Here is a 142,439-nt window from a genome sequence, read left to right on the forward strand (position 1 = left end):
GTGGTTGTTCCTACAAGTAACTAAACCTACCCACGTGACGCGGGAGTTTTTTCCCCGCCACATTTTTTTTGGCTCCTCCCCGCCCCCGCCTTGGAGCCAATCAGGTTTCGTTCCCTCCTACCCACGTGACACGAGATTTTTTTTTTATCCCGCTAAATTATTTTGGCGTCTCGCCCTCCTCGCTACGCCTTGGAGCCAATCAGGTTTGAGTCCTCTCTACCCACGTGACGTGATATTTTTTTCCCGCCAAATTTTTTGTGACTCCTTTTCCTCGGCCAGGCGCCGTTTTTAAAGTCGTGAGGTGCGGTTTTGATATTTTTTTTATTTCGGAGCAGAAATTAACGACGATGACGACCCCCCAGGGGTGCGAGATCGCCTCTCGTGAGGGAAAACGTGAGGTAAAAAGTGGCCTCAAATGTCCAGCCCGTGATTCGCAGATAGTTTACAAATGCACTGTTGAGTTTATGGGCAGTGATGAGTCTATGGGACAGTGCTGAGTCTATGGGGCAGTGCTGAGTCTATGGGGACAGTGTTGAGTTTATGGGGCAGTGCTGAGTCTATGGCACAGTGATGAGTCTATGGGACAGTGCTGAGTCTATGGGACAGTGCTGAGTCTATGGGACAGTGTTGAGTCTATGGGACAGTGCTGAGTCTATGGGACAGTGTTGAGTCTATGGGACAGTGCTGAGTCTATGGGACAGTGCTGAATCTATGGGACAGTGGTGGGTCTATGGGGCAGTGCTGAGTCTATGGGACAGTGCTGAGTCTATGGGACAGTGCTGAGTCTATGGGGCAGTGCTGAGTCTATGGGACAGTGCTGAGTCTATGGGACAGTGCTGAGTCTATGGGACAGTGCTGAGTCTATGGGGCAGTGCTGAGTCTATGGGACAGTGTTGAGTCTATGGGGCAGTGTTGAGTCTATGGGACAGTGCTGAGTCTATGGGGCAGTGCTGAGGCTATGGTCATTGACAAAATACAAACGATTTAATTTGTGAATAGTTTACCTCGTGAGGGGCATAAGATGTGCCAGTATTCGTCGAGATGACTGTTTTCTTTACACCCCGCGAGTCATTTATTGCTTAAAGGAGACATCGTGGAGGGAAACAATGGGAGTGATATACAACTACATCTGTGTGCTTTGTGGTTGTTCTTACACGAATGTAGACTGTAGTAATGGTTATTAACCAGAGTGTACTGACAGTCTATAATGTAGACTGTAGTAATGGTTATTAAGTATGGTGAGTGTACTGACAGTCTATAATGTAGACTGTAGTAATGGTTATTAAGTATGGTGAGTGTACTGACAGTCTATAATGTAGACTGTAGTAATGGTTATTAAGTATGGTGAGTGTACTGACAGTCTATAATGTAGACTGTAGTAATGGTTATTAACCAGAGTGTACTGACAGTCTATAATGTAGACTGTAGTAATGGTTATTAAGTATGGTGAGTGTACTGACAGTCTATAATGTAGTCTGTAGCCTGGTTATTAAGTATGGTGAGTGTACTGACAGTCTATAATGTAGACTGTAGTAATGGTTATTAAGTATTGTGAGTGTACTGACAGTCTATAATGTAGACTGTAGCCTGGTTATTAAGTATGGTGAGTGTACTGACAGTCTATAATGTAGACTGTAGTAATGGTTATTAAGCTGAGTGAGTGTACTGACAGTTTATAATGTAGACTGTAGTAATGGTTATTAAGTATGGTGAGTGTACTGAGAGTCTATAATGTAGACTGTAGCCTGGTTATTAAGTATGGTGAGTGTACTGACAGTCTATAATGTAAACTGTAGCCTGGTTATTAAGTATGGTGAGTGTACTGAGAGTCTATAATGTAGACTGTAGTAATGGTTATTAATTCTGGGTGAGTGTACTGACAGTCTATAATGTAGACTGTAGTAATGGTTATTAAGTATGGTGAGTGTACTGATAGTCTATAATGTAGACTGTAGTAATGGTTATTAAGTATGGTGAGTGTACTGACAGTCTATAATGTAGACTGTAGTAATGGTTATTAAGTATGGTGAGTGTACTGACAGTCTATAATGTAGACTGTAGTAATGGTTATTAAGTATGGTGAGTGTACTGAGAGTCTATAATGTAGACTGTAGCCTGGTTATTAAGTATGGTGAGTGTACTGACAGTCTATAATGTAAACTGTAGCCTGGTTATTAAGTATGGTGAGTGTACTGAGAGTCTATAATGTAGACTGTAGCCTGGTTATTAAGTATGGTGAGTGTACTGACAGTCTATAATGTAAACTGTAGCCTGGTTATTAAGTATGGTGAGTGTACTGAGAGTCTATAATGTAGACTGTAGCCTGGTTATTAAGTATGGTGAGTGTACTGACAGTCTATAATGTAAACTGTAGCCTGGTTATTAAGTATGGTGAGTGTACTGAGAGTCTATAATGTAGACTGTAGTAATGGTTATTAATTCTGGGTGAGTGTACTGATAGTCTATAATGTAGACTGTAGTAATGGTTATTAAGTATGTTGAGTGTACTAATAGTCTTTAATGTAGACTGTAGTAATGGTTATTAAGTATGGTGAGTGTACTGACAGTCTATAATGTAGACTGTAGCCTGGTTATTAAGCTGGGTGAGTGTACTGAAAGTCTATAATGTAGACTGTAGTAATGGTTATTAAGTATGGTGAGTGTACTGACAGTCTATAATGTAGACTGTAGCCTGGTTATTAAGTATGGTGAGTGTACTGACAGTCTATAATGTAGACTGTAGTAATGGTTATTAAGTATGGTGAGTGTACTGACAGTCTATAATGTAGACTGTAGCCTGGTTATTAAGTATGGTGAGTGTACTGACAGTCTATAATGTAGACTGTAGCCTGGTTATTAAGTACGGTGAGTGTACTGACAGTCTATAATGTAGACTGTAGTAATGGTTATTTATTATGGTGAGTGTACTGACAGTCTATAATGTAGACTGTAGTAATGGTTATTAAGTATGGTGAGTTTACTGACAGTCTATAATGTAGACTGTAGTAATGGTTATTAACCTGAGTGAGTGTACTGACAGTCTATAATGTAGACTGTAGCCGGGTTCTTAACCTTGGTGAGTGTACTGACAGTCTATAATGTAGACTAGTAATGGTTATTAACCTGAGTGAGTGTACTGACAGTCTATAATGTAGACTGTAGTAATGGTTATTAAGCTGAGTGAGTGTACTGACAGTCTATAATGTAGACTGTAGCCTGGTTATTAAGCTGAGTGTACTGACAGTCTATAATGTAGACTGTAGTAATGGTTATTTATTATGGTGAGTGTACTGACAGTCTATAATGTAGACTGTAGTAATGGTTATTAAGTATGGTGAGTGTACTGACAGTCTAGAATGTAGACTGTAGTAATGGTTATTAAGTATGGTGAGTGTACTGACAGTCTATAATGTAGACTGTAGCCTGGTTCTTAACCTTGGTGAGTGTACTGACAGTCTATAATGTAGACTAGTAATGGTTATTAACCTGAGTGAGTGTACTGACAGTCTATAATGTAGACTGTAGTAATGGTTATTAAGTATGGTGAGTGTACTGACAGTCTATAATGTAGACTGTAGCCTGGTTATTAAGTATGGTGAGTGTACTGACAGTCTATAATGTAGACTGTAGCCTGGTTATTAAGTACGGTGAGTGTACTGACAGTCTATAATGTAGACTGTAGTAATGGTTATTTATTATGGTGAGTGTACTGACAGTCTATAATGTAGACTGTAGTAATGGTTATTAAGTATGGTGAGTTTACTGACAGTCTATAATGTAGACTGTAGTAATGGTTATTAACCTGAGTGAGTGTACTGACAGTCTATAATGTAGACTGTAGCCGGGTTCTTAACCTTGGTGAGTGTACTGACAGTCTATAATGTAGACTAGTAATGGTTATTAACCTGAGTGAGTGTACTGACAGTCTATAATGTAGACTGTAGTAATGGTTATTAAGCTGAGTGAGTGTACTGACAGTCTATAATGTAGACTGTAGCCTGGTTATTAAGCTGAGTGTACTGACAGTCTATAATGTAGACTGTAGTAATGGTTATTTATTATGGTGAGTGTACTGACAGTCTATAATGTAGACTGTAGTAATGGTTATTAAGTATGGTGAGTGTACTGACAGTCTAGAATGTAGACTGTAGTAATGGTTATTAAGTATGGTGAGTGTACTGACAGTCTATAATGTAGACTGTAGCCTGGTTCTTAACCTTGGTGAGTGTACTGACAGTCTATAATGTAGACTAGTAATGGTTATTAACCTGAGTGAGTGTACTGACAGTCTATAATGTAGACTGTAGTAATGGTTATTAAGCTGAGTGAGTGTACTGACAGTCTATAATGTAGACTGTAGCCTGGTTATTCAGCTGGGTGAGTGTACTGACAGTCTATAATGTAGACTGTAGTAATGGTTATTAAGTATGGTGAGTTTACTGACAGTCTATAATGTAGACTGTAGTAATGGTTATTAACCTGAGTGAGTGTACTGACAGTCTATAATGTAGACTGTAGCCGGGTTCTTAACCTTGGTGAGTGTACTGACAGTCTATAATGTAGACTAGTAATGGTTATTAACCTGAGTGAGTGTACTGACAGTCTATAATGTAGACTGTAGTAATGGTTATTAAGATGAGTGAGTGTACTGACAGTCTATAATGTAGACTGTAGCCTGGTTATTAAGCTGAGTGTACTGACAGTCTATAATGTAGACTGTAGTAATGGTTATTTATTATGGTGAGTGTACTGACAGTCTATAATGTAGACTGTAGTAATGGTTATTAAGTATGGTGAGTGTACTGACAGTCTAGAATGTAGACTGTAGTAATGGTTATTAAGTATGGTGAGTGTACTGACAGTCTATAATGTAGACTGTAGCCTGGTTCTTAACCTTGGTGAGTGTACTGACAGTCTATAATGTAGACTAGTAATGGTTATTAACCTGAGTGAGTGTACTGACAGTCTATAATGTAGACTGTAGTAATGGTTATTAAGCTGAGTGAGTGTACTGACAGTCTATAATGTAGACTGTAGCCTGGTTATTAAGTATGGTGAGTGTACTGACAGTCTATAATGTAGACTGTAGTAATGGTTATTAAGTATGGTGAGTGTACTGACAGTCTATAATGTAGACTGTAGCCTGGTTATTAAGTATGGTGAGTGTACTGACAGTCTATAATGTAGACTGTAGCCTGGTTATTAAGTACGGTGAGTGTACTGACAGTCTATAATGTAGACTGTAGTAATGGTTATTTATTATGGTGAGTGTACTGACAGTCTATAATGTAGACTGTAGTAATGGTTATTAAGTATGGTGAGTTTACTGACAGTCTATAATGTAGACTGTAGTAATGGTTATTAACCTGAGTGAGTGTACTGACAGTCTATAATGTAGACTGTAGCCGGGTTCTTAACCTTGGTGAGTGTACTGACAGTCTATAATGTAGACTAGTAATGGTTATTAACCTGAGTGAGTGTACTGACAGTCTATAATGTAGACTGTAGTAATGGTTATTAAGCTGAGTGAGTGTACTGACAGTCTATAATGTAGACTGTAGTAATGGTTATTTATTATGGTGAGTGTACTGACAGTCTATAATGTAGACTGTAGTAATGGTTATTAAGTATGGTGAGTTTACTGACAGTCTATAATGTAGACTGTAGTAATGGTTATTAACCTGAGTGAGTGTACTGACAGTCTATAATGTAGACTGTAGCCGGGTTCTTAACCTTGGTGAGTGTACTGACAGTCTATAATGTAGACTAGTAATGGTTATTAACCTGAGTGAGTGTACTGACAGTCTATAATGTAGACTGTAGTAATGGTTATTAAGCTGAGTGAGTGTACTGACAGTCTATAATGTAGACTGTAGCCTGGTTATTAAGCTGAGTGTACTGACAGTCTATAATGTAGACTGTAGTAATGGTTATTTATTATGGTGAGTGTACTGACAGTCTATAATGTAGACTGTAGTAATGGTTATTAAGTATGGTGAGTGTACTGACAGTCTAGAATGTAGACTGTAGTAATGGTTATTAAGTATGGTGAGTGTACTGACAGTCTATAATGTAGACTGTAGCCTGGTTCTTAACCTTGGTGAGTGTACTGACAGTCTATAATGTAGACTAGTAATGGTTATTAACCTGAGTGAGTGTACTGACAGTCTATAATGTAGACTGTAGTAATGGTTATTAAGCTGAGTGAGTGTACTGACAGTCTATAATGTAGACTGTAGCCTGGTTATTCAGCTGGGTGAGTGTACTGACAGTCTATAATGTAGACTGTAGCCTGGTTATTAAGTATGGTGAGTGTACTGACAGTCTATAATGTAGACTGTAGTAATGGTTATTAAGTATGGTGAGTGTACTGACAGTCTAGAATGTAGACTGTAGTAATGGTTATTAAGCTGAGTGAGTGTACTGACAGTCTATAATGTAGGCTGTAGTAATGGTTATTAAGTATGGTGAGTGTACTGACAGTCTATAATGTAGACTGAAGCCTGGTTATTAAGTATGGTGAGTGTACTGACAGTCTATAATGTAGACTGTAGTAATGGTTATTAAGCTGAGTGAGTGTACTGACAGTCTATAATGTAGACTGTAGTAATGGTTATTAAGTATGGTGAGTGTACTGATAGTCTTTAATGTAGACTGTAGTAATGGTTATTAAGTATGGTGAGTGTACTGACAGTCTATAATGTAGACTGTAGCCTGGTTATTAAGCTGGGTGAGTGTACTGAAAGTCTATAATGTAGACTGTAGTAATGGTTATTAAGCTGAGTGAGTGTACTGACAGTCTATAATGTAGACTGTAGTAATGGTTATTAAGTATGGTGAGTGTACTGATAGTCTTTAATGTAGACTGTAGTAATGGTTATTAAGTATGGTGAGTGTACTGACAGTCTATAATGTAGACTGTAGCCTGGTTATTAAGCTGGGTGAGTGTACTGAAAGTCTATAATGTAGACTGTAGTAATGGTTATTAAGTATGGTGAGTGTACTGACAGTCTATAATGTAGACTGTAGTAATGGTTATTAAGTATGGTGAGTGTACTGACAGTCTATAATGTAGACTGTTGTAATGGTTATTAAGTATGGTGAGTGTGCTGACAGTCTATAATGTAGACTGTAGCCTGGTTATTAAGTATGGTGAGTGTACTGATAGTCTATAATGTAGACTGTAGTAATGGTTATTAAGTATGGTGAGTGTACTGACAGTCTATAATGTAGACTGTAGTAATGGTTATTAAGTATGGTGAGTGTACTGACAGTCTATAATGTAGACTGTAGTAATGGTTATTAAGTATGGTGAGTGTACTGAGAGTCTATAATGTAGACTGTAGCCTGGTTATTAAGTATGGTGAGTGTACTGACAGTCTATAATGTAAACTGTAGCCTGGTTATTAAGTATGGTGAGTGTACTGAGAGTCTATAATGTAGACTGTAGTAATGGTTATTAATTCTGGGTGAGTGTACTGATAGTCTATAATGTAGACTGTAGTAATGGTTATTAAGTATGTTGAGTGTACTAATAGTCTTTAATGTAGACTGTAGTAATGGTTATTAAGTATGGTGAGTGTACTGACAGTCTATAATGTAGACTAGTAATGGTTATTAACCTGAGTGAGTGTACTGACAGTCTATAATGTAGACTGTAGTAATGGTTATTAAGCTGAGTGAGTGTACTGACAGTCTATAATGTAGACTGTAGCCTGGTTATTAAGCTGAGTGTACTGACAGTCTATAATGTAGACTGTAGTAATGGTTATTTATTATGGTGAGTGTACTGACAGTCTATAATGTAGACTGTAGTAATGGTTATTAAGTATGGTGAGTGTACTGACAGTCTAGAATGTAGACTGTAGTAATGGTTATTAAGTATGGTGAGTGTACTGACAGTCTATAATGTAGACTGTAGCCTGGTTCTTAACCTTGGTGAGTGTACTGACAGTCTATAATGTAGACTAGTAATGGTTATTAACCTGAGTGAGTGTACTGACAGTCTATAATGTAGACTGTAGTAATGGTTATTAAGCTGAGTGAGTGTACTGACAGTCTATAATGTAGACTGTAGCCTGGTTATTAAGTATGGTGAGTGTACTGACAGTCTATAATGTAGACTGTAGTAATGGTTATTAAGTATGGTGAGTGTACTGACAGTCTATAATGTAGACTGTAGCCTGGTTATTAAGCTGGGTGAGTGTACTGAAAGTCTATAATGTAGACTGTAGTAATGGTTATTAAGTATGGTGAGTGTACTGACAGTCTATAATGTAGACTGTAGTAATGGTTATTAAGTATGGTGAGTGTACTGACAGTCTATAATGTAGACTGTAGTAATGGTTATTAAGTATGGTGAGTGTACTGACAGTCTATAATGTAGACTGTTGTAATGGTTATTAAGTATGGTGAGTGTACTGACAGTCTATAATGTAGACTGTAGCCTGGTTATTAAGTATGGTGAGTGTACTGACAGTCTATAATGTAGACTGTAGCCTGGTTATTAAGTACGGTGAGTGTACTGACAGTCTATAATGTAGACTGTAGTAATGGTTATTTATTATGGTGAGTGTACTGACAGTCTATAATGTAGACTGTAGTAATGGTTATTAAGTATGGTGAGTTTACTGACAGTCTATAATGTAGACTGTAGTAATGGTTATTAACCTGAGTGAGTGTACTGACAGTCTATAATGTAGACTGTAGCCGGGTTCTTAACCTTGGTGAGTGTACTGACAGTCTATAATGTAGACTAGTAATGGTTATTAACCTGAGTGAGTGTACTGACAGTCTATAATGTAGACTGTAGTAATGGTTATTAAGCTGAGTGAGTGTACTGACAGTCTATAATGTAGACTGTAGCCTGGTTATTAAGCTGAGTGTACTGACAGTCTATAATGTAGACTGTAGTAATGGTTATTTATTATGGTGAGTGTACTGACAGTCTATAATGTAGACTGTAGTAATGGTTATTAAGTATGGTGAGTGTACTGACAGTCTAGAATGTAGACTGTAGTAATGGTTATTAAGTATGGTGAGTGTACTGACAGTCTATAATGTAGACTGTAGCCTGGTTCTTAACCTTGGTGAGTGTACTGACAGTCTATAATGTAGACTAGTAATGGTTATTAACCTGAGTGAGTGTACTGACAGTCTATAATGTAGACTGTAGTAATGGTTATTAAGCTGAGTGAGTGTACTGACAGTCTATAATGTAGACTGTAGCCTGGTTATTAAGTATGGTGAGTGTACTGACAGTCTATAATGTAGACTGTAGTAATGGTTATTAAGTATGGTGAGTGTACTGACAGTCTATAATGTAGACTGTAGCCTGGTTATTAAGTATGGTGAGTGTACTGACAGTCTATAATGTAGACTGTAGCCTGGTTATTAAGTACGGTGAGTGTACTGACAGTCTATAATGTAGACTGTAGTAATGGTTATTTATTATGGTGAGTGTACTGACAGTCTATAATGTAGACTGTAGTAATGGTTATTAAGTATGGTGAGTTTACTGACAGTCTATAATGTAGACTGTAGTAATGGTTATTAACCTGAGTGAGTGTACTGACAGTCTATAATGTAGACTGTAGCCGGGTTCTTAACCTTGGTGAGTGTACTGACAGTCTATAATGTAGACTAGTAATGGTTATTAACCTGAGTGAGTGTACTGACAGTCTATAATGTAGACTGTAGTAATGGTTATTAAGCTGAGTGAGTGTACTGACAGTCTATAATGTAGACTGTAGCCTGGTTATTAAGCTGAGTGTACTGACAGTCTATAATGTAGACTGTAGTAATGGTTATTTATTATGGTGAGTGTACTGACAGTCTATAATGTAGACTGTAGTAATGGTTATTAAGTATGGTGAGTGTACTGACAGTCTAGAATGTAGACTGTAGTAATGGTTATTAAGTATTGTGAGTGTACTGACAGTCTATAATGTAGACTGTAGCCTGGTTCTTAACCTTGGTGAGTGTACTGACAGTCTATAATGTAGACTAGTAATGGTTATTAACCTGAGTGAGTGTACTGACAGTCTATAATGTAGACTGTAGTAATGGTTATTAAGCTGAGTGAGTGTACTGACAGTCTATAATGTAGACTGTAGCCTGGTTATTCAGCTGGGTGAGTGTACTGACAGTCTATAATGTAGACTGTAGTAATGGTTATTAAGTATGGTGAGTTTACTGACAGTCTATAATGTAGACTGTAGTAATGGTTATTAACCTGAGTGAGTGTACTGACAGTCTATAATGTAGACTGTAGCCGGGTTCTTAACCTTGGTGAGTGTACTGACAGTCTATAATGTAGACTAGTAATGGTTATTAACCTGAGTGAGTGTACTGACAGTCTATAATGTAGACTGTAGTAATGGTTATTAAGCTGAGTGAGTGTACTGACAGTCTATAATGTAGACTGTAGCCTGGTTATTAAGCTGAGTGTACTGACAGTCTATAATGTAGACTGTAGTAATGGTTATTTATTATGGTGAGTGTACTGACAGTCTATAATGTAGACTGTAGTAATGGTTATTAAGTATGGTGAGTGTACTGACAGTCTAGAATGTAGACTGTAGTAATGGTTATTAAGTATGGTGAGTGTACTGACAGTCTATAATGTAGACTGTAGCCTGGTTCTTAACCTTGGTGAGTGTACTGACAGTCTATAATGTAGACTAGTAATGGTTATTAACCTGAGTGAGTGTACTGACAGTCTATAATGTAGACTGTAGTAATGGTTATTAAGCTGAGTGAGTGTACTGACAGTCTATAATGTAGACTGTAGCCTGGTTATTAAGTATGGTGAGTGTACTGACAGTCTATAATGTAGACTGTAGTAATGGTTATTAAGTATGGTGAGTGTACTGACAGTCTATAATGTAGACTGTAGCCTGGTTATTAAGTATGGTGAGTGTACTGACAGTCTATAATGTAGACTGTAGCCTGGTTATTAAGTACGGTGAGTGTACTGACAGTCTATAATGTAGACTGTAGTAATGGTTATTTATTATGGTGAGTGTACTGACAGTCTATAATGTAGACTGTAGTAATGGTTATTAAGTATGGTGAGTTTACTGACAGTCTATAATGTAGACTGTAGTAATGGTTATTAACCTGAGTGAGTGTACTGACAGTCTATAATGTAGACTGTAGCCGGGTTCTTAACCTTGGTGAGTGTACTGACAGTCTATAATGTAGACTAGTAATGGTTATTAACCTGAGTGAGTGTACTGACAGTCTATAATGTAGACTGTAGTAATGGTTATTAAGCTGAGTGAGTGTACTGACAGTCTATAATGTAGACTGTAGCCTGGTTATTAAGCTGAGTGTACTGACAGTCTATAATGTAGACTGTAGTAATGGTTATTTATTATGGTGAGTGTACTGACAGTCTATAATGTAGACTGTAGTAATGGTTATTAAGTATGGTGAGTGTACTGACAGTCTAGAATGTAGACTGTAGTAATGGTTATTAAGTATGGTGAGTGTACTGACAGTCTATAATGTAGACTGTAGCCTGGTTCTTAACCTTGGTGAGTGTACTGACAGTCTATAATGTAGACTAGTAATGGTTATTAACCTGAGTGAGTGTACTGACAGTCTATAATGTAGACTGTAGTAATGGTTATTCAGCTGGGTGAGTGTACTGACAGTCTATAATGTAGACTGTAGCCTGGTTATTAAGTATGGTGAGTGTACTGACAGTCTATAATGTAGACTGTAGTAATGGTTATTAAGTATGGTGAGTGTACTGACAGTCTAGAATGTAGACTGTAGTAATGGTTATTAAGCTGAGTGAGTGTACTGACAGTCTATAATGTAGGCTGTAGTAATGGTTATTAAGTATGGTGAGTGTACTGACAGTCTATAATGTAGACTGAAGCCTGGTTATTAAGTATGGTGAGTGTACTGACAGTCTATAATGTAGACTGTAGTAATGGTTATTAAGCTGAGTGAGTGTACTGACAGTCTATAATGTAGACTGTAGTAATGGTTATTAAGTATGGTGAGTGTACTGATAGTCTTTAATGTAGACTGTAGTAATGGTTATTAAGTATGGTGAGTGTACTGACAGTCTATAATGTAGACTGTAGCCTGGTTATTAAGCTGGGTGAGTGTACTGAAAGTCTATAATGTAGACTGTAGTAATGGTTATTAAGTATGGTGAGTGTACTGACAGTCTATAATGTAGACTGTAGTAATGGTTATTAAGTATGGTGAGTGTACTGACAGTCTATAATGTAGACTGTAGTAATGGTTATTAAGTATGGTGAGTGTACTGACAGTCTATAATGTAGACTGTTGTAATGGTTATTAAGTATGGTGAGTGTGCTGACAGTCTATAATGTAGACTGTAGCCTGGTTATTAAGTATGGTGAGTGTACTGATAGTCTATAATGTAGACTGTAGTAATGGTTATTAAGTATGGTGAGTGTACTGACAGTCTATAATGTAGACTGTAGTAATGGTTATTAAGTATGGTGAGTGTACTGACAGTCTATAATGTAGACTGTAGTAATGGTTATTAAGTATGGTGAGTGTACTGAGAGTCTATAATGTAGACTGTAGCCTGGTTATTAAGTATGGTGAGTGTACTGACAGTCTATAATGTAAACTGTAGCCTGGTTATTAAGTATGGTGAGTGTACTGAGAGTCTATAATGTAGACTGTAGTAATGGTTATTAATTCTGGGTGAGTGTACTGATAGTCTATAATGTAGACTGTAGTAATGGTTATTAAGTATGTTGAGTGTACTAATAGTCTTTAATGTAGACTGTAGTAATGGTTATTAAGTATGGTGAGTGTACTGACAGTCTATAATGTAGACTGTAGCCTGGTTATTAAGCTGGGTGAGTGTACTGAAAGTCTATAATGTAGACTGTAGTAATGGTTATTAAGTATGGTGAGTGTACTGACAGTCTATAATGTAGACTGTAGCCTGGTTATTAAGTATGGTGAGTGTACTGACAGTCTATAATGTAGACTGTAGTAATGGTTAAGTATGGTGAGTGTACTGACAGTCTATAATGTAGACTGTAGTAATGGTTATTAACCTGAGTGAGTTTACTGACAGTCTATAATGTAGACTGTAGTAATGGTTATTAAGTATGGTGAGTGTACTGACAGTCTATAATGTAGACTGTAGTAATGGTTATTAAGTATGGTGAGTGTACTGACAGTCTATAATGTAAACTGTAGTAATGGTTATTAAGTATGGTGAGTGTACTGACAGTCTATAATGTAGACTGTAGTAATGGTTATTAAGTATGGTGAGTGTACTGACAGTCTATAATGTAGACTGTAGCCTGGTTATTAAGCTGAGTGTACTGACAGTCTATAATGTAGACTGTAGTAATGGTTATTTATTATGGTGAGTGTACTGACAGTCTATAATGTAGACTGTAGTAATGGTTATTAAGTATGGTGAGTTTACTGACAGTCTATAATGTAGACTGTAGTAATGGTTATTAACCTGAGTGAGTGTACTGACAGTCTATAATGTAGACTGTAGCCGGGTTCTTAACCTTGGTGAGTGTACTGACAGTCTATAATGTAGACTAGTAATGGTTATTAACCTGAGTGAGTGTATTGACAGTCTATAATGTAGACTGTAGTAATGGTTATTAAGCTGAGTGAGTGTACTGACAGTCTATAATGTAGACTGTAGCCTGGTTATTCAGCTGGGTGAGTGTACTGACAGTCTATAATGTAGACTGTAGCCTGGTTATTAAGTATGGTGAGTGTACTGACAGTCTATAATGTAGACTGTAGTAATGGTTATTAAGCTGAGTGAGTGTACTGACAGTCTATAATGTAGACTGTAGTAATGGTTATTAAGTATGGTGAGTGTACTGATAGTCTATAATGTAGACTGTAGTAATGGTTATTAAGTATGTTGAGTGTACTAATAGTCTTTAATGTAGACTGTAGTAATGGTTATTAAGTATGGTGAGTGTACTGACAGTCTATAATGTAGACTGTAGCCTGGTTATTAAGCTGGGTGAGTGTACTGAAAGTCTATAATGTAGACTGTAGTAATGGTTATTAAGTATGGTGAGTGTACTGACAGTCTATAATGTAGACTGTAGCCTGGTTATTAAGTATGATGAGTGTACTGACAGTCTATAATGTAGACTGTAGTAATGGTTAAGTATGGTGAGTGTACTGACAGTCTATAATGTAGACTGTAGTAATGGTTATTAACCTGAGTGAGTTTACTGACAGTCTATAATGTAGACTGTAGTAATGGTTATTAAGTATGGTGAGTGTACTGACAGTCTATAATGTAGACTGTAGTAATGGTTATTAAGTATGGTGAGTGTACTGACAGTCTATAATGTAAACTGTAGTAATGGTTATTAAGTATGGTGAGTGTACTGACAGTCTATAATGTAGACTGTAGTAATGGTTATTAAGTATGGTGAGTGTACTGACAGTCTATAATGTAGACTGTAGCCTGGTTATTAAGCTGAGTGTACTGACAGTCTATAATGTAGACTGTAGTAATGGTTATTTATTATGGTGAGTGTACTGACAGTCTATAATGTAGACTGTAGTAATGGTTATTAAGTATGGTGAGTTTACTGACAGTCTATAATGTAGACTGTAGTAATGGTTATTAACCTGAGTGAGTGTACTGACAGTCTATAATGTAGACTGTAGCCGGGTTCTTAACCTTGGTGAGTGTACTGACAGTCTATAATGTAGACTAGTAATGGTTATTAACCTGAGTGAGTGTATTGACAGTCTATAATGTAGACTGTAGTAATGGTTATTAAGCTGAGTGAGTGTACTGACAGTCTATAATGTAGACTGTAGCCTGGTTATTCAGCTGGGTGAGTGTACTGACAGTCTATAATGTAGACTGTAGCCTGGTTATTAAGTATGGTGAGTGTACTGACAGTCTATAATGTAGACTGTAGTAATGGTTATTAAGCTGAGTGAGTGTACTGACAGTCTATAATGTAGACTGTAGTAATGGTTATTAAGTATGGTGAGTGTACTGACAGTCTAGAATGTAGACTGTAGTAATGGTTATTAAGTATGGTGAGTGTACTGACAGTCTATAATGTAGACTGTAGCCTGGTTCTTTACCTTGGTGAGTGTACTGACAGTCTATAACGTAGACTAGTAATGGTTATTAACCTGAGTGAGTGTACTGACAGTCTATAATGTAGACTGTAGCCTGGTTATTCAGCTGGGTGAGTGTACTGACAGTCTATAATGTAGACTGTAGCCTGGTTATTAAGTATGGTGAGTGTACTGACAGTCTATAATGTAGACTGTAGTAATGGTTATTAAGTATGGTGAGTGTACTGACAGTCTATAATGTAGACTGTAGTAATGGTTATTAAGTATGGTGAGTGTACTGACAGTCTAGAATGTAGACTGTAGTAATGGTTATTAAGCTGAGTGAGTGTACTGACAGTCTATAATGTAGGCTGTAGTAATGGTTATTAAGTATGGTGAGTGTACTGACAGTCTATAATGTAGACTGTTGTAATGGTTATTAAGTATGGTGAGTGTACTGACAGTCTATAATGTAGACTGTAGTAATGGTTATTAAGTATGGTGAGTGTACTGACAGTCTATAATGTAAACTGTAGTAATGGTTATTAAGTATGGTGAGTGTACTGACAGTCTATAATGTAGACTGTAGTAATGGTTATTAAGTATGGTGAGTGTACTGACAGTCTATAATGTAGGCTGTAGTAATGGTTATTAAGTATGGTGAGTGTACTGACAGTCTATAATGTAGACTGTTGTAATGGTTATTAAGTATGGTGAGTGTACTGACAGTCTATAATGTAGACTGTAGTAATGGTTATTAAGTATGGTGAGTGTACTGACAGTCTATAATGTAAACTGTAGTAATGGTTATTAAGTATGGTGAGTGTACTGACAGTCTATAATGTAGACTGTAGTAATGGTTATTAAGTATGGTGAGTGTACTGACAGTCTATAATGTAGGCTGTAGTAATGGTTATTAAGCTGAGTGTACTGACAGTCTATAATGTAGACTGTAGTAATGGTTATTTATTATGGTGAGTGTACTGACAGTCTATAATGTAGACTAGTAATGGTTATTAAGTATGGTGAGTTTACTGACAATCTATAATGTAGACTGTAGCCTGGTTATTCAGCTGGGTGAGTGTACTGACAGTCTAGAATGTAGACTGTAGCCTGGTTATTCAGCTGGGTGAGTGTACTGACAGTCTATAATGTAGACTGTAGCCTGGTTATTCAGCTGGGTGAGTGTACTGACAGTCTATAATGTAGACTGTAGTAATGGTTATTAAGTATGGTGAGTGTACTGACAGTCTATAATGTAGACTGTAGTAATGGTTATTAAGCTGAGTGAGTGTACTGACAGTCTATAATGTAGGCTGTAGTAATGGTTATTAAGTATGGTGAGTGTACTGACAGTCTATAATGTCGACTGAAGCCTGGTTATTAAGTATGGTGATTGTACTGACAGTCTATAACAGGGGTCGGGAACCTTTTTGACTAAGAGAGCCATGAAAGCAAAACATTTGGAAATTTATTTCAGTGAGAGCCATATAATATATTTTAAAAGTGAATTCAACTAAATGTCAGTATAATAAGCCTCTGAATTTATTCTTTTAAATAATGTTGTTATAACACTCACCATTAATGCGACTTCTGGTGCTGCATGGATTGCTGATGTCTTTGTAGTCGGGTTGGTACTTGGTGAGGTTAAGCTTCATGCAAGCGTTGAGGCTTTCATCCGTTAAACGTGATCGTAGGTTGGACTTGATGTTTTTAAGATGTGAGAATGACTGCTCACATGCATACGTAGATCCAAACATGGTCAATACAGCAATACTCACACGCTGCAGTGTGTGGTATGTGACAGGAAGCGCGTTCCAAGTTTTGAGAATCAGCTGGTCTTCGGGTTGGAGTTTTTTCATTTCTGTCCACATGTGCTTGCTCGCCAACTCCGCTTTCTGTCATGTGATTCTTTCCAAATCTTCATTCAGTGACTTGAACTTATTCACCCACATGTCTGAGGCCTTCAGGTCAGCCACTTCTGCTTCAAAATCTCTGACGGAGACCCCAGGGATGTAATTCAGGTCGGCTGTGTTCAGTGAACACTCGTTTGGATGGGTGATGAACTTAAAAAGACGAGTGTGCTCACGAAATTCTCCAAAGCGTGCTTTGAAGGACTGTAGGAGACTGGATGTGCAGCCAGCTAGCTGGTGGAGATCAAGGTTTTGAATGGGCTCACTTGCTGTGCATGCATCTTTAAATTGGCTCAGTTTTTCAAAATGTAGTAAACGACCTGTTTCAAGATCCGTGATGAAAAGCTCCAGCTTGTTTTCAAAAGCAAATACAGCTTGTTGAAGGGATAACACTGTATTTCCAATGCCTTGCATTTTCACGTTGAGCTGGTTCAGATGTTCAGTCAGATCTACGAGATAGTAAAACTTGAGGAGCCACTCGGTGTCGGCTAGCTCAGGATGCCCGACGCCTTTCATTTCAAGGAAAGTCCGGATTTCGTTCAGGCAAGCCGCAAAACGGCTAAGCACCTTCCCTCTTGACAACCAACGCACATTGCTGTGCAAAAGCAGACCAGGATAGTTATTTACAACTTCATCCAGCAGTGTTTTAAACTGGCGATCATTTAAGGCTCGGGCAACAATAAAGTTGATCACACGAATGACCAGCGACATCACTTCGCCAAACTGCCTGTCACACATCTGAGCACAAAGTGCCTCCTGGTGTATAATGCAATGGAAACTTAGGATGGGTCTATTTTCATGTTCACGGAGAAGCGCCACAAATCCTTTGTTTTTCCCCACCATACACGGAGCACCATCAGTACACACTGAGAGAAGTTTATCCATAGGTAGACTTTTTTCTTGAGCAAACTCCATGAAAGACTTGAATAAATCCTCACCTCTTGTGGACCCTTTTAATGGCAGAACAGCAAGACTTTCTTCGCGCAGTGTGTCACCAACAGCATATCTTGCAATCACGCTGAACTGCGACAAATGGCTCACGTCTGTTGACTCATCCAAAGCCAGAGAAAAGAACGGCGCTGCATTTATGTCCTTCACTTGCGTTTCCTCCACTTTGTTTGCCATCACGATGGTACGATCATGAACAGTTCTTGCCGACAGAGGCATGTCTTGTATCCGTTTGATTATCTTGTCTTTGTTCGGAAGATCATCAAAAAGTTCATTGGCTACATCCAGCATGAACGTTTTAGCATACTCGCCATCTGTGAATGGTTTTCCGTTCCTCACTATTGCTAAAGAACCAGCAAAGCTAGCCGAATTATAGTCACCTTGCCGGGTCCATACGCGGAGTTGCTGCTGGCTAGCTTGCACCCTGCTCATAAGCTCTTGGCACGCTTTCTTTCTGCTGTCTCCCGCAGGGTATTTTGATGCAAAGGTAGCGTGGCGCGTGTCGAAGTGCCGCTTTACATTCGACCGTTTCAACGATGTAATTTTGTCATTGCAAATTAGACACACCGCAGAACCCGCTCTCTCCACAAAGGCGAATTCTTCGGTCCATTCGTCCTGAAATGTACGATACTCGTCGTCTTTTTTTCTTTTCGCCATCTTCTTCGTCGAAGGGTTAGCTTTGAGCTAATGACCGAGCAGACGCAGTCTCAGACTGATTAAAAAGGGGGCGTTTACCTGTTTTACCCAGCAACGGCAAACGTAGGCCAGTATCATCCAATTAAAATAATGGACAATTGCTCCTGCAGCCCTGAACAGGACATGCGCAGTGAAAAATCGATGGATGGATTAAAACAAGTGAGAATATTTAGTTTTATCTGCGAGCCATATGCAATCATCAAAAGAGCCACATCTGGCTCGCGAGCCATAGGTTCCCGACCCCTGGTCTATAATGTAGGCTGTAGTAATGGTTATTAAGTATGGTGAGTGTACTGACAGTCTATAATGTAGACTGTAGCCTAGTTATTAAGTATGGTGAGTTTACTGACAGTCTATAATGTAGACTGTAGCCTGGTTATTAAGCTGAGTGTACTGACAGTCTATAATGTAGACTGTAGTAATGGTTATTTATTATGGTGAGTGTACTGACAGTCTATAATGTAGACTAGTAATGGTTATTAAGTATGGTGAGTTTACTGACAGTCTATAATGTAGACTGTAGTAATGGTTATTAACCTGAGTGAGTGTACTGACAGTCTATAATGTAGACTGTAGCCTGGTTCTTAACCTTGGTGAGTGTACTGACAGTCTATAATGTAGACTAGTAATGGTTATTAACCTGAGTGAGTGTACTGACAGTCTATAATGTAGACTGTAGCCTGGTTATTCAGCTGGGTGAGTGTACTGACAGTCTATAATGTAGACTGTAGCCTGGTTATTAAGAATGGTGCGTGTACTGACAGTCTATAATGTAGACTGTAGTAATAGTTATTAAGTATGGTGAGTGTACTGACAGTCTATAATGTAGACTGTAGTAATGATTATTAAGTATGGTGAGTGTACTGACAGTCTAGAATGTAGACTGTAGCCTGGTTATTCAGCTGGGTGAGTGTACTGACAGTCTATAATGTAGACTGTAGTAATGGTTATTAAGTATGGTGAGTGTACTGACAGTCTATAATGTAGACTGTAGCCTGGTTATTAAGTATGGTGAGTGTATTGACAGTCTATAATGTAGACTGTAGTAATGGTTATTAAGCTGAATGAGTGTACTGACAGTCTATAATGTAGACTGTAGTAATGGTTATTAAGTATGGTGAGTGTACTGGCAGTCTATAATGTAGACTGTAGCCTGGTTATTAAGTATGGTGAGTGTACTGACAGTCTATAATGTAGACTGTAGCCTGGTTATTAAGTATGGTGAGTGTACTGACAGTCTATAATGTAGACTGTAGTAATGGTTATTAAGTATGGTGAGTGTACTGACAGTCTATAATGTAGACTGTAGCCTGGTTATTAAGTATGGTGAGTGTACTGACAGTCTATAATGTAGACTGTAGTAATGGTTATTAAGCTGAATGAGTGTACTGACAGTCTATAATGTAGACTGTAGTAATGGTTATTAAGTATGGTGAGTGTACTGGCAGTCTATAATGTAGACTGTAGTAATGGTTATAAAGTATGGTGAGTGTACTGACAGTCTAGAATGTAGACTGTAGCCTGGTTATTAAGTATGGTGAGTGTACTGACAGTCTATAATGTAGACTGTAGCCTGGTTATTAAGTATGGTGAGTGTACTGACAGTCTATAATGTAGACTGTAGCCTGGTTATTAAGTATGGTGAGTGTACTAACAGTCTATAATGTAGACTGTAGCCTGGTTATTAAGTATGGTGAGTGTACTGACAGCCTATATTGTAGACTGTAGTAATGGTTATTAAGCTGAATGAGTGTACTGACAGTCTATAATGTAGACTGTTGTAATGGTTATTAAGTATGGTGAGTGTACTGGCAGTCTATAATGTAGACTGTAGTAATGGTTATTAAGTATGGTGAGTGTACTGACAGTCTATAATGTAGACTGTAGTAATGGTTATTAAGCTGAGTCAGTGTACTGGCAGTCTATAATGTAGACTGTAGCGGTACGTAGCTAACCGTGCTAATTGTGTTTTGGTTGCATTTTGCACAATTATAATCGTACAATATGGCACCAATCTTTAGCACGAATGTTCAGTTTTATCCTGAACATTCAGCTCTGACACTTTCAGTGAATACCTGAAATGATTTCCATTGAGAATGTCAATCTCTTGACGCTTAAGGGGAAAATACCCCGGTGGGTTATGACCACGCGATGCCTCGCATTCACCAAGACAATGCAGTGAATGTGCTAGGGGAAAGTAAGCACATTAAGAGCAAATATCCTAAAATTTTTTTTTTTATAAAACTTGACCATAACGTACTCTTTGGCTTTTTCGGTGAAGTCACATAACGGCCAGCATGGTTTTTTTTCCCTCCAAATGTTTTTGTAATCTGTGCACATGACCTGATGAAACGAATAACCTTTTTTATTTAAATAACCCACGTGACAGATCCAACTCATCTCTCTTCTTAAACTATAAACTAGTTTTCTATTTTATTGTACAAGGTAAGGACCACTGAGCTATGTAGCGTTTTTTCACAAGCGACCTGCCCATCACAAATGAAAGCTCAACACAAAGTGACTTAATCGTGTGGAAATGTATTGCAGTTAAATATTTTAAATGCGTGATGTTAATTCTAAATCTGGAGGGGGGGAAACCGGAGGAACCAGAAACAAATCCACGTGACCACGAGGCGAGAGACACTCACACTCCAAATATACTACCAGCAGCTCCACTGTCAACAACAACAACCGCAGTTCGCCACCAAGTGGCGGTGACGTCACCACGACGCTTGTGCCAGGCCATGTGCACCTTGAGGCCACGTGAAATGTCGAACGCCCGCTGGCAGGAGGTCACGGGGCAGACCCAGGTGCCACGGGTCGACTGACTGAGACGACTGGCTGATGCACCACCTGTGCCCCCTACTGTGCCAACTTGCTGTCCTCAACGGATGGCACCTCAGCCAGCCAATCACAGTGGGTGACTTCCTCCAATATTTGAGGCACCGCAACCTCAGCAGGGTCATCCCCACTTTGTCCCACGTTTTCCTGGCTGAGGGATTTCCCCTTTCCCAGGACCTCAGGAATGCTCAGAAAATCTGCAAACCTGTTCCTGGGGGTCGGATATTGGATCACCGTTCTTTCCCCTAATGACGGTAATAGGTGTGGCGCTGCAGGTTACTTTTTTGATGGAGTTAAATAGAGATTTGTGATCGCGGGCCACTGAGGCAGACTCCATCTCCTCAGCAACCCGCGACCACCACCCATCCTTGCAGCGCCTCACGGCTCCCCGAACCTCCGAGCGAAGGCTGCGGTAAGCCTCCTCATTCTCCGACGTGGGACGCTGTAGCCGATGAGAGTGGGCCTGTCGATTTTTCTCAGCCAGCTTGAACACCTCCTCTTGTCAGCCAGGGTCTCTGGGGAGGTCTGGACCGTGTACCCAAATGCAGCCATTGCAACTACATGAGCTACAGTCCTAAACCTCGCCCATTTCCCCTCGACATCAAGAGGAGTGGGAGACGATGCCAATCCCAGCCGCAAGCGATGATGAAATTCTCGTTTGTAACTTTCATCAGCTAGCTGAGACCATGCCACTAAGGGTTTGAATGGGGTCCTGGGTGTACACCCACCACCGGAGTGGAAGAATTGCAGGTGCATCTTACAGATGACAAGTCGATGGTCAGTGGGCAGATCAGCTCCACGGTCGGTCCTGGTGTCAAGGACATGGGCTCGCATTCGCTGTTCCGTCACTATGTAGTCCAGCAGATGTTCTTGCTTGGACCCGGCATGCATCCATGATGTGGTGTGGATGCTCCGATGCCGGAACAGTGTGTTGGTAATTACAAGCCCATGGGTTGCACAAAAATTTAGCAGCCTCCTGCCGTTGTTATTGAGCTGATCTGCCCGATGCCTTCCAATTACTCCAGACCAGGTGCCAGCATCATGACTAACTTGGGCATTGAAGTCACCCAACAAGATGACTATCCCGAGGGGCCACTTTAGCCAGCACCTGTGACAGGAGGTCATAGAAGGCATTTGACTCATTGGCCTTGCTTGCATCCCTCCACGGATGTTCGTCTTTGGTGGGGGCATAAGTTACCATGACCACCACTCCTCGCCTGTGGTTGATGGGAAGGCGAGCCCAAAGTAGCCTGGAGCTTACAGCTTCCCACACCTCATCACCACGCTCCCACAGCCCTTCATTCTTTTATTCAGAAAAAGAGCCACACCCTGTTGTTTGGCAGTCTCCTGCCCCGTATAGAGGACTGTCCACCCCTCATGGTGGCAGGAGCCAGAGCCGGTCCACAGGACCTCCTTATTACCACAGAGATCCAGGCGGTACCGGTCCAGCTCTTGACAGAGGAGTGGCAGCCTCTCCTCCGCAGTGAGCATTCGAACATTCCACGTGGCCACACGTAGTGTTTTTTTTGTTGTTTTTGGAGGAGCCCCGAGAGGAAGGATTCAGTCTCCTGGCTCCGCCAAATGGGGTTTGGTCAGGAGACGTCATAGACGCCTGTCCCCCCGGGGCCTCCGGCACAAGCTTATTTATAAAATGTTGTGGTCGTGGTTTAGTGGTAATTAATTGGAGGTGGAGGGGTTTCCAGCCCTTCACACCTGTCCAGAGCCCCCACTTAGCCACTGTGGTGGTTACAAACGCCATGAGGGGAAAGGCCAATCCGAATTGGCCCTCCCCCCCGGCACTGCCCACGGCAGCATTGCCCGTCCGGCACCACAAGGAGGTAGGGGGTTGTTTTGCCGGACACCACCACCATTACCACCACTACTACCACCAACACTACCACCACCATTACACCACCACTACTACCACCACCACTAGCACCACCACCACTTCCACCACTTCCACCATTACCACCACTACTACCATACACTACCATCACTACCACCACCACCATTACCACCACTACTACCAGCAACACTACCACCACCATTACACCACCACTACTACCACCACCACTAGCACCATCACCACCACCACTTCTACCGCCACTTCCACCATTACCACCACCACCACCACTACTACCATACACTACCATCACTACCACCAATACCACCACCACCACTACTACCGTACACTACAATCACTACCATCACCACCACCATTACCAACATCACTACAATCACTGACCACCACCGCTACCACCAATACCACCACCACTACCAGGACGTTTGCGTGCTGAATGCTGGAATCTGATCCCGCGTCTCCTCCCTCTCCTCCGGCCCTCCCCCCTCACCAGTGGCCTCCCAGACGGCCTCCCCCGGCCCGGGCCCCGGCCCCGGCCATGGCCACGGCCGCCCCCTCCGTGAGGGCTCGCTCCTCCTGGCCCATCCGGGTGCCCAAGCGCTCCGCGGACGACGCCGGAGGAGGAGGAGCCGAGTCCCACGCGGCGCCCTCCAAGGTCGCTCGCCCGCTCCACGACGACGACGCTGGGGGGCCGGGGCCCGCGCCGGGGCCTCCCCTCCACGACCGTCATCTTCGTCGCCCCGTGACGTTCCGGGCTCTCGAGGGGGGGCGCCGCTGCCGGGAGACTCCGGTGGCGGCGGCGCCCCCCCAGGAGAGCTCCCGCGGTGGCGGCGGCGGCGCCCGGCCGACGCCGGGAATCGGCCCGAGGGTCGCCCCGAAGCGCGGAGACGGCGGCGGAGAGTCGGGGCCGGCGCTCGGTGCCGACGAGTCGGCGGGCAAGGAGGAGGCGGAGGCGGAGAGACGCAGGGAGGCCGCGGTTGGACCGCGTGCGGCGTGGAAGAGACACTTCGACTTTTGGTGGCAGGGCGTGGGCAGGAGGGCGAGCAGCAGGATGGGCGGAGGAGGCGGAGCGAGAGGAGGAGGAGGGGAAGAGGAGGCCGAGGCGGTGATGAAGGCGGAGGAGGAAGAGGAGGAGGTTTTGGCCGGGCGGTCGCTGCTAAGCAAGCGGCGGGAGGTGGCGGCGGCGGCGGATTGCCCGGCGGGACCGAATCCCGATCCCTGCCCGGGCTCCTCTACCTGCCGCGCTCCTCCGCCTCCTCCGCCTCCTCCGCCTCCTCCGTCGCCGCCGGCTCCTCTTCTGCCGCCGCCGCCGCCACCGGCGCCGGCGGTCGCGGGCAAGCGGCGCTCGGCCCCGCGTGGGGCGACGTTCCACTTCTCCTCGCTGATGCCGCGGCCGCTGGCTGAGCCGCCGCCGCCCACCGAGAGGCGCCGGGGTCGCGCCCTGGAGAAGCAGCGGCAGCGACGGAAACAAACTCAGCAACAATACCGGCAGCAGAGAGCGTCGTCGTCGTCATCCAGCTGTTGGTCGTTCTCGGACGCATCGTCGTTGTCGTCGTCTTCATCATCGTCGTCGTCATCGCCGGAGGAGGTGGTGGAGGGGGACGAGGCGAAGGAGCGGAGGGACGAGGAGGAGGAGGTGGTGGTAGATGACGAGGTGAAGGAGCGGAGGGACGACGAGGAGGAGGTGGTGGTGGAGGGTAACGAGGTGAAGGAGCGGAGGGACGAGGAGGAGGAGGAGGTGGTGGTGGAGGGTGACGAGGCGAAGGAGCGGAGGGACGAGGAGGAGGAGGAGGGGGAGGTGGTGGTGGAGGGTGACGAGGTGAAGAAGCGGACGGACGATGAGGAGGAGGAGGGGGAGGTGGTGGTGGAGGGTGACGAGGTGAAGGAGCGGAGGGACGACAAGGAGGAGGAGGTGGTGGAGTCTACAGGGGGCGTCCGCAGGCTGCTGCTGAAGTTTCGCGCCAGCCGCCTGCAGCCGAGCGTCGACAGAGCACGAGACGAGGAGGAGGCGGCGGACAACGAGGAGGAGGAAGAAGAAGAAGAGGAGGAGGAGGAGGGGACTACGGAGATCACGCAGTGCAGCCGATGATGGCGACTGCAAGTCGGGCGACGGGGTGGAGGAGGAGGAGAGGGTGGCGAGTCTCAAGAGGGTGGAGGAGTGCCGGATTCTCAAGCAGATAGACGACATCATGGCTGAGATACACCAGCTGGAGGGGAGATGCAGGGTGAGGAGGAGCAGATGAGGTGTAGGGTGGTGAGGAGGGGCTGGGTGGTGAGGTGTAGGGTGGTGAGGAGGGGCTGGGTGGTGAGGTGTAGGGTGGTGAGGAGGAGCAGATGAGGTGTAGGGTGGTGAGGAGGGGCTGGGTGGTGAGGTGTAGGGTGGTGAGGTGGGACTGGGTGGTGGGTCTTCCTCTGGATTTGGAAACTCGACAGATATAACATCGATTTGGATTGGATGATTTTTTTCTTTCAGCCAGATTAAAATATGAGCGTGGGGAAGTCATCTACATCATTAGACCTCCTTTGGCAGTACCAAAATATAATAATAGGGGTTTTTCCCCTTTTTTCTGGCAACAAACTGAAACCTTTTTACAAGGATTTATATTACAGCATTAACCACAATACCTGCAGTCAAAATGCAAGCAAAAAACACGCACTATGATAATATATATGTGGAATTGTCCTTGAAACCGCTTGTTCCACACCAAGGGACGGCTTTCTTGAGAGCCTCGACCCAATTGGTGCTCGACCAGAGGACGCCAAAAGGTTTCAGTTTTCTTGCCACAAAAAAAGGGGAAACCCCTATGATGTGGAAGTCCTCGTTTCTGCCACTCAGTTGAGTACATCCAGCATCGTTTCTCCAAAAAACACGACTCTCAGTGAATGCTCTCGATGAATTTGACTTGCTTTTGTCTGAACACCCTGGCTGTGAAGTCGTATCGACGGCTGGGTGTCTGGCCGAATGAAAGTTATTATTATTTTTGTTTTATCTCAGGCCAAGCTGGATTACATGTAAAGGTAATAAATAAGTCGGGGACATCCATACGCTTGAACGTATGACATGGCACCTTGAGCATATTTGTGCATGCGTCTAGGGCTTCCTGTGAACGTAGCAGACGCCTGGATGCTACAAGGGGGGGGGGGGATGATGTAACGCCATTGTTGGGCTGTATGCGTATTACCACGGGAGCTGACCTGTAATAGCGGACATGTGTCAGCAGGGGGTGGTGTACAGACCAGGTGTGACGAACAGGGCCCCCAGACCCCAAGATGGGGGGGGGGGGGGCTGGGGGATGTTCCAGGGCCCCCTAGAGAGTTCCAGAAGGCTTGGCCAGGGGCGGAGAGACCCTGGAACGGGGATAAAAGCCGGACCCCTGAACGGGTTTGGCGGTCCTCGTCCACCTGAAGCTCTGAAGAAGTCTCTGAGCGCTATCCAAGGTCGCTCGCCCGCTCCACGACGACGACGCTGGGGGGCCGGGGCCCGCGCCGGGGCCTCCCCTCCACGACCGTCATCTTCGTCGCCCCGTGACGTTCCGGGCTCTCGAGGGGGGGCGCCGCTGCCGGGAGACTCCGGTGGCGGCGGCGCCCCCCCAGGAGAGCTCCCGCGGTGGCGGCGGCGGCGCCCGGCCGACGCCGGGAATCGGCCCGAGGGTCGCCCCGAAGCGCGGAGACGGCGGCGGAGAGTCGGGGCCGGCGCTCGGTGCCGACGAGTCGGCGGGCAAGGAGGAGGCGGAGGCGGAGAGACGCAGGGAGGCCGCGGTTGGACCGCGTGCGGCGTGGAAGAGACACTTCGACTTTTGGTGGCAGGGCGTGGGCAGGAGGGCGAGCAGCAGGATGGGCGGAGGAGGCGGAGCGAGAGGAGGAGGAGGGGAAGAGGAGGCCGAGGCGGTGATGAAGGCGGAGGAGGAAGAGGAGGAGGTTTTGGCCGGGCGGTCGCTGCTAAGCAAGCGGCGGGAGGTGGCGGCGGCGGCGGATTGCCCGGCGGGACCGAATCCCGATCCCTGCCCGGGCTCCTCTACCTGCCGCGCTCCTCCGCCTCCTCCGCCTCCTCCGCCTCCTCCGTCGCCGCCGGCTCCTCTTCTGCCGCCGCCGCCGCCACCGGCGCCGGCGGTCGCGGGCAAGCGGCGCTCGGCCCCGCGTGGGGCGACGTTCCACTTCTCCTCGCTGATGCCGCGGCCGCTGGCTGAGCCGCCGCCGCCCACCGAGAGGCGCCGGGGTCGCGCCCTGGAGAAGCAGCGGCAGCGACGGAAACAAACTCAGCAACAATACCGGCAGCAGAGAGCGTCGTCGTCGTCATCCAGCTGTTGGTCGTTCTCGGACGCATCGTCGTTGTCGTCGTCTTCATCATCGTCGTCGTCATCGCCGGAGGAGGTGGTGGAGGGGGACGAGGCGAAGGAGCGGAGGGACGAGGAGGAGGAGGTGGTGGTAGATGACGAGGTGAAGGAGCGGAGGGACGACGAGGAGGAGGTGGTGGTGGAGGGTAACGAGGTGAAGGAGCGGAGGGACGAGGAGGAGGAGGAGGTGGTGGTGGAGGGTGACGAGGCGAAGGAGCGGAGGGACGAGGAGGAGGAGGAGGGGGAGGTGGTGGTGGAGGGTGACGAGGTGAAGAAGCGGACGGACGATGAGGAGGAGGAGGGGGAGGTGGTGGTGGAGGGTGACGAGGTGAAGGAGCGGAGGGACGACAAGGAGGAGGAGGTGGTGGAGTCTACAGGGGGCGTCCGCAGGCTGCTGCTGAAGTTTCGCGCCAGCCGCCTGCAGCCGAGCGTCGACAGAGCACGAGACGAGGAGGAGGCGGCGGACAACGAGGAGGAGGAAGAAGAAGAAGAGGAGGAGGAGGAGGGGACTACGGAGATCACGCAGTGCAGCCGATGATGGCGACTGCAAGTCGGGCGACGGGGTGGAGGAGGAGGAGAGGGTGGCGAGTCTCAAGAGGGTGGAGGAGTGCCGGATTCTCAAGCAGATAGACGACATCATGGCTGAGATACACCAGCTGGAGGGGAGATGCAGGGTGAGGAGGAGCAGATGAGGTGTAGGGTGGTGAGGAGGGGCTGGGTGGTGAGGTGTAGGGTGGTGAGGAGGGGCTGGGTGGTGAGGTGTAGGGTGGTGAGGAGGAGCAGATGAGGTGTAGGGTGGTGAGGAGGGGCTGGGTGGTGAGGTGTAGGGTGGTGAGGTGGGACTGGGTGGTGGGTCTTCCTCTGGATTTGGAAACTCGACAGATATAACATCGATTTGGATTGGATGATTTTTTTCTTTCAGCCAGATTAAAATATGAGCGTGGGGAAGTCATCTACATCATTAGACCTCCTTTGGCAGTACCAAAATATAATAATAGGGGTTTTTCCCCTTTTTTCTGGCAACAAACTGAAACCTTTTTACAAGGATTTATATTACAGCATTAACCACAATACCTGCAGTCAAAATGCAAGCAAAAAACACGCACTATGATAATATATATGTGGAATTGTCCTTGAAACCGCTTGTTCCACACCAAGGGACGGCTTTCTTGAGAGCCTCGACCCAATTGGTGCTCGACCAGAGGACGCCAAAAGGTTTCAGTTTTCTTGCCACAAAAAAAGGGGAAACCCCTATGATGTGGAAGTCCTCGTTTCTGCCACTCAGTTGAGTACATCCAGCATCGTTTCTCCAAAAAACACGACTCTCAGTGAATGCTCTCGATGAATTTGACTTGCTTTTGTCTGAACACCCTGGCTGTGAAGTCGTATCGACGGCTGGGTGTCTGGCCGAATGAAAGTTATTATTATTTTTGTTTTATCTCAGGCCAAGCTGGATTACATGTAAAGGTAATAAATAAGTCGGGGACATCCATACGCTTGAACGTATGACATGGCACCTTGAGCATATTTGTGCATGCGTCTAGGGCTTCCTGTGAACGTAGCAGACGCCTGGATGCTACAAGGGGGGGGGGGGGATGATGTAACGCCATTGTTGGGCTGTATGCGTATTACCACGGGAGCTGACCTGTAATAGCGGACATGTGTCAGCAGGGGGTGGTGTACAGACCAGGTGTGACGAACAGGGCCCCCAGACCCCAAGATGGGGGGGGGGGGGGGCTGGGGGATGTTCCAGGGCCCCCTAGAGAGTTCCAGAAGGCTTGGCCAGGGGCGGAGAGACCCTGGAACGGGGATAAAAGCCGGACCCCTGAACGGGTTTGGCGGTCCTCGTCCACCTGAAGCTCTGAAGAAGTCTCTGAGCGCTACCCTGAAGACCCTGAAGACCCTGAAGCGAAGAGCCCAGTGACCCTGGCTAGGGTCGGGTTCAGACATAACCAGTGTAGGGTTAGCGCTAGAACCAGAGTAAGGGCACCGTAGTGTGGAGGGACTGCCTCCTGAGGTTATCGGCTGTGAGGGGTCGTCACCCCTCTGTGCTGTGGTTCCCTTGTTGAATAAACGTGTTGCCTCCAGCGAACCGTCTCGCCTCGTCTTGGACCCACTGCACGTGTAACCTGTGGTAATGAAACCTCTTGTCGCAAAAAATTAGCGGCGTGCGAACGTGAAAGGTGTTAACGAAGTAAAAATAAATTTTGATTTTAAGCTTTCGTGACTGCTAGGAATTCATGTTCTTGGTTCTTTCGGTAAAGTCACCACGTAGAAGGGAAATAATACAATAATAAAAATATAAAACAATACAATTCTCACGACGTTTCAACTGCAACACAAGCAATCGTCGTCAGGTGTGAAAACCACAACAAGAAAAATAATAAAAATATAAAATAAAAATTCTCACAACGTTTCGACTGCAACACAAGCATTCATCATCAGGTGTGAAAACCACAGCAAGAAAATTTGAAAAAAGTGGCGTTTTTTTAACGTTAGCACCACGGAGAGCAATTTGACAGTCATTCAGATGGACGAGCCCATCTATGTTCGGGATAGAGGAGGGGGGAGACGAAAATAATGGATGCGGTCTGAAAGCCACCATAAGTGTGAACAATCATTTAAGACCCGAAATGGTTTATCAAATCCTTCCAATGATTGCTAAGCCAGAATTCCTTCCTCTCGGTTGAAATTGTCTCTGTGTATATGTGGATAGCCTCATGAACGAATCTCTCATGGTAGCCAGATGGATTGCAAAGAACCTCCGTCTTGGAGAAGTCAATGTCATGTGAGCCTACTGAATAATAACAGTGATCTGCCACGGCCGAGGTGTTGGTCCTACCGTTTTTTAGGTCTGCATTCTGTTCACGAATGAGGTCCGAGACATGTCGTTTAGTTTCTCCAATGTAACTACTACCACAGAGGCAACTTAGTTTGTAGACGCCAGGGTACTGTATGTCCGGAATCACATCTTTTACAGACGGAACCAGATCACGGATTTTATGTAATGTGTTGAAACGGAACTGGATCTTGTCTTTAGTCAAGATTTTGGAGATCTCTTTTGTGATCCCCGCAATGTAGGGTAAAGTGATGGTTTTGAAAGTCTCCTCAAGAGGGTCCTTCTTCATGGTTGGAGTGATAGCTTTGCGGATTGTGTAGTCGGAGTAACCATTAGCCTTAAGAGCTTGGTGTACGTGCTTGAGTTCACTGGCTATGTGTTCCTGGTCGGATATGCATTGGGCTCTATGGTGCAGAGTCTTGATGAGGGAATTCTTCTGGGATGGATGGTGGTGGGAATCCGGTTTCAGGTAAGCATCCGTATGGGTAGCTTTCCCGTAGACAGAGTGGCTCATTGAACCATCATTTTTTTTTACCAATTCCACTTTACAGTAAAATTGTAGACACGGCACAATATATACTTCTGAATCTTTATTTTTACCAACATTTAAAAAAAATATTCTCCGTTAAGGCAAAATTCTGAAATATTGGATTTTTTACCAAGCCTTGTGAATTCACCTTGTATCTGAACAAGTTAAATTTGTGCAAATATTTGTTTTCAAACGTAAAAATAACAGACATTGCTTACAAATATCAGCTCTATGTTTTCAAGTAAATACATTTTGGGTAGTGAATAAATTATAGTCTAAATAAGCTACACATGACGAATTGTAGGCAATTATAGTTATAATCAAATACATTTTTAAACAATCACGTGGTCCCTGTAGTCGCCGTTAGAGACAATCTGCTTGAAACAGTTTATCAACATATATACGAATACATTGATTCGAATAAGCAGAGTTAATTTCCTATTTATGGCATGCCAGTTATGTGTCAGTTTTCAATATTAACATCACCTTATAAAAGAATAACATTTAAAATACGCACAGAGAAGTATTCATTCGTAATTATTGACAGGCATATTAACAAAATTGAATTGCTGCAGTGAAATATACTGCATCAGGTTACATCGTATTAAGAAGCTATTTTAAAAATACGCACCGCCTGCTTAACAGTGTATGTACAACAAACTATTGTAGTGTCATTCAAAACGAGTAGGCCATTGCATGCTTGCATCTGGGTCAAAATGTAGCAAATTCTAAACATTGCCAACAAATAATAGATCACGGAGTTTAGATCGCAACACAAACAATCGTCATCAGGTGGGACAACCACAGCAGCAAGACAACTGCTGAAGTAGGCGCCTACTTCAGCGTCTTCTTCTTGCTGTGGTTGTCCCACCTGATGACGATTGCTTGTGTTGTGATATAAACGCCGTGATCTGTTATGTTTCTACCCACGTGGTGACTTTACCGAAATAACTTGAGAGTGTGGATTCCTGCAGTCACAAAAGCTTCGAATCAAGATTGCCGACAAACTACACAACTGAGATGATGCATCAATCATCGCCCCCTACTGACAGGCTCTTGTCCACATGCAGGCCGGTGCAGGGCCACCACCTTGTGCCACACAGGGGCAGCTGCTACCTGGGGATGCCCTTCGAGCATCTCAGACGAGATACGAAACTCCGAGTTGCCGAGGCGATTAAGCAAGCACCATGTAAAAGCAATTATCATTAGAACATCGTGAATGCTTGGGAGCGTATTGGCTCTCGCTCCTGGTCAGAGATTGACCCAACCCACAGGTCCACAAAGACTGGCCGCTCGCTCTTACTCTGCAGGTTAAACCTAGGAATTGAGTGTTCAACTTCACATTCTTGTCATTAAAGGCCTGTGACAAAGGTGCATCTATTGGAGCGACATCGTCTCTGGCTTACACATCTACCGGGTCTCCACTTGACTTTGTATTGTCTAGGAAGTCCACCCACACCTCCACTTCCACAAACTGCTGAGAGTTGCCTCGCTCTGCCTCACAGTCAGAATTCTCCTCCTGCTTCACGTTGCCTCCATCGATTAGAAGGTCCCATTTTGGAGTTGAATCTTCATCTTCACATTTCACCTTCACTTCTTCACATTTCACCATCACTTCTTCACATTTCACCTTCACTTCTTCGCTCTTCACCATCACTTCTTCCCTCTTCACCATCACCTCTTCATATTTCACCTCGATACCTTTAAAAGTGTCCAAGCTGGAATTTTCTTCCGGTTCTTGTTTAATGAGGGATGGGCTCATGGTGGCACTTTGACTTTCACAAGTGGATTTCAGACTCCACTCCTTGCAGATCTTCTGATGCTTCTGTGTTCTCTGGTGTACTTGAAGATTTGATGAATCTGCAAACGCCTTCCCACACACACTGCACTTGAAGGGTTTCTCTCCCGTGTGTGTTCTCTGGTGTACTACAAGAGATGAACGTGCAAATGCCTTCACGCACACACTGCACTTGAAGGGTTTCTCTCCTGTGTGTGTTCTCTGGTGTTCTACAAGAAGAGATGAACGTGGAAACGCCTTCAAGCACACACTGCACTTGAAGGGTTTCTCTCCTGTGTGTGTCCTCTGGTGTATTACAAGAGCAGATGAATATGCAAACGCCTTTCCACACACACTGCACTTGAAGGGTTTCTCTCCTGTGTGTGTTCTCTGGTGTGCTACAAGAGTACATGAATGTGCAAACGCCTTCACACACACACTGCACTTGAAGGGTTTCTCTCCCGTGTGTGTTCTCTGGTGTGTTACAAGAGCAGATGACCGTGAAAATGCCTTCCCACACACACTGCACTTGAAGGGTTTCTCTCCCGTGTGTGTTCTCTGGTGTTCTACAAGAAGAGATGAACGTGGAAACGCCTTTAAGCACACACTGCACTTGAAGGGTTTCTCTCCTGTGTGTGTCCTCTGGTGTATTACAAGAGCAGATGAATATGCAAACGCCTTTCCACACACACTGCACTTGAAGGGTTTCTCTCCTGTGTGTGTTCTCTGGTGTGCTACAAGAGTACATGAATGTGCAAACGCCTTCACACACACACTGCACTTGAAGGGTTTCTCTCCCGTGTGTGTTCTCTGGTGTGTTACAAGAGCAGATGACCGTGAAAATGCCTTCCCACACACTGCACTTGAAGGGTTTCTCTCCTGTGTGAGTTCTCTTGTGCCGTGTCAAATCTCCAGTCCGATCCGTGCTGTATGCACACCAGTCGCATTGTTGACTTGTCCTACCGAGCTGCGCTGAGTGCATTTGCTCCATCAGACCAATTCTGCAGAGGAAGCGTCAGAGGAAGCGTCAGCTGCAGACAGAAAAAAATAATATCCACACCATCTACACGTCAGTATCGATGCACAGAGGAAAGCATACATACACAGTAACACGTGTGTCTATACTTATTCATATATTCATGATATAGTGGAAAAGTGTCCCAAATTCATCACATGGGCTGTTATGGCACACAATGAGAGGGCAAATGGTTATAAACATGCCTGGAAGCCCTCGTATCTTCAAAATGAATGTTCACCAAAAACTCCGAGCACACAATTATAGCTGTCTGGCTACAAAAGGAATATTTATGAGAGCTAAATTCAGCTGACATAGCAAAGGGTGTTGAAAACAATACTATTTGTCTTCTTTGGTTCTTTCGGTAAAGTCACGTAGAATGAGAATAAAATAATAAATTGATAAAATAAAATAACACAATAATATTCTCACGACGTTTCGGCCACAACACAAGCGGCCTTCATCAGGTGAAGGGAGCGAGACTGTCTGGTAGGACAGCGCTGGAGTGAGAGAGCCACGTTCAGATCACGGCTTTTAAGCTGTGTGAGAGGAACAAAGAGCCTTCACGAAGGAATTAGCATAAAATTTAGCATTGAAAAGGCTGAATGATTAGCTTGTGACTGGTCAAAGAAATAGCTATGTTAAAAGTTAAAGCATACACATCCGCAGAGGCACCCATTGTTAAAAGGAATTAGCATAGAATTTAGCATTGAAATAGCTAAATTAAGGCATTCGCTTGTAACTGCTACAGAAATAGTTACGTTGAAGTCAGAGCATACACATTCACCGAGGCACTTAGTACAAATCAAAACAGGAGAATTTAGCATTGAAATAACTAGGCGAATTTAGCATTGAAATAACTGGGTGATTTGCTAGTGACTGGTCACAGAAATGACTACAAATCTGAGCTATTCACAGTACTATATAGTGAACCAATAAAAACTAAAATATAAATTACCTTCATGTTATCAATAAACTCTATATTCTCCAATCAGCTAAGCTACCAACCATGAGTCGTTATATATCACAATGCTATATGGCGAAAAAATGGGTGGATTCTTACCCTCAAATTTCCGTACCACGGATAGCTACGGGCCCCATTCAGACGGACGAGTTCGTCCATGGTCGGAACAGAGGAGGGGGAAAGAGACAGCTGCGAAGCCCTAGTATACTCCATGTTGTAAACCATACCATTAACCGTGGTGTGAGAGGTATTAAGAGGCAATGCTGGCGAAAGAGCTGCGGTCTGAAGGTCATCGTAAAATTACAATTAATTAAGAACAGAAATGATTTAACACATCTTTCCAGTGGTTACTGAGCCTGAATCCATCTTCTCGGTTGAAATTGTCTCTGTGCTTGTATATGTGAATGGCCTCATGAACGAATCTCTCATGGTAGCCAGTTGGTTTGCAAAGAACCTCCGTCTTGGAGAAGTCAATGTCATGTGAGCCCACTGAATTGTAACAGTGATCTGCCACGGCAGAGGAGTTCGTCTTACCGTGTTTCAAGTCTGCTTTATGTTCGCGGATGCGATCCGAGATATGTCTTTTGGTTTCTCCAATGTAGCTACTACCACAGAGGCACTTTAGTTTGTAAACGCCCGGGTACTGTATGTCTGGAAGAGCATCTTTTACAGATGGAACTAAATCACGGATTTTGTGTACTGTGTTGAATCGGACCTGGATCTTGTGTTTATTCAGGATTTTGGAGATCTTTTTAGTGACCCCTGCAATGTAGGGTAAGGTGATGGTTTTGAGTGGCTTGAGTCACATCTCTGCAGACGTAGCAAGATCTGAAATCGCTGCAACCCTCAAAAACGCTAAGTTGCCACCTAGCAACATCAGCAAAGACGAACGTTTTGAATTATCTCAATTAAAAAAGAGGGATGATATTGTCGTTCTCTCAGCCGACAAAGGCAATGCCACTGTCATCATGGACAAAACAGAATATAACAACAAAATTCAAGAACTACTCAACGATGGCAGCTATACAAAAATAAAAAGAGATCCCACCAACAGCCTGGTCACCAAAACGAACAAAATTATCTCTGATTCAACAGCATTAATTGATGAGAACAAACAGTTCTTGTTGAAACCCTCTGCTGCCAGACCACCAAGATTATATGGCCTTCCAAAGATACACAAAGAAGATACACCCCTTCGTCCCATCGTCTCTACTATCAGCTCCCCCACCTACAAACTGGCACGTTTTCTGGCTGATATACTGCGACCTTTCACTGGAAAAACCACCTCTGCGGTACTAAATTCTACTCACCTGGTATCGACAATCAAAGACATTTCCCTGTCCCCAAACGACCTGCTTGTCAGTTTTGATGTGGTGTCCTTGTTCACCAAAGTCCCGGTACCTGACACCATCGCTATCATTGAAGACCTGGTTCATCAAGGACTGCATACTGATGTACCCCCCTGGTGAGACATTGCTTAACCAACACATACTTCACCTGGAATGGAACTTTCTACAAACAAACTGAGGGCACCCCAATGGGCTCCCCCCTATCTCCGGTTGTAGCCAACGTATTCATGGAAAAATTTGAAACTGACGCCATCCAGACTGCCACTCTACGCCCGACCTTATGGAAGAGGTACGTTGATGACACCTTTGTCATCTGGCCACATGGCCAGCCTGCTCTAGACCAATTCCGCGACCACATCAATTCCATACACCCAGCCATCAGATTTACCATGGAGGTCGAAAAAGATGGCAAACTACCCTTTCTGGATGTCTTAATTAAAAGGAGACATGATGGTTCAATGAGCCACTCTGTCTACAGGAAAGCTACCCATACAGATGCTTACTTGAAACCAGATTCCCACCACCATCCATCCCAGAAGAACTGCCTCATCAAGACTCTATACCATAGAGCCCAATGCATTTCCGACCAGGAACACATTACCAGTGAACTCAAACACGTACACCAGGCTCTCAGGGCTAATGGCTACTCCGACTACACAATCCGCAAAGCCATCACTCCAGTCATGAAGAAGGATCCTCTTGTGGAGCCACTCAAAACCATCACCTTACCCTACATTGCAGGGGTCACTAAAAAGATCTCCAAAATCCTGAATAAACACAAGATCCAGGTCCGATTCAACACAGTACACAAAATCCGTGATTTAGTTCCATCTGTAAAAGATGCTCTTCCAGACATACAGTACCCGGGCGTTTACAAACTAAAGTGCCTCTGTGGTAGTAGCTACATTGGAGAAACCAAAAGACATATCTCGGATCGCATCCGCGAACATAAAGCAGACTTGAAACACGGTAAGACGAACTCCTCTGCCGTGGCAGATCACTGTTACAATTCAGTGGGCTCACATGACATTGACTTCTCCAAGACGGAGGTTCTTTGCAAACCAACTGGCTACCATGAGAGATTCGTTCATGAGGCCATTCACATATACAAGCACAGAGACAATTTCAACCGAGAAGATGGATTCAGGCTCAGTAACCACTGGAAAGATGTGTTAAATCATTTCTGTTCTTAATTAATTGTAATTTTACGATGACCTTCAGACCGCAGCTCTTTCGCCAGCATTGCCTCTTAATACCTCTCACACCACGGTTAATGGTATGGTTTACAACATGGAGTATACTAGGGCTTCGCAGCTGTCTCTTTCCCCCTCCTCTGTTCCGACCATGGACGAACTCGTCCGTCTGAATGGGACCCGTAGCTATCCGTGGTACGGAAATTTGAGGGTAAGAATCCACCCATTTTTTCGCCATATAGCATTGTGATATATAACGACTTATGGTTGGTAGCTTAGCTGATTGGAGAATATAGAGTTTATTGATAACATGAAGGTAATTTATATTTTAGTTTTTATTGGTTCACTATATAGTACTGTGAATAGCTCAGATTTGTAGTCATTTCTGTGACCAGTCACTAGCAAATCACCCAGTTATTTCAATGCTAAATTCGCCTAGTTATTTCAATGCTAAATTCTCCTGTTTTGATTTGTACTAAGTGCCTCGGTGAATGTGTATGCTCTGACTTCAACGTAACTATTTCTGTAGCAGTTACAAGCGAATGCCTTAATTTAGCTATTTCAATGCTAAATTCTATGCTAATTCCTTTTAACAATGGGTGCCTCTGCGGATGTGTATGCTTTAACTTTTAACATAGCTATTTCTTTGACCAGTCACAAGCTAATCATTCAGCCTTTTCAATGCTAAATTTTATGCTAATTCCTTCGTCAAGGCTCTTTGTTCCTCTCACACAGCTTAAAAGCCGTGATCTGAACGTGGCTCTCTCACTCCAGCGCTGTCCTACCAGACAGTCTCGCTCCCTTCACCTGATGAAGGCCGCTTGTGTTGTGGCCAAAACGTCGTGAGAATATTATTGTGTTATTTTATTTTATCAATTTATTATTTTATTCTCATTCTACGTGACTTTACCGAAAGAACCAAAGAAGATGAATCATTGCAGTCACGAAAGCTTTAAATCGAAATACTATTTGTGTTAGGCAGAAATTCATAAATTAATGTTCAATCACAACTTAGAGGTGTGAATCCAGGCTCAGATGTCCTTGAATGCTGGGATGAACAGTTCCGACTTCAGCTGCATGTGCGTGCTGTGTTCACCTCCTGTTTCCATTCTTACAAAGAGTTCCAGAGGAAAACAAAAGTAAACTATTGTTTTGATATAACCTCCGTGTTCAATAGAGTTGATAGACTTTACTGCAAACACAAACTTGACACTGTCACACACTGGCGGTGGCGTGTCCAGAATCATGCCTGGCCACCTTCATCTGCTCAGCATTAATGCTTCCTCACTACACCAAGTAATTAATCGAGGATCAACGAACATAGCCGAGGCTAACTGGAGTTTGCGTGTCTCTCTCCGTGGTGAGATGTTAACTACCTCACCTGGTGTACAGGAAGTCGTGGGTTTGATCCCGACCGTGACGCCTGCTGTATATTTGGAGTTTGCACATCTCTCCGTATAGCGTCTTTGACCGATAGACATTGACACACGTATTCTTGTTTCTTTCAGCAAAGTTACGTAGACAGAAAATAACAATAACAGATAATACAATTACATTAAATTAAGACCACTTGTGTTGCGATCAAAACGACGTCAGTTTTTTTAGCTTTATTTACAATTTTTTAAATTATTTTTATTTTCTGTTATTTTCATTAAATTTTCTATCTATGTGACTTTACCGAAAGAACCAAAAATATTAATTCCTGCAGTAACCAAAGTTTTAAGTCAAAACATTCACACACGTTGACAAAGCCTCACCTTGTGTTGTTGTGGGCAGGTCGCTTCTGATAACAAGAGCGGTATAGCAGCTCAAGCGGGCTTGGCCTTGTGAAAAATATAAAAACTGCGTGAATATTTACAATAAAACAAAGCTACAAAGTGGTGATCCGGGTGAAGGCAAATTAAACTTAAAGCGAGATAATTAAAGTGAATGCAATCAGGCGAGGGCAGGAGGCAAGGCCACCGCGTGGCTAGGCCCCGCGTTGTAAAGTTCCAACTTGGACATCGATTCCCATGCTCGCTGCTACTCAACTGACATCCCTACGAGAGAGAGCGAGGCTCTACCTTGGTAAACAACAACCACCACCACCAGCACAACAACCACAATCGCAATGAGAATTTCTCACCTCGGATTTCAGTGCAGGAAGCGATAGCTTCCTGTTACCTCGTGACGTCACGCAGCAGCAGGTGACATGACGTCACATCCGAGATACGAGACACGCTCCTCCCACAATGAGCGGTCTGTAACTTACTATATTAGAGAATGAATAAATTATGTTAATGTACCATCCGTTATGTCGTGAGTGCTGAACCCGTCGCAATAAACTCGCGAGGGCTTTAACGAGTACATTATGTTAATGAGCCGCCAGTCACTGGGCGTAGCTTTGCCCAAATAAGGATTGGCAATGGAACGATATCGGCAGTGACCCCAGCGGAGGTGACGTCACGCTCAAGAACGCGGTGGATGGGGGAGGGGTAAATACTTTGGTGACATGACGTCACTGGCAAGGTACACCACCCCATGGCGTTTCACGCTAATGAAGTAATGCTGAGTGGTGACGTCACAGAGCGGGGTTGGAGTTTAAGTTGATTTAGATTCATTTTACATTGCTCCCTCCCTTGGGTGCGTGGGCTCAGCTGCAACAACGTGGACATTATTGTGTGTACACTGTGTGTGTGTGTACACTGTGTGTGTGTATACTGTGTGTATACACTGTGTGTGTACACTGTGTGTATACACTATGTGTGTGTGTACACTGTATACACTGTGTGTATACAGTGTACACTGTGTGTATACACTGTGTGTGTGTACACAATGTGTGTGTACACTGTGTGTGTTTACACTGTGTGTGTGTACACTGAGTGTGTGTAGGTGTTCACGCCACGTCCCTTTCTCTGTGTGTGTACACTCTGTGTGTGTGTACACTGAGTGTGTGTAGGTGTTCACGCCACGTCCCTTTCTCTGTCACCATTTTAATTCTGGGCCAAAGAGGTCCCGCAAATGTAAACATTTTCTGTTTAAAATGTAACACGAACATAACAAACAATGAATTATATTCTTGGTTCTTTCGGTAAAGTCACGTTGAAGGGAAACAATAAAAATATATAAAATAATAAAATTCTCACGACGTTTCGACTGTAACACAAGCAGTCATCATCAGGTGTCAAAACCAACGGCAAGAAACATTTGAAAGAAGTGGCGGTTTGTATTTATTTTTAAACGTTAGCGCCACGGAGAGTGATTTGGAAGGTATTCAGATGGACGAGTCCATCTATGTTCGGAAAAGAGGAGGGGGGAGACGAAAAATTAATGTATGCTGTCTGAAAGCCACCGTAAGCGTGAACAATCAAAAGACCCGAAATGGTTTATCAAATCCTTCCAATGATTGCTAAGCCAGAATTCCTTCCTCTCGGTTGAAATTGTCTCTGTGCTTGTATATGTGGATAGCCTCATGAACGAATCTCTCATGGTAGCCAGATGGATTGCAGAGAACCTCCGTCTTGGAGAAGTCAATGTCATGTGAGCCTACTGAATTATAACAGTGATCTGCCACGGCCGAGGTGTTGGTCCTACCGTGTTTAAGGTCTGCTTTGTGTTCACGAATGCGGTCTGAGACATGGCGTTTGGTTTCTCCAATGTAACTACTACCACAGAGGCAACTTAGTTTGTAGACACCAGGGTATTGTATGTCCGGAATCACATCTTTTACAGACGGGACCAGATCACGGGTTTTATGTAATGTGTTGAATCGGACCTGGATCTTGTGTTTATTCAAGATTTTGGAGATCTTTTTTGTGATCCCCGCAATGTAGGGCAAAGTGATGGTTTTGAAAGGCTCCTCAAGAGGGTCCTTCTTCATGGTTGGAGTGAGAGCTTTGCGGATTGTAAGAGCTTGGTGTAACGTGCTTGAGTTCACTGGCTATGTGTTCCTGGTCGGATATGCATTGGGCTCTATGGTGCAGAGTCTTGATGACGGAATTCTTCTGGGATGGATGGTGGTGGGAATCCGGTTTCAGGTAAGCATCCGTATGGGTAGCTTTCCTGTAGACAGAGTGGCTCATTGAACCATCATTTTTTTACCAATTACACTTTACAATAAAATTGTAGACACGGCACAATATATACTTCTGAATCTTTATTTTTACCAACATTTAAAAAAATATTCTCTGTTAAGGCAAAATTCTGAAATATTGGATTTTTTACAAAGCCTTGTGAATTCACCTTGTATCTGAACAAGTTCAATTTGTGCAAATATTTTTTTTCAAACGTAAAAATAACAAAGACATTGCTTACAAATATCAGCTCTACGTTTTCAAGTAAATACATTTTGGGTAGTGAATAAATTATAGTCTAAATAAGCTACACATGACGAATTGTAGGCAATTATAGTTATAATCAAATACATTTTTAAACAATCACGTGGTCCCTGTAGTCGCCGTTAGAGACAATCTGCTTGAAACAGTTTATCAACATATATACGAATACATTGATTCGAATAAGCAGAGTTAATTTCCTATTTATGGCATGCCAGTTACGTGTCAGTTTTCGATATCAACATCACCTTATAAAAGAATAACATTTAAAATATGCACAGACAAGTATTCATTCGTAATTATTGACAGGCATATTAACAAAATTGAATTACTGCAGTGAAATATACTGCATCAGGTTACATCGTATTAACAAGAAGCTATTTTAAAAATACGCACCGCCTGCTTAACAGTGTATGTACAACGTACTATTGTAGTGTCATTCAAAACGAGTAGGCCATTGCATGCTGGCGTCTGGGTCAAAATGTAGCAAATTCTAAACATTAGCTACAAATAATAGATCACGGAGTTTAGATCGCAACACAAGCAATCGTCATCAGGTTGGACAAGCACAGCAGCAAGAAGAAACTGCTGGAGTAGGCGCCTACTACTTCAGCGTCTTCTTCTTGCTGTGGTTGTCCCACCTGATGACGATTGCTTGTGTTGTGATCTAAACGCCGCGGTCTGTTATGTTTCTACTACGTGGTGACTTTACTGAAATAACTCGAGAGTGTGGATTCCTGCAGTCACGAAAGCTTCGAATCAAGATTACCTACAAACTACACAACTGAGATGACGCATCAATCATCGCCCCCTACTGACAGGCTCTTGTCCACATGCAGGCCGGTCTAGGGCCACCACCCTGTGCCACACAGGGGCAGCTGCTACTTGGGGATGCTCTTCGAGTGTTTCAGACGAGGTACGACACGAAACTCCGAGTTGCTGAGGCGGTTAAGCAAGCACCGTGTAAATGCAATTATTATTATAACATAGTGAATGCTTGGGGGCTTGTCTCTCGCTCCTGGTGAGAGATTGACCCAACCCACAGGTCCACAAAGACTGGCCGCCCTTACTCTGCAGGTTGAATCTAGGAATTGAGTGTTCAACTTCACATTCTTGTCATTAAAGGCCTGTGACAAAGGTGCATCTATTGGAGCGACATCGTCTCTGGCTTACACATCTACGGGGTCTCCACTTGACTTTGTATTGTCTAGGAGGAAGTCCACCCACACCTCCACTTCCTCAAACTGCTGGGAGTCGCCTCGCTCTGCCTCAGTCAGAATTCTCCTCCTGCTTCACGTTGCCTCCATCGATGTGAAGGTCCCATTTTGGAGCTTAATTTTCATCTTCACATTTTACCGTCACTTCTTTGCTCTTCACCATCACCTCTTCACATTTCACCTCGGTTCCTTTACAGTGTCAAAGCTGGGATTTTCCTCCGGTTCTTGTTTCATGAGGGATGGGCTCATTGTGGAACTTTGACTTTCACAAGCTGATTTCAGACTCCTCTCCTTGCAGATCTTCTGATGCTTCTGTGTTCTCTGGTGTACTTGAAGATTTGATGAATCTGGAAACGCCTTCCAGCAGAGTGCACCGGAAGGGTTTCTCTCCTGTGTGTGTCCTCTGGTGTTTTTTTAGAAAAGATGACTGTGAAAAGGCCTTCCCACACAGACTGCACTTGAAGGGTTTCTCTCCCATGTGTGTTCTATGGTGTCTTTGACGATTTGATGAACGTGCAAACGCCATCCCGCATAGAGTGCACCTGAAGGGTTTCTCTCCCGTGTGTGTTCTCTGGTGTACTTTAAGATGTGGCAACTGTGCAAACATCATCCCGCACAGAGTGCACCTGAAGGGTTTCTCTCCCGTGTGTATTCTCTCGTGTCTTTGAAGATGTGACACACGTACAAACGCCATCCCGCACAGAATGCACCTGAAGGGTTTCTCTCCTGTGTGTGTTCTCTGGTGTACTTTAAGATGTGGTGACTGTGCAAACGCCTTCCCGCACAGAGTGCACCTGAAGGGTTTCTCTCCTGTGTGTGTTCTCTGGTGTTTTACAAGAACAGATGACTGTGAAAATGCCTTCCCACACACACTGCACTTGAAGGGTTTCTCTCCTGTGTGTGTTCTCTGGTGGATCTGAACAACTGATGAATATGCAAACGCCTTCCCGCACAAGGTGCACCTGAAGGGTTTCACTCCTGTGTGTGTTCTCTGGTGGGTCTGAAGAACTGATGGCCAGGCAAATGCCTTCCCACACACAGTGCACTTGAAGGGTTTCTCTCCTGTGTGTGTTCTCTGGTGGGTCTGAAGAACTGATGGCCATGCAAATGCCTTCCCACACACAGTGCACTTGAAGGGTTTCACTCCTGTGTGTGTTCTCTGGTGGGCCTGAAGAACTGATGGCCATGCAAATGCCTTCCCACACACAGTGCACTTGAAGGGTTTCTCTCCCGTGCGTGTTCTCTGGTGTTTTTTCAGAGCAGATGAATTTGCAAACGCCTTCCCACACACAGTGCACTTGAAGGGTTTCTCTCCCGTGTGTGTTCTCTGGTGTCTTTTAAGATTATATGACTGTGAAAATGCCTCCCCACACACACTGCACTTGAAGGGTTTCTCTCCCGTGTGTGTTCGCTGGTGTCTTTTATGAGCAAATGACTGTGAAAATGCCTCCCCACACACACTGCACTTGAAGGGTTTCTCTCCCGTGTGTGTTCTCTGGTGTATTTTAAGAGCAGATGACGGTGAAAATGCCTTGTCACACACACTGCACTTGAAGGGTTTCTCTCCAGTGCGAGTTCTCTGGTGCTGTGTCAAATTTCCAGTCCGATCCGTGCTGTATGCACGCTGGTCGCATTGTTGACTTGTCGTACAGAGCTGCGCTGAGTGCCTTTGCTCCATCAGACCAGCGTCAGCTGCAGACAGAAAATAAGAATATACACACCATCTACACGTCAGTATCGAGGCACAGAGGAATGCATATATACACAGTAACACGTGACTTATACGTCTATACTTATTCATATATTCATGATGCAGTGAAAAAGTTTCCCAAATTCCTCGCACGGGCTGTGATGGCACACAATGAGAGGGCAATGTCATAAACATGCCTGGAAGCCCTCGCATCTTCAAAATGAATGTTCACCCAAAACTCTAAGTACACAATTTCGGCTGTCTGGCTACAAAAGGAATATTTATAAGAGCTAAATTCAGCTGACATAGCAAAGGGTGTTGAAAACAATACTATTTGTGTTATGCAGAAATGCATAAATTAATGTTCAATCGCAACTTAGAGGTGTGAATCCAGGCTCAGATGTCCTTGAATGCTGGGGATGAACAGTTCCAACTTCAGCTGAATGTGTGTGCTGTGTTCACCTCCTGTTTCCATTCTTACAATGAGTTCCAGAGGAAAACAAAAATAAACTATTGTTTTGATATAACCTCCGTGTGCAATAGAGTTAATAGACTTTACTGCAAACACAAACTTGACACTGTCACACACTGGCGGTGGCGTGTCCAGAATCATGCCTGGCCACCTTCATCTGCTCGGCATTAATGCTTCCTCACTCCACCAAGTAATTAATCGAGGATCAATGAACATAGCCGAGGCTAACTGGAGTTTGCGTGTCTCTTTCCGTGGTGAGATGTTAACTACCTCACCTAATATACAGGAAGTCATGGGTTCGATCCCGACCCTGACGCTTGCTGTATATTTGGAGTTTGCGCGTCTTTGACCGATAGACATTGACACACGTATTCTTGTTTCTTTCAGTAATGTTACGTAGACAGAAAATAACAATAACAGATAATACAATTAAATTAAATAAAGACTACTTGTGTTGCGATCAAAACGAGGGTTTTTTTTTGCTTTATTTACTATTTTTTTATTTTTATTGTTATTTTTTATTTTCTATCTACGTGACTTTACCGAAAGAACCAAGAATATTAATTCCTGCAGTCACCAAAGTTTTAAGTCAAAACATTCACACACGTTGATAAAGCCTCACCTTGTGTTGTTGTGGGCAGGTCGCTTCTGATAACAAGAGCGGTATAGCAGCTCAAGCGGGCTTGGCCTGCTAACAAAAGAAAATAAAAACTGCGTGAATATTTACAATAAAACAAAGTTACAAAGTGACGAGCCGGGTGAAGACAAATTAAACTTAAGCGAGATAATTAAAGTAAATGCAATCAGGTGAGGGCAGGAGGCAAGGCCCCGCGTGGCTAGGCCCCGCGTTGTAAAGTTGCAACCTGGACATCGATTCCCATGCTCGCTGCTACTCAACTGACATCCCTACGAGAGAGAGAGGCTCTACCTTGGTAAACAACAACCACCAAAACCACCACCACAACAACCACAATGAGAATTTCTCACCTCGGATTTCAGTGCAGGAAGCGATAGCTTCCTGTTTAGATCGTGACGTCACACGGTAGCAGGTGACGTGACGTCACGTCCGGAGAACGAGATACGTTCCTCCCACAATGAGCGGCTCCGTAACTAAATTAGAGAATGAATGTTAATGTTACTCGTCCCATGTGTCGTGGGCAATGAACTCGTCGCAATTAACTCGCGAGGGCTTTAACGAGTACATTATGTTAATGAGCCGCCAGTGACTGGGCGTAGCTTTGCCCAAATAAGGATTGGCACTGGAACGCAATCGGCAGTGACCCAAGCGCAAAGTGACGTCACGCTCAAGAGCACAGTGGAATACTTTGGTGACATGACGTCACTAGCAAGGTACACCTCCCCCTGGCGTTTCACGCCGATGAAGTAATGCTGAGTGGTGACGTCACAGAGCGGGATTGGAGTTTAAGTTGATTTAGATTCATTTTCCATTGCTCCCTCCCTTGGGTGTGTGGGCTCAGCTACAACAACGTGGACATTATTGTGTATACACTGTGTGTGTGTACACTGTGTGTGTGTGTGTACACTGTGTGTGTACACTGTGTGTGTATACACTGTGTGTATACACTGTGTGTGTGTACACTGTGTGTGTACACTGTGTGTGTGTACACTGTGTGTGTGTACACTGTGTGTGTGTACACAGTGTGTGTACACTGTGTGTGTGTGTACACTGTGTGTGTACACTGTGTGTGTGTGTACACTGTGTGTGTACACAATGTGTGTGTATACACTGTGTGTGTACACTGTGTGTGTGTACACTGTGTGTATACACTGTGTGTGTATACACTGTGTGTGTATACACTGTGTGTACATTGTGTGTGTATACTGTGTGTGTACACAATGTGTCTGTGTGTACACTGTGTGTGTACGCAATGTGTCTGTGTGTACACTGTGTGTGTACGCAATGTGTCTGTGTGTACACTGTGTGTGTGTACACTGTGTGTGTGTACACTGTGTGTGTGTGTACACAATGTGTGTGTACACAATGTGTGTGTATACTGTGTGTGTGTACACAATGCGTGTGTGTGTACACTGTGTGTGTACACTCTGTGTACACTGTGTGTGTTTACACTGTGTGTGTACACTCTGTGTGTTTACACTGTGTGTGTGTGTTCACTGTGTCTGTGTACACTGTGTGTGTACACTGTGTGTGTTTATACTGTGTGTTTACACTGTGTGTGTACACTCTATGTGTGTGTACACTGTGTGTGTGTACACTGTGTCTGTGTACACTGTATGTGTGTGTACACTGTCTGTGTACGGTGTGTGCACACTGTGTGTACAGTGTGTGTGTGTACACTGTGTGTGTGTACACTGTGTCTGTGTACACTATGTGTGTTTACACTATGTGTTTGTGTACACTGTGTGTGTGTGTACACTGTGTGTGTACACTGTGTGTATGTGTGTACAGTGTGTGTACACTGTGTGTGTACACTCTGTGTGTGTACAATCTGTGTGTGTGTACACTGTGTGTGTGTTTACACTGTGTGTGTGTACAATGTGTGTGTGTGTACACTCTGTGTGTGTACAATCTGTGTGTGTGTACACTGTGTGTGTGTTTACACTGTGTGTGTGTACAATGTGTGTGTGTGTACACTGTGTGTGTTTACACTGTGTCTGTGTATACACACAGACACAACCTCTACCGTCAGCAGTGGATGGGTGTAGCGAGGTGCAATGCCCCCCCCCCCCATCTCTGTGATTAAAACACACAAACACCACTAGCCTATAATAATGTGACCAAAAAGGACAAAGAGTACGTTTGACCTGTCAACTGATGTAAATTCCACATTTATATGGCGTAGCCCAGTCTCTCCATTGGATGACTCCTGTTAACCTCACACAGAGTAGTACTCAATTTATTGAGCTCTGATGCCCAAACTGTATTTTGAAATTGCAACCTTTAAAACTGCGAGACAAACGTTTTAACCACATCACTTTCCAGCCAGATATCTCTGCCCAAGTTGGAGCACTCTACCAATGAATCCAGTCATCTGAAATGAACGTTATTGTAACATGCATTCGGAATTCCTTTGGTCGCCAAAATGAGCCTCCGCACCTTGGCATGGATAGCGAGTCCTGCACTCACGTCAGAAGCAATAACGTCCAGCTATTTTATTTCAGCATGGCAGATTTTAAGCCACGTTGACTTGGGATAAACCTCCCCACGTACTTGGTCCGATTGAAACTGTAAAAATAAAATTGTACCCTTAGGGGTTAGCCTGAATTGAACCCATGAGATCGGATCCAAGCGTAATACATCAAAGCAGCACTCCCATCTCACTGGGTTTGTACGAAATATCTGTGCTATACACCATACTACTTTACAGTCATATACTACTATACTTTAGCTGGAATGTAGCATGTTTATGGTAGAGTGGATTATTTGTAAATTTTGATTGAAAATCCGAAGTGTCTTCAGTTATAAGACTCCGTCATTCTTCAAGCTGCATACCAATGTTGAACAAACATTTACATTGCTAAAGGACATTTGCAGATGATACATTATTAATGTTTGAGACAGAGGGACATGCCAATGCACGTGAATGTTTTTCAATAAAACATATCAAAACTATACAGTTGCAATGATATTAAAATTAAATCCAAGCAACATTACCATTTTCCCTGCTCCTTGAGTTTGTGCTCAATACTTTAACGTGTACAGGGCCATGGCGGTGTGGGGGCCGACGTCCACCCCACCGCCCTCGCTGGGCAGGTGGGGCGCGACGTCCGCCCCTTCCGCCGCCTCCTCCACCGCGTCGGTCGGCTCCCGCCGGGACCCCGCCAACCGAGCGATCGGGCCCCCCGCGCTAGCGCCCTCTCCGAGGGACAGACTCGTGCTGCTGGCTCACGGCCGCACGGAGTAAACCCACGCACCCCCGCGCGCACCGCGGCTATCGCTAATGCAGCGGACAGCGGCACGCTAGCGCCTACACCGGCGAGTGATTACCTCCACGAGCATCCGCACGCACCGCAGCCGTCGTTAACACGGGGCCTGAACGGTCTCGCACCTGCGGGCGATTATCTCAACGCGTGTCCGTGCACGCCGCGCGCCCACTACGGCTGACGCTGACGCAGCACGCGGCGGCCCACCCGTGTCCACGCCGACGGGCGATGATCTCAACGCGCGAGCTCCGGCCGCGGTTCCGCCCTCGCTCTCGCCGCGCATCCGCCCACGGAGCCACTCCGCACGGGAATCACACGCGCACCACACCGATGCTCTCTGCTAACTTTTATTCGTGGCGCAAATTCCCGCACCGCCCGAAGGGAATATTCTACGAGCCGACCCTAGGCCTACCGCTACCCAAGTCCGCAAATGCTCGCACGCCCCATCACGTACCTCGCGGCCGTGCTCACGGCGTCGCGCGGACGCCGTGAGAGTCGGAGGGACGAAGACGAAAGGGAACTTTGCCTATCGCCGCCTCGTAGCGGCGCTCGCCGGCGTCACACGGATTCCGCGATCGGCTTGAGACGGCGGGGAGCGTCGCGTGCGACTCGTCGCCGCCGACCCGGCGAACCTTCGCGCGCCCAAACAATTTGAAGCCAACTCAGGGGCGCCGCAATGTGACTTGCTCTGCGAGGGTCGGCCATTCTCCTGGCACCGGGAAACCGCGGGACTTCATCCCAGAGACCCTTCGGATGAAAACCCGTCGTGACGGGCAATCCCCCGCCAGGACGCTACATGTGCGCGCTGCAGGTGCGTGCTCGGTGTGGGGGGCCACGGGGGAGTCGAGGCGGCGGCAGAGTTGCTCCGAGACCGTGGCACCACAACGGATCGGGAATTGTGTTGAAATCCGGCTCACGCAAAAGCACAAAAGGGGCGACCCAACGGGACCCGAAATCAAATCGATTCGCCGAGTCGACAAATGTGCACATTGCCCCGGGGATGGCAACTGACAGTCGAGTACGGAAAATCGTGATGTGAACAGATTCTGTTTATGTGCGACACAACTTCACGCCACATGGTCCCACGGGGAAAGACGGTGGCATAAGTAAATACAAAAACGAACCAGTAAACCATTGGTGATTGAATTTAGATTTAAAGCTTTCGTGACTGCAGGGATTCATATTCTTGGTTCTTTCGGTAAAGTCACGTATAAGGAAAACAATAAAATAATAAAAATATAAAACAATAAAATTCTCACAACGTTTCGACTGCAACACAAGCAATCATCATCAGGTGTGAAAACCACAGCAAGAAAATTTGAAAAAAAAAGTTGGTAATGGATCAAAGCTATGAAGGTGATGATCCAGGAAAATTATATTATGATGCTGTGGGAAAAGGTAATAAGTTACTCTAAAGTGCCTGGCCATGGAAACGTTGGTAATGATTAGGAAAAAGTCTTAAATATGTTGACGTGTAAATCAGCAAATCAAATTAAATCCACAGAGGAGGGAAAGAAGGATCCCAAACATGCGACACTCAGAACCAAAAGTGGCAGAGACTCGGCCGAGAGAGTGGAGAGAGAGAGAGGAAGAGACTTTTCAGGACTTTATTTCCACTAAAAAATTTACAAAAAAACATTACAGGAAAAAAACACCTAAATGGAAAATCAATAAAACATCAAACTCTTAACAGCGGTATGTGCATGAAATACAAATGGCAGCGGGATAGAAGCTGTGGAAACGAGGCATGCACGGACATCTCCGTGTGCAGCAAAGTTGTTCAAGGGTTTTTGAATTTTATAAAGAATCAAATGTTTTGACATCAGAATGCGATGTGAACAATATATATTTTTCTCCCGTACAAAACGAAATGTCAAACACCTGAATTCGTTTTTTCTTCAAGGATTCTGTTGTCGTAGTTACGTATGCAGTCTGCAAGTTTTTTTAATGTGGGCACGTGCAAATATTGTCTGGGTACATGAAAATATTTCTTTGAAAATGTGTCCTAGACAATATATTTGTAAGTTAATAAAAGTAGAATTGAAACATTAGCACAATGTAGATTTGTATATTGTAGGGTAGAAATATATTTATCATAGCGATGATCTAACATTGGTTTAATACAATTTATATTTTTACTTAGAATACTTTAGCCATGCAATAGACTAAATATAATGCTTGTGTTTTAAAAGAAAAAAATATATTTACTAGGATTAAAGTTGCGCGAAAGATTTTCTAAAATCTGAGGCTTGGAGAATTGCATGCTGGGAATTAAATTGAGACAGAAAGGGGTTAATGCATGGCTTGCAGAGCAGTCGCACGTTACAGAGATCATTGACAAAACAGAATGCGATGTGAACAATATATATTTTTCTCCGCTACATTTTCAAAACGAAATGGCGTCGACATGTCAAACACCTGAATTAGTTTTTTTCTTCAAGGATTCTGTTGTCGGTTTTCATTAAAGTGCAATGACAGGGTGACACCTGCTGACATCACAGGGTGACACCTGCTGACATCACAGGGTGACACCTGCTGACATGACAGGGTAACACCTGCTGACATGACAGGGTGACACCTGCTGACATGACAAGGTGACATCTGCTGACATCACAAGGTGACACCTGCTGACATGACAGGGTGACACCTGCTGACATGACAGGGTGACACCTGCTGACATGACAGGGTGACACCCGCTGGCCTGGCAAGGGCTTCACGGGTACGGCCACGGAGGTAACAACCAATCAGGGAAGGAGGCGCATCTGGGGCAAAGGCAACAGGTGGGGCTAGCCGAGTTACTCCGGTAACCTTTGCGAAAGGTTCCACGAGAGGGCGTGGCCGGAGGCGGGGCCTAGCCACGCCTCTGGCCACATTCTCAGAGGATTTGCCTTGCTGAGGATGTTGTAGGCGAGCTGACATGCCACCTCCCGTGCTCCCTCCTCGCTGGAGCTCAGAAATTCGGGGAAGATGTCGGCGCCTTCTTCCACCCCGGGAATCGACACCTTATAGAGGAGGCCCACAGGTATCCCGGGCTCCGAGTGAGCGTGCAGCTCGAAGATTGGGTAGCTGATGCCGGCGGTCCGGCACAGCATCCGCAGCCGCACCTCCCACGACAGCATGGCCGCCTCCGGCAGCGCCTCGAGAGCTACGGGCATGGGCCGCAGGTGGAGAGGTACCCACCACAGCCACGTGCGTGCCCCCCAGCCCTCAAACAGGCTGTGTGCGGCTTTGCCGGTGCCCGTGCACTCCGGCTGCAGCAGGTCTGGCACGGCCGCCTCCATCTCCACCGCCGCGGCCGCAGCCACCCGTTCCGGGATGGCCCAGTCCACCTTGATGGTCCGGCCCCATAGCTGCAAGGTGATTCGAAGGAGCTTCTTCCGGGCCATGGCGGCCGCGCGATGGCTCCCGTACTCGACGAACGCGTAGCCTCGGTTGAGGGTTTTGTCCCAGCAACAGAAGCTCATCTTGACGTCCACCACGCCCTCCGTGGCACCGCTCATCGCCATCATCACCTCCGCTCGCTTCTTGTCCTTTGGCAGCCCCCCAATGAAGAGGCAGCGATTGTCCACGCTGATGCAGACTGCAATGCGGCGTCCGGGACGGATCTCTACCTTGTCGAGTTTCTTGACGGGATCCGTGGCTTGGGCGAGCGTCGTGTAGGTAGCGAACGCGTAGCCGCGGTTCTCTCCGCTATAATCCATCATGAGGTGGAGCTGGTAGAGCTTCCCCACCGTCTCCAGCACGGGCACCAGCTCATCCTCGTAGAGGTCGCGCGGGATCCTCCCCAGAAACACCTCGCAGCCACGGGCGGGAGGGGGCCCCCGCCAGTCGGGCGGCGGTCCGAACCTCCTCTGTCCGTTCTCCCGAACGATGTTGTACCCCGTGCGCAACATGAGGTCCAGCAGGACCTTCTTCATGCAGGCCATGCCGAGCACCGGTGGTTTGGCTGCTACGGTGGTGCTGGGGCAGCGCCTTGGGGCCCGGTGGAGCCCTTGACGCTCTGCGCGGTCGCCTCGTGCCGACAAAGCCACGGGGGGAATCAACCCCTGAAGAGCCAAATCCCCGGCAGGAACTCGCTCGGGCCCGAACCTACAGGGGATAGGAAGAGAGGGAGAGAGTGGAGACAGAGATGGATGGAGAGAGAGAGAGAGAGACGCGTTTAAGCAGAGCCACCTATATAGACTCATGATAAAGGTGTTTGGGTTAGATCGCGTTATTTATAAATGTGTCGTAACCCTCCACCACCCGACACGGCCAATCAGCAAAAAAAAGTGTCACGTTGACAAAAGACAAATAATTCACAATAAAACCATCTTTTTGGTTTAGATATGTGGATGACACTTTGGTTGTCTGGCCACATGGTAAAGATACGCTTAATGATTTTCTAAGTCATCTCAATGCACAAAACCCGGCCATCCAGTTCACCATGGAAATGGAGGTGAATAACACACTCCCATTCCTAGATATTTTGCTTGGACATGGCCTAAACGGTAAAATAACACACAGCGTTTACAGAAAGCAAACGCACACTGATGCCTATCTGAATGCAGATTCGCATCATTATCCAGCTCAGAAATCCTCTCTTATCAAGACGCTCATACATCGGGCTAAAACAGTGTCAGATGGTGAAGTCTAGTGAGAGAGATCAAACACGTTAAAGACGCACTACGACAGAATGGCTACAATAATGTTCAAATCAACAGAGCACTGAATGCCAAATCACGGTCGCAAAGCAATACTGCTGAAAGCGATCAGATTGTTAAAACAATAAAAATTCCATATATCTCAGGAGTAACTGACAAATTAGCTCGTGTTTTGCAAAAGCAAAACATTACAGTAAGATTTGGTACAGTACACAAAATTCAAAAACTAGTATCTTGCACTAAAGACGCATTACCTAAATTATCAACATAAGGTGTATATCGGATTGATTGTTTATGTGGCAGATGCTATATTAGACAGACGGGACGTAACATCAGCGTAAGACTAAAATAACATCAAATAAATATTAAATTATCTCAAAAACAACTGTCGGCAGTGGCAGAACATGCTTGTCAACAAGGACACTCAATTGATTTTGATAACGTTGAAGTGTTGTGTAAAACTAATTATTACTGGCAAAGACTAATTAGAGAATCCATTGAAATTGAGAGGAATAAAAATAACTTTAATCGCTCTGACAGCTACAGGCTTAGTGCGGCCTGGAAGCGTATTATTAAATAATACATATTACAATTCCTTATAGGGGAAACACATACTAATTAACGGATTACTAACATAGCATATAATCACTAACTCATATTACAACTAATTACTAATCTACAACTCATTACTAATCATAACCATTGACTGATTACTAATCGATTACATAATTACAATACCCCCCTCCGCCTCTAATCACTGCACCTGATATGAGTTAAATGATGACGTCACCCTGCTGCCCTATATAAAACCGGGAGCAAGCGAGGGCTTTACCATTCTGGCGAATTGCCCGATGATGCTGGATGTATTTACGAGCGAAAAGTCACAGTACTACTCACACTGTAAATGTTGTGGATTCACTCTTCAACACACCGGTGGGTTTAAGTAGTGAACTATTTGTCTTTTGTCAACGTGACACTTTTTTTGCTGATTGGCCGTGTCGGGTGGTGGAGGGTTACGACACATTTATAAATAACGCGATCTAACCCAAAAACCTTTATTATGAATAATATTGGTCGCGAAAGCCTACGTGTTAAACTTTATAAACTCGAAAAATCCAATGAACTTAAAGAGAAACCCAAGAAACTGTGTCCTAACTTTTGGACTGCCTTGTATAATAATCATTACCCCTCACCCCCTGTACATCCCCCCCACCCTCCGCAGCACCCCTCCTCACTCATCCACTCACTCACCGAGTCGCTCACACATTCACCCAACCATTTACTCACCCACTCACTCAGCCACTCCCCAATCACTCACCTGCTGGCTCACCCACTCACTTGCTCACTTACTCGCCCACTCACTCAGCCACTCACCCACCCACACACTCACCCAACCACTCATACACTCACTCGTCCAGTCGCTCACATACTCATCTACACACACACCCACTCACTCACCCAGTCGCACACCCAGTTGCTCACTCACTCACACAGTCACCCACCCACTCATCCACCTACACACTCACCTAGTCGCTCACCCAGTCGCTCACACACTCACCTCACACACTCACTCACTCACCCACACACTCACTCACCCAGTCGCTCACACACTCACCACCCACTCACCCACCCACTCACCCAGTCGCCCACACACTCACCTCACACACTCACTCACTCACCCAGTTGCTCACCCAGTTGCTCATTCACTCACACAGTCACCCACCCACTGATCCAGCCACACACTCACCTAGTCGCTCACCCAGTCGCTCACACATTCACCTCACACACTCACTCACTCACCCACTCACCTACACACTCACCCAGTCGCCCACACACTCACCTCACACACTCACTCACCCACTCATTCACTCACTCACCCACCCACACACTCACTCACCCAGTCGCTCACACACTCACCACCCACTCACCCACCCACTCACCCGCTCGCTCACCCAGCCACTCACCCACTCACTCACCTGCTCGCTCACCCAGCCACTCACCCAGCCACACACAACAATCGCCACTAATTGGCGGTGACGTCACCACGACGCTTGTGCCAGGGTCACGTGGTTAGCGGTAATCAATTGAAGGTGGAGGGGTTAATTAATTGAAGGTGGAGAGGGGCTTAATTCATTAATTACTGCTAACCACGTGAGCCTGGCACATGCGTCGTGGTGACGTCACCGCCAATTAGTGGCGATTGTTGTGAGTGGCTGGGTGTGTGGGTGAGCGTGTAAGTGGGCCACTGGGTGATTGGGCGACTGGGTGAGTGGGTGGGTGAGTGGGTGGTGAGTGTCTGGATGAGTGTCTGGGTGAGTGGGTGGGCGACTGGGTGAGTGGGTGGATGTGTGAGTGTCTGGGTGAATGGGTGGGTGAGTGGATGTGTGAGTGGGTGGTGTCTGGGTGAGTGGGTGGGTGAGTGGGTGGGCGACTGGGTGAGTGGGTGGATGTGTGAGTGTCTGGGTGAGTGGGTGGGTGAGTGGGTAACCCCTCCACCTTCAATTAAGTAAATGAAGGTGGAGGGGTTACCAGCCCCTCCACCTTCAATTAATTAGCCGCTATGGTGGTCGCAAATGCCCTGAGAGAAGAGGCCGATTGGAATTGGCCCTCCACCCCACAGCACTGTCCACGACAACGTTGTCCGTCCGGCACCGCGGGGAGGTAGGGAGTTGTTTTTGTCAACAACAACAACAATCGCCATTCGCCACTAAGTGGCGGTGACGTCACCACGACGCTTGTGCCAGGCTAGGTGCACCTTGAGGCCACGTGAAGTGTCGAACGCCCGCTGGCAGGAGGTCACGGGGCAGGCCCAGTAGGTGTCACGGGTCGACTGACTGAGATGACTGAGATGACTGGCTGATGCACCACCTGTGCCCCCTACTGCGCCAAAGTCACCCACTCACCCAGACACTCACACCCACCCACACCCACTCACTCACCCAGACACTCACACACACACTCACACACTCACCCAGTCGCCCACACACTCACTCACACACCCAGTTGCTCACCCAGTTGCTCACTCACTCACACAGTCACACATACACCCACTCACCCAGTCGCTCACACACTCACCCACACACTACCCACTCACCCAGTCGCTCACTCACTCACTCACCCACACACTCACCCAGACACTCATACACTCACTCGTCCAGTCGCTCACATACTCATCTACACACTCACCCACCCACACACTCACCCAGTCGCTCACTCACACACCCATTCGCTCACACACACACCCACTCACTCTCCCATTTACACACACACTCACACATCCACTCACTCACACAGTTGCTCACTCACTCACACAGTCACCCACCCACTCATCCACCCACTCACTCACCTAGTCGCTCACCCAGTCGCTCACACACTCACCTCACACACTCACTCACTCACCCACCCACACACTCACTCACCCAGTCGCTCACACACTCACCCACACACTCACCACCCACTCACCCACCCACTCACCCAGTCGCCCACACGCTCACCCACCCACTCTCTCAGCCACTCACCCACTCACTCACCTGCTCGCTCACCCAGCCACTCACCCAGCCACTCACAACAACCGCCACTAATTGGTGGTGACGTCACCACGACGCTTGTGCTAGGGTCACGTGGTTAGCGGTAATTAATTGAAGGTGGAGATGGTTTAATTAATTAATGCTAACCACGTGAGCCTGGCACAAGCGTCGTGGTGACGTCACCGCCAATTAGTGGCGGTTGTTGTGAGTGGCTGGGTGAGTGGGCGGGTGGGTGAGTGGGTGAGTGGGTGGTGAGTGTCTGGGTGAGTGGGTGGGTCAGTGGGTGGGCGACTGGGTGAGTGTGTGTGTGTGGGCGGGTGGTTGGGTGGGTGAGTGGGCGACTGTGTGAGTGGGTGGGTGAGTGAGTGGGTGGTGAGTGTCTGGGTGAGTGGGTGGGCGACTGGGTGAGTGGGTGGATGTGTGAGTGTCTGGGTGAGTGTGTGGGTGAGTGTGTGGGTGAGTGGGTGGGTGAGTGGGTAACCCCTCCACCTTCAATTAATTAGCCGCTATGGTGGTCGCAAATGCCCTGAGAGTAGAGGCCGATTGGAATTGGCCCTCCACCCCACAGCACTGTCCACGACAACGTTGCCCGTCCAGCACCACGTGGAGGTAGGGAGTTGTTTTTGCCAACAACAACAACCACCATTCGCCACTAAGTGGCGGTGACGTCACCATGACGCTTGTGCCAGGCTAGGTGCACCTTGAGGCCACGTGAAGTGTCGAACGCCCACTGGCAGGAGGTCACGGGGCAGACCTAGGTGCATCGGGTCTACTGACTGAGATGACTGGCTGATGCACCACATGTGCCCCCTACTATGGCAACTTGTTGTGCTTTAGCCACCTGGCGCTCCGCTCGTTGTTCTGAGCGTCGCTCCTCCGCCCTCCGTTGTTGTTGGAGGGCGACTATCTCCAAGTGCCCAGTAACGTCCTTCACGAGCCTCCTCCACAGAGGCCGATCTTGACACCGCTGGTACGAGTCAACGTCAAGTCCACTCAGCTCCACGTCCTCCTGTACCACATCACTCCATCTCCTCTCTAGCCCTTGCCGCGCCCGTTTAGCCCCCTCGATCCGGCCGGACAAAATCTGTTTCGGCATGCGGTGGCTGGGCATGCGGGCTACATGACCCAGCCAACGCAGCCTTGCCTGCCGGAGGAGCTCACCGTTGGGACCGTGCCCAGATCTTTCAAGGATTTGTGAGCTCCTCACACAATCCAGCCTGGTTAAACCCAGGATGGATTGTAGGCGGGCCAGCCTAAATGTTTCTAACCGGCGAAGATGTTCCATTAGGGGGTCCACGTTTCGCAAGCGTAGAGAAGGGAGGGAATGACCGTGGCCGAGATCTGAAGCTTAGTGCCGAGCGACAGATCAGGTAGCTTCCACACAGCGTTACGCAACCGATGAAAAGATATTGGCGCTCGACTGATTCGGAGTGAGACCTCTGCTGTTAAACTGGAGCCGCTCATAAGCACACTGCCCAGGTATGGGAAACTCTCCACTCTCTCCACAAATGCCCCATCACCGATTGGGAGTTGTGGGGGTGGAGTGTCCGATGGTACAAAATACCCAGGCAGGTGCTTAGTTTTGGTGAGGCTGATGGTAAGGCCCCATCTCGTAGTGGCACGCTCCAGTCTCAGCAGCAGCGTCTCCAACTCCTCCACTGCATGAGCAGAGTCACACACACACAGACACACAGACAGACACACAGACAGACACACACACAGACACACACACAGACACACACAGACACACAGACACACCCACACACAGACACACACACAGACACACACAGACACACACACCCACACAGACACACACTCACACACACACAGACACACACACATCCACACAGACACACACACCCACACACACACCCACACACACACAGACACACCCACACCCACAGACACACAGACACACATACACCCACACACACCCACACAGACACACACACACACACCTACACACACACCTACCCACACACCCACCCACCCACACACCCACACACACACACCCACACACACACCCACACTGACACACACACACCCACATACACATCCACACACACACACAGAGACACTTACACAGACACACACACACCTACACACAGACACACAAAAACCTACACACACACCCACACACACACCCACATCCACACAACAACAACAACCGCCATTCACCACTAAGTGGCGGTGACGTCACCACGACGCTTGTGCCAGGCTATGTGCACCCTGAGGCCACGTGAAGTGTCGATCCACACACACCCACAGACACCCACACACACACATACACCTACCCACACACCCACACACACACACACCCACACACACACCCACACAGACAGACACACCCACCCACACACCCACACACAGAGAAAAAGACAAAGATCCCCCATATAGCCTTAACAGACTGTAGGGGCAAGTGCTGCTAGCGAGTAGCACCTGTAAAGGCTGGAACAGTACACGAGGGGTTGGGTGTCCAGCACCACGCCCGACCACCTTTGTCTCCCCCGTGGCGATGTTTACACACCGCACCAGGTACTAATTTGAGGCTGAGTCGACCTAGGGGAGGCCCGGGACCGGTTCAGATAATCGTCACTGGTGTTGGCCGTGAGCGGGATTCGAACTTGGGTCGCCGGGTTCGTAGCGCAGCGTAGCGCTAACCACTACACCACCGCTCCCCACTTTGACACACACACACAGATAGACACACACGGACACACACAGACACGGACACACACACAGACACACACACAGACACACACACGGACACACAGACACACACACACAGACACAGACACACACACGGACACACACAGACACACACAGACACACACACAGACACACACACACAGATAGACACACACGGACACACACAGACACGGACACACACACAGACACACACACAGACACACACACGGATACACACACATGGATACACACACACACATAGACACACACACGGACACAGACACACACACGGACACAATGTATAAACCTCCACCCACTCGTGCGAGTGATGAATATAATAGATAAGTGCCAATGATGCATTGTAAACACGCGTCCACGTCACGTGCTCTCGCAATTAACTCATTAACCCGATTGGCAATCATTGACATCCACGCGCGTGGCTTCCCAGCGTCACGTGGCCGGCAAGGCATCGGCCAATCAATTATGCAAATTAGTGTCGCAATCCCACTGATTGATGAATCAAGGCGGGCAGGCTGAAGGAGGAGTGAGCCTAGTGAATAGTGAATTGTTCACTCGGTGTGTGTGTGGAGCGGTGGCTACCGCCGGCGCTGTGGAGGGCTTGTTAATGATCGTTCACTGGACTCGACATTGGTGGTGGTGGTGATGTTGTAAGGAGTTGGGGCACAAAGTGAACCTTCACCTGGCCAGCAGGACGGTCTGTTGTCTCGAGTTTACGACGTTTGTTATTCGAGCTACAAATAGCTGAGTGGGGGGTGGGGTGTGGACGCGTGACAGACCCCCAACTCTGTGCGTTCTCTACCGTAGTCTCCAGATTCATAGACGCACTTTCTGGAGAATGTGATCATTCTTAATTTCAACAACAACAACAAACACCGCGTTAAGCAGTAGTGGTAGTAATAATGCTGTAGCTCTTGGGTTACGTTATGCATTTCGTACAATGCCGAGCCGTTAGGATGTTTTGCGATGACCATAATATTAATGACTTAAAGCTTTCGTGACTGCAGGAATCACATCTATGTTTCCTGCCTCAGCAGCTCTCCCGCTATATGATATTGTTATTATTTTTATATATATTTTTTCTATCTACGTGGCTTTACAGAAAGAACCAAAGAATATAATAATCATGTTTGTCAATCATCATCATCGTCACCAGCTGCGATAGCATTAAGTGGCATCATCAGTTGAATCATCATCATCAGCAGCATCATCATCGGCCCTCGACAGCAGCAGCATCATCACAGCCCTTGTCGCTATCTGACAGCATCATCATCACTGCCCTTGTCGCTATCTGACAGCATCATCATCACTGCCCTTGTCGCTATCTGACAGCAGCATCATCACTGCCCTTGTCGCTATCTGACATCATCATCATCACTGCCCTTGTCGCTATCTGACAGCATCATCATCACTGCCCTTGTCGCTATCTGACAACATCATCATCACTGCCCTTGTCGCTATCTGACAGCATCATCATCATCACTGCCCTTGTCGCTATCTGACAGCATCATCATCGGCAACAGAGGCAGCAGCAGCGTCACGACCGCCATGCAGTGCAGCGCTGCCAGCGAGACTCTTCCCAACTCCAACTCCTTAGCAGGAGGAGAAGGAGGAGAGGCCGCAGCCGCGAGCACCATGTGGCCACTCGCAGGCGCTGCGTCACGTGGTGTCGGCACCGGGCTAGTCTCACAATCGCAGGGTTACCTGCACGTACCTCCAGGTGTGCCTCGGACAGGTGTGTCTGTGTATCGGCCAGGTGTAGATAAGTACCAGCCAGGTGTGTCTGTGTATCAGCCAGGTGTACCTGTGTACCAGCCAGGTGTGTCTGTGTATCAGCCAGGTGTGTCTGTTTATCAGCCAGGTGTGCCTGTGTATCAGCCAGGTGTGTCTGTGTATCGGCCAGGTGTGTCTGTGTATCGGCCAGGCATGACTGAGTGCCAGCCAGGTGTGTCTGTGTATCAGCCAGGTGTGGCTGAGTGCCAGCCAGGCTCTCAGAAGGGCTACGCTTGTTGGGGGTTCGCGACGGGCGTGCGGCCGGTGTCGACGCCGGCGTGGGCAACGGGCGAGTGGCAGGTAGGGCGGCTTATTCCACGTGCTAGCGGCGGTGATGGCAGTGGTGGTATTGATTACGGTGGCAGTGGTGGTTATGACATTGGTGGTGATGGTAGTGGTGGTATTGATGGTGGTGGTGGTGTTGGTAGTGCTGGTTGTAATATTGATGGTGGCAATGGTGGTGATGGTAGTAGTGGTATTGATGATGGTGGTGGTGGTAGTGTTGGTAGTGGTGGTTGTAATATTGATGGTGGCAATGGTGGTGGTATTGACGGTAGTGTTGGTAGTGATAGTGCTGGTTGTAATATTGATGGTGGCAATGGTGGCGATGGTAGTAGTGGTAGTGACGGTGGTGTTGGTCGTGGTAGTGCTGGTTGTAATATTGATTGTGGCATTGGTGGTGATGGTAGTAGTGGTATTGACGGTGGTGTTGGTCGTGGTAGTGCTGGTTGTAATATTGACGGTGGCGATGGTGGTGATGGTAGTAGTGGTAGTGACGGTGGTGTTGGTAGTGATAGTGCTGGTTGTAATATAGATGGTGGCAATGGTGGCGATGGTAGTAGTGGTAGTGACGGTGGTGTTGGTCGTGGTAGTGCTGGTTGTAATATTGATGGTGGCAATGGTGGTGATGGTAGTGGTGGTATTGACGGTGGTGTTGGTAGTGATAGTGCTGATTGTAATATTGATGGTGGCGATGGTGGCGATGGTGGCGATGGTAGTAGCGGTAGTGACGGCGATGGTGGTGGTGGTAGCAGTGGGGTGTTATTGTGGCACGGCGTGAAAGCCCTCGGCGCTGCTGCCGCTGCTGCCGCTGTGAGCCAGGCCGGCACCAGGCGCGCCCCGCCGGCACCCCCGGCCGGGGTGATCTGCTGCGTGGCGGCGCGCGACGCCTCGCACGGCCGTGCCATCCCACAACGCTCACAGGTAACGGAGCTCCCTCACACCCCCCCTCCCCCCCGCGATGTCGCGAACGTCAACACACATTGCACAGTAGGTCCTCATTAAGACCACACATTTATTTCACCGATCTGTAGTGCAAACGAATGAATGCATGTGTGTGTGTGTATGCATCTTCATTCGCGTGCGCCTATCTCCGACATTTCAGGAGATTAATTCCCGCCGCCTTTCCAGTCCTGCCAGGGTCGATAAAATAACGACCACTTTGTTGGGGGGGGGGGGGGGGGGAGTTGAAAGGGATCGGCCCCGCCAGAGGAATATGGAATTTCCACCATCGGCTCAGGGCTGTGAAACCGGACACGAGCACCGCCGCTCACCTGAGCGGCAAATCACTTTGACCTCGACTTGACCTTCAGCAGAAACAAAATCACGTGCCTTGTGAACGCCTCTGATGCACCACAGTGCCTTGTGAATGCCTCTGATGTGCCACGTGCCTTGTGAACGCCTCTGATGCACCACAGTGCCTTGTGAATGCCTCTGATGTGCCACGTGCCTTGTGAACGCGTCTGATGCACCACAGTGCCTTGTGAACGTCTCTGATGCACCACAGTGCCTTGTGAACGCCTCTGATGCACGTGACGTGCCTTGTGAACGCTTCTGATGCACCACAGTGCCTTGTGAACGCCTCTGATGTGCCACAGTGCCTTGTGAACGCCTCTGATGCACGTGTGTGCCTTGTGAATGCCTCTGATGCACCACGGTGCCTTGTGAACGCGTCTGATGCACCACAGTGCCTTGTGAACGCCTCTGATGCACCACAGTGCCTTGTGAACGCCTCTGATGCACGTGACGTGCCTTGCCTTGTGAACGCCTCTGACGCACCACAGTGCCTTGTGAACGCCTCTGATGGACCACGGTGCCTTGTGAACGCCTCTGATGCACCACAGTGCCTTGTGAACGTCTCTGATGCACCACAGTGCCTTGTGAACGCCTCTGATGCACCACGGTGCCTTGTGAACGCCTCTGATGCGTCACGTGCCTTGTGAACGCCTCTGATGTACCACAGTGCCTTGTGAACGCCTCTGATGCACCACAGTGCCTTGTGAACGCCTCTGATGCACCACAGTGCCTTGTAAACTCCTCTGATGCACCACAGAGCCTTGTGAACGCCTCTGATGCACCACGGTGCCTTGTGAACGTCTCTGATGCACCACGGTGCCTTGTGAACGCCTCTGATGCACCACAGTGCCTTGTGAACGTCTCTGATGCGCCACAGTGCCTTGTGAACGCCTCTGATGAACCACGGTGCCTTGAGAACGTCTCTGATGCACCACGGTGCCTTGTGAACGTCTCTGATGTACCACAGTGCCTTGCGAACGCCTCTGATGCACGTGACGTGCCTTGTGAACGCCTCTGATGCACGTGACGTGCCTTATGAACGCCTCTGATGCACCACAGTGCCTTGTGAACGTCTCTGATGCACCACAGTGCCTTGTGAACGTCTCTGATGTACCACGGTGCCTTGCGAACGCCTCTGATGCACGTGACGTGCCTTGTGAACGCCTCTGATGCACGTGACATGCCTTATGAACGCCTCTGATGCACCACAGTGCCTTGTGAACGTCTCTGATGCACCACAGTGCCTTGTGAACGTCTCTGATGCACGTGACGTGCCTTGTGAACGCCTCTGATGCACGTGACGTACCTTGTGAACGCCTCTGATGCACGTGACGTGCCTTGTGAACGCCTCTGATGCACCACAGTGCCTTGTGACCGCCTCTGATGCACCACAGTGCCTTGTGAACGCCTCTGATGCACCACAGTGCCTTGTGAACGCCTCTGATGCACCACAGTGCCTTGTGAACGCCTCTGATGCACCACGGTGCCTTGTGAACGTCTTTGATGCACCACGGTGCCTTGTGAACGTCTCTGATGCACCACGGTGCCTTGTGAACGCCTCTGATGCACGTGACGTGCCTTGTGAACGCCTCTAATGCACGTGACGTGCCTTGTGAACGTCTCTGATGCACCACAGTGCCTTGTGAACGTCTCTGATGCACCACAGTGTCTTTTGAACGTCTCTGATGCACGTGACGTGCCTTGTGAACGCCTCTGATGCACGTGATGTGCCTTGTGAACGTCTCTGATGCACCACAGTGCCTTGTGAACGTCTCTGATGCACCACAGTGCCTTGTGAACGCCTCTGATGCACGTGACATGCCTTGTGAACGTCTCTGATGCACCACAGTGCCTTGTGAACGCCTCTGATGCACGTGACGTGCCTTGTGAACGCCTCTGATGCACCACAGTGCCTTGTGACCGCCTCTGATGCACCACAGTGCCTTATGAAAGCCTCTAATGCACCACAGTGCCTTGTGAACGTCTCTGATGCACCATAGAGCCCCGTCGCCCCCTGCCCCACGGAGCGGCTGCACGCCGGCTCCCGGGGGTCACGTGACCTGTGGGGCTCCGTGATCCCTCTGGGACCCGTGGCCTCCGCGGACCCGGCGAGACTCCGGCAGTGGCCTTCGGGACCCGCGGGGCCTTCGGAGCCGGGCCGACCCCCGGGGCACCCCTGGCCTGGCCAGCCGGTGAGGGGCGGTGTTGACTGTGTTGTCTTCACTGTGTTGTGTTCACTGTGTTGTGTTCGATGTGTTGTGTTCGCTGTGTTGGCTGTGTTCGCTGTGTTGTGTTGGCTGTGTTGTGTTCGCTGTGATGTGTTCGCTGTGTTGTGTTGGGTGTGTTGTGTTGGCTGTGCTGTGTTGGCTGTGTTGTGTGTGTTTGTTGTGTTCGCTGTGCTGTGTTCGCTGTGCTGTGTTCACTGTGTTGTGTTGGCTGTGTTGTGTTCACTGTGTTGTGTTCGCTGTGTTGTGTTCGCTGTGTTGTGTTGGCTGTGTTGTGTTTGCTGTGCTGTGTTCACTGTTTTGTGTTGGCTGTGTTGTGTTGGCTGTGCTGTGTTCGCTGTGTTGTGTTCGCTGTGCTGTGTTCGCTGTGTTGTGTTGGCTGTGTTGTGTTCGCTGTGTTGTGTTCACTGTGTTGTGTTGGCTGTGTTGTGTTTGTTGTGTTGGCTGTGTTGTGTTTGTTGTGTTCGCTGTGTTGTGTTGGCTGTGCTGTGTTGGCTGTGTTGTGTTGGCTGTGTTGTGTTTGTTGTGTTCGCTGTGTTGTCTTCGCTGTGCTGTGTTCACTGTGTTGTGTTGGCTGTGTTGTGTTCACTGTGTTGTGTTGACTGTGTTGTGTTCGCTGTGTTGTGTTCGCTGTGTTGTGTTCGCTGTGTTGTGTTCGCTGTGTTGTGTTGGCTGTGTTGTGTTTGCTGTGTTCACTGTGTTGTGTTCGCTGTGTTGTGTTGGCTGTGTTGTGTTGGCTGTGCTGTGTTCGCTGTGTTGTGTTCGCTGTGTTGTGTTGGCTGTGTTGTGTTCACTGTGTTCGCTGTGTTGTGTTCACTGTGTTGTGTTGGCTGTGTTGTGTTCACTGTGTTGGCTGTGCTGCGTTCACTGTGTTGTGTTGGCTGTGTTGTGTTCGCTGTGCTGTGTTCGCTGTGTTGTGTTCACTGTGTTGTGTTCGCTGTGCTGTGTTCGCTGTGTTGTGTTCACTGTGTTGTGTTGGCTGTGTTGTGTTGGCTGTGTTGTGTTCGCTGTGCTGTGTTCGCTGTGTTGTGTTCACTGTGCTGTGTTGGCTGTGTTGTGTTCGCTGTGTTGTGTTGGCTGTGTTTGCTGTGTTGTGCTGTTTTGGCTGTGTTGTGTTCGCTGTATTCGCTGTGCTGTGTTGGCTGTGTTGTGTTCACTGTGTTGGCTGTGTTGTGCTGTGTTGGCTGTGTTGTGTTCGCTGTGTTCGCTGTGTTTGCTGTGTTGGCTGTGCTGTGTTCGCTGTGTTGTGTTCGCTGTGCTGTGTTCGCTGTGTTCGCTGTGTTGTGTTCGCTGTGTTCGCTGTGCTGTGTTGGCTGTGCTGTGTTGGCTGTGTTGTGTTCACTGTGTTGTGTTAGCTGTGTTGTGTTGGCTGTGTTGTGTTCGCTGTGTTGTGTTGGCTGTGTTCGCTGTGTTGTGCTGTTTTGGCTGTGTTGTGTTCGCTGTATTCGCTGTGCTGTGTTGGCTGTGTTGTGTTCGCTGTGTTGGCTGTGTTGTGCTGTGTTGGCTGTGTTGTGTTCGCTGTATTCGCTGTGCTGTGTTGGCTGTGTTGTGTTCGCTGTGTTGGCTGTGTTGTGCTGTGTTGGCTGTGTTGTGTTCGCTGTGTTCGCTGTGTTTGCTGTGTTGGCTGTGCTGTGTTCGCTGTGTTGTGTTCGCTGTGTTGGCTGTGTTGGCTGTGCTGTGTTGGCTGTGTTGTGTTGTGTTGGCTGTGTTGTGTTCGCCGTGCTGTGTTGGCTGTGCTGTGTTGGCTGTGCTGTGTTCGCTGTGTTGTGTTCGCTGTGTTGTGTTCGCTGTGTTGTTTTGGCTGTGTTGTGTTCACTGTGTTCGCTGTGTTGTGTTCACTGTGTTGTGTTGGCTGTGTTGTGTTCGCTGTGCTGTGTTCGCTGTGTTGTGTTCACTGTGTTGTGTTCGCTGTGCTGTGTTCGCTGTGTTGTGTTCACTGTGTTGTGTTGGCTGTGTTGTGTTGGCTGTGTTGTGTTCGCTGTGCTGTGTTCGCTGTGTTGTGTTCACTGTGCTGTGTTGGCTGTGTTGTGTTCGCTGTGCTGTGTTCGCTGGGTTGTGTTCACTGTGTTGTGTTGGCTGTGTTGTGTTGGCTGTGTTGTGTTCGCTGTGTTGTGTTGGCTGTGTTCGCTGTGTTCGCTGTGTTTGCTGTGTTGGCTGTGCTGTGTTCGCTGTGTTGTGTTCGCTGTGTTCGCTGTGTTGGCTGTGTTGGCTGTGCTGTGTTGGCTGTGTTGTGTTGTGTTGGCTGTGTTGTGTTCGCCGTGCTGTGTTGGCTGTGCTGTGTTGGCTGTGCTGTGTTCGCTGTGTTGTGTTCGCTGTGTTGTGTTCGCTGTGTTGTTTTGGCTGTGTTGTGTTCACTGTGTTCGCTGTGTTGTGTTCACTGTGTTGTGTTGGCTGTGTTGTGTTCGCTGTGCTGTGTTCGCTGTGTTGTGTTCACTGTGTTGTGTTCGCTGTGCTGTGTTCGCTGTGTTGTGTTCACTGTGTTGTGTTGGCTGTGTTGTGTTGGCTGTGTTGTGTTCGCTGTGCTGTGTTCGCTGTGTTGTGTTCACTGTGCTGTGTTGGCTGTGTTGTGTTCGCTGTGCTGTGTTCGCTGGGTTGTGTTCACTGTGTTGTGTTGGCTGTGTTGTGTTGGCTGTGTTATGTTCGCCGTGCTGTGTTGGCTGTGCTGTGTTGGCTGTGCTGTGTTCGCTGTGTTGTGTTTGCTGTGTTGTGTTCGCTGTGTTGTTTTGGCTGTGTTGTGTTCACTGTGTTCGCTGTGTTGTGTTCACTGTGTTGTGTTGGCTGTGTTGTGTTCGCTGTGCTGTGTTCGCTGTGTTGTGTTCACTGTGTTGTGTTCGCTGTGCTGTGTTCGCTGTGTTGTGTTCACTGTGTTGTGTTGGCTGTGTTGTGTTGGCTGTGTTGTGTTCGCTGTGCTGTGTTCGCTGTGTTGTGTTCACTGTGCTGTGTTGGCTGTGTTGTGTTCGCTGTGCTGTGTTCGCTGGGTTGTGTTCACTGTGTTGTGTTGGCTGTGTTGTGTTGGCTGTGTTGTGTTCGCTGTGTTGTGTTGGCTGTGTTCGCTGTGTTGTGCTGTTTTGGCTGTGTTGTGTTCGCTGTATTCGCTGTGCTGTGTTGGCTGTGTTGTGTTCGCTGTGTTGGCTGTGTTGTGCTGTGTTGGCTGTGTTGTGTTCGCTGTGTTTGCTGTGTTGGCTGTGCTGTGTTCGCTGTGTTGTGTTCGCTGTGCTGTGTTCGCTGTGTTCGCTGTGTTGTGTTCGCTGTGTTTGCTGTGTTCGCTGCGCTGTGTTGGCTGTGCTGTGTTGGCTGTGTTGTGTTCACTGTGTTGTGTTAGCTGTGTTGTGTTGGCTGTGTTGTGTTCGCTGTGATGTGTTGGCTGTGTTCGCTGTGTTGTGCTGTTTTGGCTGTGTTGTGTTCGCTGTATTCGCTGTGCTGTGTTGGCTGTGTTGTGTTCACTGTGTTGGCTGTGTTGTGCTGTGTTGGCTGTGTTGTGTTCTCTGTATTCGCTGTGCTGTGTTGGCTGTGTTGTGTTCACTGTGTTGGCTGTGTTGTGCTGTGTTGGCTGTGTTGTGTTCGCTGTGTTCGCTGTGTTTGCTGTGTTGGCTGTGCTGTGTTCGCTGTGTTGTGTTCACTGTGTTCGCTGTGTTGGCTGTGTTGGCTGTGCTGTGTTGGCTGTGTTGTGTTGTGTTGGCTGTGTTGTGTTCGCCGTGCTGTGTTGGCTGTGCTGTGTTGGCTGTGCTGTGTTCGCTGTGTTGTGTTCGCTGTGTTGTGTTCACTGTGTTCGCTGTGTTTGCTGTGTTGGCTGTGTTGTGTTCGCTGTGTTGTGTTCGCCGTGCTGTGTTGGCTGTGCTGTGTTCGCTGTGTTGTGTTCGCTGTGTTGTGTTCACTGTGTTCACTGTGTTGGGTGTGTTCGCTGTGTTGTGTTTGCTGTGTTCGCTGTGCTGTGTTCACTGTGTTGGCTGTGTTGTGTTTGCTGTTTGCCACGAGGGTGACCGCGGTTTGTCAGTGACTCGCAGTCTCTGTTGCGGTCTCTGTGGTGCGGCAGTCGAAGCCCAACGGGGCAGGTCGCGTGCGGCGGGCCGAGGCGTGGGGGTGGCCGCCGCCTCTCCCCGAGTCGTCTTGGCCAGCGTGGAAGAGCAGGCCGACGAATTTACCCCCCCCCCCCCCCCCCCATCGAGAGGGGTCGCTCGCTCTCGCCCTGCGCTTCTCTTTCCGCAGCGCCGAGCACCGGGCCACCGGGGGGGAGGCCCGGCGCCGCCACCCCGGTTGTTCCGCACCCCGGCACCGGAGCTCTTCTCTGCCGTGCAGCGCGGCGAGACGACTCCCAGCCAAGTCTCATCGATATCGTCCTCCTGCAGCACCACTACCACCAGCAGCAGCAGCAGCAGGTCCACTACCACCAGCAGCAGCAGCAGGTCCACCACCAGTAGCAGCAGGTCCACTACCACCACCAGCAGCAGCAGCAGGTCCACCACCACCACCAGCAGCAGCAGGTCCACTACCACCACCAGCAGCAGCAGCAGGTCCACCACCACCACCAGCAGCAGCAGCAGGTCCACTACCACCAACAGCAGCAGCAGCAGGTCCACCACCACCACCAGGTCCACCACCACCAGCAGCAGCAGCAGCAGGTCCACCAGCAGCAGCAGGTCCACCACCACCAGCAGCAGCAGGTCCACCAGCAGCAGCAGGTCCACCACCAGCAGCAGGTCCACCACCAGCAGCAGGTCCACCACCACCAGCAGCAGGTCCACCACCACCAGCAGCCACAGCAGCAGCGGATGCTGCAAACTGGGTCGTCCTGCGTGGTTCTCAAGGGGTCTCAGATTCCAGCTGGGCTCTGCAGGACTCTCACGGGTCCCTCCAGCACCTCCAGCACCTCCACCACCTCCACCGCCGTCTGCTCCACCACCTCCACCGCCGTCTGCTCCAGCACCACCACCACCGTCTGCTCCACCGCCGTCTGCTCCACCACCTCCACCACCGTCTGCTCCACCTCCTCGCGCTCCTCCCGCTGGAGCTCCTCCGCCTCCCAGAGGACAGCGGCTGCTGCCGCGTTAGCTCGGAAGAGCAAAGCGAACGTGCGCGAAAGGTTCCGGGTGAGAAGCCACGATCCCCTTAGGTTGACTCAGACTAAAATAAAACTTGGGGGGGGAGGGGAGGGGGGGTGATATGGCCCAGCGGTGGCACGTTCGAGACTCAGTTCGGATCTCGCAGGCCACCCCAGCGATTACATGAATAGAGTAGCCCATCGTGGTCCATGTGAGTGACGTTTTAAACATTGACACTGCACCTACATCAGTTGGGACCACACGTAGCAGCGACAGTCTCCTCCAGACTGGCCCCCACTTGCAGGCCGGGCGTCACGTGGTGCAGCACGAGGACAGCTGCCACTGGGAGAGCTGGCGGGTGCCCTTTCAAACGTCTGAGGTGTAAAACGTAAAGTCGCTCATCGTCGCGCGAAGAAATGGCCCAAGACGAGGACGCCGCGTAAAACAAATAATTTTTTAACTTAAAACTCGGATCCGTCCGTCCGTCCGTGTGCCCATCCTCCCACGCGTCCGTTTCTCTCCCCGTGCTTTTGAGTGACTTCGCGTTTACATTATGAGACCTCCTTTGCCAGTAACAAGATATAGTAATAGGTTTTACCCTTGTACGCCTTTTGGCGTCATCTGGTCCAACACCAATGGAGACTAGGCTCTAAGAAAAGCCGTCTCGGGTGTGGACCAATCAAATTCAAGGACAGTGCATATTATTATCAGAGTTGTCTCTTTTGTTTACATTTTGACTGCTTGTGTTGTGGTTATTGCAAACATGATGCCTTGAATAAATGTGTCAGTTTTTGTGCCAGTTAAAAGGGTAAAACCTATTACTATGACTTCGCGTTATCGTGGCCTGCCGTGCGGTTGTTGGAACGCGGCACGGGGTGACGCGAGACGGTTGAAGTCTGGTCGAACCGAGTCCTCGCCCACGGGTGGCGGAACGAGTTAAATTCACGGGAACAAAAATCCCGTGCTGGTGGCGAGAGAAGAGCGATAGGGAGGGCGACTGACCGCCAGCGAGCGACGGGAAGCGAATCGGCGATTCACCGGATCGTCAATCGCCTTCGACGCCGCTCGGCCCTCGAGCGCCGCCGCTCAAGGGCCAAGCGGCGTCCATCCCCGGCACTGACGGCGTGTCCGCGCACGTCCGTCCGTCTGCGTGTCCGTGCCCTCAGGTGCGAAACCTGAACCGCGCGTTCCTGCTCCTGCGTCGCCTGCTGCCGCCGGACCGCCTCCGGCCGTCGCGGGCGGCGACGCTGCGCGCGACGGTTCGCTACATCGGCCTGCTGCAGGCCGTGCTGGTGGAGACCGCCGCGGCACGCGGCTCCTCCCCGCGTGGCGCGTGACAGCGCGGGGAGGGAGGGGGGAGCGGCGGTCAACCCACCTCGGAATGCAGCAGTATGTGTGCTTGGTGAAGGGTGTCCCACCGACTCGGCCAGGTGCGTACACGTAGGTGCGCGTGAGCACGATGCCAACCGTGCGCTAGTCGGAGATGGGGGGGCGAGGGGGGGGGAAGGACAAAAACAGTTCTAAGTAATATTATATTCTTAGCTCTTTCAGTAAAGTCACGTTGAAGGGAAACAATAAAATAATAAAATATATATAGCAATAACATATGTATTATTTTATTGTTTCCTTTCAACGTGACTTTACTGAAAGAGCTAAGAATATGAATTACTGCAGTCACGAAAGCTTTAAATCAGTTGTAAGTGAATTAGTTTTCAACGTCAGATGATCATTTCAAAGTGCACAGCTCCCGTGGTGAGCGTTGTGTACACGTCATGATGCCACGTGCACACGGCACGATGCCACGTGTACGCGTCACGATGCCACGTGCACGCGTCACGATGCCACGTGCACGGACCGCCCGCGTACCCGCCGGGTAGGTGGCTACGAGTTTGCCGGAACGCTCGACGACCCTCGCCACTCGTTCCCCGAGCTCCTTAGCCCGTCACCCAGTGGCGTGGGCTCCGTGGCGAGACCTTTGACGTCCGCTCGTGCTGCGGCCGAAACGTCGTGATTTTTTATTGTTTTATTTTATTTTTACCCGCGTGACTTTACCGAATAGAACCAAAGAGCGTGGATCCTCGCAGTCACGAAAGCTTCAAATCTAGAATTGATAGCCTGTACGGGGAGGGTTTTCACCTATCTGTTAGAGCTTTTAACAGACAACGGGACAAGAATCACCTGATGAAGGCCGCTTGTGTTGTGGCCGAAACGTCGTGATTTTTTATTGTTTTTTTACCCACGTGACTTTACCGAATAGAACCAAAGAGCGTGGATCCTCGCGTTCACGAAAGCTTCCAATCTAGAATTTTTTTGCTCGTCTGCTTCGGCACCGTCGCCGCGGTACGTCGGGACTTGCGAGCGCGCCACGCCGCCCCACGGTTTGTTATTTAGGGTCGCGTTCCTTAATATTTGTTGTTTGAGTGAGCCTCGAGATTTATTGTTTTCCCCCAATCGTTGACGCGGTTTCAACAACATTCTCAAATTTGCGCGGCGTTCTGGTTTTGTGTGCGTGGGCGCGTCGAAGGATTATCGACTTATTTCCACGTGAGCTAAAGTTTCTACAGCCGCGTGATTTGCAACGTTCCGCGCGTACGAGCTTGTCGCCCCGGTCGCACGTTTGCTGCCGCGCGATTCGTCCGAAACGCTAAAATAAACAACCGCCGGATGAACCGATAGCGTGTACATCGCGAGCCGCGAGGACCGACGTCGCAGACAGCGGGGTCGAAATACGGCGCGCGGAGGCCGCGGGAGAGTCCGGCTTCGGCTCTGCCGAGTCCGGGAGGTCAAAACCGCCGACCTCTGGGCGGCGATTCGGGCGCGTGACACCGTCCGTTGCAACTGCGTCGGCTTGCCCGGCGTGACGCGTGTGGCGGACCGCGCGCGTGTAACTAACGCGGCGTGTGCGACGCGCGAGCGACGTTGCGAATCGCGCGGGCCAACGCGTGCGAATCGCGCGCAAGTTACGCGCCGACGTAACGACGCCTCGGGTGACGGCTCAAGCAAAGCGTTGCTCGTGGGGCGTTGGAAACCAGACGCCGGATAGTTGGACGGAGATCGCGAATGCAAGGCATCCGGGCCACCCCGCGCTAAACGTTGTACGCATTGAACACGAAGCGCGCAATCCCGCCAGGCACTCCGTGCCGCTACAACCACCGCAATATTGTTCTTGGTTCTTGCGGTAAAGTCACCGCCACGTAGAAGGGAAACAAAAAAATAATAAAAATATAAAACAATAAAATTCTCACGACGTTTCGACTGCGACACAAGAAGCAATCATCATCAGGTGTGAAAACCACAGCAAGAACAATTTGAAAAAAGTGGCGTTTTTTTTTACTACTACACCTGATGATGATTGCTTGTGTTGCATTCAAAACGTCGTGAGAATTTTATTGTTTTATATTTTTATTATTTTATTGTTTCCCTTCTACGTGTTGGTGACTTTACCGAAAAGAACCAAGAATATGAATCCCCGCAATCGCGAAAGCTTTACATCAAAATTCACCACAATCTTGTAAAGCAAATACAACACATATTGTGGATTCAACATGGTGGGGGGCGGAGGGGGTATGTTAGACCCCCTAATGTAATGTCGTAGTGGGGGGGGGGTACGTTGAGACCCCCTAATGTAATATTGTAGTGGAGGGGGTACGTTAGACCCCCTAATGTAATATGTCGTAGTGGAGGGGGTACGTTAGACCCCCTAATGTAATGTTGTAGTGGAGGGGGTACGTTAAACCCCCTAATGTAATGTCGTAGTGGAGGGGGTATGTTAGACCCCCTAATGTAATATGTTGTAGTGGGGGGGGTACGTTAGACCCCCTAATGTAATATGTCGTAGTGGAGGGGGTACGTTAGACCCCCTAATGTAATGTCGTAGTGGAGGGGGTACGTTAAACCCCATAATGTAATGTCGTAGTGGAGGGGGTACGTTAGACCCCCTAATGTAATGTTGTAGTGGAGGGGGTACGTTAGACCCCCTAATGTAATATGTCATAGTGGGGGGGAGGGGTACGTTAGACCCCCTAATGTAATATGTTGTAGTGGAGGGGGGTACGTTAGACCCCCTAATGTAATGTCGTAGTGGAGGGGGTACGTTAGACCCCCTAATGTAATATGTCGTAGTGGGGGGGGTACGTTAGACCCCCTAATGTAATGTCATCGTAGTGGAGGGGTGGCGATGCTGATGCCATCCTGGAAGGCGTCAGGAGCTTGCTACTGTGGAGTGAGTGTCACGAGTTGAACGCCCCCTGGCGCATTCCCAAGTCGCGGGACGCGGCACCACCACCACCACCGCCACCACCACATCATCTCGCACTCTCATCCCTCTCCGCACTTCCTCCTCTCTCACGACCACCCACCCGCCTCCCTCCGTCTCACTCACACTCCCCTCTCTCTCACTCACTCTTCCTCACTCGCTCACTCATCCACCAACATCCAACATCGGGGCCGGATTCGGGCGTGGGGGGGGGGCTTTAGGGGCTGCAGCCCAGGGGCCTCGTCCAGCTGAAGCGCCTCCAGAGACGAAGTGAAAAGTGATTTCAGTTGCGCATGCTGAATTTTATTCGTCGTTAGCCTAGTAACAAAAAATACTTTTTATTTTTCTTTAACTTTGTTTTCCTTATTCTTAGCTCTTTTGGTAAAGTCACGTTGAAGGGAAACAATAAAATAATAAAATATATATAAAGTCACGTTGAAGGGAAACAATAAAATAATAAAAATATATATAAAACAATAAAAAAAAATTGTTTCCCTTCAACGTGACTTTACCGAAAGAGCTAAGAATATGAATTACTGCAGTCACGAAAGCTTTAAATCAAAATTTGTTTTCCTTTTGAACATTTTTTACCGGGGTGCCTCACGGTACCTGTAGCCCAGGGGGCTTACACAATCTTAACCCGGCTCTGTCTCCAGTGGACTCCTATTAGTATTTGCCCTAACACGCTGTTAAGGCTGGGGGGCGCTACTGGGGGGTGTGGGTTGTTCTTGTAAGTGCACGGGAAGGGTGCGGGGTGCGGGGTGCTCGCGTAGCCTTAGGAATGCGGAATTCGGTCGTGCGGGTCAAGAGGTCACGTGCGGGGGAATCACGTGGTGAGGCGCGGCCACGTGTCTACCCCAACTGGCGATCTTCCCATCAGCATCGGGGCCCCTGAATTGTCGCGGTGAACTTTCGGGGGCCCACCACAACTCTACGCACACTGCCTCCTCTCTCTCTCTCGCTCTGGTAGAGTTGGCTTCAGGACGACCATAACGCCTCTCAGAACAATATAATATTACCGTGGAGGCGTCCTGTTGAGTTTGGCCAGGGCGGCACGGCGATAAGGGGGCGATAACCGATGAACGCAGACGAGGCGGTAAGATCACAGCTCACGGGCAGAAAAAGCTCGGTGGCTTTTTTGCCACCGCAGCCACGATTGAAGGGAGGTATTCAGCCGGAAAACGACAGATCGTAGCTGACGACGTATTTGCGGATTTCGGATCCGCTCCAAATTGGCGAGGAATTTTGAACGCGCGTCCATTTCGTGCAACTTTTATTCATAGGTTTCAACAGTCGACACGTAACCATCCGTGACAATTACAAAAACACATTGAACATTCCAAAAAAAGTCGTGCGCGTGCACACGTCATGTGACGTGTGTGCACACGTCATGTGACGCGCACGCACACGTCATGTGATGCGTGTGCACACGTCATGTGATGCACGTCACACGTCATGTGACGCGTGTGCACACGCAACTATAAAAATACTATGCTGTCAACAAACATGTGGAGGTAACTGCGTTAACCAGTCCCCCAGTACTTAGAGGTACATTACGCTCCGCTCCAGAAATGCCTCTCTATAAATCTCACCAACGAAATATTTTTTTGTTATTTTTGTTCGCATCAACACTCTTCTGGGATCTTTGACGAGCCATATCCTCGTGTATCCTCATTGTTCTTGTATAAAGATCTCATTGGATTGATTGTAAGGATATTTGGTGCAATAAACATAGCGGTGGAATAATACAAAAAGAAGGATTTACCCTTTCTGGCAATAAGGCGGCAGGTGTTAAGATGTTCAAACACCAAATGGACCCCTGTTACAAGGCATCCAGTCTGCATTAACCACACATACTTGCGGTAAACCGTTCAAACAAATATACTTCGGTAATGTATGCATTGCCCTTTAAACTGATTGGCCTACACAACAACATGTACTCTTACGATGGGTGTATCTCACACTCACTAGGTGCAGTGCCTTCTGCTGATAATTCCTAACTCCAAGCCAGCACGCATTCTAGGGAAACATTGAGAGCCCTGCTTGTAGGAGAGTTTGTGAATACTGCTGAAATATATTTCCATTCTCTCTTCACGTGAAACACATGCTTGTACTGTGTAGGAACCTCCTGGTTATTACACCAGCAGCCCACAGGGGATTATTGTTGTGTCCGTCCGTCGTGCATCCAAAAATGGGAGGGGAGGGGCTGGGTGGGGAGGGAGGGGCTGGGTGGGGAGGGGAGGGGAGGGTGGGGAGGGGAGGGTAGGGAGGAGCTGGGTGGGGATGGTGGGGAGCGGCTGGGTGTGGAGGGAGGGGCTGGGTGGGGGGTGGGAGAGGTGGGGCTGTGTGGGGAGGGGCTGGTCACCCCGTGGTGCCCTTATAAAACTCAACATTTCACCTACTCACGCCGGCTTGTGCCCGCCCTCACAGTCGGACCTATTTGTGGAATACACCACGTGGTGCCGCCGTTGACCCTGGCCATTGACCGAGCAACCCAACGTTCCTACCAGCTCCCTCCCTCCGCAGGAATGTGTTTATCGATGAACCGTCTTCAAATTGGGGATTTTTGTAACATTTTAGCTGTAACGGTGGTCGCTCTTCGTAACTACGCCGTACTCTTCTGCACCTCATAGCACGGCAAATTGTCTGACATGTTCAGCGATTAAAGGTTTCAGTCGTGAGGAAGCGTTTGTTAATAATGTGGGCTTATTAAAGTTAGTCACTGTTATGTTGTCCCCAAAGCAGTTTGTGGCATGCGACAACCTTAATGTGCGTCCTCTGTTACAAGCTACGTCTCAATTTACGGAATGTAATTTAATTAATCATACCTCATCATCACCACTCATCGTGTAATTATTTAACCCTCTACAATCGATTTAATTAATGCGATGAGTGTTCTATATTGGATAATTTAGAGGACTTCAATCGACGGGCTTGAAAGACTCCGGCTACAGCTTATATAAAACTGTCATCTCTTTCCCAAAAATGTTTCTGCAGTTTGCCCAACGGCCCACAGAAGCATGTCACGCAGAACTACCACCAGGAGCCACGGCTTCCCTACGCGCATGGCGATCAAACCAACATTTTAAATTCTGAAACCCAGAATTATTCGACAAATCAACTTTAAGATTTTGATTTAAAGCTTTCGTGACTACAGTAATTCATATTCTAAGCTCTTTCGGTAAAGTCACGTTGAAGGGAAACAATAAAATAATAAAATATATGTTTATTCCGAAATATTTATTTTATTATTTTATTGTTTCCCTTCAACGTGACTTTACCGAAAGAGCTAAGAATACAACTTTAAGATGGCAATTTTTGCGCAGTCAACTCGCCGAACTTAAGAACCCAATATAATCACGGCTGGGCAGCTGAAACATCGATTTAAATGGTTGCTATATCAATGTTTCTGAGCCCTCACACTCGGTTTGTGACTACAACAACACGACCATTTAAAAGGCCCTTCCCCCGCCCCCCCACCCCCGTCTTGTTCGACCACGTCTTTCTCCGCAACGGTGAACCGTGCATCCTCACCGACCCTCCTCCCGGCGGGGCGGTCTCCTCGCGCAAACCCGGAGCAGCAGCTTCAAGTGCTTCTCCAGCCTCCTTCCCCCCTGCTTCCCGCGCCGCCGCCGCCCTGCGTAGAGAGAGAGAAAGATGAGAAGAGAATAGGCATAAATTTCGATTTAAAGCTTTCGTGACTGCAAGGATTCATCTTCTTTGGTTCTTTCGGTAAAGTCACCACGTAGAATGAAAATAAAATAATAAATTAACACAATAAAATTCTCACGACGTTTCGGCCACAACACAAGTGGCCTTCTTCAGGTGAAAGGAACAGACCTGTCGGGACGACTTGAAGCTCTGTCGTCCCGACAGGTCTGTTCCTTTCACCTGAAGGGCACTTGCGTTGTGGCCGAAACGTCGTGAGAATTTTATTGTGTTATTTTATTATTTTATTCCCATTCTACGGGGTGACTTTACCGAAATAACCAAAGAAGAAGAAGAATAGGCACAAATTGGCGCCGGGAGATAGCTGGGAGATAGGAGAGTGGAGATAAGATTCCCCCCGACTTGACGAGCACTGGCCGGCGGGGCACAGTAAATACGTTTACAAATGAATGATCATCAAAAGAGTGAAAGTAGGAACCAATTGATTTCTGAGTGGGGTAGAAATCTCGCGCTGCGCGCGAAGGAGCTCTGTCCCGATGGAACGTGAACGATTTAACCTCTAGCCAATGAATGAAGAATGCATGAACGGGGAGTTTGGGCGTTCGTGCGTTTTTCGCCGCAGGGATCTGTTGACGGGGGAGGCCACGCGGAACGAACCCTTATCGATTCAACTAATTAAATCGGACGCAACGATTGAGCGGCGTCTTTGGTCACGGGCGAATCGATCGCCGGACGAATGGCAACGACACACGTAGTGTAGCCCAGCCCCTCCCCGCCCACCCCGCCCAGCCCCCCACCCCGCGCGTGCCTTTGGTGACGACGCCGTGCCCGGCGGCACAGCCGCTGTGCCGCTCGCAGAACTCCTGCGGCAGCGTCAGGAAGGTGCCCGGCTCGCACTCGCACACGCGGTCGTGCGTGGGGCTGCACTCCTTCGCGAGCCGCTGGCCCTCCTTGCACGGCGAGCCGCAGTAGAGACACCGGTCCAGGGAGTTCCAGAACTGCGTGTAGTGGCGCGGCGGGCACGGCGTGCAACGCGCCTCCACGTCGGACGTGTCCTCCAGGAGGAGCTGTTGCTGCTGCTGCTCGCTGGCCTTGGTGGAACACGGCAGCGAGACGTGGTGGCCCGGGGGACACAGCCCGCACGGCGGCTGGGACGGTGAAGGCATCGGCGAGACGTCTGCCGACGCCGCCGCCGCCGCCCCCGTCATCACCACCAGCAGCAGCAGCAACATCGTCGTCGTCATCGTCGTCATCATTGTCATCGCTAGCGTAGCCCCGATGCGATCTGCGAGGGGGGGGGGTGCGGGAGGAGCGCGCACGTTTTGTGTTTAAGCACAGGCGGGCGGGAGATGCCGTGCATCGCGTTACATCGCTGGTGCGTCGTCACCAGCGACCGCTGAGAGACGGCCGTGGGTTGGCGGGAGCGTCTTCATCTCCGCCAAGGATCGAGCGTGGCTGACGAAAACGATGACCGCGTGGCTGACGACAACGATGACCGCCGCGTCGAGATCAGCAAGGCGGGGGGGGCGGTATCATCGCCGACCATTCGATGGGCACCGATGCGATCACCACAAGTGTTGTTCGGCAAAGAGACGGACCGCGCGGGGGCGCAACGAGACGAAGGCAAAACCGCAGAGTTCAAACGCGAGTTCACAGACAACGGGGATAAAACAATGAGACAAATTATACATTACTCATTGTGTTTTTTCGGTAAAGTCACGTGTGTAGGAATACCATAACATTATATTAAAAAAAAATCAATCACGATGTTTCGACCGCAACACAAGCGATCCTCATCAGGCGTAAGAAACGAATCACGGAGGCAAATACAACAAGGAGAGACGAGAATTCAACAAACCTAAGGAAAATTACGTGATACACAACCAGTCAGGTCAACAACACAGACACTTACCTGGCGGACCACGAATTTCAGAAGAGTGTTAAATTTCGTGTTCAACCTCTGGATTGAACATACCAGCATAGACAGAGTGAACAAATACGAGGTACAAGTCAGAAATACAGAGACACCAAGAGGCAAGGACGGACAGAGAAGTGAGGTCGGATGAAACGGAAGCCTTAAATAAGAAGTGAAGGTGGGGGGAGGGGCCAGAGAGAAAGGACGGGGCAGGAGGAAACGTCGTGATTTATTTGTTTTAATATAACGTTATGGTATTCCTACATACGTGACTTTACCGAAAAAACCAATGAGTAATTTATGCAGTCACAGAAGCTTTAATTCTTTATTAACACACTTCTACGGGGAAGTTACCTTTACATCGTGATTGATTTATTTTAATATAACGTTATGGTATTCCTACATACGTGACTTTACCGAAAAAACCAGTAACTAATTTATGCAGTCACGAAAGCTTTAATTCTTTATTAAATAATCCATTCTTCTGGAATCTTCTCGACACAATCGGATCGTGGTGGTGGGGGGGGATGAGAGGACGGGGATCTTGGGACATCGAGGTGGGGGGAGGGATACGGGGAATGTTTGGTGGGGAGTGCGAGGTTGTATGCCGAGTGGATCGCCACATCCTGCCGCACAGAGACATCAGCAGGGGACTCAAGCCCCAAGCCTGGGGCAGTGTCGCGAGCGACTTCGGCATTTCGCCTTGGTCAAACGCTACAATCACGTATTCCAATCACGGCTCCAACTCTTTATCAATCGCACGATTTGTAATAATAATAGGGTTTTTCCCCTTTTTTTCTGGCAACAAAACTGAAACCTTTTAACAAGGAATCATGTCTACTGCATTAACCACAATACCTGCAGTCAAAATGCAAACAAAAAACATACTATGATAATATATGTGGCATTGTCCCTTAGAAAGAAAGCCGTCCCTTGGTGTGGACCAATCAGTTTCAAGGTCAATGCATTATATATTATCATAGTATGTTTTTTGTTTACATTTTGACTGGAGGTATTGTGTAAAGTCACCACGTAGAATGAGAATAAAATAATAAATTGATAAAATAACACAATAAAATTCTCACGACGTTTTGGCCACAACACAAGTGGCCTTCATCAGGTGAAGGGACAAGACTGTCTGGAGGACAGCGCTGGAGCGAACAAAGCCAAGCTCAGACCTTTAAGCTGTGTGAGAAGAAACAGAGCGCCTTGACAAAGGAATTAGCATAGCATTTAGCATTGAAACGGCTTGTGTTGTGGCCGAAACGTCGTGAGAATTTTATTATTTTATTTAATCAATTTATTATTTTTATTCTTATTCTACGTGTTGGTGACTTTACCGAAAGAACCAAAGATGATTAATCCTTGCAGTCACGAAAGCTTTAAATCGAAATTCCGACTGGTGCTTTTTAATCGATTTGTGTACACGCCACGAGGCTCTCTCCGCTCGTCGCGTTCACCGCGGCAGGGAGTCAAACTTCGGCCCCCACTGTCTCAGGTCACGCTCGATGTACCCAAAGACAAAGATCCCCCGGGTAGCCTCCGGCAAGACCGCCGGGGGCAAAGCGCTGCCGGCGAGCAGGGCCGCGAAGGCCGGGGAAAGGTTGCACGAGGCGGGAGGGTGGACCAAGCGCCAGGGCCGCACCCGACGAGGAGCTCACTCGAGGCCGAGTCGACCACCGGGGGGCACGGCCAGGAACGGCGCGGGCGTCCCCACCGCTCCATCCTCGCCGCGTCCCGTCTCTTACCTCGGGGGGCGTGGAGGCGGTGCGGAGCCCCGGGCGACTGTGAGTGGAGTCGCCCTTCGGATGTGCCGCTCGCCACTCGCTCGCTTCTCGTCGACTTGTGGGAAACTCCCCACCCCCACCACCACCCCCACCCCACCCACGTGCTCAGCCACCGAACAGCAGAGCCAAGGGGCGTGGGCGGAAGTGACGGGCGTGGGCAGGAAGTGAGGCGTGGGCAGGAATTGAGGCGTGAGCGGAAGTGAGGCGTGGGCAGGAAGTGAGATGTGGGCAGGAAGTGAGGCGTGGGCGGAAGTGAGGCGTGGGCAGGAAGTGAGGCGTGGGCAGGAAGTGAAAGTGACGGGCGTGGGCGGAAGTGACGTAATTGGGCGGAAGTGAGGCGTGGGCAGAGAGTGACGGGCGTGGGCAGGAAGTGAAACTGAGGGGCGTGGGCGGAAGTGACGTGTATGAGCGGAAGTGTGTGTGGGGTGGGGGGGACAGGGGGGGTGATGCTCATTGCTGTGGCTTGTCACGTGTTCCGTAATGTAAGGACCAAGTCAGTCCTTACGCTTTGGTTCTTTCGGAAAAGCCACGTGACTTTACCGAAAGAACATTTTATTTTATACGTAGGTATAAAATAAAATATATATTTTTATTTTCTACCTACTACGTATGGATTCCTGCAGTCACGAAATCTTTAAATAAAGATTGAAGTCAGTCCTTGATTGACCCACTGCTGGATGATGGTCACGGTCACTTCACCCCTTCCGCACGCCGTTGTTGTCGGTCGTGATGGTGGTGGTGGGGGGGTGATTCACCATATTTGACCACTCTGGCCAGTGGGGGCTGGTGAAGTGTGGGGAGGGAGGGGTGTGTGGGGAGGGAGGGGTGGGTGGGCAGGTCCAGGACCGGTTCGAATATTGCCACTGATGCGCGCCGCCGTGGGCGAGGAATCGAATCCGGGATGTGTGCTAACCACTGCGCCACCGTTCCACTCGGCTCATGCGGCAATAAGCATTTTAAATGTCACACTCGCAACCTGATGACGGTTATAATTACCCACAACAGCAAAACGTTTAACAACACCGTGGCCTTAGAATGTTTAAACGTATATATTCTTCACTCTTTCGGTAAAGTCACGTGAAGGGAAACAAAATAATAAAATATATGAGAATTTAATTGCGTTATTTTATTAATTTATTATTTTATTCTCATTCTACGTGACTTTACCGAAAGAACCAAAGAAGATATATTATATTTTGATTTAAAGCTTTCGTGACTGCAGTAATTCATATTCTTAGTTTTTTCGGTAAAGTCACGTTGAAGAGAAACAACAAAATAACAAAAATATATATAAAACAATAAAAAATTCTCACGACGTTTCGACCATAACTCAAACGGTCATCATCAGGTGTGTCGGTTTGCATAAATTTATTTTGAAAACGGCATATTTATTTATATATATATATAAAAATAACGTTTGCGTCACGCGCAGCGATTGGCAGTTTGCCCAGGACTAGTCCATCTATTTTTTGAAAAGAGGAGGGGGGAGACGAAATTTGTTTTTATGTATGCTGTCTGAAAGCCACTGTAAGTGTGAACAATCAATCAAGAACTGCAATTATTTATCAAATCTTTCCAATGATTGCTAAGATAGAATCCATCTTCTCGGTTGAAATTGTCTCTGTGCCTGTATATGTGGATAGCCTCATGAACGAATCTCTCATGGAAGCCAGATGGCTTACAAAGAACCTCCGTCTTGGAAAAGTCAATGGCATGTGAGCCTACTGAATTAGAACAATGATCTGCTACGGCCGAGGTGTTGGTCCTACCGTGTTGAAGGTCTGCTTTATGTTCACGAATGCGGTCCGAGATATGGCGTTTGGTTTCTCCAATGTAACTACTACCACAGAGGCAACTTAGTTTGTAGACACCAGGGTATTGTATGTCCGGAATCACATCTTTTACAGACGGAACCAGATCACGGATTTTATGTAATGTGTTGAAACGGACCTGGATCTTGTGTTTATTCAAGATTTTGGAGATCTTTTTTGTGATCCCAGCAATGTAGGGTAAAGTGATGGTTTTGAAAGGCTCCTCAAGAGGGTTCTTCTTCATGGTTTGAGTGATAGCTTTGCGGATTGTATAGTCGGAGTAACCATTAGCCCTAAGAGCTTGGTGTACGTGCTTGAGTTCACTGCTTATGTGTTCCTGGTCGGATATGCATTGGGCTCTATGATACAGAGTCTTGATGAGAGAATTCTTCTGTGATGGATGGTGGTGGGAATCCGGTTTCAGATAAGCATCCGTATGGGTAGCTTTCCTGTAGACAGAGTGGCTCATTGAACCATCAGGTCTCTTTTTAATTAGGACATCCAAAAAAGGTATCTTGCCATCTATTTCGACTTCCATGGTAAATCTGATGGCTGGGTGTATGGAATTGATGTGGTCGAAGAATTGGTCTAGAGCAGGCCGGCCATGTGGCCAGATGACAAAAGTCTCATCCACGTACCTCTTCCATAAGGTTGGGCGCAGAGTGGCAGTCTGGATGGCGTCAGTCTCAAATTTCTCCATGAAAATGTTAGCTATAACTGGAGAAAGGGGGGAGCCCATTGGGGTGCCCTCAGTTTGTTTGTAGAAAGTTCCATTCCAAGTGAAGTATGTATTGGTTAAACAGTGTCTCACCAGGGGGGGTACCTCAGTGTTTAGTCCTTGATGAACCAAGTCTTCAATGATTGCAATGGTGTCAGGTACAGGAACCTTGGTGAATAAGGAAACTACATCAAAACTGACAAGCAGGTCGTCTGGGGACAGGGAAATACCCTTGATTGTTGATACCAGGTGAGTAGAATTTTGTACCGCAGAGGTGGTCTTTCCAGTGAAAGGACGCAGGATTTCAGACAAAAAACGAGCTAGTTTGTAGGTGGGGGAGCTGATAGTAGAGACTATGGGACGAAGAGGTGTATCAACTTTATGTATTTTTGGTAAGCCGTATAATCTTGGTGGCCTGGCAGCAGAAGGTTTCAACGAAAACTGTTTAGATTGATTAATTAATGCGGTTGAATCAGAAATTATTTTGTTGGTTTGTGTGACGAGGCTGTTGGTGGGATCTCTTTTTATTTTTGTATAACTACCATCGTCGAGTAATTCTTTAATTTTGTTGTTGTATTCTATTTTATCCATGATGACAGTAGCATTGCCTTTGTCAGCTGAGAGAACTACAATATCATTCCTCTTTTTTAATTTATATAATTCAAAACGCTCATCTTTGCTGAGGTTGCTAGCTGGCAAAGATGAGCGTTTTGAATTATATAAATTAAAAAAGAGGAATGATATTCTTCTTCTTTGGTTCTTTCGGTAAAGTCACGTAGAATGAGAATAAAATAATAAATTGATAAAATAAAATAACACAATAATATTCTCACGACGTTTCGGCCACAACACAAGCGGCCTTCATCAGGTGAAGGGAGCGAGACTGTCTGGTAGGACAGCGCTGGAGTGAGAGAGCCACGTTCAGATCACGGCTTTTAAGCTGTGTGAGAGGAACAAAGAGCCTTGACGAAGGAATTAGCATAAAATTTAGCATTGAAAAGGCTGAATGATTAGCTTGTGACTGGTCAAAGAAATAGCTATGTTAAAAGTTAAAGCATACACATCCGCAGAGGCACCCATTGTTAAAAGGAATTAGCATAGAATTTAGCATTGAAATAGCTAAATTAAGGCATTCGCTTGTAACTGCTACAGAAATAGTTACGTTGAAGTCAGAGCATACACATTCACCGAGGCACTTAGTACAAATCAAAACAGGAGAATTTAGCATTGAAATAACTAGGCGAATTTAGCATTGAAATAACTGGGTGATTTGCTAGTGACTGGTCACAGAAATGACTACAAATCTGAGCTATTCACAGTACTATATAGTGAACCAATAAAAACTAAAATATAAATTACCTTCATGTTATCAATAAACTCTATATTCTCCAATCAGCTAAGCTACCAACCATAAGTCGTTATATATCACAATGCTATATGGCGAAAAAATGGGTGGATTCTTACCCTCAAATTTCCGTACCACGGATAGCTACGGGCCCCGTTCAGACGGACGAGTTCGTCCATGGTCGGAACAGAGGAGGGGGAGAGAGACAGCTGCGAAGCCCTAGTATACTCCATGTTGTAAACCATACCATTAACCGTGGTGTGAGAGGTATTAAGAGGCAATGCTGGCGAAAGAGCTGCGGTCTGAAGGTCATCGTAAAATTACAATTAATTAAGAACAGAAATGATTTAACACATCTTTCCAGTGGTTACTAAGCCTGAATCCATCTTCTCGGTTGAAATTGTCTCTGTGCTTGTATATGTGAATGGCCTCATGAACGAATCTCTCATAGTAGCCAGTTGGTTTGCAAAGAACCTCCGTCTTGGAGAAGTCAATGTCATGTGAGCCCACTGAATTGTAACAGTGATCTGCCACGGCCGAGGAGTTCGTCTTACCGTGTTTCAAGTCTGCTTTATGTTCGCGGATGCGGTCCGAGATATGTCTTTTGGTTTCTCCAATGTAGCTACTACCACAGAGGCACTTTAGTTTGTAAACGCCCGGGTACTGTATGTCTGGAAGAGCATCTTTTACAGATGGAACTAAATCACGGATTTTGTGTACTGTGTTGAATCGGACCTGGATCTTGTGTTTATTCAGGATTTTGGAGATCTTTTTAGTGACCCCTGCAATGTAGGGTAAGGTGATGGTTTTGAGTGGCTCCACAAGAGGATCCTTCTTCATGACTGGAGTGATGGCTTTGCGGATTGTGTAGTCGGAGTAGCCATTAGCCCTGAGAGCCTGGTGTACGTGCTTGAGTTCACTGGTAATGTGTTCCTGGTCGGAAATGCATTGGGCTCTATGGTATAGAGTCTTGATGAGGCAGTTCTTCTGGGATGGATGGTGGTGGGAATCCGGTTTCAAGTAAGCATCTGTATGGGTAACTTTCCTGTAGACAGAGTGGCTCATTGAACCATCATGTCTCCTTTTAATTAAGACATCCAGAAAGGGTAGTTTGCCATCTTTTTCGACCTCCATGGTAAATCTGATGGCTGGGTGTATGGAATTGATGTGGTCGCGGAATTGGTCTAGAGCAGGCTGGCCATGTGGCCAGATGACAAAGGTGTCATCAACGTACCTTTTCCATAAGGTCGGGCGTAGAGTGGCAGTCTGGATGGCGTCAGTTTCAAATTTTTCCATGAATACGTTGGCTACAACCGGAGATAGGGGGGAGCCCATTGGGGTGCCCTCAGTTTGTTTGTAGAAAGTTCCATTCCAGGTGAAGTATGTGTTGGTTAAGCAATGTCTCACCAGGGGGGGTACATCAGTATGCAGTCCTTGATGAACCAGGTCTTCAATGATAGCGATGGTGTCAGGTACCGGGACTTTGGTGAACAAGGACACCACATCAAAACTGACAAGCAGGTCGTTTGGGGACAGGGAAATGTCTTTGATTGTCGATACCAGGTGAGTAGAATTTAGTACCGCAGAGGTGGTTTTTCCAGTGAAAGGTCGCAGTATATCAGCCAGAAAACGTGCCAGTTTGTAGGTGGGGGAGCTGATAGTAGAGACGATGGGACGAAGGGGTGTATCTTCTTTGTGTATCTTTGGAAGGCCATATAATCTTGGTGGTCTGGCAGCAGAGGGTTTCAACAAGAACTGTTTGTTCTCATCAATTAATGCTGTTGAATCAGAGATAATTTTGTTCGTTTTGGTGACCAGGCTGTTGGTGGGATCTCTTTTTATTTTTGTATAGCTGCCATCGTTGAGTAGTTCTTGAATTTTGTTGTTATATTCTGTTTTGTCCATGATGACAGTGGCATTGCCTTTGTCGGCTGAGAGAACGACAATATCATCCCTCTTTTTTAATTGAGATAATTCAAAACGTTTGTCTTTGCTGATGTTGCTAGGTGGCAACTTAGCGTTTTTGAGGGTTGCAGCGATTTCAGATCTTGCTACGTCTGCAGAGATGTGACTCAAGCCCTTGAGTGCAACGTCGACATGGGCAATGATATCATTAACCGGTAAGTGTCTCGGTGTGACAGCAAAGTTTAGACCTTTAGCTAAAACGGATTTCAGACCATCAGAAATGGAACTGTTACTGCGATTATTTACGACTTTGTTGACGTCTCTCAGCTGACAAAGGCAATGCTACTGTCATCATGGATAAAATAGAATACAACAACAAAATTAAAGAATTACTCGACGATGGTAGTTATACAAAAATAAAAAGAGATCCCACCAACAGCCTCGTCACACAAACCAACAAAATAATTTCTGATTCAACCGCATTAATTAATCAATCTAAACAGTTTTCGTTGAAACCTTCTGCTGCCAGGCCACCAAGATTATACGGCTTACCAAAAATACATAAAGTTGATACACCTCTTCGTCCCATAGTCTCTACTATCAGCTCCCCCACCTACAAACTAGCTCGTTTTTTGTCTGAAATCCTGCGTCCTTTCACTGGAAAGACCACCTCTGCGGTACAAAATTCTACTCACCTGGTATCAACAATCAAGGGTATTTCCCTGTCCCCAGAAGACCTGCTTGTCAGTTTTGATGTAGTTTCCTTATTCACCAAGGTTCCTGTACCTGACACCATTGCAATCATTGAAGACTTGGTTCATCAAGGACTAAACACTGAGGTACCCCCCTGGTGAGACACTGTTTAACCAATACATACTTCACTTGGAATGGAACTTTCTACAAACAAACTGAGGGCACCCCAATGGGCTCCCCCCTTTCTCCAGTTATAGCTAACATTTTCATGGAGAAATTTGAGACTGACGCCATCCAGACTGCCACTCTGCGCCCAACCTTATGGAAGAGGTACGTGGATGAGACTTTTGTCATCTGGCCACATGGCCGGCCTGCTCTAGACCAATTCTTCGACCACATCAATTCCATACACCCAGCCATCAGATTTACCATGGAAGTCGAAATAGATGGCAAGATACCTTTTTTGGATGTCCTAATTAAAAAGAGACCTGATGGTTCAATGAGCCACTCTGTCTACAGGAAAGCTACCCATACGGATGCTTATCTGAAACCGGATTCCCACCACCATCCATCACAGAAGAATTCTCTCATCAAGACTCTGTATCATAGAGCCCAATGCATATCCGACCAGGAACACATAAGCAGTGAACTCAAGCACGTACACCAAGCTCTTAGGGCTAATGGTTACTCCGACTATACAATCCGCAAAGCTATCACTCAAACCATGAAGAAGAACCCTCTTGAGGAGCCTTTCAAAACCATCACTTTACCCTACATTGCTGGGATCACAAAAAAGATCTCCAAAATCTTGAATAAACACAAGATCCAGGTCCGTTTCAACACATTACATAAAATCCGTGATCTGGTTCCGTCTGTAAAAGATGTGATTCCGGACATACAATACCCTGGTGTCTACAAACTAAGTTGCCTCTGTGGTAGTAGTTACATTGGAGAAACCAAACGCCATATCTCGGACCGCATTCGTGAACATAAAGCAGACCTTCAACACGGTAGGACCAACACCTCGGCCGTAGCAGATCATTGTTCTAATTCAGTAGGCTCACATGCCATTGACTTTTCCAAGACGGAGGTTCTTTGTAAGCCATCTGGCTTCCATGAGAGATTCGTTCATGAGGCTATCCACATATACAGGCACAGAGACAATTTCAACCGAGAAGATGGATTCTATCTTAGCAATCATTGGAAAGATTTGATAAATCATTTCAGTTCTTGATTGATTGTTCACGCTTACAGTGGCTTTCAGACAGCATACATAAAAACAAATTTCGTCTCCCCCCTCCTCTTTTCAAAAAATAGATGGACTAGTCCTGGGCAAACTGCCAATCGCTGCGCGTGACGCAAACGTTATATTTTTTATATATAAATAAATAAATATGCCGTTTTCAAAATAAATTTATGCAAACCGACACACCTGATGATGACCGTTTGAGTTATGGTCGAAACGTCGTGAGAATTTTTTATTGTTTTATATATATTTTTGTTATTTTGTTGTTTCTCTTCAACGTGACTTTACCGAAAAAACTAAGAATAAGATATATTATTTTATATATTTTATTATTTTATTGTTTCTCTTCTATGTGACTTTACCGAAAGAGCTAAGAATATGAATCACTGCAGTCACGAAAGCTTTAAATCAAAATGTTTAAACGTGTATACAGTCGGCGGCGTTTCGGGCAATGACTCTTTAATTGTGCGTAAAAATAAAAGAGGCGAGCGATGGGAGTTGGGGTACAAAGGGAAACGCCAGCGGTGTTGACAATCTCTCTGCTGCTCGTGTTGAGGGAAGTTCGTCTGGCTGCTTTGACATTTACTGATGACGTCCGGCTGCATCAGAGGCTCAAATGGCATACCTTGTCCTTGACAACAACAAAAATCCATTTCAACTTACACGTAATTATATTAATATTTCCTCCCTTGCAGGTTTGCACTCATTTTATAAAGAGACGTATATACGCACACACGTACGTGTGGGGTGAAACGTTCCCCGGGGGAATACAGGAATGCATTCAGATGCGTCAGCTGTGACTTCACTCCATTCCGGTGTTCCACATTAAAGATAGAGACGTCCCTGTAGGATCTTGGTGTGTGGCTGTGGACCAATCTTAGCACGCAAACTCAACAACAAAATAACACAATAAAAGTCTCACGACGTTTCGGCCACAACGCAAGCGGCCGTCTTCAGGTGAAAGGTACAGACCTAACGGGATGACAGACATTGAAGCTCTGTTGTCCCGACAGGTCTGTACCTTTCACCTGAAGACGGCCGCTTGCGTTGTGGCCGAAACGTCGTGAGAATTTTATTGTGTTATTTTATTATTTTATTCTCATTCTACGTGACCTTACCGAAAGAACCAAAGAAGATGAATCCTTGCAGTCACGAAAGCTTTAAAGCGAAATTTAAACTCGACGTTTTAATTTAGGCACAGGAATTCTGGAAAGGCTGCAACAACCGGGGGGTGGGGGGAGAGTAAACCACCCCAGGTGGCTGTGGTTGCAGGCCGGTTTGATCGCCTACGCTCAACGTTATGAGAGAGATGAAAAAAGCAGCGTTGAACATTAATTCACCCGATTCCAATCACACGCTCGAGAACCCAAATTCAAACAGCCGTGGCGAACGTCGCGCCCGCTAGCGGCACCTGGGCCCTGCGGCACGATGAGACAGATTACTTGTGGGGAGACAGCCGTCGTGTGAAACCAATCTTAGAAAGCCTCGCAAAGAGGGCACCGCCACCACGCGCCCCGCCGAGGCGTTCACAAGCGGCTTCGCGTCGCGACGCGCGTTGCTGTTGTTGATTGTGCGGTTGTTGTTGTTGTTTGTGCGGTTGTTGATTGTGCGGTTGTTGTTGTTGTTGATTGTGCAGCTGTGGTTGGAGTGGTGATGTCGCCGTGCTCCTGGCGAAGGGGAGCGGTGGTGTAGCGGTCAGCACGCTGCGCTACGAACCTGCCAACCCGAGTTCGATTCCCGCTCGCGGCCAACGCCAGTGAATATTATTATTATCCGAACCGGGGACCTGCGCATTCCCCAGGTCCCGGTTCGGATTAAAAAAAAAGGGCTTAAGGCCATCCTCTGTATGTAAGTGTCTCAGTGTCTGTAAGTAATTGTCTGTATGTAAGTGTCTGTATGTAAGTGTCTCAGTGTCTGTATGTAAGTGTCTGTATGTAAGTGTCTCAGTGTCTGTATGTAAATGTCTGTTTGTAAGTGTCTGTATGTAAGTGTCTTAGTGTCTGTATGTAAGTGTCTGTATGTAATTGTCTGTATGTAAGTGTCTTTATGTAAGAGTCTGTATGTAAGTGTCTGTATGTAAGTGTCTAAGTGTCTGTATGTAAGTGTCTGTATGTAAGTGTCTTTATGTAAGAGTCTGTATGTAAGTGTCTGTATGTAAGTGTCTAAGTGTCTGTATGTAAGGGTCTGTATGTAAGTGTCTGTATGTAAGCATATGTATGTAAGTATCTATGTAAGTGTCTCAGTGTCTTTATGTAAGTGTCTGTATGTAAGTTTCTCAGTGTCTGTATGTAAGTGTCTGTATGTAAGTGTCTCAGTGTCTGTATGTAAGTGTCTGTATGTAAGTGTCTGTATGTATGTGTCTGTATGTAAGTGTCTGTATGTAAGTGTCTCAGTGTCTGTATGTAAGTGTCTGTATGTAAGTGTCTCAGTGTCTGTATGTAATTGTCTGTATGTAAGTGTCTGTATGTAAGTGTCTCAGTGTCTGTATGTAAGTGTATGTAAGCGTCTGTATGTAAGTGTCTATGTAAGTGTCTCAGTGTCTGTATGTAAGTGTCTGTATGTAAGTGTCTTAGTGTCTGTATGTAAGTGTCTGTATGTAATTGTCTGTATGTAAGTGTCTTTATGTAAGAGTCTGTATGTAAGTGTCTGTATGTAAGTGTCTGTATGTAAGTGTCTAAGTGTCTGTATGTAAGTGTCTTTATGTAAGAGTCTGTATGTAAGTGTCTGTATGTAAGTGTCTAAGTGTCTGTATGTAAGGGTCTGTATGTAAGTGTCTGTATGTAAGTGTCTCAGTGTCTGTTTGTGTCAGTATGTAAGTGTCTGTATGTAAGTGTCTATGTAAGTGTCTGTATGTAAGTGCCTGTATGTAAGTGTCTGTATGTAAGTGTGTGTATGTAAGTGTCTGTATGTAAGTGTCTGTATGTAAGTATCTCTATGTAAATGTCTGTGTGTAAGTGTCTGTATGTAAGTGTCTTAGTGTCTGTATGTAAGTGTCTGTATGTAAGAGTCTGTATGTAAGTGTCTGTATGTAAGTGTCTAAGTGTCTGTATGTAAGGGTCTGTATGTAAGTGTCTGTATTTAAGTGTCTGTATGTAAGTGTTTGTATGTAAGTGTCTGTATGTAAGTGTCTCAGTGTCTGTATGTAAGTGTCTGTATGTAAGTGTCTGTATGTAAGTGTCTATGTAAGTGTCTCAGTGTCTTTATGTAAGTGTCTGTATGTAAGTGTCTCAGTGTCTGTATGTAAGTGTCTCAGTGTCTGTATGTAATTGTCTGTATGTAAGTGTCTGTATGTAAGTGTCTCAGTGTCTGTATGTAAGTGTCTGTATGTAAGTGTCTCAGTGTCTGTATGTAAATGTCTGTTTGTAAGTGTCTGTATGTAAGTGTCTTAGTGTCTGTATGTAAGTGTCTGTATGTAAGTGTCTGTATGTAAGTGTCTGTATGTAAGTGTCGGTATGTAAGTGTCTGTATGTAAGTGTCTCAGCGTCTGTATGTGTCTGTTTGTAAGTGTCTGTATGTAAGTGTCTTAGTGTCTGTATGTAAGTGTCTGTATGTAATTGTCTGTATGTAAGTGTCTTTATGTAAGAGTCTGTATGTAAGTGTCTGTATGTAAGTGTCTAAGTGTCTGTATGTAAGTGTCTTTATGTAAGAGTCTGTATGTAAGTGTCTGTATGTAAGTGTCTAAGTGTCTGTATGTAAGGGTCTGTATGTAAGTGTCTGTATGTAAGCATATGTATGTAAGTATCTATGTAAGTGTCTCAGTGTCTTTATGTAAGTGTCTGTATGTAAGTTTCTCAGTGTCTGTATGTAAGTGTCTGTATGTAAGTGTCTCAGTGTCTGTATGTAAGTGTCTGTATGTAAGTGTCTGTATGTATGTGTCTGTATGTAAGTGTCTGTATGTAAGTGTCTCAGTGTCTGTATGTAAGTGTCTGTATGTAAGTGTCTCAGTGTCTGTATGTAATTGTCTGTATGTAAGTGTCTGTATGTAAGTGTCTCAGTGTCTGTATGTAAGTGTATGTAAGCGTCTGTATGTAAGTGTCTATGTAAGTGTCTCAGTGTCTGTATGTAAGTGTCTGTATGTAAGTGTCTTAGTGTCTGTATGTAAGTGTCTGTATGTAATTGTCTGTATGTAAGTGTCTTTATGTAAGAGTCTGTATGTAAGTGTCTGTATGTAAGTGTCTGTATGTAAGTGTCTAAGTGTCTGTATGTAAGTGTCTTTATGTAAGAGTCTGTATGTAAGTGTCTGTATGTAAGTGTCTAAGTGTCTGTATGTAAGGGTCTGTATGTAAGTGTCTGTATGTAAGTGTCTGTATTTAAGTGTCTGTATGTAAGTGTTTGTATGTAAGTGTCTGTATGTAAGTGTCTCAGTGTCTGTTTGTGTCAGTATGTAAGTGTCTGTATGTAAGTGTCTATGTAAGTGTCTGTATGTAAGTGCCTGTATGTAAGTGTCTGTATGTAAGTGTGTGTATGTAAGTGTCTGTATGTAAGTGTCTGTATGTAAGTATCTCTATGTAAATGTCTGTGTGTAAGTGTCTGTATGTAAGTGTCTTAGTGTCTGTATGTAAGTGTCTGTATGTAAGAGTCTGTATGTAAGTGTCTGTATGTAAGTGTCTAAGTGTCTGTATGTAAGGGTCTGTATGTAAGTGTCTGTATTTAAGTGTCTGTATGTAAGTGTTTGTATGTAAGTGTCTGTATGTAAGTGTCTCAGTGTCTGTATGTAAGTGTCTGTATGTAAGTGTCTGTATGTAAGTGTCTATGTAAGTGTCTCAGTGTCTTTATGTAAGTGTCTGTATGTAAGTGTCTCAGTGTCTGTATGTAAGTGTCTCAGTGTCTGTATGTAATTGTCTGTAAGTAAGTGTCTGTATGTAAGTGTCTCAGTGTCTGTATGTAAGTGTCTGTATGTAAGTGTCTCAGTGTCTGTATGTAAATGTCTGTTTGTAAGTGTCTGTATGTAAGTGTCTTAGTGTCTGTATGTAAGTGTCTGTATGTAAGTGTCTGTATGTAAGTGTCTGTATGTAAGTGTCGGTATGTAAGTGTCTGTATGTAAGTGTCTCAGCGTCTGTATGTGTCTGTTTGTAAGTGTCTGTATGTAAGTATCTGTATGTAAGTGGCTGTATGTAAGTGGCTGTATGTAAGTGTCTGTATGTAAGTGTCTGTATGTAAGTGTCTGTATGTGTCTGTATGTAAGTGTATATGTAAGTGGTTGTATGTAAGTGTCTGTATGTAAGTGTCTATGTAAGTGTCTGTATGTAAGTGCCTGTATGTAAGTGTCTGTATGTAAGTGTCTGTATGTAAGTGTATGTATGTAAGTGTCTCAGTATCTGTATGTAAATGTCTTTATGTAAGTGTCTGTATGTAAGTGTCTGTATGTAAGTCTTAGTGTCTGAATGTCAGTGTGTGTTTGTAAGTGTCTGTATGTAAGTGTCTGTATGTAAGTGTCTGTATTTAAGTGTCTCAGTGTCTGTAAGTAAGTGTCTAAGTAAGTGTCTGTATGTAAGTGTCTCTATGTAAGCGTCTATATATAAGTGTCTGTATGTAAGTGTCTGTATGTTAAGTGTTTGTATGTAAGTGTCTGTATGTAAATATCTCAGTGTCTGTATGTAAGTGTCTGTATGTAAGTGTCTGTATGTAAGTGTCTCAGGGTCTGTATGTAAGTGTCTGTATGTAAGTGTCTGTATGTGTATGTATGTAAGTGTCTGTATGTAAGTGTCTGTATGTAAGTATCTGTATGTAGGTGGCTGTATGTAAGTGTCTGTAAGTGTCTGTATGTAAGTATCTGTATGTAAGTGTCTGTGTGTAAGTTTCTGTATGTAAGTGTCTGTTTGTAAGTGTCTGTTTGTAAGTGTCTGTTTGTAAGTGTCTGTATGTAAGTGTCTGTATGCAAGTGTCTGTATGTAAGTGTCTTCGTGTCTGTATGTAAGTGTCTGTATGTAAGTGTCTGTATGTAAGTGTCTCAGCGTCTGTATGTGTCTGTATGTAAGTGTCTGTATGTAAGTGTCTCAGTGTCTGTATGTAAGTGTCTGTATGTAAGCATATGTATGTAAGTGTCTATGTAAGTGTCTCAGTGTCTTTATTTAAGTGTCTGTATGTAAGTGTCTCAGTGTCTGTATGTAAGTGTCTCAGTGTCTGTATGTAAGTGTCTGTATGTAAGTGTCTCAGTGTCTGTATGTAAGTGTCTGTATGTAAGTGTCTGTATGTATGTGTCTGTATGTAAGTGTCTGTATGTAAGTGTCTCAGTGTCTGTATGTAAGTGTCTGTATGTAAGTGTCTCAGTGTCTGTATGTAATTGTCTGTATGTAAGTGTCTGTATGTAAGTGTCTCAGGGTCTGTATGTAAGTGTCTGTATGTAAGTGTCTGTATGTGTATGTATGTAAGTGTCTGTATGTAAGTGTCTGTATGTAAGTATCTGTATGTAGGTGGCTGTATGTAAGTGTCTGTAAGTGTCTGTATGTAAGTATCTGTATGTAAGTGTCTGTGTGTAAGTTTCTGTATGTAAGTGTCTGTTTGTAAGTGTCTGTTTGTAAGTGTCTGTATGTAAGTGTCTGTATGCAAGTGTCTGTATGTAAGTGTCTTCGTGTCTGTATGTAAGTGTCTGTATGTAAGTGTCTGTATGTAAGTGTCTCAGCGTCTGTATGTGTCTGTATGTAAGTGTCTGTATGTAAGTGTCTCAGTGTCTGTATGTAAGTGTCTGTATGTAAGCATATGTATGTAAGTGTCTATGTAAGTGTCTCAGTGTCTTTATTTAAGTGTCTGTATGTAAGTGTCTCAGTGTCTGTATGTAAGTGTCTCAGTGTCTGTATGTAAGTGTCTGTATGTAAGTGTCTCAGTGTCTGTATGTAAGTGTCTGTATGTAAGTGTCTGTATGTATGTGTCTGTATGTAAGTGTCTGTATGTAAGTGTCTCAGTGTCTGTATGTAAGTGTCTGTATGTAAGTGTCTCAGTGTCTGTATGTAATTGTCTGTATGCAAGTGTCTGTATGTAAGTGTCTCAGTGTCTGTATGTAAGTGTATGTAAGCGTCTGTATGTAAGTGTCTATGTAAGTGTCTCAGTGTCTGTATGTAAGTGTCTGTATGTAAGTGTCTTAGTGTCTGTATGTAAGTGTCTGTATGTAATTGTCTGTATGTAAGTGTCTTTATGTAAGAGTCTGTATGTAAGTGTCTGTATGTAAGTGTCTGTATGTAAGTGTCTAACTGTCTGTATGTAAGTGTCTTTATGTAAGAGTCTGTATGTAAGTGTCTGTATGTAAGTGTCTAAGTGTCTGTATGTAAGGGTCTGTATGTAAGTGTCTGTATGTAAGTGTCTGTATTTAAGTGTCTGTATGTAAGTGTTAGTTGTAAGTGTCTGTATGTAAGTGTCTCAGTGTCTGTTTGTGTCAGTATGTAAGTGTCTGTATGTAAGTGTCTATGTAAGTGTCTGTATGTAAGTGCCTGTATGTAAGTGTCTGTATGTAAGTGTGTGTATGTAAGTGTCTGTATGTAAGTGTCTCAGTGTCTGTTTGTGTCAGTATGTAAGTGTCTGTATGTAAGTGTCTATGTAAGTGTCTGTATGTAAGTGCCTGTATGTAAGTGTCTGTATGTAAGTGTCTGTATGTAAGTGTCTGTATGTAAGTATCTCTATGTAAATGTCTGTGTGTAAGTGTCTGTATGTAAGTGTCTTAGTGTCTGTATGTAAGTGTCTGTATGTAAGAGTCTGTATGTAAGTGTCTGTATGTAAGTGTCTAAGTGTCTGTATGTAAGGGTCTGTATGTAAGTGTCTGTATTTAAGTGTCTGTATGTAAGTGTTTGTATGTAAGTGTCTGTATGTAAGTGTCTCAGTGTCTGTATGTAAGTGTCTGTATGTAAGCGTCTGTATGTAAGTGTCTCAGTGTCTGTATGTAAGTGTCTGTATGTAAGTGTCTGTATGTAAGTGTCTATGTAAGTGTCTCAGTGTCTTTATGTAAGTGTCTGTATGTAAGTGTCTCAGTGTCTGTATGTAAGTGTCTCAGTGTCTGTATGTAATTGTCTGTATGTAAGTGTCTGTATGTAAGTGTCTCAGTGTCTGTATGTAAGTGTCTCAGTGTCTGCATGTAATTGTCTGTATGTAAGTGTCTGTATGTAAGTGTCTCAGTGTCTGTATGTAAATGTCTGTTTGTAAGTGTCTGTATGTAAGTGTCTTAGTGTCTGTATGTAAGTGTCTGTATGTAAGTGTCTGTATGTAAGTGTCTGTATGTAAGTGTCTCAGCGTCTGTATGTGTCTGTATGTAAGTGTCTGTATGTAAGTGTCTGTATGTAAGTGGCTGTATGTAAGTGTCTGTATGTAAGTGTCTGTATGTGTCTGTATGTAAGTGTATATGTAAGTGGTTGTATGTAAGTGTCTGTATGTAAGTGTCTATGTAAGTGTCTGTATGTAAGTGCCTGTATGTAAGTGTCTGTATGTAAGTGTCTGTATGTAAGTGTATGTATGTAAGTGTCTCAGTATCTGTATGTAAATGTCTTTATGTAAGTGTCTGTATGTAAGTGTCTGTATGTAAGTCTTAGTGTCTGAATGTCAGTGTGTGTTTGTAAGTGTCTGTATGTAAGTGTCTGTATGTAAGTGTCTGTATTTAAGTGTCTCAGTGTCTGTAAGTAAGTGTCTAAGTAAGTGTCTGTATGTAAGTGTCTCTATGTAAGCATCTGTATATAAGTGTCTGTATGTAAGTGTCTGTATGTTAAGTGTTTGTATGTAAGTGTCTGTATGTAAGTGTCTCAGTGTCTGTATGTAAGTGTCTGTATGTAAGTGTCTGTATGTAAGTGTCTATGTAAGTGTCTCAGTGTCTTTATGTAAGTGTCTGTATGTAAGTGTCTCAGTGTCTGTATGTAAGTGTCTCAGTGTCTGTATGTAATTGTCTGTATGTAAGTGTCTGTATGTAAGTGTCTCAGTGTCTGTATGTAAGTGTCTGTATGTAAGTGTCTCAGTGTCTGTATGTAAATGTCTGTTTGTAAGTGTCTGTATGTAAGTGTCTTAGTGTCTGTATGTAAGTGTCTGTATGTAAGTGTCTGTATGTAAGTGTCTGTATGTAAGTGTCGGTATGTAAGTGTCTGTATGTAAGTGTCTCAGCGTCTGTATGTGTCTGTATGTAAGTGTCTGTATGTAAGTGTCTGTATGTAAGTGGCTGTATGTAAGTGGCTGTATGTAAGTGTCTGTATGTAAGTGTCTGTATGTAAGTGTCTGTATGTGTCTGTATGTAAGTGTATATGTAAGTGGTTGTATGTAAGTGTCTGTATGTAAGTGTCTATGTAAGTGTCTGTATGTAAGTGCCTGTATGTAAGTGTCTGTATGTAAGTGACTGTATGTAAGTGTATGTATGTAAGTGTCTCAGTATCTGTATGTAAATGTCTTTATGTAAGTGTCTGTATGTAAGTGTCTGTATGTAAGTCTTAGTGTCTGAATGTCAGTGTGTGTTTGTAAGTGTCTGTATGTAAGTGTCTGTATGTAAGTGTCTGTATTTAAGTGTCTCAGTGTCTGTAAGTAAGTGTCTAAGTAAGTGTCTGTATGTAAGTGTCTCTATGTAAGCGTCTGTATATAAGTGTCTGTATGTAAGTGTCTGTATGTTAAGTGTTTGTATGTAAGTGTCTGTATGTAAATATCTCAGTGTCTGTATGTAAGTGTCTGTATGTAAGTGTCTGTATGTAAGTGTCTCAGGGTCTGTATGTAAGTGTCTGTATGTAAGTGTCTGTATGTTGTATGTATGTAAGTGTCTGTATGTAAGTGTCTGTATGTAAGTATCTGTATGTAGGTGGCTGTATGTAAGTGTCTGTAAGTGTCTGTATGTAAGTATCTGTATGTAAGTGTCTGTGTGTAAGTTTCTGTATGTAAGTGTCTGTTTGTAAGTGTCTGTTTGTAAGTGTCTGTATGTAAGTGTCTGTATGCAAGTGTCTGTATGTAAGTGTCTTCGTGTCTGTATGTAAGTGTCTGTATGTAAGTGTCTGTATGTAAGTGTCTCAGAGTCTGTATGTGTCTGTATGTAAGTGTCTGTATGTAAGTGTCTCAGTGTCTGTATGTAAGTGTCTGTATGTAAGCATATGTATGTAAGTGTCTATGTAAGTGTCTCAGTGTCTTTATTTAAGTGTCTGTATGTAAGTGTCTCAGTGTCTGTATGTAAGTGTCTCAGTGTCTGTATGTAAGTGTCTGTATGTAAGTGTCTCAGTGTCTGTATGTAAGTGTCTGTATGTAAGTGTCTGTATGTATGTGTCTGTATGTAAGTGTCTGTATGTAAGTGTCTCAGTGTCTGTATGTAAGTGTCTGTATGTAAGTGTCTCAGTGTCTGTATGTAATTGTCTGTATGCAAGTGTCTGTATGTAAGTGTCTCAGTGTCTGTATGTAAGTGTATGTAAGCGTCTGTATGTAAGTGTCTATGTAAGTGTCTCAGTGTCTGTATGTAAGTGTCTGTATGTAAGTGTCTTAGTGTCTGTATGTAAGTGTTTGTATGTAATTGTCTATATGTAAGTGTCTTTATGTAAGAGTCTGTATGTAAGTGTCTGTATGTAAGTGTCTGTATGTAAGTGTCTAAGTGTCTGTATGTAAGTGTCTTTATGTAAGAGTCTGTATGTAAGTGTCTGTATGTAAGTGTCTAAGTGTCTGTATGTAAGGGTCTGTATGTAAGTGTCTGTATGTAAGTGTCTGTATTTAAGTGTCTGTATGTAAGTGTTTGTATGTAAGTGTCTGTATGTAAGTGTCTCAGTGTCTGTTTGTGTCAGTATGTAAGTGTCTGTATGTAAGTGTCTATGTAAGTGTCTGTATGTAAGTGCCTGTATGTAAGTGTCTGTATGTAAGTGTGTGTATGTAAGTGTCTGTATGTAAGTGTCTGTATGTAAGTGTCTGTATGTAAGTATCTCTATGTAAATGTCTGTGTGTAAGTGTCTGTATGTAAGTGTCTTAGTGTCTGTATGTAAGTGTCTGTATGTAAGAGTCTGTATGTAAGTGTCTGTATGTAAGTGTCTAAGTGTCTGTATGTAAGGGTCTGTATGTAAGTGTCTGTATTTAAGTGTCTGTATGTAAGTGTTTGTATGTAAGTGTCTGTATGTAAGTGTCTCAGTGTCTGTATGTAAGTGGCTGTATGTAAGCGTCTGTATGTAAGTGTCTCAGTGTCTGTATGTAAGTGTCTGTATGTAAGTGTCTGTATGTAAGTGTTTATGTAAGTGTCTCAGTGTCTTTATGTAAGTGTCTGTATGTAAGTGTCTCAGTGTCTGTATGTAAGTGTCTCAGTGTCTGTATGTAATTGTCTGTATGTAAGTGTCTGTATGTAAGTGTCTCAGTGTCTGTATGTAAGTGTCTCAGTGTCTGCATGTAATTGTCTGTATGTAAGTTTCTGTATGTAAGTGTCTCAGTGTCTGTATGTAAATGTCTGTTTGTAAGTGTCTGTATGTAAGTGTCTTAGTGTCTGTATGTAAGTGTCTGTATGTAAGTGTCTGTATGTAAGTGTCTGTATGTAAGTGTCTCAGCGTCTGTATGTGTCTGTATGTAAGTGTCTGTATGTAAGTGTCTGTATGTAAGTGGCTGTATGTAAGTGTCTGTATGTAAGTGTCTGTATGTGTCTGTATGTAAGTGTATATGTAAGTGGTTGTATGTAAGTGTCTGTATGTAAGTGTCTATGTAAGTGTCTGTATGTAAGTGCCTGTATGTAAGTGTCTGTATGTAAGTGTCTGTATGTAAGTGTATGTATGTAAGTGTCTCAGTATCTGTATGTAAATGTCTTTATGTAAGTGTCTGTATGTAAGTGTCTGTATGTAAGTCTTAGTGTCTGAATGTCAGTGTGTGTTTGTAAGTGTCTGTATGTAAGTGTCTGTATGTAAGTGTCTGTATTTAAGTGTCTCAGTGTCTGTAAGTAAGTGTCTAAGTAAGTGTCTGTATGTAAGTGTCTCTATGTAAGCGTCTGTATATAAGTGTCTGTATGTAAGTGTCTGTATGTTAAGTGTTTGTATGTAAGTGTCTGTATGTAAATATCTCAGTGTCTGTATGTAAGTGTCTGTATGTAAGTGTCTGTATGTAAGTGTCTCAGTGTCTGTATGTAAGTGTCTGTATGTAAGTGTCTGTATGTGTCTGTATGTAAGTGTCTGTATGTAAGTGTCTGTATGTAAGTATCTGTATGTAGGTGGCTGTATGTAAGTGTCTGTAAGTGTCTGTATGTAAGTATCTGTATGTAAGTGTCTGTGTGTAAGTTTCTGTATGTAAGTGTCTGTTTGTAAGTGTCTGTTTGTAAGTGTCTGTATGTAAGTGTCTGTATGCAAGTGTCTGTATGTAAGTGTCTTCGTGTCTGTATGTAAGTGTCTGTATGTAAGTGTCTCAGCGTCTGTATGTGTCTGTATGTAAATGTCTGTATATAAGTGTCTCAGTGTCTGTATGTAAGTGTCTGTATGTAAGCATATGTATGTAAGTGTCTATGTAAGTGTCTCAGTGTCTTTATTTAAGTGTCTGTATGTAAGTGTCTCAGTGTCTGTATGTAAGTGTCTCAGTGTCTGTATGTAAGTGTCTCAGTGTCTGTATGTAAGTGTCTGTATGTATGTGTCTGTATGTAAGTATCTGTATGTAAGTGTCTGTATGTAAGTGTCTCAGTGTCTGTATGTAAGTGTCTGTATGTAAGTGTCTCAGTGTCTGTATGTAAGTGTCTGTATGTAAGTGTCTGTATGTAAGTGTCTCAGTGTCTGTATGTAAGTGTATGTAAGCGTCTGTATGTAAGTGTCTATGTAAGTGTCTCAGTGTCTGTATGTAAGTGTCTGTATGTAAGTTTCTGTATGTAAGTGTCTTAGTGTCTGTATGTAAGTGTCTGTATGTAATTGTCTGTATGTAAGTGTCTTTATGTAAGAGTCTGTATGTAAGTGTCTGTATGTAAGTGTCTAAGTGTCTGTATGTAAGTGTCTTTATGTAAGAGTCTGTATGTAAGTGTCTGTATGTAAGTGTCTAAGTGTCTGTATGTAAGGGTCTGTATGTAAGTGTCTGTATGAAAGTGTCTGTATTTAAGTGTCTGTATGTAAGTGTTTGTATGTAAGTGTCTGTATGTAAGTGACTCAGTCTCTGTTTGTGTCAGTATGTAAGTGTCTGTATGTAAGTGTCTATGTAAGTGTCTGTATGTAAGTGCCTGTATGTAAGTGTCTGTATGTAAGTGTGTGTATGTAAGTGTCTGTATGTAAGTGTCTGTATGTAAGTATCTCTATGTAAATGTCTGTGTGTAAGTATCTGTATGTAAGTGTCTTAGTGTCTGTATGTAAGTGTCTGTATGTAAGTGTCTGTATGTGTCTGTATGTAAGTGTCTGTATGTAAGTGTCTGTATGTAAGTGTCTGTATGTAAGTGGCTGTATGTAAGTGTCTGTAAGTGTCTGTATGTAAGTATCTGTATGTAAGTGTCTGTATGTAAGTTTCTGTATGTAAGTGTCTCTATGTAAGTATCTGTATGTAAGTGTCTGTATGTCAGTGTCACAGTGTCAGTATGTAACTGTCTGTATGTAAGTGTCTGTATGTAAGTGTCTGTATGTAAGCGTCTGTATGTAAGTGTCTCAGTATCTGTATGTAAGTGTCTGTATGTAAGTGTCTGTATGTAAGTGTATCAGTGTCTGTATGTAAGTGTCTGTATGTAAGCGTCTGTATGTAAGTGTCTATGTAAGTGTCTCAGTGTCTTTATGTAAGTGTCTGTATGTAAGTGTCTCAGTGTCTGTATGTAAGTGTCTCAGTGTCTGTATGTAAGTGTCTGTATGTAAGTGTCTCAGTGTCTGTATGTAATTGTCTGTATGTAAGTGTCTATATGTAAGTGTCTCAGTGTCTGTATGTAAGTGTCTGTATGTAAGTGTCTCAGTGTCTGTATGTAAATGTCTGTTTGTAAGTGTCTGTATGTAAGTGTCTTAGTGTCTGTATGTAAGTGTCTGTATGTAATTGTCTGTATGTAAGTGTCTTTATGTAAGAGTCTGTATGTAAGTGTCTGTATGTAAGTGTCTAAGTGTCTGTATGTAAGTGTCTTTATGTAAGAGTCTGTATGTAAGTGTCTGTATGTAAGTGTCTCAGGGTCTGTATGTAAGTGTCTCAGTGTCTGTATGTCAGTGTCTGTATGTAAGTGTCTCAGTGTCTGTATGTAAGTGTCTGTATGTAAGTGTCTGTATGTATGTGTCTGTATGTAAGTGTCTGTATGTAAGTGTCTCAGTGTCTGTATGTAAGTGTCTGTATGTAAGTGTCTCAGTGTCTGTATGTAATTGTCTGTATGTAAGTGTCTGTATGTAAGTGTCTCAGTGTCTGTATGTAAGTGTATGTAAGCGTCTGTATGTAAGTGTCTATGTAAGTGTCTCAGTGTCTGTATGTAAGTGTCTGTATGTAAGTGTCTTAGTGTCTGTATGTAAGTGTCTGTATGTAATTGTCTGTATGTAAGTGTCTTTATGTAAGAGTCTGTATGTAAGTGTCTGTATGTAAGTGTCTGTATGTAAGTGTCTAAGTGTCTGTATGTAAGTGTCTTTATGTAAGAGTCTGTATGTAAGTGTCTGTATGTAAGTGTCTAAGTGTCTGTATGTAAGGGTCTGTATGTAAGTGTCTGTATGTAAGTGTCTGTATTTAAGTGTCTGTATGTAAGTGTTTGTATGTAAGTGTCTGTATGTAAGTGTCTCAGTGTCTGTTTGTGTCAGTATGTAAGTGTCTGTATGTAAGTGTCTATGTAAGTGTCTGTATGTAAGTGTCTGTATGTAAGTATCTCTATGTAAATGTCTGTGTGTAAGGGTCTGTATGTAAGTGTCTTAGTGTCTGTATGTAAGTGTCTGTATGTAAGTGTCTGTATGTGTCTGTATGTAATTGTCTGTATGTAAGTGTCTGTATGTAAGTGTCTGTATGTAAGTGTCTGTATGTAAGTGGCTGTATGTAAGTGTCTGTAAGTGTCTGTATGTAAGTATCTGTATGTAAGTGTCTGTATGTAAGTTTCTGTATGTAAGTGTCTCTATGTAAGTATCTGTATGTAAGTGTATGTATGCCAGTGTCACAGTGTCAGTATGTAACTGTCTGTATGTAAGTGTCTGTATGTAAGTGTCTGTATGTAAGTGTCTGTATGTAAGTGTCTGTATGTAAGTGTCTGTATGTAAATGTCTCAGTGTCTGTATGTAAGTGTCTGTATGTAAGCGTCTGTATGTAAGTGTCTCAGTGTCTGTATGTAAGTGTCTGTATGTAAGTGTCTGTATGTAAGTGTCTCAGTGTCTGTATGTAAGTGTCTGTATGTAAGCGTCTGTATGTAAGTGTCTATGTAAGTGTCTCAGTGTCTTTATGTAAGTGTCTGTATATAAGTGTCTCAGTGTCTGTATGTAAGTGTCTCAGTGTCTGTATGTAAGTGTCTGTATGTAAGTGTCTCAGTGTCTGTATGTAAGTCTCTGTATGTAAGTGTCTGTATGTAAGTGTCTGTATGTAAGTGTCTCAGTGTCTGTATGTAAGTGTCTGTATGTAAGTGTCTCAGTGTCTGTATGTAAATGTCTGTATGTAAGTGTCTGTATGTAAGTGTCTTAGTGTCTGTATGTAAGTGTCTGTATGTAATTGTCTGTATGTAAGTGTCTTTATGTAAGAGTCTGTATGTAAGTGTCTGTATGTAAGTGTCTAAGTGTCTGTATGTAAGGGTCTGTATGTAAGTGTCTGTATGTAAGTGTCTGTATGTAAGTGTCTGTATGTAAGTGTTTGTATGTAAGTGTCTGTATGTAAGTGTCTCAGTGTCTGTTTGTGTCAGTATGTAAGTGTCTGTATGTAAGTGTCTATGTAAGTGTCTGTATGTAAGTGCCTGTATGTAAGTGTCTGTATGTAAGTGTGTGTATGTAAGTCTCTGTATGTAAGTGTCTGTATGTAAGTGTCTCAGTGTCTGTATGTAAATGTCTTTATGTAAGTGTCTGTATGTAAGTGTCTGTATGTAAGTGTCTGTATGTAAGTCTCAGTGTCTGTATGTCAGTGTGTGTTTGTAAGTGTCTGTATGTAAGTGTCTGTATGTAAGTGTCTGTATTTAAGTGTCTCAGTGTCTGTAAGTAAGTGTCTAAGTAAGTGTCTGTATGTAAGTGTCTGTATGTAAGTGTCTGTATGTTAAGTGTTTGTATGTAAGTGTCTGTATGTGAATATCTCAGTGTCTGTATGTAAGTGTCTGTATGTAAGTGTCTGTATGTAAGTGTCTCAGTGTCTGTATGTAAGTGTCTGTATGTAGGTGTCTGTATGTAAGTGTCTGTATGTAAGTGTCTGTATGTTAAGTGTCCGTATGTAAGTGTCTGTATGTAAGTATCTCAGTGTCTGTATGTAAGTTTCTGTATGTAAGTGTCTGTATGTAAGTGTCTCAGTGTCTGTATGTAAGTGTCTGTATGTAAGTGTCTGTATGTAAATATCTGTATGTAAATGTCTGTATGTAAGTGTCTATGTAAGTGTCTCAGTGTCTTTATGTAAGTGTCTGTATGTAAGTGTCTCAGTGTCTGTATGTAAGTGTCTGTATGTAAGTGTCTCAGTGTCTGTATGTAAGTGTCTGTATGTAAGTGTCTGTATTTAAGTGTCTCAGTGTCTGTAAGTAAGTGTCTAAGTAAGTGTCTGTATGTAAGTGTCTGTATGTAAGTGTCTGTATGTTAAGTGTTTGTATGTAAGTGTCTGTATGTGAATATCTCAGTGTCTGTATGTAAGTGTCTGTATGTAAGTGTCTCAGTGTATGTATGTAAATGTCTGTATGTAAGTGTCTGTATGTAAGTGTCTTAGTGTCTGTATGTAAGTGTCTGTATGTAATTGTCTGTATGTAAGTGTCTTTATGTAAGAGTCTGTATGTAAGTGTCTGTATGTAAGTGTCTAAGTGTCTGTATGTAAGTGTCTTTATGTAAGAGTCTGTATGTAAGTGTCTGTATGTAAGTGTCTAAGTGTCTGTATGTAAGGGTCTGTATGTAAGTGTCTGTATGTAGGTGTCTGTATGTAAGTGTCTTAGTGTCTGTATGTAAGTGTCTGTATGTAATTGTCTGTATGTAAGTGTCTTTATGTAAGAGTCTGTATGTAAGTGTCTGTATGTAAGTGTCTAAGTGTCTGTATGTAAGTGTCTTTATGTAAGAGTCTGTATGTAAGTGTCTGTATGTAAGTGTCTAAGTGTCTGTATGTAAGGGTCTGTATGTAAGTGTCTGTATGTAAGTGTCTGTATTTAAGTGTCTGTATGTAAGTGTTTGTATGTAAGTGTCTGTATGTAAGTGACTCAGTCTCTGTTTGTGTCAGTATGTAAGTGTCTGTATGTAAGTGTCTATGTAAGTGTCTGTATGTAAGTGCCTGTATGTAAGTGTCTGTATGTAAGTGTGTGTATGTAAGTGTCTGTATGTAAGTGTCTGTATGTAAGTATCTCTATGTAAATGTCTGTGTGTAAGTATCTGTATGTAAGTGTCTTAGTGTCTGTATGTAAGTGTCTGTATGTAAGTGTCTGTATGTGTCTGTATGTAAGTGTCTGTATGTAAGTGTCTGTATGTAAGTGTCTGTATGTAAGTGTCAGTATGTAAGTGGCTGTATGTAAGTGTCTGTAAGTGTCTGTATGTAAGTATCTGTATGTAAGTGTCTGTATGTAAGTTTCTGTATGTAAGTGTCTCTATGTAAGTATCTGTATGTAAGTGTCTGTATGTCAGTGTCACAGTGTCAGTATGTAACTGTCTGTATGTAAGTGTCTGTATGTAAGTGTCTGTATGTAAGTGTCTGTATGTAAGTGTATGTATGTAAGTGTCTGTATGTAAATGTCTCAGTGTCTGTATGTAAGTGTCTGTATGTAAGCGTCTGTATGTAAGTGTCTCAGTGTCTGTATGTAAGTGTCTGTATGTAAGTGTCTGTATGTAAGTGTATCAGTGTCTGTATGTAAGTGTCTGTATGTAAGCGTCTGTATGTAAGTGTCTATGTAAGTGTCTCAGTGTCTTTATGTAAGTGTCTGTATGTAAGTGTCTCAGTGTCTGTATGTAAGTGTCTCAGTGTCTGTATGTAAGTGTCTGTATGTAAGTGTCTCAGTGTCTGTATGTAATTGTCTGTATGTAAGTGTCTATATGTAAGTGTCTCAGTGTCTGTATGTAAGTGTCTGTATGTAAGTGTCTCAGTGTCTGTATGTAAATGTCTGTTTGTAAGTGTCTGTATGTAAGTGTCTTAGTGTCTGTATGTAAGTGTCTGTATGTAATTGTCTGTATGTAAGTGTCTTTATGTAAGAGTCTGTATGTAAGTGTCTGTATGTAAGTGTCTAAGTGTCTGTATGTAAGTGTCTTTATATAAGAGTCTGTATGTAAGTGTCTGTATGTAAGTGTCTAAGTGTCTGTATGTAAGGGTCTGTATGTAAGTGTCTGTATGTAAGCATATGTATGTAAGTATCTATGTAAGTGTCTCAGTGTCTTTATGTAAGTGTCTGTATGTAAGTGTCTCAGTGTCTGTATGTAAGTGCCTCAGTGTCTGTATGTAAGTGTCTGTATGTAAGTGTCTCAGTGTCCGTATGTAAGTGTCTGTATGTAAGTGTCTGTATGTATGTGTCTGTATGTAAGTGTCTGTATGTAAGTGTCTCAGTGTCTGTATGTAAGTGTCTGTATGTAAGTGTCTCAGTGTCTGTATGTAAGTGTCTGTATGTAAGTGTCTGTATGTAAGTGTCTCAGTGTCTGTATGTAAGTGGATGTAAGCGTCTGTATGTAAGTGTCTATGTAAGTGTCTCAGTGTCTGTATGTAAGTGTCTGTATGTAAGTGTCTTAGTGTCTGTATGTAAGTGTCTGTATGTAATTGTCTGTATGTAAGTGTCTTTATGTAAGAGTCTGTATGTAAGTGTCTGTATGTAAGTGTCTGTATGTAAGTGTCTAAGTGTCTGTATGTAAGTGTCTTTATGTAAGAGTCTGTATGTAAGTGTCTGTATGTAAGTGTCTAAGTGTCTTTATGTAAATGTCTTTATGTAAGAGTCTGTATGTAAGTGTCTGTATGTAAGTGTCTAAGTGTCTGTATGTAAGGGTCTGTATGTAAGTGTCTGTATGTAAGTGTCTGTATGTAAGTGTCTGTATGTAAGTGTTTGTATGTAAGTGTCTGTATGTAAGTGTCTCAGTGTCTGTTTGTGTCAGTATGTAAGTGTCTGTATGTAAGTGTCTATGTAAGTGTCTGTATGTAAGTGCCTGTATGTAAGTGTCTGTATGTAAGTGTGTGTATGTAAGTCTCTGTATGTAAGTGTCTGTATGTAAGTGTCTCAGTGTCTGTATGTAAATGTCTTTATGTAAGTGTCTGTATGTATGTAAGTGTCTGTATGTAAGTGTCTGTATGTAAGTCTCAGAGTCTGTATGTCAGTGTGTGTTTGTAAGTGTCTGTTTGTAAGTGTCTGTATGTAAGTGTCTGTATTTAAGTGTCTTTATGTAAGAGTCTGTATGTAAGTGTCTGTATGTAAGTGTCTAAGTGTCTGTATGTAAGTGTCTTTATGTAAGAGTCTGTATGTAAGTGTCTGTATGTAAGTGTCTCAGGGTCTGTATGTAAGTGTCTCAGTGTCTGTATGTCAGTGTCTGTATGTAAGTGTCTCAGTGTCTGTATGTAAGTGTCTGTATGTAAGTGTCTGTATGTATGTGTCTGTATGTAAGTGTCTGTATGTAAGTGTCTCAGTGTCTGTATGTAAGTGTCTGTATGTAAGTGTCTCAGTGTCTGTATGTAATTGTCTGTATGTAAGTGTCTGTATGTAAGTGTCTCAGTGTCTGTATGTAAGTGTATGTAAGCGTCTGTATGTAAGTGTCTATGTAAGTGTCTCAGTGTCTGTATGTAAGTGTCTGTATGTAAGTGTCTTAGTGTCTGTATGTAAGTGTCTGTATGTAATTGTCTGTATGTAAGTGTCTTTATGTAAGAGTCTGTATGTAAGTGTCTGTATGTAAGTGTCTGTATGTAAGTGTCTAAGTGTCTGTATGTAAGTGTCTTTATGTAAGAGTCTGTATGTAAGTGTCTGTATGTAAGTGTCTAAGTGTCTGTATGTAAGGGTCTGTATGTAAGTGTCTGTATGTAAGTGTCTGTATTTAAGTGTCTGTATGTAAGTGTTTGTATGTAAGTGTCTGTATGTAAGTGTCTCAGTGTCTGTTTGTGTCAGTATGTAAGTGTCTGTATGTAAGTGTCTATGTAAGTGTCTGTATGTAAGTGTCTGTATGTAAGTATCTCTATGTAAATGTCTGTGTGTAAGGGTCTGTATGTAAGTGTCTTAGTGTCTGTATGTAAGTGTCTGTATGTAAGTGTCTGTATGTGTCTGTATGTAATTGTCTGTATGTAAGTGTCTGTATGTAAGTGTCTGTATGTAAGTGTCTGTATGTAAGTGGCTGTATGTAAGTGTCTGTAAGTGTCTGTATGTAAGTATCTGTATGTAAGTGTCTGTATGTAAGTTTCTGTATGTAAGTGTCTCTATGTAAGTATCTGTATGTAAGTGTATGTATGCCAGTGTCACAGTGTCAGTATGTAACTGTCTGTATGTAAGTGTCTGTATGTAAGTGTCTGTATGTAAGTGTCTGTATGTAAGTGTCTGTATGTAAGTGTCTGTATGTAAATGTCTCAGTGTCTGTATGTAAGTGTCTGTATGTAAGCGTCTGTATGTAAGTGTCTCAGTGTCTGTATGTAAGTGTCTGTATGTAAGTGTCTGTATGTAAGTGTCTCAGTGTCTGTATGTAAGTGTCTGTATGTAAGCGTCTGTATGTAAGTGTCTATGTAAGTGTCTCAGTGTCTTTATGTAAGTGTCTGTATATAAGTGTCTCAGTGTCTGTATGTAAGTGTCTCAGTGTCTGTATGTAAGTGTCTGTATGTAAGTGTCTCAGTGTCTGTATGTAAGTCTCTGTATGTAAGTGTCTGTATGTAAGTGTCTGTATGTAAGTGTCTCAGTGTCTGTATGTAAGTGTCTGTATGTAAGTGTCTCAGTGTCTGTATGTAAATGTCTGTATGTAAGTGTCTGTATGTAAGTGTCTTAGTGTCTGTATGTAAGTGTCTGTATGTAATTGTCTGTATGTAAGTGTCTTTATGTAAGAGTCTGTATGTAAGTGTCTGTATGTAAGTGTCTAAGTGTCTGTATGTAAGGGTCTGTATGTAAGTGTCTGTATGTAAGTGTCTGTATGTAAGTGTCTGTATGTAAGTGTTTGTATGTAAGTGTCTGTATGTAAGTGTCTCAGTGTCTGTTTGTGTCAGTATGTAAGTGTCTGTATGTAAGTGTCTATGTAAGTGTCTGTATGTAAGTGCCTGTATGTAAGTGTCTGTATGTAAGTGTGTGTATGTAAGTCTCTGTATGTAAGTGTCTGTATGTAAGTGTCTCAGTGTCTGTATGTAAATGTCTTTATGTAAGTGTCTGTATGTAAGTGTCTGTATGTAAGTGTCTGTATGTAAGTCTCAGTGTCTGTATGTCAGTGTGTGTTTGTAAGTGTCTGTATGTAAGTGTCTGTATGTAAGTGTCTGTATTTAAGTGTCTCAGTGTCTGTAAGTAAGTGTCTAAGTAAGTGTCTGTATGTAAGTGTCTGTATGTAAGTGTCTGTATGTTAAGTGTTTGTATGTAAGTGTCTGTATGTGAATATCTCAGTGTCTGTATGTAAGTGTCTGTATGTAAGTGTCTGTATGTAAGTGTCTCAGTGTCTGTATGTAAGTGTCTGTATGTAGGTGTCTGTATGTAAGTGTCTGTATGTAAGTGTCTGTATGTTAAGTGTCCGTATGTAAGTGTCTGTATGTAAGTATCTCAGTGTCTGTATGTAAGTTTCTGTATGTAAGTGTCTGTATGTAAGTGTCTCAGTGTCTGTATGTAAGTGTCTGTATGTAAGTGTCTGTATGTAAATATCTGTATGTAAATGTCTGTATGTAAGTGTCTATGTAAGTGTCTCAGTGTCTTTATGTAAGTGTCTGTATGTAAGTGTCTCAGTGTCTGTATGTAAGTGTCTGTATGTAAGTGTCTCAGTGTCTGTATGTAAGTGTCTGTATGTAAGTGTCTGTATTTAAGTGTCTCAGTGTCTGTAAGTAAGTGTCTAAGTAAGTGTCTGTATGTAAGTGTCTGTATGTAAGTGTCTGTATGTTAAGTGTTTGTATGTAAGTGTCTGTATGTGAATATCTCAGTGTCTGTATGTAAGTGTCTGTATGTAAGTGTCTCAGTGTATGTATGTAAATGTCTGTATGTAAGTGTCTGTATGTAAGTGTCTTAGTGTCTGTATGTAAGTGTCTGTATGTAATTGTCTGTATGTAAGTGTCTTTATGTAAGAGTCTGTATGTAAGTGTCTGTATGTAAGTGTCTAAGTGTCTGTATGTAAGTGTCTTTATGTAAGAGTCTGTATGTAAGTGTCTGTATGTAAGTGTCTAAGTGTCTGTATGTAAGGGTCTGTATGTAAGTGTCTGTATGTAGGTGTCTGTATGTAAGTGTCTTAGTGTCTGTATGTAAGTGTCTGTATGTAATTGTCTGTATGTAAGTGTCTTTATGTAAGAGTCTGTATGTAAGTGTCTGTATGTAAGTGTCTAAGTGTCTGTATGTAAGTGTCTTTATGTAAGAGTCTGTATGTAAGTGTCTGTATGTAAGTGTCTAAGTGTCTGTATGTAAGGGTCTGTATGTAAGTGTCTGTATGTAAGTGTCTGTATTTAAGTGTCTGTATGTAAGTGTTTGTATGTAAGTGTCTGTATGTAAGTGACTCAGTCTCTGTTTGTGTCAGTATGTAAGTGTCTGTATGTAAGTGTCTATGTAAGTGTCTGTATGTAAGTGCCTGTATGTAAGTGTCTGTATGTAAGTGTGTGTATGTAAGTGTCTGTATGTAAGTGTCTGTATGTAAGTATCTCTATGTAAATGTCTGTGTGTAAGTATCTGTATGTAAGTGTCTTAGTGTCTGTATGTAAGTGTCTGTATGTAAGTGTCTGTATGTGTCTGTATGTAAGTGTCTGTATGTAAGTGTCTGTATGTAAGTGTCTGTATGTAAGTGTCAGTATGTAAGTGGCTGTATGTAAGTGTCTGTAAGTGTCTGTATGTAAGTATCTGTATGTAAGTGTCTGTATGTAAGTTTCTGTATGTAAGTGTCTCTATGTAAGTATCTGTATGTAAGTGTCTGTATGTCAGTGTCACAGTGTCAGTATGTAACTGTCTGTATGTAAGTGTCTGTATGTAAGTGTCTGTATGTAAGTGTCTGTATGTAAGTGTATGTATGTAAGTGTCTGTATGTAAATGTCTCAGTGTCTGTATGTAAGTGTCTGTATGTAAGCGTCTGTATGTAAGTGTCTCAGTGTCTGTATGTAAGTGTCTGTATGTAAGTGTCTGTATGTAAGTGTATCAGTGTCTGTATGTAAGTGTCTGTATGTAAGCGTCTGTATGTAAGTGTCTATGTAAGTGTCTCAGTGTCTTTATGTAAGTGTCTGTATGTAAGTGTCTCAGTGTCTGTATGTAAGTGTCTCAGTGTCTGTATGTAAGTGTCTGTATGTAAGTGTCTCAGTGTCTGTATGTAATTGTCTGTATGTAAGTGTCTATATGTAAGTGTCTCAGTGTCTGTATGTAAGTGTCTGTATGTAAGTGTCTCAGTGTCTGTATGTAAATGTCTGTTTGTAAGTGTCTGTATGTAAGTGTCTTAGTGTCTGTATGTAAGTGTCTGTATGTAATTGTCTGTATGTAAGTGTCTTTATGTAAGAGTCTGTATGTAAGTGTCTGTATGTAAGTGTCTAAGTGTCTGTATGTAAGTGTCTTTATATAAGAGTCTGTATGTAAGTGTCTGTATGTAAGTGTCTAAGTGTCTGTATGTAAGGGTCTGTATGTAAGTGTCTGTATGTAAGCATATGTATGTAAGTATCTATGTAAGTGTCTCAGTGTCTTTATGTAAGTGTCTGTATGTAAGTGTCTCAGTGTCTGTATGTAAGTGCCTCAGTGTCTGTATGTAAGTGTCTGTATGTAAGTGTCTCAGTGTCCGTATGTAAGTGTCTGTATGTAAGTGTCTGTATGTATGTGTCTGTATGTAAGTGTCTGTATGTAAGTGTCTCAGTGTCTGTATGTAAGTGTCTGTATGTAAGTGTCTCAGTGTCTGTATGTAAGTGTCTGTATGTAAGTGTCTGTATGTAAGTGTCTCAGTGTCTGTATGTAAGTGGATGTAAGCGTCTGTATGTAAGTGTCTATGTAAGTGTCTCAGTGTCTGTATGTAAGTGTCTGTATGTAAGTGTCTTAGTGTCTGTATGTAAGTGTCTGTATGTAATTGTCTGTATGTAAGTGTCTTTATGTAAGAGTCTGTATGTAAGTGTCTGTATGTAAGTGTCTGTATGTAAGTGTCTAAGTGTCTGTATGTAAGTGTCTTTATGTAAGAGTCTGTATGTAAGTGTCTGTATGTAAGTGTCTAAGTGTCTGTATGTAAATGTCTTTATGTAAGAGTCTGTATGTAAGTGTCTGTATGTAAGTGTCTAAGTGTCTGTATGTAAGGGTCTGTATGTAAGTGTCTGTATGTAAGTGTCTGTATGTAAGTGTCTGTATGTAAGTGTTTGTATGTAAGTGTCTGTATGTAAGTGTCTCAGTGTCTGTTTGTGTCAGTATGTAAGTGTCTGTATGTAAGTGTCTATGTAAGTGTCTGTATGTAAGTGCCTGTATGTAAGTGTCTGTATGTAAGTGTGTGTATGTAAGTCTCTGTATGTAAGTGTCTGTATGTAAGTGTCTCAGTGTCTGTATGTAAATGTCTTTATGTAAGTGTCTGTATGTAAGTGTCTGTATGTAAGTGTCTGTATGTAAGTCTCAGAGTCTGTATGTCAGTGTGTGTTTGTAAGTGTCTGTTTGTAAGTGTCTGTATGTAAGTGTCTGTATTTAAGTGTCTCAGTGTCTGTAAGTAAGTGTCTAAGTAAGTGTCTGTATGTAAGTGTCTGTATGTAAGTGTCTGTATGTTAAGTGTTTGTATGTAAGTGTCTGTATGTGAATATCTCAGTGTCTGTATGTAAGTGTCTGTATGTAAGTGTCTGTATGTAAGTGTCTCAGTATCTGTATGTAAGTGTCTGTATGTAAGTGTCTGTATGTAAGTGTCTGTATGTAAGTGTCTGTATGTTAAGTGTCTGTATGTAAGTGTCTGTATGTAAGTATCTCAGTGTCTGTATGTAAGTTTCTGTATGTAAGTGTCTGTATGTAAGTGTCTCAGTGTCTGTATGTAAGTGTCTGTATGTAAGTGTCTGTATGTAAGTATCTGTATGTAAATGTCTGTATGTAAGTGTCTATGTAAGTGTCTCAGTGTCTTTATGTAAGTGTCTGTATGTAAGTGTCTCAGTGTCTGTATGTAAATGTCTTTACGTAAGTGTCTGTATGTAAGTGTCTGTATGTAAGTGTCTGTATGTAAGTCTCAGAGTCTGTATGTCAGTGTGTGTTTGTAAGTGTCTGTATGTAAGTGTCTGTATGTAAGTGTCTGTATTTAAGTGTCTCAGTGTCTGTAAGTAAGTGTCTAAGTAAGTGTCTGTATGTAAGTGTCTGTATGTAAGTGTCTGTATGTTAAGTGTTTGTATGTAAGTGTCTGTATGTGAATATCTCAGTGTCTGTATGTAAGTGTCTGTATGTAAGTGTCTGTATGTAAGTGTCTCAGTGTCTGTATGTAAGTGTCTGTATGTAAGTGTCTGTATGTAAGTGTCTGTATGTAAGTGTCTGTATGTTAAGTGTCTGTATGTAAGTGTCTGTATGTAAGTATCTCAGTGTCTGTATGTAAGTTTCTGTATGTAAGTGTCTGTATGTAAGTGTCTCAGTGTCTGTATGTAAGTGTCTGTATGTAAGTGTCTGTATGTAAGTATCTGTATGCAAATGTCTGTATGTAAGTGTCTATGTAAGTGTCTCAGTGTCTTTATGTAAGTGTCTGTATGTAAGTGTCTCAGTGTCTGTATGTAAGTGTCTCAGTGTCTGTATGTAAGTGTCTGTATGTAAGTGTCTCAGTGTCTGTATGTAAGTGTCTGTATGTAAGTGTCTGTATGTAAGTGTCTGTATGTAAATCTCTCAGTGTCTGTATGTAAGTGTCTGTATGTAAGTGTCTCAGTGTATGTATGTAAATGTCTGTATGTAAGTGTCTGTATGTAAGTGTCTTAGTGTTTCTGTATGTAAGTGTCTGTATGTAATTGTCTGTATGTAAGTGTCTTTATGTAAGAGTCTGTATGTAAGTATCTGTATGTAAGTGTCTAAGTGTCTGTATGTAAGTGTCTTTATGTAAGAGTCTGTATGTAAGTGTCTGTATGTAAGTGTCTAAGTGTCTGTATGTAAGAGTCTGTATGTAAGTGTCTGTATGTAAGTGTCTGTATGTAAGGGTCTTAGTGTCTGTATGTAAGTGTCTGTATGTAATTGTCTGTATGTAAGTGTCTTTATGTAAGTGTCTGTATGTAAGTTTCTGTATGTAAGTGTCTATGTAAGTGTCTGTATGTAAGTGCCTGTATGTAAGTGTCTGTATGTAAGTGTGTGTATGTAAGTGTCTGTATGTAAGTGTCTGTATGTAAGTATCTCTATGTAAATGTCTGTGTGTAAGTATCTGTATGTAAGTGTCTTAGTGTCTGTATGTAAGTGTCTGTATGTAAGTGTCTGTATGTGTCTGTATGTAAGTGTCTGTATGTAAGTGTCTGTATGTAAGTGTCTGTATGTAAGTGGCTGTATGTAAGTGTCTGTAAGTGTCTGTATGTAAGTATCTGTATGTAAGTGTCTGTATGTAAGTTTCTGTATGTAAGTGTCTCTATGTAAGTATCTGTATGTAAGTGTCTGTATGTCAGTGTCACAGTGTCAGTATGTAACTGTCTGTATGTAAGTGTCTGTATGTAAGTGCCTGTATGTAAGTGTCTGTATGTAAGTGTATGTATGTAAGTGTGTGTATGTAAATGTCTCAGTGTCTGTATGTAAGTGTCTGTATGTAAGCATCTGTATGTAAGTGTCTCAGTGTCTGTATGTAAGTGTCTGTATGTAAGTGTCTGTATGTAAGTCTCAGAGTCTGTATGTCAGTGTGTGTTTGTAAGTGTCTGTATGTAAGTGTATGTATGTAAGTGTCTGTATTTAAGTGTCTCAGTGTCTGTAAGTAAGTGTCTAAGTAAGTGTCTGTATGTAAGTGTCTGTATGTAAGTGTCTGTATGTTAAGTGTTTGTATGTAAGTGTCTGTATGTGAATATCTCAGTGTCTGTATGTAAGTGTCTGTATGTAAGTGTCTGTATGTAAGTGTCTGTATGTAAGTGTCTGTATGTTAAGTGTCTGTATGTAAGTGTCTGTATGTAAGTATCTCAGTGTCTGTATGTAAGTTTCTGTATGTAAGTGTCTGTATGTAAGTGTCTCAGTGTCTGTATGTAAGTGTCTGTATGTAAGTGTCTGTATGTAAGTATCTGTATGTAAATGTCTGTATGTAAGTGTCTATGTAAGTGTCTCAGTGTCTTTATGTAAGTGTCTGTATGTAAGTGTCTCAGTGTCTGTATGTAAGTGTCTCAGTGTCTGTATGTAAGTGTCTGTATGTAAGTGTCTCAGTGTCTGTATGTAAGTGTCTGTATGTAAGTGTCTGTATGTAAGTGTCTGTATGTAAGTCTCTCAGTGTCTGTATGTAAGTGTCTGCATGTAAGTGTCTCAGTGTATGTATGTAAATGTCTGTATGTAAGTGTATGTATGTAAGTGTCTTAGTGTTTCTGTATGTAAGTGTCTGTATGTAATTGTCTGTATGTAAGTGTCTTTATGTAAGAGTCTGTATGTAAGTATCTGTATGTAAGTGTCTAAGTGTCTGTATGTAAGTGTCTTTATGTAAGAGTCTGTATGTAAGTGTCTGTATGTAAGTGTCTAAGTGTCTGTATGTAAGGGTCTGTATGTAAGTGTCTGTATGTAAGTGTCTGTATGTAAGTGTCTTAGTGTCTGTATGTAAGTGTCTGTATGTAATTGTCTGTATGTAAGTGTCTTTATGTAAGTGTCTGTATGTAAGTGTCTGTATGTAAGTGTCTAAGTGTCTGTATGTAAGTGTCTGTATGTAAGGGTCTGTATGTAAGTGTCTGTATGTAAGTGTCTGTATTTAAGTGTCTTTATGTAAGTGTTTGTATGTAAGTGTCTGTATGTAAGTGACTCAGTCTCTGTTTGTGTCAGTATGTAAGTGTCTGTATGTAAGTGTCTATGTAAGTGCCTGTATGTAAGTGCCTGTATGTAAGTGTCTGTATGTAAGTGTGTGTATGTAAGTGTCTGTATGTAAGTGTCTGTATGTAAGTATCTCTATGTAAATGTCTGTGTGTAAGTATCTGTATGTAAGTGTCTTAGTGTCTGTATGTAAGTGTCTGTATGTAAGTGTCTGTATGTGTCTGTATGTAAGTGTCTGTATGTAAGTGTCTGTATGTAAGTGTCTGTATGTAAGTGTCTGTATGTAAGTGGCTGTATGTAAGTGTCTGTAAGTGTCTGTATGTAAGTATCTGTATGTAAGTGTCTGTATGTAAGTTTCTGTATGTAAGTGTCTCTATGTAAGTATCTGTATGTAAGTGTCTGTATGTAAGTGTCTGTATGTAAGTATCTCTATGTAAATGTCTGTGTGTAAGTATCTGTATGTAAGTGTCTTAGTGTCTGTATGTAAGTGTCTGTATGTAAGTGTCTGTATGTGTCTGTATGTAAGTGTCTGTATGTAAGTGTCTGTATGTAAGTGTCTGTATGTAAGTGTCTGTATGTAAGTGGCTGTATGTAAGTGTCTGTAAGTGTCTGTATGTAAGTATCTGTATGTAAGTGTCTGTATGTAAGTTTCTGTATGTAAGTGTCTCTATGTAAGTATCTGTATGTAAGTGTCTGTATGTCAGTGTCACAGTGTCAGTATGTAACTGTCTGTATGTAAGTGTCTGTATGTAAGTGCCTGTATGTAAGTGTCTGTATGTAAGTGTATGTATGTAAGTGTCTGTATGTAAATGTCTCAGTGTCTGTATGTAAGTGTCTGTATGTAAGCGTCTGTATGTAAGTGTCTCAGTGTCTGTATGTAAGTGTCTGTATGTAAGTGTCTGTATGTAAGTGTATCAGTGTCTGTATGTAAGTGTCTGTATGTAAGCGTCTGTATGTAAGTGTCTATGTAAGTGTCTCAGTGTCTTTATGTAAGTGTCTGTATGTAAGTGTCTCAGTGTCTGTATGTAAGTGTCTCAGTGTCTGTATGTAAGTGTCTGTATGTAAGTGTCTCAGTGTCTGTATGTAAATGTCTGTATGTAAGTGTATATATGTAAGTGTCTCAGTGTCTGCATGTAAGTGTCTGTATGTAAGTGTCTCAGTGTCTGTATGTAAATGTCTGTTTGTAAGTGTCTGTATGTAAGTGTCTTAGTGTCTGTATGTAAGTGTCTGTATGTAATTGTCTGTATGTAAGTGTCTTTATGTAAGAGTCTGTATGTAAGTGTCTGTATGTAAGTGTCTAAGTGTCTGTATGTAAGTGTCTTTATGTAAGAGTCTGTATGTAAGTGTCTGTATGTAAGTGTCTAAGTGTCTGTATGTAAGGGTCTGTATGTAAGTGTCTGTATGTAAGCATATGTATGTAAGTATCTATGTAAGTGTCTCAGTGTCTTTATGTAAGTGTCTGTATGTAAGTGTCTCAGTGTCTGTATGTAAGTGTCTCAGTGTCTGTATGTAAGTGTCTGTATGTAAGTGTCTCAGTGTCCGTATGTAAGTGTCTGTATGTAAGTGTCTGTATGTATGTGTCTGTATGTAAGTGTCTGTATGTAAGTGTCTCAGTGTCTGTATGTAAGTGTCTGTATGTAAGTTTCTCAGTGTCTGTATGTAAGTGTCTGTATGTAAGTGTCTGTATGTAAGTGTCTCAGTGTCTGTATGTAAGTGTATGTAAGCGTCTGTATGTAAGTGTCTATGTAAGTGTCTCAGTGTCTGTATGTAAGTGTCTGTATATAAGTGTCTTAGTGTCTGTATGTAAGTGTCTGTATGTAATTGTCTGTATGTAAGTGTCTTTATGTAAGAGTCTGCATGTAAGTGTCTGTATGTAAGGGTCTGTATGTAAGTGTCTAAGTGTCTGTATGTAAGTGTCTTTATGTAAGAGTCTGTATGTAAGTGTCTGTATGTAAGTGTCTAAGTGTCTGTTTGTAAGGGTCTGTATGTAAGTGTCTGTATGTATGTAAGTGTCTGTATTTAAGTGTCTGTATGTAAGTGTTTGTATGTAAGTGTCTGTATGTAAGTGTCTCAGTGTCTGTTTGTGTCAGTATGTAAGTGTCTGTATGTAAGTGTCTATGTAAGTGTGTGTATGTAAGTGCCTGTATGTAAGTGTCTGTATGTAAGTGTGTGTATGTAAGTGTCTGTATGTAAGTGTCTGTATGTAAGTATCTCTATGTAAATGTCTGTGTGTAAGTGTCTGTATGTAAGTGTCTTAGTGTCTGTATGTAAGTGTCTGTATGTAAGTGTCTGTATGTGTCTGTATGTAATTGTCTGTATGTAAGTGGCTGTATGTAAGTGTCTGTATGTAAGTGTCTGTATGTAAGTGGCTGTATGTAAGTGTCTGTAAGTGTCTGTATGTAAGTATCTGTATGTAAGTGTCTCTATGTAAGTATCTGTATGTAAGTGTATGTATGTCAGTGTCACAGTGTCAGTATGTAACTGTCTGTATGTAAGTGTCTGTATGTAAGTGTCTGTATGTAAGTGTCTGTATGTAAGTGTCTGTATGTAAGTGTTTGTATGTAAATGTCTCAGTGTCTGTATGTAAGTGTCTGTATGTAAGCGTCTGTATGTAAGTGTCTCAGTGTCTGTATGTAAGTGTCTGTATGTAAGTGTCTGTATGTAAGTGTCTCAGTGTCTGTATGTAAGTGTTTGTATGTAAGCGTCTGTATGTAAGTGTCTATGTAAGTGTCTCAGTGTCTTTATGTAAGTGTCTGTATATAAGTGTCTCAGTGTCTCTATGTAAGTGTCTCAGTGTCTGTATGTAAGTGTCTGTATGTAAGTGTCTCAGTGTCTGTATATAAGTCTCTGTATGTAAGTGTCTGTATGTAAGTGTCTGTATGTAAGTGTCTCAGTGTCTGTATGTAAGTGTCTGTATGTAAGTGTCTGTATGTAAGTGTCTCAGTGTCTGTATGTAAATGTCTGTATGTAAGTGTCTGTATGTAAGTGTCTTAGTGTCTGTATGTAAGTGTCTGTATGTAATTGTCTGTATATAAATGTCTTTATGTAAGAGTCTGTATGTAAGTGTCTGTATGTAAGTGTCTAAGTGTCTGTATGTAAGTGTCTTTATGTAAGAGTCTGTATGTAAGTGTCTGTATGTAAGTGTCTAAGTGTCTGTATGTAAGGGTCTGTATGTAATTGTCTGTATGTAAGTGTCTGTATGTAAGTGTCTGTATGTAAGTGTTTGTATGTAAGTGTCTGTATGTAAGTGTCTCAGTGTCTGTTTGTGTCAGTATGTAAGTGTCTGTATGTAAGTGTCTATGTAAGTGTCTGTATGTAAGTGCCTGTATGTAAGTGTCTGTATGTAAGTGTGTGTATGTAAGTCTCTGTATGTAAGTGTCTGTATGTAAGTGTCTCAGTGTCTGTATGTAAATGTCTTTATGTAAGTGTCTGTATGTAAGTGTCTGTATGTAAGTGTCTGTATGTAAGTCTCAGTGTCTGTATGTCAGTGTGTGTTTGTAAGTGTCTGTATGTAAGTGTCTGTATGTAAGTGTCTGTATTTAAGTGTCTCAGTGTCTGTAAGTAAGTGTCTAAGTAAGTGTCTGTATGTAAGTGTCTGTATGTAAGTGTCTGTATGTTAAGTGTTTGTATGTAAGTGTCTGTTTGTGAATATCTCAGTGTCTGTATGTAAGTGTCTGTATGTAAGTGTCTGTATGTAAGTGTCTCAGTGTCTGTATGTAAGTGTCTGTATGTAAGTGTCTTTATGTAAGTGTCTGTATGTAAGTGTCTGTATGTTAAGTGTCTGTATGCAAGTGTCTGTATGTAAGTATCTCAGTGTCTGTATGTAAGTTTCTGTATGTAAGTGTCTGTATGTAAGTGTCTCAGTGTCTGTATGTAAGTGTCTGTATGTAAGTGTCTGTATGTAAGTATCTGTATGTAAATGTCTGTATGTAAGTGTCTATGTAAGTGTCTCAGTGTCTTTATGTAAGTGTCTGTATGTAAGTGTCTCAGTGTCTGTATGTAAGTGTCTCAGTGTCTGTATGTAAGTGTCTGTATGTAAGTGTCTCAGTGTCTGTATGTAAGTGTCTGTATGTAAGTGTCTGTATGTAAGTGTCTGTATGTAAGTGTCTCAGTGTCTGTATGTAAGTGTCTGTATGTAAGTGTCTCAGTGTCTGTATGTAAATGTCTGTATGTAAGTGTCTGTATGTAAGTGTCTTAGTGTCTGTATGTAAGTGTCTGTATGTAATTGTCTGTATGTAAGTGTCTTTATGTAAGAGTCTGTATGTAAGTATCTGTATGTAAGTGTCTGTATGTAAGTGTCTAAGTGTCTGTATGTAAGTGTCTTTATGTAAGTGTCTGTATTTAAGTGTCTGTATGTAAGTGTTTGTATGTAAGTGTCTGTATGTAAGTGTCTCAGTGTCTGTTTGTGTCAGTATGTAAGTGTCTGTATGTAAGTGTCTATGTAAGTGTCTGTATGTAAGTGCCTGTATGTAAGTGTCTGTATGTAAGTGTGTGTATGTAAGTGTCTGTATGTAAGTGTCTGTATGTAAGTATCTCTATGTAAATGTCTGTGTATAAGTGTCTGTATGTAAGTGTCTTAGTGTCTGTATGTAAGTGTCTGTATGTAAGTGTCTTTATGTAAGTGTCTGTATGTAAGTGTCTGTATGTTAAGTGTCTGTATGCAAGTGTCTGTATGTAAGTATCTCAGTGTCTGTATGTAAGTTTCTGTATGTAAGTGTCTGTATGTAAGTGTCTCAGTGTCTGTATGTAAGTGTCTGTATGTAAGTGTCTGTATGTAAGTATCTGTATGTAAATGTCCGTATGTAAGTGTCTATGTAAGTGTCTCAGTGTCTTTATGTAAGTGTCTGTATGTAAGTGTCTCAGTGTCTGTATGTAAGTGTCTCAGTGTCTGTATGTAAGTGTCTGTATGTAAGTGTCTCAGTGTCTGTATGTAAGTGTCTGTATGTAAGTGTCTGTATGTAAGTGTCTGTATGTAAGTGTCTCAGTGTCTGTATGTAAGTGTCTGTATGTAAGTGTCTCAGTGTCTGTATGTAAATGTCTGTATGTAAGTGTCTGTATGTAAGTGTCTTAGTGTCTGTATGTAAGTGTCTGTATGTAATTGTCTGTATGTAAGTGTCTTTATGTAAGAGTCTGTATGTAAGTGTCTGTATGTAAGTGTCTGTATGTAAGTGTCTAAGTGTCTGTATGTAAGTGTCTTTATGTAAGTGTCTGTATTTAAGTGTCTGTATGTAAGTGTTTGTATGTAAGTGTCTGTATGTAAGTGTCTCAGTGTCTGTTTGTGTCAGTATGTAAGTGTCTGTATGTAAGTGTCTATGTAAGTGTCTGTATGTAAGTGCCTGTATGTAAGTGTCTGTATGTAAGTGTGTGTATGTAAGTGTCTGTATGTAAGTGTCTGTATGTAAGTATCTCTATGTAAATGTCTGTGTATAAGTGTCTGTATGTAAGTGTCTTAGTGTCTGTATGTAAGTGTCTGTATGTAAGAGTCTGTATGTAAGTGTCTGTATGTAAGTGTCTAAGTGTCTGTATGTAAGGGTCTGTATGTAAGTGTCTGTATTTAAGTGTCTGTATGTAAGTGTTTGTATGTAAGTGTCTGTATGTAAGTGTCTCAGTGTCTGTATGTAAGTGTCTGTATGTAAGCGTCTGTATGTAAGTGTCTCAGTGTCTGTATGTAAGTGTCTGTATGTAAGTGTCTGTATGTAAGTGTCTATGTAAGTGTCTCAGTGTCTTTATGTAAGTGTCTGTATGTAAGTGTCTCAGTGTCTGTATGTAAGTGTCTCAGTGTCTGTATGTAATTGTCTGTATGTAAGTGTCTGTATGTAAGTGTCTCAGTGTCTGTATGTAAGTGTCTGTATGTAAGTGTCACAGTGTCTGTATGTAAATGTCTGTTTGTAAGTGTCTGTATGTAAGTGTCTTAGTGTCTGTATGTAAGTGTCTGTATGTAAGTGTCTGTATCTAAGTGTCTGTATGTAAGTGTCTGTATGTAAGTGTCTGTATGTAAGTGTCTCAGCGTCTGTATGTGTCTGTATGTAAGTGTTTGTATGTAAGTGTCTGTATGTAAGTGGCTGTATGTAAGTGGCTGTATGTAAGTGTCTGTATGTAAGTGTCTGTATGTAAGTGTCTGTATGTGTCTGTATGTAAGTGTATATGTAAGTAGTTGTATGTAAGTGTCTGTATGTAAGTGTCTATGTAAGTGTCTGTATGTAAGTGCCTGTATGTAAGTGTCTGTATGTAAGTGTCTGTATGTAAGTCTATGTATGTAAGTGTCTCAGTATCTGTATGTAAATGTCTTTATGTAAGTGTCTGTATGTAAGTGTCTGTATGTAAGTCTTAGTGTCTGAATGTCAGTGTGTGTTTGTAAGTGTCTGTATGTAAGTGTCTGTATGTAAGTGTCTGTATTTAAGTGTCTCAGTGTCTGTAAGTAAGTGTCTAAGTAAGTGTCTGTATGTAAGTGTATCTATGTAAGCGTCTGTATATAAGTGTCTGTATGTAAGTGTCTGTATGTTAAGTGTTTGTATGTAAGTGTCTGTATGTAAATATCTCAGTGTCTGTATGTAAGTGTCTGTATGTAAGTGTCTGTATGTAAGTGTCTCAGTGTCTGTATGTAAGTGTCTGTATGTAAGTGTCTGTATGTATCTGTATGTAAGTGTCTGTATGTAAGTGTCTGTATGTAAGTATCTGTATGTAGGTGGCTGTATGTAAGTGTCTGTAAGTGTCTGTATGTAAGTATCTGTATGTAAGTGTCTGTGTGTAAGTTTCTGTATGTAAGTGTCTGTTTATGTAAGTGTCTTTATGTAAGAGTCTGTATGTAAGTGTCTGTATGTAAGTGTCTAAGTGTCTGTATGTAAGGGTCTGTATGTAAGTGTCTGTATGTAAGCATATGTATGTAAGTATCTATGTAAGTGTCTCAGTGTCTTTATGTAAGTGTCTGTATGTAAGTGTCTCAGTGTCTGTATGTAAGTGTCACAGTGTCTGTATGTAAGTGTCTGTATGTAAGTGTATCAGTGTCTGTATGTAAGTGTCTGTATGTAAGCGTCTGTATGTAAGTGTCTATGTAAGTGTCTCAGTGTCTGTATGTAAGTGTCTGTATGTAAGTGTCTCAGTGTCTGTATGTAATTGTCTGTATGTAAGTGTCTATATGTAAGTGTCTCAGTGTCTGTATGTAAGTGTCTGTATGTAAGTGTCTCAGTGTCTGTATGTAAATGTCTGTTTGTAAGTGTCTGTATGTAAGTGTCTTAGTGTCTGTATGTAAGTGTCTGTATGTAATTGTCTGTATGTAAGTGTCTTTATGTAAGAGTCTGTATGTAAGTGTCTGTATGTAAGTGTCTAAGTGTCTGTATGTAAGTGTATTTATGTAAGAGTCTGTATGTAAGTGTCTGTATGCAAGTGTCTAAGTGTCTGTATGTAAGGGTCTGTATGTAAGTGTCTGTATGTAAGCATATGTATGTAAGTATCTATGTAAGTGTCTCAGTGTCTTTATGTAAGTGTCTGTATGTAAGTGTCTCAGTGTCTGTATGTAAGTGTCTCAGTGTCTGTATGTAAGTGTCTGTATGTAAGTGTCTCAGTGTCCGTATGTAAGTGTCTGTATGTAAGTGTCTGTATGTATGTGTCTGTATGTAAGTGTCTGTATGTAAGTGTCTCAGTGTGTGTATGTAAGTGTCTGTATGTAAGTGTCTCAGTGTCTGTATGTAATTGTCTGTATGTAAGTGTCTGTATGTAAGTATCTCTATGTAAATGTCTGTGTGTAAGTATCTGTATGTAAGTGTCTTAGTGTCTGTATGTAAGTGTCTGTATGTAAGTGTCTGTATGTGTCTGTATGTAAGTGTCTGTATGTAAGTGTCTGTATGTAAGTGTCTGTATGTAAGTGTCTGTATGTAAGTGGCTGTATGTAAGTGTCTGTAAGTGTCTGTATGTAAGTATCTGTATGTAAGTGTCTGTATGTTAGTTTCTGTATGTAAGTGTCTCTATGTAAGTATCTGTATGTAAGTGTCTGTATGTGAGTGTCACAGTGTCAGTATGTAAGTGTCTGTATGTAAGTGTCTGTATGTAAGTGTCTGTATGTAAGTGTCTGTATGTAAGTGTATGTATGTAAGTGTCTGTATGTAAATGTCTCAGTGTCTGTATGTAAGTGTCTGTATGTAAGCGTCTGTATGTAAGTGTCTCAGTGTCTGTATGTAAGTGTCTGTATGTAAGTGTCTGTATGTAAGTGTATCAGTGTCTGTATGTAAGTGTCTGTATGTAAGCGTCTGTATGTAAGTGTCTATGTAAGTGTCTCAGTGTCTTTATGTAAGTGTCTGTATGTAAGTGTCTCAGTGCCTGTATGTAAGTGTCTCAGTGTCTGTATGTAAGTGTCTGTATGTAAGTGTATCAGTGTCTGTATGTAATTGTCTGTATGTAAGTGTCTATATGTAAGTGTCTCAGTGTCTGTATGTAAGTGTCTGTATGTAAGTGTCTCAGTGTCTGTATGTAAATGTCTGTTTGTAAGTGTCTGTATGTAAGTGTCTTAGTGTCTGTATGTAAGTGTCTGTATGTAATTGTCTGTATGTAAGTGTCTTTATGTAAGAGTCTGTATGTAAGTGTCTGTATGTAAGTGTCTAAGTGTCTGTATGTAAGTGTCTCAGTGTCTTTATGTAAGTGTCTGTATGTAAGTGTCTCAGTGTCTGTATGTAAGTGTCTCAGTGTCTGTATGTAAGTGTCTGTATGTAAGTGTCTCAGTGTCCGTATGTAAGTGTCTGTATGTAAGTGTCTGTATGTATGTGTCTGTATGTAAGTGTCTGTATGTAAGTGTCTCAGTTTCTGTATGTAAGTGTCTGTATGTAAGTGTCTGTATGTAATTGTCTGTATGTAAGTGTCTGTATGTAAGTGTCTCAGTGTCTGTATGTAAGTGTATGTAAGCGTCTGTATGTAAGTGTCTATGTAAGTGTCTCAGTGTCTGTATGTAAGTGTCTGTATGTAAGTGTCTTAGTGTCTGTATGTAAGTGTCTGTATGTAATTGTCTGTATGTAAGTGTCTTTATGTAGGAGTCTGTATGTAAGTGTCTGTATGTAAGTGTCTGTATGTAAGTGTCTAAGTGTCTGTATGTAAGTGTCTTTATGTAAGAGTCTGTATGTAAGTGTCTGTATGTAAGTGTCTAAGTGTCTGTATGTAAGGGTCTGTATGTAAGTGTCTGTATGTAAGTGTCTGTATTTAAGTGTCTGTATGTAAGTGTTTGTATGTAAGTGTCTGTATGTAAGTGTCTCAGTGTCTGTATGTAAGTGTCTGTATGTAAGTGTCTCAGTGTATGTATGTAAATGTCTGTATGTAAGTGTCTGTATGTAAGTGTCTTAGTGTCTGTATGTAAGTGTCTCTATGTAATTGTCTGTATGTAAGTGTCTTTTTGTAAGAGTCTGTATGTAAGTGTCTGTATGTAAGTGTCTAATTGTCTGTATGTAAGTGTCTTTATGTAAGAGTCTGTATGTAAGTGTCTGTATGTAAGTGTCTAAGTGTCTGTATGTAAGGGTCTGTATGTAAGTGTCTGTATGTAAGTGTCTGTATGTAAGTGTCTTAGTGTCTGTATGTAAGTGTCTGTATGTAATTGTCTGTATGTAAGTGTCTTTATGTAAGAGTCTGTATATAAGTGTCTGTATGTAAGTGTCTAAGTGTCTGTATGTAAGTGTCTTTATGTAAGAGTCTGTATGTAAGTGTCTGTATGTAAGTGTCTAAGTGTCTGTATGTAAGGGTCTGTATGTAAGTGTCTGTATGTAAGTGTCTGTATTTAAGTGTCTGTATGTAAGTGTTTGTATGTAAGTGTCTCAGTGTCTGTATGTAAATGTCTGTATGTAAGTGTCTGTATGTAAGTGTCTTAGTGTCTGTATGTAAGTGTCTGTATGTAATTGTCTGTATGTAAATGTCTTTATGTAAGAGTCTGTATGTAAGTGTCTGTATGTAAGTGTCTAAGTGTCTGTATGTAAGTGTCTTTATGTAAGAGTCTGTATGTAAGTGTCTGTATGTAAGTGTCTAAGTGTCTGTATGTAAGGGTCTGTATGTAATTGTCTGTATGTAAGTGTCTGTATGTAAGTGTCTGTATGTAAGTGTTTGTATGTAAGTGTCTGTATGTAAGTGTCTCAGTGTCTGTTTGTGTCAGTATGTAAGTGTCTGTATGTAAGTGTCTATGTAAGTGTCTGTATGTAAGTGCCTGTATGTAAGTGTCTGTATGTAAGTGTGTGTATGTAAGTCTCTGTATGTAAGTGTCTGTATGTAAGTGTCTCAGTGTCTGTATGTAAATGTCTTTATGTAAGTGTCTGTATGTAAGTGTCTGTATGTAAGTGTCTGTATGTAAGTCTCAGTGTCTGTATGTCAGTGTGTGTTTGTAAGTGTCTGTATGTAAGTGTCTGTATGTAAGTGTCTGTATTTAAGTGTCTCAGTGTCTGTAAGTAAGTGTCTAAGTAAGTGTCTGTATGTAAGTGTCTGTATGTAAGTGTCTGTATGTTAAGTGTTTGTATGTAAGTGTCTGTTTGTGAATATCTCAGTGTCTGTATGTAAGTGTCTGTATGTAAGTGTCTGTATGTAAGTGTCTCAGTGTCTGTATGTAAGTGTCTGTATGTAAGTGTCTTTATGTAAGTGTCTGTATGTAAGTGTCTGTATGTTAAGTGTCTGTATGCAAGTGTCTGTATGTAAGTATCTCAGTGTCTGTATGTAAGTTTCTGTATGTAAGTGTCTGTATGTAAGTGTCTCAGTGTCTGTATGTAAGTGTCTGTATGTAAGTGTCTGTATGTAAGTATCTGTATGTAAATGTCTGTATGTAAGTGTCTATGTAAGTGTCTCAGTGTCTTTATGTAAGTGTCTGTATGTAAGTGTATCAGTGTCTGTATGTAAGTGTCTCAGTGTCTGTATGTAAGTGTCTGTATGTAAGTGTCTGTATGTAAGTGTCTTAGTGTCTGTATGTAAGTGTCTCTATGTAATTGTCTGTATGTAAGTGTCTTTTTGTAAGAGTCTGTATGTAAGTGTCTGTATGTAAGTGTCTAATTGTCTGTATGTAAGTGTCTTTATGTAAGAGTCTGTATGTAAGTGTCTGTATGTAAGTGTCTAAGTGTCTGTATGTAAGGGTCTGTATGTAAGTGTCTGTATGTAAGTGTCTGTATGTAAGTGTCTTAGTGTCTGTATGTAAGTGTCTGTATGTAATTGTCTGTATGTAAGTGTCTTTATGTAAGAGTCTGTATATAAGTGTCTGTATGTAAGTGTCTAAGTGTCTGTATGTAAGTGTCTTTATGTAAGAGTCTGTATGTAAGTGTCTGTATGTAAGTGTCTAAGTGTCTGTATGTAAGGGTCTGTATGTAAGTGTCTGTATGTAAGTGTCTGTATTTAAGTGTCTGTATGTAAGTGTTTGTATGTAAGTGTCTCAGTGTCTGTATGTAAATGTCTGTATGTAAGTGTCTGTATGTAAGTGTCTTAGTGTCTGTATGTAAGTGTCTGTATGTAATTGTCTGTATGTAAATGTCTTTATGTAAGAGTCTGTATGTAAGTGTCTGTATGTAAGTGTCTAAGTGTCTGTATGTAAGTGTCTTTATGTAAGAGTCTGTATGTAAGTGTCTGTATGTAAGTGTCTAAGTGTCTGTATGTAAGGGTCTGTATGTAATTGTCTGTATGTAAGTGTCTGTATGTAAGTGTCTGTATGTAAGTGTTTGTATGTAAGTGTCTGTATGTAAGTGTCTCAGTGTCTGTTTGTGTCAGTATGTAAGTGTCTGTATGTAAGTGTCTATGTAAGTGTCTGTATGTAAGTGCCTGTATGTAAGTGTCTGTATGTAAGTGTGTGTATGTAAGTCTCTGTATGTAAGTGTCTGTATGTAAGTGTCTCAGTGTCTGTATGTAAATGTCTTTATGTAAGTGTCTGTATGTAAGTGTCTGTATGTAAGTGTCTGTATGTAAGTCTCAGTGTCTGTATGTCAGTGTGTGTTTGTAAGTGTCTGTATGTAAGTGTCTGTATGTAAGTGTATGTATTTAAGTGTCTCTGTGTCTGTAAGTAAGTGTCTAAGTAAGTGTCTGTATGTAAGTGTCTGTATGTAAGTGTCTGTATGTTAAGTGTTTGTATGTAAGTGTCTGTTTGTGAATATCTCAGTGTCTGTATGTAAGTGTCTGTATGTAAGTGTCTGTATGTAAGTGTCTCAGTGTCTGTATGTAAGTGTCTGTATGTAAGTGTCTTTATGTAAGTGTCTGTATGTAAGTGTCTGTATGTTAAGTGTCTGTATGCAAGTGTCTGTATGTAAGTATCTCAGTGTCTGTATGTAAGTTTCTGTATGTAAGTGTCTGTATGTAAGTGTCTCAGTGTCTGTATGTAAGTGTCTGTATGTAAGTGTCTGTATGTAAGTATCTGTATGTAAATGTCTGTATGTAAGTGTCTATGTAAGTGTCTCAGTGTCTTTATGTAAGTGTCTGTATGTAAGTGTATCAGTGTCTGTATGTAAGTGTCTCAGTGTCTGTATGTAAGTGTCTGTATGTAAGTGTCTCAGTGTCTGTATGTAAGTGTCTGTATGTAAGTGTCTGTATGTAAGTGTCTGTATGTAAGTGTCTCAGTGTCTGTATGTAAGTGTCTGTATGTAAGTGTCTCAGTGTCTGTATGTAAATGTCTGTATGTAAGTGTCTGTATGTAAGTGTCTTAGTGTCTGTATGTAAGTGTCTGTATGTAATTGTCTGTATGTAAGTGTCTTTATGTAAGAGTCTGTATGTAAGTGTCTGTATGTAAGTGTCTGTATGTAAGTGTCTAAGTGTCTGTATGTAAGTGTCTTTATGTAAGTGTCTGTATTTAAGTGTCTGTATGTAAGTGTTTGTATGTAAGTGTCTGTATGTAAGTGTCTCAGTGTCTGTTTGTGTCAGTATGTAAGTGTCTGTATGTAAGTGTCTATGTAAGTGTCTGTATGTCAGTGCCTGTATGTAAGTGTCTGTATGTAAGTGTGTGTATGTAAGTGTCTGTATGTAAGTGTCTGTATGTAAGTATCTCTATGTAAATGTCTGTGTATAAGTGTCTGTATGTAAGTGTCTTAGTGTCTGTATGTAAGTGTCTGTATGTAAGAGTCTGTATGTAAGTGTCTGTATGTAAGTGTCTAAGTGTCTGTATGTAAGGGTCTGTATGTAAGTGTCTGTATTTAAGTGTCTGTATGTAAGTGTTTGTATGTAAGTGTCTGTATGTAAGTGTCTCAGTGTCTGTATGTAAGTGTCTGTATGTAAGCGTCTGTATGTAAGTGTCTCAGTGTCTGTATGTAAGTGTCTGTATGTAAGTGTCTGTATGTAAGTGTCTATGTAAGTGTCTCAGTGTCTTTATGTAAGTGTCTGTATGTAAGTGTCTCAGTGTCTGTATGTAAGTGTCTCAGTGTCTGTATGTAATTGTCTGTATGTAAGTGTCTGTATGTAAGTGTCTCAGTGTCTGTATGTAAGTGTCTGTATGTAAGTGTCACAGTGTCTGTATGTAAATGTCTGTTTGTAAGTGTCTGTATGTAAGTGTCTTAGTGTCTGTATGTAAGTGTCTGTATGTAAGTGTCTGTATGTAAGTGTCTGTATGTAAGTGTCTGTATGTAAGTGTCTGTATGTAAGTGTCTCAGCGTCTGTATGTGTCTGTATGTAAGTGTCTGTATGTAAGTGTCTGTATGTAAGTGGCTGTATGTAAGTGGCTGTATGTAAGTGTCTGTATGTAAGTGTCTGTATGTAAGTGTCTGTATGTGTCTGTATGTAAGTGTATATGTAAGTGGTTGTATGTAAGTGTCTGTATGTAAGTGTCTATGTAAGTGTCTGTATGTAAGTGCCTGTATGTAAGTGTCTGTATGTAAGTGTCTGTATGTAAGTCTATGTATGTAAGTGTCTCAGTATCTGTATGTAAATGTCTTTATGTAAGTGTCTGTATGTAAGTGTCTGTATGTAAGTCTTAGTGTCTGAATGTCAGTGTGTGTTTGTAAGTGTCTGTATGTAAGTGTCTGTATGTAAGTGTCTGTATTTAAGTGTCTCAGTGTCTGTAAGTAAGTGTCTAAGTAAGTGTCTGTATGTAAGTGTCTCTATGTAAGCGTCTGTATATAAGTGTCTGTATGTAAGTGTCTGTATGTTAAGTGTTTGTATGTAAGTGTCTGTATGTAAATATCTCAGTGTCTGTATGTAAGTGTCTGTATGTAAGTGTCTGTATGTAAGTGTCTCAGTGTCTGTATGTAAGTGTCTGTATGTAAGTGTCTGTATGTGTCTGTATGTAAGTGTCTGTATGTAAGTGTCTGTATGTAAGTATCTGTATGTAGGTGGCTGTATGTAAGTGTCTGTAAGTGTCTGTATGTAAGTATCTGTATGTAAGTGTCTGTGTGTAAGTTTCTGTATGTAAGTGTCTGTTTATGTAAGTGTCTTTATGTAAGAGTCTGTATGTAAGTGTCTGTATGTAAGTGTCTAAGTGTCTGTATGTAAGGGTCTGTATGTAAGTGTCTGTATGTAAGCATATGTATGTAAGTGTCTCAGTATGTAAGTGTCTCAGTGTCTTTATGTAAGTGTCTGTATGTAAGTGTCTCAGTGTCTGTATGTAAGTGTCTCAGTGTCTGTATGTAAGTGTCTGTATGTAAGTGTATCAGTGTCTGTATGTAAGTGTCTGTATGTAAGCGTCTGTATGTAAGTGTCTATGTAAGTGTCTCAGTGTCTGTATGTAAGTGTCTGTATGTAAGTGTCTTAGTGTCTGTATGTAATTGTCTGTATGTAAGTGTCTATATGTAAGTGTCTCAGTGTCTGTATGTAAGTGTCTGTATGTAAGTGTCTCAGTGTCTGTATGTAAATGTCTGTTTGTAAGTGTCTGTATGTAAGTGTCTTAGTGTCTGTATGTAAGTGTCTGTATGTAATTGTCTGTATGTAAGTGTCTTTATGTAAGAGTCTGTATGTAAGTGTCTGTATGTAAGTGTCTAAGTGTCTGTATGTAAGTGTCTTTATGTAAGAGTCTGTATGTAAGTGTCTGTATGCAAGTGTCTAAGTGTCTGTATGTAAGGGTCTGTATGTAAGTGTCTGTATGTAAGCATATGTATGTAAGTATCTATGTAAGTGTCTCAGTGTCTTTATGTAAGTGTCTGTATGTAAGTGTCTCAGTGTCTGTATGTAAGTGTCTGTATGTAAGTGTCTCAGTGTCCGTATGTAAGTGTCTGTATGTAAGTGTCTGTATGTATGTGTCTGTATGTAAGTGTCTGTATGTAAGTGTCTCAGTGTCTGTATGTAAGTGTCTGTATGTAAGTGTCTCAGTGTCTGTATGTAATTGTCTGTATGTAAGTGTCTGTATGTAAGTATCTCTATGTAAATGTCTGTGTGTAAGTATCTGTATGTAAGTGTCTTAGTGTCTGTATGTAAGTGTCTGTATGTAAGTGTCTGTATGTGTCTGTATGTAAGTGTCTGTATGTAAGTGTCTGTATGTAAGTGTCTGTATGTAAGTGTCTGTATGTAAGTGGCTGTATGTAAGTGTCTGTAAGTGTCTGTATGTAAGTATCTGTATGTAAGTGTCTGTATGTAAGTTTCTGTATGTAAGTGTCTCTATGTAAGTATCTGTATGTAAGTGTCTGTATGTGAGTGTCACAGTGTCAGTATGTAACTGTCTGTATGTAAGTGTCTGTATGTAAGTGTCTGTATGTAAGTGTCTGTATGTAAGTGTATGTATGTAAGTGTCTGTATGTAAATGTCTCAGTGTCTGTATGTAAGTGTCTGTATGTAAGCGTCTGTATGTAAGTGTCTCAGTGTCTGTATGTAAGTGTCTGTATGTAAGTGTCTGTATGTAAGTGTATCAGTGTCTGTATGTAAGTGTCTGTATGTAAGCGTCTGTATGTAAGTGTCTATGTAAGTGTCTCAGTGTCTTTATGTAAGTGTCTGTATGTAAGTGTCTCAGTGTCTGTATGTAAGTGTCTCAGTGTCTGTATGTAAGTGTCTGTATGTAAGTGTATCAGTGTCTGTATGTAATTGTCTGTATGTAAGTGTCTATATGTAAGTGTCTCAGTGTCTGTATGTAAGTGTCTGTATGTAAGTGTCTCAGTGTCTGTATGTAAATGTCTGTTTGTAAGTGTCTGTATGTAAGTGTCTTAGTGTCTGTATGTAAGTGTCTGTATGTAATTGTCTGTATGTAAGTGTCTTTATGTAAGAGTCTGTATGTAAGTGTCTGTATGTAAGTGTCTAAGTGTCTGTATGTAAGTGTCTTTATGTAAGAGTCTGTATGTAAGTGTCTGTATGTAAGTGTCTAAGTGTCTGTTTGTAAGGGTCTGTATGTTAGTGTCTGTATGTAAGCATATGTATGTAAGTATCTATGTAAGTGTCTCAGTGTCTTTATGTAAGTGTCTGTATGTAAGTGTCTCAGTGTCTGTATGTAAGTGTCTCAGTGTCTGTATGTAAGTGTCTGTATGTAAGTGTCTCAGTGTCCGTATGTAAGTGTCTGTATGTAAGTGTCTGTATGTATGTGTCTGTATGTAAGTGTCTGTATGTAAGTGTCTCAGTGTCTGTATGTAAGTGTCTGTATGTAAGTGTCTCAGTGTCTGTATGTAATTGTCTGTATGTAAGTGTCTGTATGTAAGTATCTCTATGTAAATGTCTGTGTGTAAGTATCTGTATGTAAGTGTCTTAGTGTCTGTATGTAAGTGTCTGTATGTAAGTGTCTGTATGTGTCTGTATGTAAGTGTCTGTATGTAAGTGTCTGTATGTAAGTGTCTGTATGTAAGTGTCTGTATGTAAGTGGCTGTATGTAAGTGTCTGTAAGTGTCTGTATGTAAGTATCTGTATGTAAGTGTCTGTATGTAAGTTTCTGTATGTAAGTGTCTCTATGTAAGTATCTGTATGTAAGTGTCTGTATGTGAGTGTCACAGTGTCAGTATGTAACTGTCTGTATGTAAGTGTCTGTATGTAAGTGTCTGTATGTAAGTGTCTGTATGTAAGTGTATGTATGTAAGTGTCTGTATGTAAATGTCTCAGTGTCTGTATGTAAGTGTCTGTATGTAAGCGTCTGTATGTAAGTGTCTCAGTGTCTGTATGTAAGTGTCTGTATGTAAGTGTCTGTATGTAAGTGTATCAGTGTCTGTATGTAAGTGTCTGTATGTAAGCGTCTGTATGTAAGTGTCTATGTAAGTGTCTCAGTGTCTTTATGTAAGTGTCTGTATGTAAGTGTCTCAGTGTCTGTATGTAAGTGTCTCAGTGTCTGTATGTAAGTGTCTGTATGTAAGTGTATCAATGTCTGTATGTAATTGTCTGTATGTAAGTGTCTATATGTAAGTGTCTCAGTGTCTGTATGTAAGTGTCTGTATGTAAGTGTCTCAGTGTCTGTATGTAAATGTCTGTTTGTAAGTGTCTGTATGTAAGTGTCTTAGTGTCTGTATGTAAGTGTCTGTATGTAATTGTCTGTATGTAAGTGTCTTTATGTAAGAGTCTGTATGTAAGTGTCTGTATGTAAGTGTCTAAGTGTCTGTATGTAAGTGTCTTTATGTAAGAGTCTGTATGTAAGTGTCTGTATGTAAGTGTCTAAGTGTCTGTTTGTAAGGGTCTGTATGTTACTGTCTGTATGTAAGCATATGTATGTAAGTATCTATGTAAGTGTCTCAGTGTCTTTATGTACGTGTCTGTATGTAAGTGTCTCAGTGTCTGTATGTAAGTGTCTCAGTGTCTGTATGTAAGTGTCTGTATGTAAGTGTCTCAGTGTCCGTATGTAAGTGTCTGTATGTAAGTGTCTGTATGTATGTGTCTGTATGTAAGTGTCTGTATGTAAGTGTCTCAGTGTCTGTATGTAAGTGTCTGTATGTAAGTGTCTGTATGTAATTGTCTGTATGTAAGTGTCTGTATGTAAGTGTCTCAGTGTCTGTATGTAAGTGTATGTAAGCGTCTGTATGTAAGTGTCTATGTAAGTGTCTCAGTGTCTGTATGTAAGTGTCTGTATGTAAGTGTCTTAGTGTCTGTATGTAAGTGTCTGTATGTAATTGTCTGTATGTAAGTGTCTTTATGTAGGAGTCTGTATGTAAGTGTCTGTATGTAAGTGTCTGTATGTAAGTGTCTAAGTGTCTGTATGTAAGTGTCTTTATGTAAGAGTCTGTATGTAAGTGTCTGTATGTAAGTGTCTAAGTGTCTGTATGTAAGGGTCTGTATGTAAGTGTCTGTATGTAAGTGTCTGTATTTAAGTGTCTGTATGTAAGTGTTTGTATGTAAGTGTCTGTATGTAAGTGTCTCAGTGTCTGTATGTAAGTGTCTGTATGTAAGTGTCTCAGTGTATGTATGTAAATGTCTGTATGTAAGTGTCTGTATGTAAGTGTCTTAGTGTCTGTATGTAAGTGTCTGTATGTAATTGTCTGTATGTAAGTGTCTTTTTGTAAGAGTCTGTATGTAAGTGTCTGTATGTAAGTGTCTAATTGTCTGTATGTAAGTGTCTTTATGTAAGAGTCTGTATGTAAGTGTCTGTATGTAAGTGTCTAAGTGTCTGTATGTAAGGGTCTGTATGTAAGTGTCTGTATGTAAGTGTCTGTATGTAAGTGTCTTAGTGTCTGTATGTAAGTGTCTGTATGTAATTGTCTGTATGTAAGTGTCTTTATGTAAGAGTCTGTATATAAGTGTCTGTATGTAAGTGTCTAAGTGTCTGTATGTAAGTGTCTTTATGTAAGAGTCTGTATGTAAGTGTCTGTATGTAAGTGTCTAAGTGTCTGTATGTAAGGGTCTGTATGTAAGTGTCTGTATGTAAGTGTCTGTATTTAAGTGTCTGTATGTAAGTGTTTGTATGTAAGTGTCTGTATGTAAGTGACTCAGTCTCTGTTTGTGTCAGTATGTAAGTGTCTGTATGTAAGTGTCTATGTAAGTGTCTGTATGCAAGTGCCTGTATGTAAGTGTCTGTATGTAAGTGTGTGTATGTAAGTGTCTGTATGTAAGTGTCTGTATGTAAGTATCTCTATGTAAATGTCTGTGTGTAAGTATCTGTATGTAAGTGTCTTAGTGTCTGTATGTAAGTGTCTGTATGTAAGTGTCTGTATGTGTCTGTATGTAAGTGTCTGTATGTAAGTGTCTGTATGTAAGTGTCTGTATGTAAGTGTCTGTATGTAAGTGGCTGTATGTAAGTGTCTGTAAGTGTCTGTATGTAAGTATCTGTATGTAAGTGTCTGTATGTAAGTTTCTGTATGTAAGTGTCTCTATGTAAGTATCTGTATGTAAGTGTCTGTATGTCAGTGTCACAGTGTCAGTATGTAACTGTCTGTATGTAAGTGTCTGTATGTAAGTGTCTGTATGTAAGTGTCTGTATGTAAGTGTATGTATGTAAGTGTCTGTATGTAAATGTCTCAGTGTCTGTATGTAAGTGTCTGTATGTAAGCGTCTGTATGTAAGTGTCTCAGTGTCTGTATGTAAGTGTCTGTATGTAAGTGTCTGTATGTAAGTGTATCAGTGTCTGTATGTAAGTGTCTGTATGTAAGCGTCTGTATGTAAGTGTCTATGTAAGTGTCTCAGTGTCTTTATGTAAGTGTCTGTATGTAAGTGTCTCAGTGTCTGTATGTAAGTGTCTCAGTGTCTGTATGTAAGTGTCTGTATGTAAGTGTCTCAGTGTCTGTATGTAATTGTCTGTATGTAAGTGTCTATATGTAAGTGTCTCAGTGTCTGTATGTAAGTGTCTGTTTGTAAGTGTCTGTATGTAAGTGTCTTAGTGTCTGTATGTAAGTGTCTGTATGTAATTGTCTGTATGTAAGTGTCTTTATGTAAGAGTCTGTATGTAAGTGTCTGTATGTAAGTGTCTAAGTGTCTGTATGTAAGTGTCTTTATGTAAGAGTCTGTATGTAAGTGTCTGTATGTAAGTGTCTAAGTGTCTGTATGTAAGGGTCTGTATGTAAGTGTCTGTATGTAAGCATATGTATGTAAGTGTCTCAGTATGTAAGTGTCTCAGTGTCTTTATGTAAGTGTCTGTATGTAAGTGTCTCAGTGTCTGTATGTAAGTGTCTCAGTGTCTGTATGTAAGTGTCTGTATGTAAGTGTATCAGTGTCTGTATGTAAGTGTCTGTATGTAAGCGTCTGTATGTAAGTGTCTATGTAAGTGTCTCAGTGTCTGTATGTAAGTGTCTGTATGTAAGTGTCTTAGTGTCTGTATGTAATTGTCTGTATGTAAGTGTCTATATGTAAGTGTCTCAGTGTCTGTATGTAAGTGTCTGTATGTAAGTGTCTCAGTGTCTGTATGTAAATGTCTGTTTGTAAGTGTCTGTATGTAAGTGTCTTAGTGTCTGTATGTAAGTGTCTGTATGTAATTGTCTGTATGTAAGTGTCTTTATGTAAGAGTCTGTATGTAAGTGTCTGTATGTAAGTGTCTAAGTGTCTGTATGTAAGTGTCTTTATGTAAGAGTCTGTATGTAAGTGTCTGTATGCAAGTGTCTAAGTGTCTGTATGTAAGGGTCTGTATGTAAGTGTCTGTATGTAAGCATATGTATGTAAGTATCTATGTAAGTGTCTCAGTGTCTTTATGTAAGTGTCTGTATGTAAGTGTCTCAGTGTCTGTATGTAAGTGTCTCAGTGTCTGTATGTAAGTGTCTGTATGTAAGTGTCTCAGTGTCCGTATGTAAGTGTCTGTATGTAAGTGTCTGTATGTATGTGTCTGTATGTAAGTGTCTGTATGTAAGTGTCTCAGTGTCTGTATGTAAGTGTCTGTATGTAAGTGTCTCAGTGTCTGTATGTAATTGTCTGTATGTAAGTGTCTGTATGTAAGTATCTCTATGTAAATGTCTGTGTGTAAGTATCTGTATGTAAGTGTCTTAGTGTCTGTATGTAATTGTCTGTATGTAAGTGTCTGTATGTGTCTGTATGTAAGTGTCTGTATGTAAGTGTCTGTATGTAAGTGTCTGTATGTAAGTGTCTGTATGTAAGTGGCTGTATGTAAGTGTCTGTAAGTGTCTGTATGTAAGTATCTGTATGTAAGTGTCTGTATGTAAGTTTCTGTATGTAAGTGTCTCTATGTAAGTATCTGTATGTAAGTGTCTGTATGTGAGTGTCACAGTGTCAGTATGTAACTGTCTGTATGTAAGTGTCTGTATGTAAGTGTCTGTATGTAAGTGTCTGTATGTAAGTGTATGTATGTAAGTGTCTGTATGTAAATGTCTCAGTGTCTGTATGTAAGTGTCTGTATGTAAGCGTCTGTATGTAAGTGTCTCAGTGTCTGTATGTAAGTGTCTGTATGTAAGTGTCTGTATGTAAGTGTATCAGTGTCTGTATGTAAGTGTCTGTATGTAAGCGTCTGTATGTAAGTGTCTATGTAAGTGTCTCAGTGTCTTTATGTAAGTGTCTGTATGTAAGTGTCTCAGTGTCTGTATGTAAGTGTCTCAGTGTCTGTATGTAAGTGTCTGTATGTAAGTGTATCAGTGTCTGTATGTAATTGTCTGTATGTAAGTGTCTATATGTAAGTGTCTCAGTGTCTGTATGTAAGTGTCTGTATGTAAGTGTCTCAGTGTCTGTATGTAAATGTCTGTTTGTAAGTGTCTGTATGTAAGTGTCTTAGTGTCTGTATGTAAGTGTCTGTATGTAATTGTCTGTATGTAAGTGTCTTTATGTAAGAGTCTGTATGTAAGTGTCTGTATGTAAGTGTCTAAGTGTCTGTATGTAAGTGTCTTTATGTAAGAGTCTGTATGTAAGTGTCTGTATGTAAGTGTCTAAGTGTCTGTTTGTAAGGGTCTGTATGTTAGTGTCTGTATGTAAGCATATGTATGTAAGTATCTATGTAAGTGTCTCAGTGTCTTTATGTAAGTGTCTGTATGTAAGTGTCTCAGTGTCTGTATGTAAGTGTCTCAGTGTCTGTATGTAAGTGTCTGTATGTAAGTGTCTCAGTGTCCGTATGTAAGTGTCTGTATGTAAGTGTCTGTATGTATGTGTCTGTATGTAAGTGTCTGTATGTAAGTGTCTCAGTGTCTGTATGTAAGTGTCTGTATGTAAGTGTCTCAGTGTCTGTATGTAATTGTCTGTATGTAAGTGTCTGTATGTAAGTATCTCTATGTAAATGTCTGTGTGTAAGTATCTGTATGTAAGTGTCTTAGTGTCTGTATGTAAGTGTCTGTATGTAAGTGTCTGTATGTGTCTGTATGTAAGTGTCTGTATGTAAGTGTCTGTATGTAAGTGTCTGTATGTAAGTGTCTGTATGTAAGTGGCTGTATGTAAGTGTCTGTAAGTGTCTGTATGTAAGTATCTGTATGTAAGTGTCTGTATGTAAGTTTCTGTATGTAAGTGTCTCTATGTAAGTATCTGTATGTAAGTGTCTGTATGTGAGTGTCACAGTGTCAGTATGTAACTGTCTGTATGTAAGTGTCTGTATGTAAGTGTCTGTATGTAAGTGTCTGTATGTAAGTGTATGTATGTAAGTGTCTGTATGTAAATGTCTCAGTGTCTGTATGTAAGTGTCTGTATGTAAGCGTCTGTATGTAAGTGTCTCAGTGTCTGTATGTAAGTGTCTGTATGTAAGTGTCTGTATGTAAGTGTATCAGTGTCTGTATGTAAGTGTCTGTATGTAAGCGTCTGTATGTAAGTGTCTCAGTGTCTGTATGTAAGTGTCTCAGTGTCTTTATGTAAGTGTCTGTATGTAAGTGTCTCAGTGTCTGTATGTAAGTGTCTCAGTGTCTGTATGTAAGTGTCTGTATGTAAGTGTATCAATGTCTGTATGTAATTGTCTGTATGTAAGTGTCTATATGTAAGTGTCTCAGTGTCTGTATGTAAGTGTCTATATGTAAGTGTCTCAGTGTCTGTATGTAAATGTCTGTTTGTAAGTGTCTGTATGTAAGTGTCTTAGTGTCTGTATGTAAGTGTCTGTATGTAATTGTCTGTATGTAAGTGTCTTTATGTAAGAGTCTGTATGTAAGTGTCTGTATGTAAGTGTCTAAGTGTCTGTATGTAAGTGTCTTTATGTAAGAGTCTGTATGTAAGTGTCTGTATGTAAGTGTCTAAGTGTCTGTTTGTAAGGGTCTGTATGTTACTGTCTGTATGTAAGCATATGTATGTAAGTATCTATGTAAGTGTCTCAGTGTCTTTATGTACGTGTCTGTATGTAAGTGTCTCAGTGTCTGTATGTAAGTGTCTCAGTGTCTGTATGTAAGTGTCTGTATGTAAGTGTCTCAGTGTCCGTATGTAAGTGTCTGTATGTAAGTGTCTGTATGTATGTGTCTGTATGTAAGTGTCTGTATGTAAGTGTCTCAGTGTCTGTATGTAAGTGTCTGTATGTAAGTGTCTGTATGTAATTGTCTGTATGTAAGTGTCTGTATGTAAGTGTCTCAGTGTCTGTATGTAAGTGTATGTAAGCGTCTGTATGTAAGTGTCTATGTAAGTGTCTCAGTGTCTGTATGTAAGTGTCTGTATGTAAGTGTCTTAGTGTCTGTATGTAAGTGTCTGTATGTAATTGTCTGTATGTAAGTGTCTTTATGTAGGAGTCTGTATGTAAGTGTCTGTATGTAAGTGTCTGTATGTAAGTGTCTAAGTGTCTGTATGTAAGTGTCTTTATGTAAGAGTCTGTATGTAAGTGTCTGTATGTAAGTGTCTAAGTGTCTGTATGTAAGGGTCTGTATGTAAGTGTCTGTATGTAAGTGTCTGTATTTAAGTGTCTGTATGTAAGTGTTTGTATGTAAGTGTCTGTATGTAAGTGTCTCAGTGTCTGTATGTAAGTGTCTGTATGTAAGTGTCTCAGTGTATGTATGTAAATGTCTGTATGTAAGTGTCTGTATGTAAGTGTCTTAGTGTCTGTATGTAAGTGTCTGTATGTAATTGTCTGTATGTAAGTGTCTTTTTGTAAGAGTCTGTATGTAAGTGTCTGTATGTAAGTGTCTAATTGTCTGTATGTAAGTGTCTTTATGTAAGAGTCTGTATGTAAGTGTCTGTATGTAAGTGTCTAAGTGTCTGTATGTAAGGGTCTGTATGTAAGTGTCTGTATGTAAGTGTCTGTATGTAAGTGTCTTAGTGTCTGTATGTAAGTGTCTGTATGTAATTGTCTGTATGTAAGTGTCTTTATGTAAGAGTCTGTATATAAGTGTCTGTATGTAAGTGTCTAAGTGTCTGTATGTAAGTGTCTTTATGTAAGAGTCTGTATGTAAGTGTCTGTATGTAAGTGTCTAAGTGTCTGTATGTAAGGGTCTGTATGTAAGTGTCTGTATGTAAGTGTCTGTATTTAAGTGTCTGTATGTAAGTGTTTGTATGTAAGTGTCTGTATGTAAGTGCCTCAGTCTCTGTTTGTGTCAGTATGTAAGTGTCTGTATGTAAGTGTCTATGTAAGTGTCTGTATGCAAGTGCCTGTATGTAAGTGTCTGTATGTAAGTGTGTGTATGTAAGTGTCTGTATGTAAGTGTCTGTATGTAAGTATCTCTATGTAAATGTCTGTGTGTAAGTATCTGTATGTAAGTGTCTTAGTGTCTGTATGTAAGTGTCTGTATGTAAGTGTCTGTATGTGTCTGTATGTAAGTGTCTGTATGTAAGTGTCTGTATGTAAGTGTCTGTATGTAAGTGTCTGTATGTAAGTGGCTGTATGTAAGTGTCTGTAAGTGTCTGTATGTAAGTATCTGTATGTAAGTGTCTGTATGTAAGTTTCTGTATGTAAGTGTCTCTATGTAAGTATCTGTATGTAAGTGTCTGTATGTCAGTGTCACAGTGTCAGTATGTAACTGTCTGTATGTAAGTGTCTGTATGTAAGTGTCTGTATGTAAGTGTCTGTATGTAAGTGTATGTATGTAAGTGTCTGTATGTAAATGTCTCAGTGTCTGTATGTAAGTGTCTGTATGTAAGCGTCTGTATGTAAGTGTCTCA

General features: G+C 43.2%; 3 protein-coding genes across 3 annotated transcripts; 2 read left to right on the forward strand and 1 right to left on the reverse strand.

Moving 5' to 3' along the window:
• Positions 1–264: 264 nt before the first annotated feature.
• Positions 265–60,338, forward strand: LOC142913470 (uncharacterized). The gene is made up of 3 exons (XM_076061003.1): positions 265–398; positions 23,831–25,249; positions 60,315–60,338. The coding sequence occupies exons 1-3, from the start codon at positions 348–350 to the stop codon at positions 60,336–60,338; spliced, it is 1,494 nt and encodes a 497-aa protein (XP_075917118.1). The 5' UTR covers positions 265–347.
• A 44-nt stretch (positions 60,339–60,382) lies between these two features.
• On the forward strand, positions 60,383–71,367 carry LOC142913452 (uncharacterized). The gene is made up of 3 exons (XM_076060986.1): positions 60,383–62,784; positions 65,157–65,348; positions 69,588–71,367. The coding sequence occupies exons 1-3, from the start codon at positions 61,357–61,359 to the stop codon at positions 70,428–70,430; spliced, it is 2,463 nt and encodes an 820-aa protein (XP_075917101.1). The 5' UTR covers positions 60,383–61,356; the 3' UTR covers positions 70,431–71,367.
• Positions 71,368–71,454: 87 nt separating this feature from the next.
• On the reverse strand, positions 71,455–82,134 carry LOC142913453 (uncharacterized). The gene is made up of 4 exons (XM_076060987.1): positions 82,008–82,134; positions 79,153–79,629; positions 78,210–78,312; positions 71,455–71,893 (listed from the first exon to the last, which is right to left on the reverse strand). Exons 2-4 carry the CDS (start codon positions 79,604–79,606, stop codon positions 71,455–71,457), a joined length of 996 nt encoding a protein of 331 aa, XP_075917102.1. The 5' UTR covers positions 79,607–79,629; positions 82,008–82,134.
• Positions 82,135–142,439: the final 60,305 nt, after the last annotated feature.

The sequence above is a fragment of the Petromyzon marinus genome, unplaced genomic scaffold (genome assembly GCF_048934315.1).
Source record: "Petromyzon marinus isolate PM22_M1 ecotype Great Lakes invasive population unplaced genomic scaffold, UKy_Petmar_22M1.pri1.0 PM_G_Scaffold_26, whole genome shotgun sequence".
Taxonomy (NCBI): domain Eukaryota; kingdom Metazoa; phylum Chordata; class Hyperoartia; order Petromyzontiformes; family Petromyzontidae; genus Petromyzon; species Petromyzon marinus.

What these genes read in the sequence shown, in the direction of transcription:
- LOC142913453 (XM_076060987.1), bottom strand. Translation starts at nt 79,606, where the DNA reads ATGACAATGATGACGACGATGACGACGACGATGTTGCTGCTGCTGCTG. An exon ending in GCACGGCGTCGTCACCAAAG is followed by an intron (nt 78,313 to 79,152) that starts GCACGCGCGGGG and finishes CTCTCTACGCAG; the next exon opens with GGCGGCGGCGGCGCGGGAAG. An exon ending in CCCCGCCGGGAGGAGGGTCG is followed by an intron (nt 71,894 to 78,209) that starts GTGAGGATGCAC and finishes ATCTCCGACTAG; the next exon opens with CGCACGGTTGGCATCGTGCT.
- LOC142913452 (XM_076060986.1), top strand. Translation starts at nt 61,357, where the DNA reads ATGCAGTGCAGCGCTGCCAGCGAGACTCTTCCCAACTCCAACTCCTTA. An exon ending in CCATCCCACAACGCTCACAG is followed by an intron (nt 62,785 to 65,156) that starts GTAACGGAGCTC and finishes GATGCACCATAG; the next exon opens with AGCCCCGTCGCCCCCTGCCC. An exon ending in ACCCCTGGCCTGGCCAGCCG is followed by an intron (nt 65,349 to 69,587) that starts GTGAGGGGCGGT and finishes CTCTTTCCGCAG; the next exon opens with CGCCGAGCACCGGGCCACCG.
- LOC142913470 (XM_076061003.1), top strand. Translation starts at nt 348, where the DNA reads ATGACGACCCCCCAGGGGTGCGAGATCGCCTCTCGTGAGGGAAAACGT. An exon ending in CTCGTGAGGGAAAACGTGAG is followed by an intron (nt 399 to 23,830) that starts GTAAAAAGTGGC and finishes CCCCCTCACCAG; the next exon opens with TGGCCTCCCAGACGGCCTCC. An exon ending in GGGACGACAAGGAGGAGGAG is followed by an intron (nt 25,250 to 60,314) that starts GTGGTGGAGTCT and finishes TGATGAATCAAG; the next exon opens with GCGGGCAGGCTGAAGGAGGA.